Source organism: Haliotis rufescens, unplaced genomic scaffold, assembly GCF_023055435.1.
Source record: "Haliotis rufescens isolate VD_foot unplaced genomic scaffold, xgHalRufe1.0.p SCAF_3, whole genome shotgun sequence".
Lineage (NCBI taxonomy): Eukaryota > Metazoa > Mollusca > Gastropoda > Lepetellida > Haliotidae > Haliotis > Haliotis rufescens.
Genome location: NW_025964001.1, coordinates 2043759 through 2168903, shown reverse-complemented (window position 1 = coordinate 2168903; position 125145 = coordinate 2043759). Strand labels below are relative to the sequence as shown.

General features: G+C 40.9%; 6 protein-coding genes across 9 annotated transcripts; 5 read left to right on the top strand and 1 right to left on the bottom strand.

The window, feature by feature from the left end:
- Positions 1 to 33755: 33755 nt before the first annotated feature.
- LOC125384309 (putative uncharacterized protein DDB_G0290521) lies at positions 33756 to 35356 on the bottom strand. Its single transcript, XM_048403236.1, has 2 exons — positions 35238 to 35356; positions 33756 to 34311 (listed from the first exon to the last, which is right to left on the bottom strand). Exons 1-2 carry the CDS (start codon positions 35354 to 35356, stop codon positions 33756 to 33758), a joined length of 675 nt encoding a protein of 224 aa, XP_048259193.1.
- A 149-nt stretch (positions 35357 to 35505) lies between these two features.
- Positions 35506 to 39671, top strand: LOC124148489. The gene is made up of 3 exons (XM_046519596.2): positions 35506 to 35912; positions 36284 to 36388; positions 38055 to 39671. The coding sequence occupies exons 1-3, from the start codon at positions 35664 to 35666 to the stop codon at positions 38286 to 38288; spliced, it is 588 nt and encodes a 195-aa protein (XP_046375552.1). The 5' UTR covers positions 35506 to 35663; the 3' UTR covers positions 38289 to 39671.
- A 3800-nt stretch (positions 39672 to 43471) lies between these two features.
- Positions 43472 to 63568, top strand: LOC124148487 (cyclic AMP-dependent transcription factor ATF-3-like). 2 transcript variants are annotated; one of them, XM_046519594.2, is made up of 4 exons: positions 43472 to 43548; positions 52147 to 52420; positions 61910 to 62017; positions 62269 to 63568. In XM_046519594.2, the coding sequence occupies exons 1-4, from the start codon at positions 43493 to 43495 to the stop codon at positions 62407 to 62409; spliced, it is 579 nt and encodes a 192-aa protein (XP_046375550.1). In that variant the 5' UTR covers positions 43472 to 43492; the 3' UTR covers positions 62410 to 63568. The 2 variants fall into 2 exon arrangements, with proteins under 2 accessions (XP_046375550.1, XP_046375551.1); XM_046519595.2 differs by lacking the exon at positions 43472 to 43548 and adding an exon at positions 51058 to 51194.
- Positions 63569 to 70783: 7215 nt separating this feature from the next.
- On the top strand, positions 70784 to 75358 carry LOC124148486 (cyclic AMP-dependent transcription factor ATF-3-like). Of its 2 annotated transcripts, none has more exons than XM_046519592.2 (4): positions 70784 to 70868; positions 71771 to 72093; positions 72848 to 72955; positions 73584 to 75358. In XM_046519592.2, the coding sequence occupies exons 1-4, from the start codon at positions 70823 to 70825 to the stop codon at positions 73734 to 73736; spliced, it is 630 nt and encodes a 209-aa protein (XP_046375548.1). In that variant the 5' UTR covers positions 70784 to 70822; the 3' UTR covers positions 73737 to 75358. The 2 variants fall into 2 exon arrangements, with proteins under 2 accessions (XP_046375548.1, XP_046375549.1); XM_046519593.2 differs by lacking the exon at positions 70784 to 70868 and adding an exon at positions 70888 to 71009.
- A 2034-nt stretch (positions 75359 to 77392) lies between these two features.
- On the top strand, positions 77393 to 103703 carry LOC124148484 (cyclic AMP-dependent transcription factor ATF-3-like). Of its 2 annotated transcripts, none has more exons than XM_046519591.2 (4): positions 77393 to 77533; positions 87379 to 87726; positions 100266 to 100373; positions 101082 to 103703. In XM_046519591.2, the coding sequence occupies exons 2-4, from the start codon at positions 87394 to 87396 to the stop codon at positions 101235 to 101237; spliced, it is 597 nt and encodes a 198-aa protein (XP_046375547.1). In that variant the 5' UTR covers positions 77393 to 77533; positions 87379 to 87393; the 3' UTR covers positions 101238 to 103703. The 2 variants fall into 2 exon arrangements, with proteins under 2 accessions (XP_046375547.1, XP_046375546.1); XM_046519590.2 differs by lacking the exons at positions 100266 to 100373; positions 101082 to 103703 and adding exons at positions 90972 to 91079; positions 92044 to 94994.
- An 11755-nt stretch (positions 103704 to 115458) lies between these two features.
- On the top strand, positions 115459 to 119603 carry LOC124148483. The gene is made up of 3 exons (XM_046519589.2): positions 115459 to 115811; positions 117699 to 117806; positions 118671 to 119603. Exons 1-3 carry the CDS (start codon positions 115581 to 115583, stop codon positions 118821 to 118823), a joined length of 492 nt encoding a protein of 163 aa, XP_046375545.1. The 5' UTR covers positions 115459 to 115580; the 3' UTR covers positions 118824 to 119603.
- The last annotated feature ends 5542 nt before the right edge of the window (positions 119604 to 125145 follow it).

Below are 125145 nucleotides of genomic sequence, written 5' to 3'. Positions count from 1 at the left end.
ACGTAAAGCTAGGATATGGATAAGCATACATAGTGTTGTTCATTCTCAACACGTAAAGCTAGGATATGGATAAGCATACACAGTGTTGTTCATTCTCAACATGTAAAGCTAGGATATGGATAGGCATACACAGTGTTGTTCATTCTCAACACGTAACGCTAGGATATGGATAAGCATACACAGTGTTGTTCATTCTCAACACGTAAAGCTAGGATATGGATAAGCATACACAGTGTTGTTCATTCTCAACACGTAAAGCTAGGATATGGATAAGCATACACAGTGTTGTTCATTCCCAACACGTAAAGCTAGGATATGGATAAGCATACACAGTGTTGTTCATTCTCAACACGTAAAGCTAGGATATGGATAAGCATACATAGTGTTGTTCATTCTCAACACGTAAAGCTAGGATATGGATAAGCATACACAGTGTTGTTCATTCTCAACATGTAAAGCTAGGATATGGATAGGCATACACAGTGTTGTTCATTCTCAACACGTAACGCTAGGATATGGATAAGCATACACAGTGTTGTTCATTCTCAACACGTAAAGCTGGGATATGGATAAGCATACGCAGTGTTGTTCATTCTCAACACGTAAAGCTAGGATATGGATAAGCATACGCAGTGTTGTTCATTCTCAACACGTAAAGCTAGGATATGGATAAGCATACACAGTGTTGTTCATTCTCAACACGTAACGCTAGGATATGGATAAGCATACACAGTGTTGTTCATTCTCAACACGTAAAGCTAGGATATGGATAAGCATACACAGTGTTGTTCATTCTCAACACGTAAAGCTAGGATATGGATAAGCATACACAGTGTTGTTCATTCCCAACACGTAAAGCTAGGATATGGATAAGCATACACAGTGTTGTTCATTCTCAACACGTAAAGCTAGGATATGGATAAGCATACATAGTGTTGTTCATTCTCAACACGTAAAGCTAGGATATGGATAAGCATACACAGTGTTGTTCATTCTCAACATGTAAAGCTAGGATATGGATAGGCATACATAGTGTTGTTCATTCTCAACACGTAACGCTAGGATATGGATAAGCATACACAGTGTTGTTCATTCTCAACACGTAAAGCTGGGATATGGATAAGCATACGCAGTGTTGTTCATTCTCAACACGTAAAGCTAGGATATGGATAAGCATACGCAGTGTTGTTCATTCTCAACACGTAAAGCTAGGATATGGATAAGCATACACAGTGTTGTTCATTCTCAACACGTAAAGCTAGGATATGGATAAGCATACGCAGTGTTGTTCATTCTCAACACGTAAAGCTAGGATATGGATAAGCATACGCAGTGTTGTTCATTCTCAACACGTAAAGCTAGGATATGGATAAGCATACATAGTGTTGTTCATTCTCAACACGTAAAGCTAGGATATGGATAAGCATACACAGTGTTGTTCATTCTCAACACGTAAAGCTAGGATATGGATAAGCATACACAGTGTTGTTCATTCTCAACACGTAACGCTAGGATATGGATAAGCATACACAGTGTTGTTCATTCTCAACATGTAAAGCTGGGATATGGATAAGCATACACAGTGTTGTTCATTCTCAACACGTAAAGCTAGGATATGGATAAGCATACACAGTGTTGTTCATTCTCAACACGTAAAGCTAGGATATGGATAAGCATACATAGTGTTGTTCATTCTCAACACGTAAAGCTAGGATATGGATAAGCATACATAGTGTTGTTCATTCTCAACACGTAAAGCTAGGATATGGATAAGCATACACAGTGTTGTTCATTCTCAACACGTAAAGCTAGGATATGGATAAGCATACACAGTGTTGTTCATTCTCAACACGTAAAGCTAGGATATGGATAAGCATACACAGTGTTGTTCATTCTCAACATGTAAAGCTAGGATATGGATAAGCATACACAGTGTTGTTCATTCTCAACATGTAAAGCTAGGATATGGATAAGCATACACAGTGTTGTTCATTCTCAACACGTAAAGCTAGGATATGGATAAGCATACATAGTGTTGTTCATTCTCAACATGTAAAGCTAGGATATGGATAAGCATACACAGTGTTGTTCATTCTCAACATGTAAAGCTAGGATATGGATAAGCATACACAGTGTTGTTCATTCTCAACACGTAAAGCTAGGATATGGATAAGCATACACAGTGTTGTTCATTCTCAACACGTAAAGCTAGGATATGGATAAGCATACACAGTGTTGTTCATTCTCAACACGTAAAGCTAGGATATGGATAAGCATACACAGTGTTGTTCATTCTCAACACGTAAAGCTAGGATATGGATAAGCATACACAGTGTTGTTCATTCTCAACACGTAAAGCTAGGATATGGATAAGCATACACAGTGTTGTTCATTCTCAACACGTAAAGCTAGGATATGGATAAGCATACACAGTGTTGTTCATTCTCAACATGTAAAGCTAGGATATGGATAAGCATATATAGTGTTGTTCATTCTCAACATGTAAAGCTAGGATATGGATAAGCATACACAGTGTTGTTCATTCTCAACACGTAAAGCTAGGATATGGATAAGCATACACAGTGTTGTTCATTCTCAACACGTAAAGCTAGGATATGGATAAGCATACACAGTGTTGTTCATTCTCAATACGTAAAGCTAGGATATGGATAAGCATACATAGTGTTGTTCATTCTCAACATGTAAAGCTAGGATATGGATAAGCATACACAGTGTTGTTCATTCTCAACATGTAAAGCTAGGATATGGATAAGCATACGCAGTGTTGTTCATTCTCAACACGTAAAGCTAGGATATGGATAAGCATACGCAGTGTTGTTCATTCTCAACACGTAAAGCTAGGATAAGGCCTAAGATACTTATACCTGCAGCACTACTGGGAATGGAACATGAACTAAGGTATGAAGGATTACATCACCATTACATCGCCAGACGCGTATACCTTCATCCCCACTGAGACTAGAAAAGATACTAAGACATCTGTACCTTCACTCCTGTGAATGGTACTTATGCTAAGACACATATACCTTCAGTCTTGTGAATGACACAGCTACTAAGACATATATCTTCAGTCCTATTGTGAATGACACAGATACTAAGACACATCTATCTTCAGTCCTACTGTGAATGGAAGAGAAACTAAGACACATACACCTTCAGTCCCAGTGTGAATGGTACAGCTACTAAGACACATCTATCTTCAGTCCTTCTGTGAATAGTACAGCTACTTAGACATATATCTTCAGTCCAACTGTGAATGGAACAGCTACTAAGACACATCTATCTTCAGTCCTACTGTGAATGGTACAGATACTATGACATATATCTTCAGTCCTACTGTGAATGGTACAGATACTAAGACATATATCTTCAGTCCTACTGTGAATGGTACAGCTACTAAGACACATCTATCTTCAGTCCTACTGTGAATGGTACAGATACTAAGACATATATCTTCGGTCCTACTGTGAATGGTACAGCTACTAAGACACATCTATCTTCAGTCCTACTGTAAATGGCACAGATACTAAGACATATATCTTCAGTCCTATTGTGAAGGGTACAGATACTAAGACACACCTATCTTCAGTCCTACTGTGAATGGTACAGATACTAAGACATATATCTTCAGTCCTACTGTGAATGGTACAGACACTAAGACATATATCTTCAATCCTACTGTGAATGGTACAGATACTAAGACACATCTATCTTCAGTTCTACTGTTATTGACACAGATACTAAGTAATCGAGAGAGTGAGTATGGTTTTACGCCGCTTTTAGCAATATTCCATCAATATCACGGCGGGGGACTCCAGAAATGGGCTTCACACATTGTACTCATGTCGGGAATCGAACCCGGGTCTTCAGCGTGACGAGCGAACACTTTAACCACTAGGCTACCCGACCGCCCCGACACATATACCAAGACACATATACCTTCAGTCCCACTGTGAATGACACAGATACTAAGACACATATACCTTCAGTCCTACTGTGAATGGTACAGATACTAAGACACATAAACCTTCAGTCCTACTGTGAATGGTACAGATACTAAAACACATATACCTTCAGTCTTAATGTGAATGGTACAGATACTAAGTCACATATATCTTCAGTCTTACTGTGAATGGTACAGATACTAAGACACATATACCTTCAGTCCTACTGTGAATGGTACAGATACTAAGACATATACCTTCAGTCCTACTGTGAATGGTACAGATACTAAGACACATACCGTCAGTCCTACTGTGAATGGTACAGATACTAAGTCACATATCCCTTCAGTCCTATTGTGAATGACACAGATACTAAGACACATATACCTTCAGTCCTACTGTGTATGGTACAGATACTAAGACAAATATTCCTTCAGTCCTACTGTGAATGGTACAGATGCTAAGACACATATACCTTCAGTCTTACTGTGAATGGTACAGATACTAAGACATATACCTTCAGTCCTACTGTGAATGGTACAGATACTAAGACATATACCTTCAGTCCTACTGTGAATGGTACAGATACTAAGACACATACCGTCAGTCCTACTGTGAATGGTACAGATACTAAGTCACATATCCCTTCAGTCCTATTGTGAATGACACAGATACTAAGACACATATACCTTCAGTCCTACTGTGTATGGTACAGATACTAAGACAAATATTCCTTCAGTCCTACAGTGAATGACACAGATACTAAGCCACACACAAACATACACACACATATACGCACAAAGACACATGCACACGCACACGCACGCACGCACGCACGCACGCACACACGCACATATCAGGTACCCACATTGACACACATACACACGAAGAAACACACATATGCCAGACACACAGACATACTTACACATTCACACACCAGCCAAGACACGCACGCACACGCACACGCACACACACACACACACACACACACTATAAATACACACAGGAAAGACCAACAACGCGCACGCATAAGGCACACACAGACACAGACACAGACAGACCCACGTACATACTGACTGACTGAGTATGGTTTTACGCCGCTTTTAGCAATATTCCAGCAATATCACGGCGGGGGACACCAGAAATGGGCTTCACACATTGTACCCATGTCGGGAACCGAACCCGGGTCTTCGGCGTGACGAGCGAACGCTTTAACCACTAGGCTACCCGACCGCCCCTAGTACATACACATAACAACGCACACGCAGACACATTCACACACGCAAAGACACACACACACGCGTACTTTTCTTTATTATATATAGGATCTGCCCAGGACCAAGTTAGGTCTCCGGTCTACAGTTTCATCTTTCACACTCACACACACACAGAGAGAGAGAGAGAGAGAGAGAGAGAGAGAGAGAGAGAGAGAGAGAGAGAGAGAGAGAGAGAGAGAGAGAGAGAGAGAGAGAGAGAGAGAGAAAGGCGGGATTTACAAGTGTTCCCGCTTATCTGCCTGCATGTGTCTGCACTTTTCCTCCTCGCTGGGACCCACGCCATTGTGTCAACACCACGCTCCGCTGCCCAATCACAGAAGATCCTCCTTAGCTGTGACGTCACAGAGTCTCGTGACTATTATTGATCAGCAGCTGTTTTTATACACAATCGGGGCACTAAGTCAGCATATATGCCAGACTGTCGTTGCTCTGTGCACGCACACACACACAGTCTGTCCGGTCTGCTTTCAGGGGGATACTGCTTTTCAAGCATTATGATGACATCACGCTGTTGTTGTGACAGTTGCTTGTGAGTCAGAAATTCACTGGCCATTCTGATAGTGTAGAACTGACGCAACCGTAGGTCAGTATGCAAAATTGTAGAGAAATTATGTACCAGTGAGTGAGTTTTACGCCGCGTTTAACAATATTCCAGCAATATCACGGCGGGGGACACCAGAAATGGGCTTCACACAATGTACCAATGTCGGGAATCGAACCCGGGTCTTCGGCGTGACGAGCGAAAGCTTTAACCACTAGGCTTCCGGAATCAACAGATCCTCCTGATTTCTCCACGACTAACACTTACAGAACACCGCAACACTCTGTGATAATAGCTCATTAATCTAATAATGTTATTATTCGGACGAGTTCATTCGGCGGGATACTTACTACGTATTAGAAGGAATATACAATTAATACTTTATAGTTGAAACGGCAGCATGTATAGTGTCGGAGTATTTCAAGGCTGTAATACTATAAGTAATAAGTCGTGTTATTTAAGGATGCTAATTAATCAACTGCGCACTGGGTTTACCCCGCGGGTACGTCATCTGTAACACGTCCATGACGTCATAAGCAAAGGAACTAATAAGTACGTGTCATATTTTGTGACTGATTTATTAATGTTATTACCGGATGTGGAGAAAGTTAATGACTTCATCAGTAATCAATCGTAATACTGGCTTAAAACTGTGTGCTTTTTATATGAAATTGGTATGTCATTTCATTTGGGATCGTGCCTGTATGTATACGTGTTCACGATAAACCTACTTTTTATAAACAGTGCTAGTAATTTTTGACACATTTACATACAGGGTTTTATTAGGGTTTTATCCGTTAACAGTGGTTGTATTCTCTCGTAAGGAAAAGTTTAAGTTCAAGGATATCGCTGTCTTCTTTCGTGTATGACAAGATCGCTTTGTACAACGGCACCCAGATAAATTACGGGGTGACAACATAGTGATTGGACATCGGATTTAGTGAAACTGGTAGTCGACTTTCTCGATGTAGTGTACGGGGCGGTCGGGTAGCCTAGTGGTCAAAGCGTTCGCTCGTCACGCCGAAGACCCGGGTTCGATTCCCGACATGGCTCCAATGTGTGAAGCCCGTTTCTGGTGTCCCCCGTCGTGATATTGCTGGAATATTGCAAAAAGCGGCGTCAAACCATACTCACTCACTCGCTCTTGAGTGATTAGTGAGTGAGTTGGGTTTTACCCCGCTTTAGCATTGTTCCAGTTTTAACACTTGTCAGCTTTAAAGTTGTGAGGAAAGCCCGAAGTGATGCAGGTCTCAGTCTTTTACTTCTTTGGTGAAACATGTGAACATTGGTGTGGTGCTGACAACCCGAGAAACATAATCGGGGCGAACCAGGATTCGAGTCTACAATCATAGGTTCCTGGGTGCCCAGGGGACACAACTCTCCACAGCGAATTGCGGAGCCTCAGACGACTGTGCCACCCATGCACCACACACATGTATATATATACAACTAACACTCTCCTTATACATATCAATTTATGAGTTTATAATTTGCCAATCTAGTGAATATTTAAAATCAGTTCCCTATTAACAAAATCAATAATCTCTGTCATCATTATCATGGGATCAATATTTGACTTTGCAACAAAGTGAGTGAGTGAATGTTGTATTAAGCCGCAGGCAACAATACTCCTGGGTGCCTTAGTACAAAACAATCTTAGCGCTAAGATGATCGTAAGCCTATGTTAAAGTATGGGAGTTACGATCACCTTAGCGCTAAGATCGCTTTGTACAACGGCACCCAGATAAATTACGGGGTGACAACATAGTGATTAGACATCGTATTTAGTGAAACTGGAAGTCGACTTTCTCGATGTAGTGTACGGTGCAGTCGGGTAGCCTAGTGGTTAAAGCGTTCGCTCGTCACGCTGAAGACCCGGGTTCGATTCCCGACTTGGGTACAATATGTGAAGCCCATTTCTGGTTTCCCCCGCCGTGATATTGCTGGAATATTGCTAAAAGCGGCGTTAAACCCAACTCACTCACTCGATGTAGTGTACAATTCGACGTGGTTTGTGTGTCAACTGATATTTATGGCCCCGACTGCATGCTTATGTATTCCGCTTGTCTCGAACTGCGGGTAGTTCGAGTAAGTCGAGTTAACGACTGTACACAGTTCATCCAGTCTCAATATAGCCCAGATTATGTAGACTTGTTATTAAAAGCTTTAGAAGAAAAAAATTCGTTCCGGTATTCATTTAAATGAAACCTGATACCCACTATAGTGTACGGGAATGTACGCTGAGACGTGGTCTTGAATCAGGACTGATAGAGCTATCAGTCGCGGCTGTCTCTCAACCGAGCGGCCTCCACCACACATGGATACGCCAGACACGTTGTGGTGGGTCGAGGTCAGGGTAGGACTTCGGTGATTAATACCCGCCAATTTATCACTGACTCACACACGGGTGTAGATGTGTGTGTAACTGGTGACATCATGGCCACAGGTAAACATGACTGTCAATATTTCTACACACATGTTTACCTATATTGAGATTGTGATACCTACATTAACCTATATATGCGTGAAACTATCAGGCATACATTTATACCTACGTATATGGTTTTATCTACACATATTTCGATATATTCATTAGAAATAACCGTATTCTAGGCCTAGACACATATGTCTTGAAGTGAGCACTACTGTTACAATATAACAAAATCGATGTATTATGGTAACAGTTGCGAGGTGTTACCATGGTTACCAAATTCACAAAACACACAAAACTAAATACTAACAATATTAATGGGATGTTATACTTAATTGTAAAATTGATTTGAAATAAAATATAACTAAAAATTAATACTTGCAATATAAATGGGGATTTTTATATTTAATTGTACATTTTTCTTGAAATTAAAACTAACTTAAAAATTACACTGTGCACAGTTGTTTCAAACACAAGCTGGTACACAAAGATAAGTCTTCAAGACAGCTGAATAATTGGAGAAAAGAGTGAAAATATAAGGCTTGAAGACTTTGAAGCCCGGTTCTCAGACGTCACACCTTAATAGTTTCAGGGGTAGCGGGGTAGAATAGTGGTTAAAGCGTTCGCTAGTCACGCCAAAGACCTGGGTTTGATTCCGCACATGGGTACAATGTGTGAAGCCCATTTCTGGCTATCGCTTTGATATTGCTGGAATATTGCTAAACGCGGCGTCAAACCATACTCACTCACTCACTCGCTAATAGTTTCAATATACTATTTGCAACGTTAACCATGACACATGGCAACGTTTTACATGTACTTGTGTTTGTTTGTTTGTTGTTTAACGCCACACTCAGTATTATTCCAACCATATGACGGCGGTCTGTAAATAATCGAGTCTGGACCAGACAATCCAGCGACAGCATGAGCATCGAACCACGTAATTGGGATACGATGACATGCATCAACCAAGTCAGCGAGCCTGACCATTCGATCCCGTTAGTGGCCATTTACGACAAGCATGGGTTGCCGAAGACCTCTTCTACCAAGGATCGTGTACTTGTGACAAGGCTGTGTACACATAAGAGATCCTCATCCGGTGTCTGTGTTTCAAGTCATGAGTCATCGGACAGATGTCATTCATTACCAGCTGGAGGACTGTCAGAATCAGGGTTTTGTATTGCAGAATTCCAAGTCGTAATTAACGCCCAAATACTGTATGTAAGAGCAAATGTTCTATGATCCTATGATCCCCAAATAATATGTGATCATGTGTTTGAATCTCATATTCATTCTGAATAATGTTTCTAGGTTTGTCAGCACCATACCCGTGGTCGTGGATTTCACCGAAGTGGCAAACGTCTGAGACCTGCATCACATCGGGCTTTCCTCCCACATTAAGCTGACACGCCGTGATATAACTGGAATAGTGTTAAAAGCGGCGTTAAACCCAACTCACTCACTCACTCACTATTCTTCGGTGGGGTAGCACAGTGGTTAAACCGTTCGTGGCCCTTGTTCGATTGTCCACGTGGGTACCATGCCGCGATAGTGTTGGAATATTGCTACAAACTGCGAAAACCAACACATTCACATTGGTCTGATCACATTGCACATAAAGCCTACACGCTGTGGTAACATCGCCGAAGACAACATTTCATTCACAACATGTGTCAAATCACTGGTAGAATAAGACTGATTGTCCTGTCGCTTGTCATAGACGGATTCAGGGGGGTGTGGGTGGAGGTGGGGACTCTCCTCCCCCCTTTTGAAAACCAAATGCAGTGTGTTGTAGGCTGTATGATTATCTGAGAGAGGATTTTGATATTTCTTGTAAAAATGCTGGATCCGCCCTTGTTATGTCTATATACAGGATAATGCGTGTTTGACGCGTGAGTAACTTTTGTTCAGCGTAGTTTTGTACAATACCAGCCTTTCAAGTATATCACGGTCTGTCATCTAAATGTGGGAAGAAAGCCCAAGTGTCGCGGATCGTAGAAATGTTCCGCTTTGTTTAAAATCATAGCCTTCACTCCGGTATGGTACCTCTCTGAGAAAAAACGTGACCACACCCTCCATAGAAGGTCACGTCAGTCTAAACGAAGGATGCTCGGATTCTACAGCCAATCAGGTGTCAGCTTACTAAAACGATTAGGCTTCGTTTCATTGTCAATCCGATTCTGAAATTTTAACTTTAACAAAAGACAAAAACACAGACCAAGCCTATTACATCGATGGTGTGGATGCCATTGGGTTCAGAAACGACAGGGTTTATAAAATATCCATAGCGTTATAACGTTCACGACATTATGTTTTACATTCGAGACTGGCCGTTTAAGTTCGGTTCCGAGATACAGAAATTCGATATGTTGGTCTCCATGCTTCGCTCACTCGAACCGAGAATCATAGACCTCCACACTGATTGGTTCATTGGAAAGTTGACGGGTTTTATTGAGGAAATTGTCCTCATGCAGAGAGGTATGGTATGTCTGATTTCAATGAGATGGACCCTTTGGTAACCTAACAGATGCAGCTCACCGGCCAGTATTAAATATCCAGACAAATGTGGGATTCGAACCAGCGATCCTGGCAAGGTTGGGCCTTTCAAATTTGCACAGCTAGTGTTTTTTTGTAGCTTACTGCACCTGTGCATTTAAATGCAACACGTATCTTGACCACACACATGTTGAGAGGTGGCGCAGTCAGGTACGGCGTGCCTCTTTCCTGTTCCATGTGTCAGTTGATTTACATATGCTTCAACACAATCGGATAACACTTTAATGTTGTTATGCGATACTTCGGGAGAACGAAATACAGTTGCTCGGCATAAGGATAGGTCGCGTGGAGACATGGGTGTATTCCATGAGCTACCTTTACACGACTATCGTAATGGCAGTATATAACATTAACGATCAGCAGGTTGTTCTGACACTTGTTGGCGGAAGGGCGGTATCTAAAACCCTGTGATTAAACTGCATGTTTTAATCCAAATAATACAGACTTACACCATGGCCTTTTGTTATTACTGAAGAAACGTCACAGTACATATATGAATGGTATGTGATGAGAAGGCTATATCAACTGCTGTAGATGCTGAATTGTATGTGTTGTAATCGTACGTGCTGTTTATACTGCAGCTGTTTCCCCAGCTGTTTCCCCAATTAGTGAATATAATAGACCGTAGTCAATACATTATTGTAAATAAATAGTTTAGTCGTGCCGACTGTTGTCTGCGTGCGTTCATCTGATGATGATGATGATGATCAATATCAGCATTCCACACTCGACAAGAGACGTGTGAATATCGACAAAACCGGTTTTCAGTTCTCCATTACGAAAACACGACCTTCTCTGAACTGTTAATCAGTGCCACATTTCATGTTACTGGGCAAGGTCAATTTACATGTTACTGACCAAGGTCATCTTACATGTTACTGACCAAGGTCAACTTACTTGTTACCTAGCAAGGTCATCTTACATGTTACTGAACAAGGTCATCTTACATGTTACTGAGCATGGTCATATTACATGTTACTGAGTAAGGTCATCTTACATGTTACTGAGCAAGGTCATCTTACATGTTACTGAGCATGGTCATATTACATGTTACCGAGCATGGTCATATTACATGTGACTGAACAAGGTCATATTACATGTTACTGAGCAAGGTCAACTTACATGTTACTGAGCATGGTCATATTACATGCTACTGAACAAGGTCATATTACATGTTACTGACCAAGGTCATCTTACATGTTACTGAGCATGGTCATATTACATGTTACTGAGTAAGGTCATCTTACATGTTACTGAGCAAGGTCAACTTACATGTTACTGAGCATGGTCATATTACATGTTACTGAGCAAGGTCATATTACATGTTACTGAACAAGGTCATCTTACATGTTACTGACCAAGGTCACCTTACATGTTACTGAGCAAGGTCAACTTACATGTTACTGAGCAAGGTCAACTTACTTGTTACTGACCAAGGTCAACTTACATGTTACTGACCAAGGTCATCTTACATGTTACCTAGCAAGGTCAACTTACATGTTACTGAACAAGGTCAACTTACTTGTTACTGACCAAGGTCAACTTACATGTTACTGAGCAAGGTCAACTTACTTGTTACTGAGCAAGGTCAACTTACCTGTTACTGACCAAGGTCATCTTACATGTTACTGACCAAGGTCACCTTACATGTTACCTAGCAAGGTCATCTTACATGTTACCTAGCAAGGTCAACTTACATGTTACTGAACAAGGTCAACTTACTTGTTACTGACCAAGGTCAACTTACATGTTACTGACCAAGGTCATCTTACATGTTACCTAGCAAGGTCAACTTACATATTACTGACCAAGGTCAACTTACATGTTACTGAGCAAGGTCAACTTACTTGTTACTGACCAAGGTCAACTTACATGTTACTGACCAAGGTCACCTTACATGTTACTGAGCAAGGTCAACTTACATGTTACTGAACAAGGTCAACTTGTTACTGACCAAGGTCAACTTACATGTTACTGACCAAGGTCATCTTACATGTTACCTAGCAAGGTCATCTTACATGTTACTGACCAAGGTCAACTTACTTGTTACTGACCAAGGTCATCTTACATGTTACCTAGCAAGGTCATCTTACATGTTACTGACCAAGGTCAACTTACTTGTTACTGAGCAAGGTCATCTTACATGTTACTGAGCAAGGTCAACTTACATGCTACTGACGTACGTCACTCGACCGGTTATGAAAATAGGCCATTTGATTGACAACTAAGCAAGGGCATTCGACAGGTATCTCGCCAATTGACTTGTTTCAGAGAAATGTGATATGACACTCAATTCAGCAGTATTGATTGTTCACTACACTGCATATGTAAGTAATTACATGTATTTGGAACCTATTACTTTCTCTGCACTCATGACTGAACTCTACATATATTATTTTACCCAAACCAAACAAACATTCTATTAGCGATTATTGCACGGCGCCTGGCGCTGTGCCTTTTTTGGGGCCATGGGGGTATGGGCCATGGGGATGATTAATCGTTGGAAAGATGTAACCAAACTTCCAAAAGAAACTTTATGTTTGTCTCACATATGTATAATAATAGGCGTACATACGAAATACTTATATAATTATGGCAATATTCTTTAAAATATTCCTAACTGCAAATTATTACTTTAAACAGGTTTATTTTATTCAGCAATATGCATAACAGGGAGCTACACCTTTTCCCAGACTGGTTTACCTGCCCTAGAGTGCTTGCGCTTCTCGCCTGCAGCCGTTTTGAGGCGAAGGTCAGGGTACCAGTCCAGCTTTATCGGACCTATTTGCCCATACAGTATTTCGTTGAGGTGAAACGTTGGCCCATTTCCGTGTTGTGGGGTCTGCCTGTCGAGAGGGTCGGGAACAGGCCTATAGCATATCGCTATACGGAAAACGTTAACCCAGTTTCCGTGTAGCGATATACTAGCACTTTTTGACAGTGTGAATAATTGAATTGTCAGGCTACAGCAGAACACATATCAAGTAACTCTCATAGAGAAATATGGTTCATGGTTAAATATAACAAATGCACTCATAACGCTGTGGGTTTCAATATTAACAATATCTGCATGTCTCCATGTGCACATCTACTTCATTATAAAACAATATGACAACATTGAAGCATATTACTTTTGAAAGATTAATCATGAAAAAATATTAATAACTTTACCACTGTAGATATATCAATGTCAACAGTATCATGTATACCATAATGATTGTATCAACTTAAAACCCCATGTTCCTTGAAAACAATAACAAATGCTTCAGGGAGTCATTGTTGTAAAAACGTATTGCTAGTTTTGTTTCATAATATGTTTGTAGTCTACTTTTATATTTCATACATTTTTAAACTGAAATTTGCCATATTCTCATTCCTGATTCTGAAGGTACCACATGCAAATTACAATATGTTTTACCTTGTGGGTTACACATGCGCGCTTTGTGACAGTGTAGGTACTTACAGGTAGGTATGCTACAACATTTATTTGCGCCGTGTTGATGTTCTGGATCAAAGTTATCCAGTCATAGTTTTGTAATTAAGACAATATTTCAGCTCAGACATGATGTCCCTACTGATCAACCTCTGGTCTAATTTACGTGAACTTTGAACAGCGCCCCAGATTGACCTGGACGGTAGAGGCACACCTGGTTGATGACTGGGCCGCTATCAGTTACCTGTGTCCCGTACACGGATAGGAGGTCAAACCTCAAGTGTGTGGCTCATTACACATCGCTTTTGATTCATAACTGACTCACGACATCGGGATGGGGACCTCTTCAAAACGGAATCGAATATTTTTTTTCAATTTGTATTTGTATAATATAGAGACTGATTCAGTGTGTCGCATGTTAACATTGCTGTAGGTGTACGACATTTACGTGTTGCAACATGGGAATATTAAACACATGTGAAGTGACAAGTACCATACGCCTGGCCTCCATACTTTTGTAAAAAATGATCTCTGAGAATTTTCTCGACATTTGAGGATAACCAGATTGTTGAACATGAAGAAGGTTCCAAAAATATTTCAAATAATCCTAATTTATAAAGTCAATTTTCTATAAAATGTATCAAAAGTATAGAGCGTGATGAAGATTATATTTTGACAAAGCATAGTTATATAGTACATTGGATAATTTCATTGGTCCACTATTATTAGTTAATTTATGCCAAAATGTTACCTTTCGTTGATAGATCTTATTATAAATGGCTCTCTGCGAGTTTCTTAACTGGTTAGGTATCTTTAGTATGAATGTTTTCTATGACATTTAAATTTTCAAATCCCGTATTTCAGATCGTAGTGTAAAATAGGTCCAGCCATAACATCAAAAACAGAAAGTCGGCATTCAAGACGCAATTTTGCCTCACGTCATCTTAGTAAACAATGCATAGCCTTTGTTCCATTTTCAGTCAATGGCTTGATACTTGGTACCATATTTTGTAAAGGTTGCCTCGTGTTCCTGAAACACAACTGTATCGTCTGCCTACAGTAGCCAGGTCATAGTAATAGTTATACCGGCGCACACCGTTTCATTCAAATATGAGTCAAACCGTGAAGATCCGGGTTAGACATGGTCTTTGGCAACTAACGGGATCGGTGGTCAGGTTCGCTGACTGTTGTCCTATCCCAGTTGCGTAGACCGATGCTCATGATGTCAATCACTGTATTGTCTCGTCCAGACACGATTATTTACAGACCGCCGTCGCATAGCTGGACTATTGCTGGGTACGGCGTTAAACAAGAAACAAACAAATCAAATATGTACCAAGTCTTTAAGATATATTGAAACTAGAAATGGGGATATATGTTCGCTCGCCTGACCCCGGAATTAGATGGGAAATACGAGGAAGTCCAGCTCTCCACACTGTATCACATGCTTTGGTAAAACCTACGAAAGTGGAAAACAGTTTTCCTTTCGAGGGTTTAGATTTTAATTAATAAATGTATAATAGATATATTATGTGTTGTTGCAAGTTCTAAACCCCTGCTTGAGTGAGTGAGTGAGTGAGTATGTTTTACGCCGCTTTTAGCAATATTCCAGCAATATCACGGCGGGGGACACCAGAAATGGGCTTCACACATTGTACCCATGTCGGGAATCGAACTCGGGTCTTCGGCGTGACGAGCGAACGCTTTAACCACTGGGCTACCCGACCGCCCCCTGCTTGAGATGTAGACATTATAGTATTCATGTCCAGACATATAGTTACAATCGAGAGTGTAAAACACCAGTAAATAGCTCCCGTAACAACTTAGTAAAGTTATTGGCCTATAGGGATTAGGATCCATTTGTTTTACCAAATACCACAGGTAAATGCAAGATAAATATATAGAGAGGTGCAAGGATGTCAATGAAGGGATAACTATCAATATCATCAAGTCCCGAGGATTTATTTCTCTTTAAATGTTTGGCGTCTACAATGATTTCCTCTTCAGTGATCTCTCCATTTCACGGTCAACACGGGATTGTACACATCATACATGCGTTTAAATCTTTGATTTTTTTCTTAAATCTATCACATGTAATTGATTATTGTATTCACGAACATGCTTATCCATATATTTTTATATGCATTGGATTCTGTAGTCATTAAGTTGACATTTGCTGGTGAGCTAAATTTTCTGACACGTCGTTTGGCTTCGTATGCACGTTCTTAATTCTGTACCGAACCATGGTGTGAGTCTTCTGTTACATGTAGGGAATGTTGTAGTAGTGTGTTTTCGCAAACCAACTGTCGACGTGCGGCATCGACAAACACGTGTATGATTTCACCACAGTTAATGATAAGGACTATGCCTCCCCAACCCCCCGCATATCAAATGTCCCATACAGACCCTCCTATCAAATGTCTCATACAGACCCTCCTATCAAATGTCTCATACAGACCCTCATATCAAATGTCCAATACATACCCTCATATCAAATGTTCTATGCAGACCCTCATATCAAATGTCCCACACAGACCCTCCTATCAAATGTCTCATACAGACCCATATCAAATGTCCCATACAGACCCTCATATCAAATGTTTCATACAGACCCTCATATCAAATGTCTCATACAGACCCTCATATCAAATGTTTCATACAGACCCTCATATCAAATGTTAACCCTCCTATCAAATGTCTCATACAGACCCTCATATCAAATGTCTCATACAGACCCTCTTAGCAAATGTTAACCCTCCTATCAAATGTCCCATACAGACCCTCCTATCAAATGTCTCATACAGACCCTCCTATCAAATGTCTCATACAGACCCTCATATCAAATGTCTCATACAGACCCTCATATCAAATGTCTCATACAGACCCTCATATCAAATGTCTCATACAGACCCTCCTATCAAATGTCCCATACAGAACCTCATATCAAATGTCTCATACAGACCCTCATATCAAATGTCTCATACAGACCCGCCTATCAAATGTTAACCCTCCTATCAAATGTCTCATACAGACCCTCCTATCAAATGTCTCATACAGACCCTCCTTTCAAATGTTAACCCTCCTATCAAATGTCTCATACAGACCCCCATATCAAATGTCTCATACAGACCTTTAGACCCTCTTACCAAATGTGCCGTAAAGATCCAGAAACAAAAATATCCCAAAGCACCAAACCTGTCGACAAAACTTTGCCCATGTCTATATTTCTTTACTACTGAAAAGGAAGAGGGACAGTTTCTAGTATATATAATAAATGGCAATCTTAAAATATTATATTGCATTACTGGTAGAGAAATTTTAATGGATTTTTAAATATGAGGTTTCTGACGACCTAGACAAATTCTCCATCAATTACGTCACAAACCAGTGACTGATAGTGTGAGCATCAGGGATAGATACACAGCTAGCCAGTCTCAACTGAGATCTAGTCTTCCCGTGTGATCACCCATCTATGAGTACTCAATCTTATCATTGTGGCCACCCGCCCCCTTCAGGTGAACCTCCTTTGGTACAGGAGACCTTTGTCGCGCCGAAATCCCTGTTGACATGAGCCCTTTCATCAATTAACGCCAGTCCCGGTGCCCAAGCGATGTGGGGAATGTGGATGTGCACTGTGCCGCCACTCTCCTGTTTGTGGAAGTATTATCTGTGGCTTGTTTACCTAAGTCACGAGCGTACTAAGTAGGTCAATGGCAGGCCAGGGCAGATAAGCTGGAACACTTGTAAATCCCGCCTGGCATTGAATCTTCAGTTACTGCTGAGCGTCAGAGTGCTGGTTCTTGTAAGCCTCTGTGTGTGTGTGTGTGTGTGTGTGTGTGTGTGTGTGTGTGTGTGTGTGTGTGTGTGTGTGTGTGTGTGTGTGTGTGTGTGTGTGATTGTGAGTGTGTGTGTGTGTGTCTCTCTCTCTCTCTCTCTCTCTCTCTCTCTCTCTCTCTCTCTCTCTCTCATGCCACAAGTACTAACCGTGTGAAATACCCTGGATACTCGCGGATAATCTGTTTAGTACTCATGTGTTGGGGTTCTAGGCTAGAATAGGGATGGTCAGGCTCGGTGACTTTTTTTATCGCTGTCACCGTACCCCGACGGTGCGAATAGTTGCTCACAATTTCGATCACTGGATTGTCTGGTCCAGATCGACTCGATTTTTACAGGCCGACGTGATATAGCTGGAATAGTGCAGCGTTAAACAACAAACAAACAAAACATTTCCAGTCAGACCATGGTGGTGTTTAAACCTGTTAGGCTGTTAATCCGAATATGAGTTTTCCGCCTCGTCTAGCTCGTGACCGCGTTGATATGGACGCTCATGATTATTTTTGCATATTACTCGGTGTGTGCGTGGAGCTGACTGGGTGACTGTATTCCCGCATAGATGTCCTCAGCCAAGACTAATTGACACCATTTCCGAACTGAGTATATCGGTATAAATTCGCATAAATTGATACAAGGTGTAAGTAAGGCGTTACTATTTGCGAAATTTCATTAACAAACCTCATCCAAGCTCTCATCCTAAAATTTGTTATCAAACCAGAATTTGGAAAAGAAACATGGATGGCCTAAATGTTTGCAGACATTGGAAAAGGATATAGTGTTTGACTGCCTACCCGTGGTCGATTACCCTAGCGGACAACCCATCCCAGTGATCAAGACAAAGAAATGCACGTCCGAACTATCGGATCCGTGCCTTTTCTGAAAGTGAGAGTCGAAACATTTAACAGCAATCTGTGAATTACTTTAGTATCTATTCGACACATTTTTATAAACGCCTCTGAATGATCGGTCAATTGATCAACGTTGACTGACACCTAATCGCCGCAGGTTCAGTGACAACTTTAGAAGTCTCTGTCACGTTGCCATGAATTTTCGCCTCAAGGTCAATTTGTCGTCCTGTACTCGAAGTACATGTATTACGAGGCAGACTTACCAGGGTAGCTCTTGACAGACCTTTCTCATCTAATGCTGATATTGTGTAAATCTGTTTGCTGTAACCAAACTACAAAATATGTTATTGTAGATCGATTTCATCATACATACGCTTATTTCTCGTTTTCAGGATTTATTTCTACCCGCGAGATAGCAGGTCCATATGTAACACGTACTAAATGAAATTGTGTATACATATTTCGAGATACAAAAAAAGTGGTAAAAAAACATTGAGGGTCAAGCATGGTCTATCAAACGTCGCAAGCTCCGACGTTCATAAATGTAGCCCTTATTCTATGAAGGTTCATACTCCAGTGAACTCACAAAAAGTGAAAGTCAATTCGTATGTGTTTTAACCTTTCTATAAGGGCGGCAAGGTTGGCTCTTTGCTGTTGTTTCGATTGTGTTTACCGTCAGGTGCGAGGATTGTATGGCTGCTTCAGAAGGTTTGACTCAGACGGTGGAATGGCTTTCACACTTACAGATTTGATTTTTCTGTCTGTAGTTTGTGTCATTTGAGTGCGATAAGTAATTGCGGTTTTAGCTTCCATGGTTAATGACCTGGTAGGACCATGTATGTTTTTTTCACCGAAAGATTCGTTATGCCACCATCGAAGTTAGTTTGATCATCAGAATCTCGCATAACGTGGTCTTGTAGAGTTTCTACTGAAACACTAAAGGGGTGATGCATTCTGTTTGAGTCTTATCTGAAAGGACAAGGGCGTTTTGACCAATAGGACCTGCATTACTTGTGTAATGAGATATTTGTTTGTTTAAGCTTATCATATTTGCCTATGTGAGTGACACTTGGACTTGCAGAGAGAAGGCTGAAGCGCGAAGGCTACATTGTGTACAAATAACTGATTAGTTACAGTTTCAGACATGAGAACGTCTGTTACCTGATTGTGAGTGTATTTCAGTGACTCAGTGGGTAGATTAGCGAGACTTTACCCAAACCCAAAATGAATAGCGTTGTGGGTAGATCATTGAAGTATCACCAAGGGGTACCCTTGTGGGTAGATCATTGAAGTCTCACCAAACGGTAACCTCGTGGCTAGATCATTGAAGTATCACCAAAGGATACCCTTGTGGCTAGATCATTGAAGTATCACCAAAGGGTACCCTTGTGAGTAGATCATTGAAGTATCACCAAAGGGTACCCTTGTGGCTAGATCATTGAAGTATCACCAAAGGGTACCCTTGTGGCTAGATCAGTGAAGTATCACCAAAGGATACCCTTGTGGCTAGATCATTGAAGTATCACCAAAAGGTACCCTTGTGGGTAGATCGGTGAAGTATCACCAAAGGATACCCTTGTGGCTAGATCATTGAAGTATCACCAAAGGATACCCTAGTGGGTAGATCAGTGAAGTATCACCAAAGGGTACCCTAGTGGGTAGATCAGTGAAGTATCACCAAAGGGTACCCTAGTGGGTAGATCAGTGAAGTATCACCAAACGGTACCCTAGTGGGTAGATCAGTGAAGTATCACCAAAGGGTACCCTAGTGGGTAGATCAGTGAAGTATCACCAAACGGTACCCTAGTGGGTAGATCAGTGAAGTATCACCAAAGGGTACCCCTGTGGATAGACCAGTGAAGTATCACCAATGGGTACCCTAGTGGGAAGACCAGTGAAGTATCACCAAAGGGTACCCTTGTGGGAATATCAGTGAAGTATCACCAAAGGGTACCCTAGTGGGTAGATCAGTGAAGTATCACCAAAGTTTACCCTTGTGGGAATATCAGTGAAGTATCACCAAAGGGTACCCTAGAGGGTAGATCATTGAAGTATCACCAAAGGGTACCCTGGTGGGTAGATCAGTGAAGTATCACCAAAGGGTATCCTAGTGGGTAGACCAGTTAAGTATCACCAAAGGGTACCCTGGTGGATAGATCAGTGAAGTATCACCAAAGGATACCCTAGTGGGTAGATCAGTGAAGTATCACCAAAGGGTACCCTAGAGGGTAGATCATTGAAGTATCACCAAAGGATACCCTTGTGGCTAGATCAGTGAAGTATCACCAAAGGGTACCCTAATTGGTTGATCAGTGAAGTATCACCAAAGGGTACCCTAGTGGGTAGATCAGTGAAGTATCACCAAAGGGTACCCTAGTGGCTAGATCAGTGAAGTATCACCAAAGGGTACCCTAGTGGCTAGATCAGTGAAGTATCACCAAAGGATACCGTTGTGGCTAGATCAGTGAAGTATAGCAATCGAGAGCGGCATGGGCCTCCCAAGTGTGTTGGTGTCCATTGTTGAGGGTGGTTGGTTGTCCCAAGTTGTTATGTTGTGTGCTGCATATGTTGGATCGGCGTAGAGCGTTGCATCAAGTACCTGCTTCAATTAGACACTATCCTAGGAACTGGTTGACACAAGACATCCCTATACATGTAAATCTAGCAAGTCAAAAATCACATAATAACGATAATCTCCCTATAAGACGGTGAAGCGTCAATAAAATCTACCTGCTGGATCAGATCGATTGCGTTCGTGTGGAATGCTGACGATGTTTGCTGTATTGTCAATATTGACACGGCTAAAGTCGTCGATGACAACGGCAACCGGGCTGTCACAGTCTGATTGCTAGTCGACAGTACATCGCGCTAACAATGCAGTGAGCTCGATCGGGGCTGAGATGAATAGAGTAGCAGCCCTGATCGAATACGTCAGATATCCGCCTTAACCTTAGCCTTGGTTCTCGGCCGTTCACAGTGAGCGAACCTTGGCTGCGTTCCAACTCTTCAGCGTTTCTCGGTCAACGGCGTATCCCAGCTGATCACGTGCAGTAATTATACTCCTGTGAACAACACAACCATACAACTGTTTATAATTGGTTAAATATATCTGAGCTCATCAACTCTCATATCCATAGTTCGATAATTTGTTTCAGTGTTTTTGTGTATAAAGCTACTTTTTTGTCGTTAATTGTGAAAATGCGTGAAGGTTAATATTTACAAGCTCGACATTTGAACGCGGTACATTACCAAAAATACAGTCAGGGTGAAAAGTATTTGAAGAACAGAAAGGAGAATTAAATGTCATCAAATATGACATAAGTATTTAAGTGCTAAGAATATATGTATCAAATATCTGTCCGCTTCAAAGCTGAAGAAGGTGTGTCAAGGATCGTGTTTTTGTGAAATCGTCATGAATGACTTCAAGAAGCCCCCTACATCGCGACGACTGACATACATAATTAAACGACATTTTTTCCGTGATGTGAATAACACACCTATCTGCGTATGGATCATTGTGGGACAAAGCCATCTGTTCTGTCAGCTTCATTTATATGTAATGATGCTGCAGTGAGTTAAACTACAGCCTCTCTGGGCTAATATTACATCACCATGCCAGCACTCAGCTGATTCTTGCTCACGGCGGCCACAGCGCATTGCCCGGCTCTGATTGGCTCGCGCGCTCCCGGCATGCTCCGCGCCGGGTATTTGGATCACGGACTCCGCGCGTGATCACCGATACCAGTTTGCCTGAGTGCCAGATCTACGTTTACATACAATTGCTATTTTTAGGACTGACAGTGATGTGGTTGGCGTGCACCTTAAAATAGAGCATTGCGTGTTCACCGCAACATGTGAATATGTTGCACATGTCCTTTAGACAACCGAGAGGTGAATTAATTGTACATTTCCAGAAGACATCCGTCTGCAACTGTCTTGTAAGTTTGACATTGATGTAATGTCTTATAATGTATATGTGTTATGGGAATAGAAGTCTTGAATCCGCGTCATATAGCTGGAATATTGCTGAGTGCGGCGTTAAACAACAATCCAACCAAATCCAACCAACTTGAATCACCTTGCCTATTCTCTTATGAAGAACAGGTAGTTAGTAAAATATGCATATCACACATACATAGTTATGATGGAGATATTGGATTGTCTGTATACTCCCCAGGGAGCTGAGAATGAATATCGTGTGCACACTGATTGAGGTCATGTCTTAGCGTGCTTATGTGTGGACTACAGCGCTATATAAATAGACTATTATCATATCATAATATAATCAAACAATGCTTTAGCTAAGGATGTATATTTGTTTTCTTAAATGCGGAAAAAGTGTATTTTGGAAGTGTAGGCGAGTTTGTTAGTGATCATGTTTCCAGTTATATTTAGAATCAATATGGTCCACATAATATATTTAAACATCCACAATTCATCATTTGAACGTCATACGTAAGGAAGAAATAAAAATACTCGTATTCACTATTATATGTTACAGTCAATGTGTAAAATCAGTCATTTTACAGCGGTTTTTTGTTTCATTTTTTATTATGATAACGAATTCAAAATATTCTATGCTCTATTTCACCACCAAATGACTGAAAATGATATGATTAACAAAAAACAAAAGACCAGGTATAATTTTCAATTCTTTGGCTTCTAATCCGAACAAAAGTAGTCTATTGTGATGTTTTAAAGCTACTTTTAGTCAATCTGAAGGAAATATAATTGTAAAATGACTGAAATATTTTGGCGTTTGATAAATTGCCAAAAGGAAAATTTCAGCCACTAATACGTTGACTGTAACATATGTAGAGTTTTGGAGGAATTCAGTGAGTGAGTGAGTGAGTGAGTGAGTGAGTGAGTTATAAATACATAGGGACTTACATAAAAACCTGCCACCGAGGGACAGTAAAATAACTAGACTTATCACAGAAATTTATTTAAAACTAGTATGTATTATAAAATCAATAGCACTATACGTAACATTACATTATAAATACGGGCCAGAGATCGCCAGCAACTGAAGGTAGATCACTATACCAGGGACCATGGGGACTTACAGTACCTTTGCTACCTGCATGGACCCCAGCAGGATTTACATCATCCCTTCAGTCGCTGGCGATTGTACATGACTTTAGCCACAATTAAAATGCAAAATATGCTGCGTTTTAAAAGCGTAGTAGATATAAATATTCTTTGAATGACATGGACTTACGATATCCTCTCAGGGGGACAATAATTTTACACTACTTTAACCCCCTACGAGGATACGGCCACTAACAATCTCAGATATAATTCATTCGCCAAATCTACTAAAAAAAACATTTTACACAAAACATATTAACGAAATTTATGATACAAATCTATTTCTTTAAAAAAACAATTTTTAAATGAGTACTTATTGTAGTAAAAAGATCCTTTATAGGTGTAACTTGGAAATATTTATCACTTGTGATGGAAAAATCAACAAGAGGAATTCAGTTGTTGAATTGAGAAGATTTAAAGGTTCCGTGAATATTTCCACACCAACCATGCAATGAAAATTTAATAGCTGACATTTCCATTTAACGAAATACCTTGTATGGTCAAAACTATTACGGCTATATGAGGGTTGATAATATGAGCAACACGCACAGGTTGTAATGACGTCATCGACTGTGCAGGTCGCACGTGCTGTACCACCCGATCACCTTTGTATTCTGCTCTACGACATAAACAGGTAACATTTTATGCAGCCCGAAGTTCACACGTCTAAATCAACAAGATCAGCATTATTCAATTCAGACTACATAGTGAGTGAGTATGATTTTACGCCGCTTTTAGCAGGATTCCAGCAATTCAACGGCGGGGGACAGCAGAAATTGGCTTCACACATTGTAGCGATGTGGGGAATCGAACCCGGATCTTGGGCGTGACGAGCAAACGCTTAAACCACCATTCTACCCCATCGCCCTTAGCCTTCATTCATGTATGAGATCTGCAAAACCCTGTTATGTCGATATAGATCAGCGATATTGTCGATATAAGTCCAATCCAGGCTTTGACTGACTATTATTTATAAAAGCAACAGTGATAGCTTTTTGTTGTTCAACGCAATATTCCGCCTATATGACGGCGGCCTGTAAGTGATCGAGTCTGGACTAGACAAACCGGTGATTGATATTATCAGCAACGTCCCACGTGGTCGGGGTCCGTTGAAACGCAATCAACCATGTGAACGTGTCTGCCACCGTCCCATTTAGTCGCATTTTCGAACCAGCTTCGGTTGCTGGGAGCCGAAATACACACGGACATACTAATAGTTTTGTTGCATGTAAATGTGTTATTTTTTTCAATTATCAACAATTTAAAGTAAACAGGTCACTTTTGTCCAAAACAACTGTAACAATAATACCGATGTGTGATATCATTTTGATAATCTTTTTGAACTTTTTGAAAGGAATTCGATGCAGAGCTCTCTTTGGAGAAATACGATAGCAAGCGGCCTTAACATCACAAACCACAACCCTCTCTCACCTGAAGCTTCGAATATCTCCCCATGTCTGTCATCACCTTCAATATTAGGGTCCCGCATTCGAGGATTCATGACGTGACCCCCCCCCCCCCCCCCCCCCCCCCCCCACACACACACACACACACACACTTCTCCTTGAGGAATACTTGTTTGTTTGTTTGTTTGTTGTTTAACGCCGCACTCAGCAATAGTCTACCTTTATGACGGTAAATAATCTGTCTGTAAATAATCGAGTCCGGACCAGACAATCCAATGATTAATATCATGAGCATCGATCTACGTAAATGAGATGCGATGACATGCATCAACCAAGTCAGCGAACCTGACCACCCGATCCCGTTAGTCGCCTCTTACGACAGGCATAGTCGTCTTTTACGGCAAGTATGGGTTGCTGAAGACCTAATCTATCCCGGATCTTCACGGGGAGACAAGTATGTGTAGCTGAAGACCTATTCTACCCGGATCTTCACGGGGAGACAAGTATGGGTAGCTGAAGACCTATTCTACCCCGGATCCTCTCGGGGAGACAAGTATGGGTAGCTGAAGACCTATTCTACCCCGGATCCTCACGGGTTAGGCATATGAATCGTATTAAAAAACATGGAAGTAAATCATCTGGTGAGATGTTTTCAAGAAAAATAATAAATAATTTTTGGCTGACAAACGCAAATTGTTATAATTAATAATTATTCACTGGCACATTTGTATTTCACGGCATTTATATTTCTGCTGCACAGAGCAATCATAGCTCTACGAGTCGTGGATCGTTTTATATGTCGTAAGTCTTAGTATGGAAGAGACGACCGCTTTAAGGCTAAGATGCGTTTGTGGAAAGGGGTCGTCTAAGGCGCCGCGATTCGCTGTGCAGAGTTGCGTCCCTTGGGCACGCTAGCAACCTATGATTGTGGGTTCGAATCCGGTTCGCCCCGATTATGTTTCTACGTTTGTTTAGCACCATACCCCTGCTCGTGGGTTTCACCGAAGTGATAAACGGCTTTCCTCCCACATGAAGCTGACACGCCGCGATATAACTGGAATACTGTTAAAAGCGGCGTTAAACCCAACTCACTCACTCTTAGAATAGACGCTACGCATTGAGACCATGCTTTTAATCGAACCCTAGTTTCGGGTTAACGACCAACCAACAAACGTTTCAGTTTCTTGCAAAATCCCACTCTTATGTTATATAACAAAAAAGTCATAAGGGATCCTCAACAACGTTCTTAACACCACACTTTAACCGTCCTCACTACTATTGCATGTTTGTCACGGCCAAGAGACGTTGCGTAATTCGTACGGCCGCATAAGAACTGCTGAGTAGGCGAAAGGTGAAGGAGCGTTAAGCAAAAGCTACTTACATACCTGTCGATACTCATTGTGTTTATTTCAAGTGAAGGCAGGTGCTTACTCACCGACACTTGTAGGTCGGCGAGTGTGCACAAACAGTATTGTAAGACACAGTATGTAGGGCGAATATAAAGTATTTAAGTCACGAAGGAGAACAGCGGAATAACAGGAGAGGCTTGGACTCTAGCCAGACCGGCAACTGACGCTAAATAAGCGCTGTATATGTTTTGTACATGTCTGGTGTCTCTGTGTGCAATAGGGTGGTGTAATGTGTATTTGTGTTCAAGGACATAATAACTGAACCGATAAAGTTGAACATGAGATTTGTACAGCCATCGTGTCTTCATTTAGACCTCGAAGTCATGTAGCCGATCGAAAATATATCGTGTTATCCGTTCCTCGAGACAAGCGCCCACATTAGACGTTATTGTTCTGCGGGGACAATATATAGCGTTACATCGCCTAAACAGATCATCCCAAACTGGCCTCAACTGGAGATATCCTTGGGTGAGATCAGGCAATCTCTCCGAGATATCGCGGCAATGAAATTGCATCACAATGCTCTGTAGACCATCACAAACTGTATAATGACATCACCTTTCTCTCTGCTACTGAAGCTGGTTAGCAGTGGGTTTTTTTACTTTTAATGATATTGGGTGATAAAATAGAATCTCACCCGAGTGTCTTTTGATACGGTACACGGGTGAGATTCTATACGTATAAAAAATCCATCCCTCAGAAAGTTGGTGAATGTTGTTTTACACCGCAATCAGCAATATCCCACCTGTGCCATAGCCTGGCCTAGACAAACCAGTGGTTGAGAACATGAGTTACGATTCCTCGGGGTATGATGTCAGACAACTTTATAACCACCTAATCCTCACTCTATCTATATGCACCTAATACTCACTTTAAAGCCACCCAATCCTCACTTTACGGCCTCCCAATCCCCACTTTATCTCCACCCAATCCTAACTTTATAGCCATCTAATCCACACTTTAAAGCCTCCCAATCCTCATTTTATAGCCTCCCAATCCTCACTTTATATCCACCCAATCCTCACTTTATAGCCATCTAATCCTCACTTTATAGCCTCCCAATCCTAATTTTATAGCCACCCAATCCTCGCTTTATAGCCACCCAATCCTCACTTTATAGCCACCTAATCCTAACTTTATGGCCATCTTATCCTCCCTTTATAGCTTCCCAATCCTAATTTTATAGCCACCCAATCCTCACTTTATAGCCTCCAAATCCTCATTTTATAGCCAACCAATCCACACTTTATAGACTCCAAATCCTCACTTCACTTTATAGCCACCTAATCCACACTTTATAGACACCCAGTCCTCACTTAATAGCCACCTTATCTTCACTTTATAGACACCCAATCTTCACTTTATAGCCGCCCAATCCTCACTTCACTTTATAGCCACCTAATCTTTACTACAAAGCCACCCATTCCTCACTTTATAACCACCTCCCGACATGGGTACAGTGTGTGAAGCCATTTCCTGTGCCCTCCGCCGTGATATTGCTGGAATATTGCTAAAGGCGGCGTAAAACCATACTCACTCACTCACTCACTTATAACCACCCTATTCTTACCGTATAGCCCCCAATCCTCAGTTTATGACCATTCAATCCTCACTGTAATCGGCCCTCCCGACAAACATAGGGAACTGTGGACCTATTCCACATAGGGACTTTACAGTTATTGTCAAATATAATGGTACATATATTTATTCGTGTCGGCTTAGAGTCGGCTTAGAGATATATTCACCTGAGCGTCTATTCCGTCAGCAGTCATATTGGAGTGTGACATCGTGTGGTCGCGTTAAACCAACACAAGCTGGTAATGTGATAGTATATGCAAGTCACGTGCTCAGGGAAATGGGTTGCAGGGTTTATTTACAGTTACTGTCACATGGATCAATACGTGGCTAACCACATGGTACACACAAGATTCGCTTTCCGATGTGCGAGGCATTTCTTTGATAGCCGTCCATCCAATACATTCTTTGACTGCCGTCAACTATGGATCCATTGACTGTCTTTCCCAATGCATTATTTGACTACCCTCCCAATGCATTATTTGACTACCCTCCCAATGCATTTTTGACTACCCTCCCAATGCACTATTTGACTACCCTCCCAATGCATTATTTGACTGCAGCCCACCCAATGGATCTATTGACCGTTCTCCCAGTGCATTATTTGACTGCCGCCCACCCCATGGATCTATTGACCGTTCTCCCAGTGCATTATTTGACTGCCGCCCACCCCATGATCTATTGACCGTTCTCCCAGTGCATTGTTTGACTGCCGCCCACCCCATGGATCTATTGACCGTTCTCCCAGTGCATTGTTTGACTGCCGCCCACCCAATGGATCTATTGACCCTTCTCCCAGTGCATTATTTGACTGCCGCCCACCCCATGGATCTATTGACCGTTCTCCCAGTGCATTGTTTGACTGCCGCCCACCCCATGGATCTATTGACCGTTCTCCCAGTGCATTATTTGACTGCCGCCCACCCCATGGATCTATTGACCGTTCTATAGTGCATTATTTGACTGCCGCCCACCCCATGGATCTATTGACCGTTCTCCCAGTGCATTATTTGACTGCCGCCCACCCCATGGATCTATTGACCGTTCTCCCAGTGCATTATTTGACTGCCGCATATCCCATGGATCTATTGACCGTTCTCCCAGTGCATTGTTTGACTGCCGCCCATCCCATGATCCATTGACCGTTCTCCCAGTGCATTATTTGACTGCCGCCCACCCCATGAATCTATTGACCGTTCTCTAGTGCATTATTTGACTGCCGCATATCCCATGATCCATTGACCGTTCTCCCAGTGCATTATTTGACTGCCGCCCACCCCATGGATCTATTGACCGTTCTCCCAATGCATTATTTGACTGCCGCCCACCCCATGGATCTATTGACCGTTCTCCCAGTGCATTATTTGACTGCCGCATATCCCATGATCCATTGACCGTTCTCCCAATGCATTGTTTGACTGCCGCCCACCCCATGGATCTATTGACCGTTCTCTAGTGCATTATTTGACTGCCGCGCATCCCATGGATCTATTGACCGTTCTCCCAATGCATTATTTGACTGCCGCCCACCCCATGGATCTATTGACCGTTCTCCCAGTGCATTATTTGACTGCCGCATATCCCATGATCCATTGACCGTTCTCCCAATGCATTGTTTGACTGCCGCCCACCCCATGGATCTATTGACCGTTCTCTAGTGCATTATTTGACTGCCGCGCATCCCATGGATCTATTGACCGTTCTCCCAGTGCATTATTTGACTGCCGCATATCCCATGATCCATTGACCGTTCTCCCAATGCATTATTTGACTGCCGCCCACCCCATGGATCTATTGACCGTTCTCCCAGTGCATTATTTGACTGCCGCATATCCCATGATCCATTGACCGTTCTCCCAATGCATTATTTGACTGCCGCCCACCCCATGGATCTATTGACCGTTCTCTAGTGCATTATTTGACTGCCGCGCATCCCATGGATCTATTGACCGTTCTCCCAGTGCATTATTTGACTGCCGCCCACCCCATGGATCTATTGACCGTTCTCCCAGTGCATTTTTTTACTGCCGCGCATCCCATGGATCTATTGACCGTTCTCTCAGTGCATTATTTGACTGCCGCCCACCCCATGATCCACTGATCGTTCTTACCATGGATCCATTTACTGTTCTCACCATGGATCCATTGACCGTTCTACCAATGCATGCTTGGGCAAAGACATTAAAGACACCCTCTTCACTGTATTGCGAAACAAGCATATTGTTATGTGTTTTTCATGTACTTGTAAGGGGCAGCATATCTGCACGTGTACACAACAGACGTGTTGCGAAACTAAGATATCGTTTTTAGTTTCAACTAATCATTAAACCCGCTTTCTTGTCACTGTATTGACTGGTTCACTATCAGTTGACTGTCTGGTCAAGACTAGTTTGTTTACAAACCCTGTGTGTAGGCAACAAAAACACACTAATAACTTTAAGGCAGGACATGCTTACCCTTTTCTCGAACACCTGTTGTCAACACTAATTTTCAGTGATCTATTCATATAATTTTCTCCGCTATTTCTCCTTTACGCCTAGTGGAATCTGTTTCGACAGATAATCGAGACTGATTATTTTCTAGCGTTGATGTTTTATATTTTGACTACACTCCCAATGGATCGGTGTATAAGCTTTCCTCACAATGAAATCCTGGACTGCCCTGTCGATGCATTCTTTGACGCACGCACCCACACCCCTTCTGCCCTAATGCACTCTTTGCCTTGGTGAATTTCATTGACTGCTCCCCCAATGCATTCCTGCGATGTTTGGGAGTATAAATAGATGATTGATGTTTGTCATTGGTTTAGGATTGCATTATTGGGGGAATTTATCTGAATTCTAAAGGTGGACCATTGTATGATATTAAATTCATACGTTTCAACTTTTGACGTGTTTGAAGTATTATTCTGTTAAACTCAATTGGATTATGCCATGGATCGTGTAGGTGTAAGCCTATTTACACTCAACAGTATAATTCTAAAAAAATTATAAATGACAAGTAATAAATAAAATACTAAACTCGCTCTCGTGTAAAACCATTTTTATGAAACTCGTGAATAGTTGTGGTATCTGACTCGCTTTCGCTCGTCAGATACCAGAACTATTCACTCGTTTCATAAAATTGGTATTACACGGGAGCTCGTTTAGTATTCTATATTTATCATATAAAATATCTTAAGTAAGCGATATTATATCCAAACATGGGGGTGCCTACTTCTTGTGAGTTCAACGAGTTCAAAGCTATAGTCATGCATTGCGGCCATGGCGACAACAGACTTATGCACAGGAGCATTGTCCTGGTTGGTTGGTTGGTTTGTTGTTTAACGCCGCACTCAGCAATATTCCAGCTATATGACGGCGGTCTGTAAATAATCGAGTCTGGACCAGACAATCCAGTGATTGACTACCATGAGCATCGATCCACGCTATTGGGATCGATGACATGCATAAACCAAGTCAGCGAGCCTGACCACCCGATCCCGTTAGTCGCCTTTTACGACAAGCATAGTCACCCTTTACGGCAAGCATGGGTTGCTGAAGGCCTATTCTACCCCGGAATCTTCACGGGTCATTTGTCCTGGTGGAACAACACACATTAAATAGTGATTTTTCTCCGACGTTTAGTCTTCATATTCAAAGCAGATGCTCGGTTCATCGTCGTCCGTCAGTCATGATATTTTTAAATTTATTTACCTGTGAAGGCAGCTGAAAGTCTTCCTGATCTCGCGTCATCTTCGAGGACGTACTTTTGAACGGCACTGTCCGTCTCTTGGTAGAGGCTAAGTAAGGAGCATCACTCCCTGGTCGAGACTCGATTACTTTCAAACCGCCGTCATATAGCTGGAATATTGCTGAGTGCGGCGTAAAACAACAAACAAACAAAACAAACCATGAGTTCAGTGAGTATGTAGGTTATTGTTTATCTAGTTTCACTGATCACGAATATTGAATGGCATCATAAAGTGCAACAGCCAAACCGTTACTAGGTTTCTATACTTGAGAGTGAAATACATATAACTTCACAATGGAGGTGTTAGACAACCGTCGCATATAACCAGTCCACGTGTTGCTAAGGACAGGGTCACATTCACACCAAGCACCAAGCACCAAGACAGTGCCGTAGCCAGCCGGGGTCCACCCCCACCGCCCATCCCCCCACACACCCCTTATAGAAAACTGTTTTATTTGTATCAAGTTGGGGACAAGTGATACTTGTACAAATATTTGCCGCGTGGTCAGGCTCGCTGACTTCTTTGATGGATATCATCGTATTCCAAATATGTGGATCGATGCTCATGATATCAATCACTGGATTGTCTGGTCCAGACTCGATTATTTACAGACCGCCGTCAGCTGGAATATTGTTGAGTACGGCGTTAAACAACAAAGAAACAAACAAAACGTATGCATGATGAAAGTGTCGATATAAATAAACCACAGTATAGTGTAGATAAGGGACTGTACAACGAATATATGATTCATAAACAGGAATAATATGTTGAAGCAAATAACTAGCGTAGCCAAGCGAGACTAAACGTATGTAAAACTCCACGTTATGGAGCCAGCTCCATTTTGTTTACTTAATCTAGATTATGAACAAACATTTTGATTCGTCACCAAAACAAAGAGTTATTATCAGAGGAGCAACGCGAGTGCGGGGGTGGAATGTAGGTATGTGTCTACGCCACTGTGACACCGAGGACAGATAGCAAGGACCTTGAATGGCGTTATCTGACCGGAGACAATGTGTATGTGACGAGGAGCAGCTACCACTCCTGGTTACCACGGACAGGTGAGACAGGACAAGTGTCAGGTGTACATTTACCTACTCGTGAATTGTTGAATAAAGTCACCTTCGAATTATGATAATGAGTATTGAATATTAACATGAGAATTGATATATCTTTAGACTTAAGATTGGTTTATGGAGGCACAGAAAATAGACTCAGATGAAGTCTCTTATAACCTATATTTTTGGCTACATCAAAATTTAATGTTTCAAGGTCGTTGCACAGACGATGGGTTGAGAATTGGGGGTTGGGTTAATTTGTGTGTTGTGGCTTGAGTCTAAAGGTTAGCGTTCAGATTGAGTATTGAGTTTGGGACTGAGGTTGTAAGTGTTGTGGGTGGGTGTAAAGGGAAACTAAACTTGGGCTTCTACCCGACTATCTAACACCGGGGGTAAATGTTGAGGGTGGGGCTGAGGGCGAATGTGGAGGGTGGATGTTAAGGGTGGGGCTGGGCTGAGTTTTGAGGGTGGTGACTGAATGTTAGTGTTGACAGTGGGGCTGAGGGGGAGTGTTTAGGTGTGACTGTGTGGCCGTGTTTATGAGGGTGGATACTGTTGGGTGTTGAGGGTTGGCTGAGGGTGAGCGTTGTGATCGGGATTAAGGGTGAGTGTTGAGGGCGGTACTGGGGGTAAGTGTTGGGGTAGGGATTGAAGGTGAGCTGAGGGTGAGTGTTGGATCGGGATTAGGCTGAGCGTTGAGTGTGAGTGTTTGAGGGTGAGCGTTGTTGATGAGCGTTGAGAGTGAGCTGAGGGCTGGGTTGAGGTTAAGCGTTGAGGGCTGGGTTGAGGGTGAACGTTGCCGGCTGGGTTGAGGGTTAGCGTTGAGGGCTGGGTTGAGGTTGAACGTTGAGGGTTGAGTTGAGGTTGAACGTTGCGGACTGGGTTGAGGGTTAGCGTTGAGGGCTGGGTTGAGGGTGAACGTTGAGGGCTGGGTTGAGGGTGAACGTTGAGGGCTGGGTTGAGGGTTAGCGTTGAGGGCTGGGTTGAGGTTGAACGTTGAGGGTTGAGTTGAGGTTGAACGTTGAGGGCTGGGTTGAGGGTTAGCGTTGAGGGCTGGGTTGAGGGTGAACGTTGAGGGCTGGGTTGAGGGTGAACGTTGAGGGCTGGGTTGAGGGTTAGCGTTGAGGGTTGGGTTGAGGGTGTTGACAGAGAACCTGAAGGTCAGTACCGACAGCTCATATTTCCACTCTTAATTGCAATGCACTAAGGTGACCTCCGTGGGTGGGTTGTGGTTTGTTTCTTGAATATAAATCTCTTGTAGTTTAAACTAAGTTATGACTGTCTGTCTTACTTAGTAGGTAATATAGTAGGAGTAGCCGGTAAGTACAGGGATATAAATCAAGATGTACTCTAGAATTCCGAACTCCAACAATTTACAACTCCTTTGAAGTAACTATGTCAACACACTACACTTGTGACGCTATTTGTATTATGAGGCTTTAAGTTTTTTTAATTTCACTACGGTACTATAAATGTTAAACATTATAGACGTTTGTGTGTGTGCGTGCGTGCGTGCGTGCAAGTGTGTGTGTGTGTGTGTGTGTGAGCGAGCACGCGTTCGAAGCCTGTATTTCACCCTGATCTTGCAACTAAGAATGTACTGACTGTGCCCGTCTCGCCGAGGTATCAGTCAAGAGTCTTGTTCACATTTTTTATAAATCATATGACATCGTCGATAACAATATGAACCAACACAAAGTCGAGCGTCTGACTCCATAGAATTCAGAGTACCAATCGCCAATGATCTTCATCCATTAACGACTATTACGAACCGATGCATAAAGTCGGTTATCAAACGTATCACACGCAATAGTCAAGCATTATTTCGTCGTTTATCGAGGCCCACTTAGACCCTATGTTCACAGCGACTTTCAGTAATTCAATAGCCAGTGTTATAAACTGGCCTGCCCGTCAAGCCAGTCGGCCTCAACACAATAATCACGACTCTATACATGGCATTATTTCTCTAACAAACGAAATCGATGTGAATATTACGAAACGCTACAACGAATATTTGTTGACAGCGATCTAATTCGAAACAACAAAACAATCGTGCTCCGTGAATTGATTTATCGATTACTGACGTGTTGTTCCGAATTTAGCAACGGTCTTCCCCACGTTTCCTGCCATGATACACGTCATTTCTAACTTTGCTGCCCGTCCGACTGGTACAGCTGGGATTTCATCACAAAGAGACATCTAGAATTCATTTCAGGAAGGGCAAGGTCGCTTACCTCATGAATATTCATGACTAAGCGGGCTGCTTATGTGATGCGGATATGCCATTGGTTGTTGTCTGGTTAATAAATATGCAAGTAGGGTCAGAGTTGAAGAGGTTATAGTGACGCAAGCCCACTGAATATATATACCGGCAAGTAGACCAGCTGATTTCATAGTCAGTTTAAGTTTCCTCGTTGATCGGACGGATATTTACCCTGACAGTTCACTCTAAACAACACTGGATTTTATTCTGTTTGATCTCTGTATTTAAAAGCTTCATTTCAAGATGGTTCGCGTCGTGTGTCAGAATTTCCAGCGGCCTAGAAGCCGGCATACCTCGGGCGAGTCGCCGTATTCCCTTGATTCGGACTTGGCACGGAGAGCGGCTGAGGCCTTGACCACAATGACTGCAGCGGAGGGACGCAAGTTTGATTCTGATACAGAAACATCTAGCGATGCTTGTTGGGAATCGGATGGAGGTACATGTTGGGATGTTGGCACTAGCGACAGCGGAGCGGAGCCCGCGAGAGACAAGGTAGGTTAGCTTGACCTAATTCACCGAGTTTCAGCTGACGATCAGCTGTGAGAGCCAGCACGTAGAAACTGCACTCCCGTCGAGATAAAGCTGTTTACATGATAACAAGTGTTGATAGCTTTAATTTGTTGTCAGTGTAGTTACTTATTGATTACTCAGCATCACGGGACGATGCGATTGTGCAATTATAGATCCAAGTCATGCTAAATGGAATTGCGCAAAAAGTCTTCTGTCAGCAGTTACGCTCAGCTGATCTGTCGTCGACCCCGTTCACCTACTGCGCAGGATATATTGAAAAGGGAGGTAACTCGCTGATCAATATTTGCGTGATATCGGCTCACGATGTATTGATGGATTTGGTTGTGTTATAGGAGGCCATGCTGAAGAAGCGCAAGGCAAGGCGGAGGGAAAGAAATAAGGTTTCAGCACAGGCGTACCGTCAGCGGAGGAAAGAACAGACGCTCTCTCAGCAAAAGGTAAGATATATGACGCTCAAACTACAGTTCTTCGTTTTCACATTGGGTATTTGAAAGAAGGCATCGGGTTAAGTAAATTCGAAATTCAAATAAAGCCGTGTCCATAACTGGGTTTAGGTTGTGTATTTATTTAGTACAATGTTATATTCATGCATTAGAGTCGCAAATAAATTTTAAATTTGAATTTCGCTTTAGAATTGTATTTGTTTTATGATTTTATAGTATAAAAATTAGTGGCGGATGTAAATCCGGGATCCGCCTCTGAAATTTAATTTACGGTGGAATGTAATATAAATCAAGCGTGATGTTGCAATCATGCTATTTGTAGTAACTTCGTGATCTAAAAGACGTCAGGTTACCACCATGTGTGGGTGGGCGGGAATGGGGCGGGGAGTTTTGTCCGTGACAAATTATTTTGAGTTTCATTAGATATTTGACAGTGAAATATCGCAAAACAACCCTTCTGAGAAATTCCTTGGGTAAAAATCTATGATTCATATCCATGTGCAATATCTGGGTTAGTGTAGGATGGGTTTGTGTTTTGTTTTGCATCTATTAAATCATTGCCAGGGCCCCGTTCCACAAAGCTATCTTAGCCCTACGACTACCGTAGTCCTGTGTTAAAGTATGGGAATTACGATCATCTTAGCGCTAAGATCGCTTTATGGAACAGGGCCCAGGAAAGTCAGTTCTTGTACTGTAGTTAGATTCCATCGGAAGCTTTTTTGTTAAATGGTTAAAGAAAGCAAAACAATTTAAACAGTTTGGTAGAAAAATATTTTTTTAAAGGAATCTCCATTTTAAAAAAAACCGGTCCGCGGCTTGCTTGTCTAGTTTTGTTAGTGTATTTATTAGCTTCTTTATAACTCAAATACAATTATGCAAAGCGGGTGTGAAAACGTAATGATATTTTTATGACCTAAAGTATCAAATGTATATTGTATACCATCTATGAATTAAGCAGAGAACGTCATCAAAATTATATCTTGTAATATGCTGAAGAATGCCACGACTTGGTGTATATAATTGTAACTCCGCTTGTTTGCAAGGATTATTTATTGGTGTAATGTAAACTAAGAATGCTTAACATTCAAGCCACAGATAAGCCAGGTATTTTTATAGCGAAGCCGACACCCACTTGTAATTAGATAAAATAAGAGAGGTTTGTTACGAACTGGAATGCGCTTTTAGAGTCTCAATTCAAACGAATGTATATTTTGTGACGTGTTCTATTACATCAGTGGGACAAAGTCTAGCTTGATCAATTATGTAGTCATCACATTGGTATTTATAGTGTTTGACAAATGTTCTTGTACTAATCATGTGACTCTCAAGCAGGACATTGATTAGAAAATAGAACTGAGTACATTTGCCGAAAGCGAAACTAACACTACTTCCGCATTGTCGTTGTGGTCACGTGACTGCTGAGCAAACATCAGGTGCTTTGTAAATAGCAAGCCTTATTGTCATTATTGATACAAAAAATATTGTTATCATTTGCATGTTTTATTCCTGTATGTATGGCGATGAGCTTATCCATTCACGAAAATGTAACCCCTTATCCAACCCACGGTGTAGATTCGATCCCGTGTTTGCGAGCAATTCCTGAAACAGCAATGATTATTACGCTTTGAACAATGCTGACACCGGTTATCTCCCCTTGCAGATTCTGACACAGCTGGAGGACCACCAGAGGGAACTGCTTGAGCAGGTCGAGAAACTGCAGAAGGAAAAGATGCAGGTTGAGACCTTTCTCCGCAGCTGTTTCAAACGACAGGACACAACCCCACAGACGTCGTCCCCCAAGGACGCCATTGCTCATCATTTCCATAATAATCATCGACATCATGAGAATCTTTGTCATTCTTGTAACATTCCCGCAATCATGAGCGTATCGTGAAGAGGTGGCATCGCCGGTGTAGGGAGTTCAAAGCGGATCCCGGCAGGGACGGATTGAAACCAGGGTACCACGGAAACCTGGAGTCTCGCTGAGTGTCTTGGAGAGGGATCCGAAAGGACGTGACGAGTTCGACCACTTGGGTGATCGAATCTTTCTTTATGAGATTTGTGTTTATTGACATTGAATCCCATTTTGAGACAGTCTCTTATATCTCGTCATATATCTCGCGTACCATCATCTCAATCATATCAAGGAGACCCGTAAGTGGACAGAGACTAATGATGGGGCCCCGAATGGGGGTCGGCGCGGGTACTGGGCAAACCACAGAACGGAATCGCCTTGTTTACTCATTATCTTTCATGTCAGTGTAGTTACTACATAACCCTACCTCTATCGACCTATAGCTGAACATTGCTGTCGTCGTTCTTGATCATGTTCAATCTCCATATTGTGTGTCATTCAGTTCGTATTTGGACAATCTGGTCAGTGTCTGATAGTTAATAATATCTATCTGCAGTTCCAATGTTAGTGACGTCATGGTATTGTCTTACATTGTGTGTGAAACTGACTTCCTCGGTCGGTCCTCGCGATCTGCCAACAGTTATCTCCCTTCTAAGCGTGAGGTCACGTGACACTGACGTCACCAATTTTAAAGATTGCATCAGTCAAAGTCGGTCACCTATGGCAACAGGAGGCTCTGTTCAGAAGATCTTGCGTCAGAAAGAGGTTATTGTGTCAAAGCCAGCTTCCGAGATTAACAATACTCTTACAATTTACCTCTAGGAATAACGGTAATCAAACAACCTCAGCATTGTAGTGTCATCTCACCATTTTTCTGGCTTTTTCCAAAATTTACTCGCAATGGATTTGTTGTACATTCATTTCAGTTTGTACTTCTCATTTTCCTTACCATAAATCTAGAAGTTGTAGAGGTGCTAGAATATAGTCGAGAAAGGCTGCACATGCAGGCCTTTTGGGGTTTGATTGTATGCAGATAAAAGCACTAATGTTCTCACGATTGGTTGTAAATGCATAGTCTATTTTTATTCAGGGAAAACCCTGTCGATGCGTGTAACGATCACAAAATGGCATTTTCAAATTGTTAAAATTTGAATAAAATGTCCACTACCAGGGCAGTAAAACGTCATGTACGAAACAATGCGTGCGGTTTACTTTGACTGGGTTTCTGACATCTGTGCGCTCTTCTCTCGATGAATGAACACATGATGGCACAGTAGTGTTCATATACGTTACCATGGAAACAGCCAGATTGGCAAAGTGACATATATTCGTTATTGTATGTATACGTCTTTGAATATTCAAATTGCATAAGTCTTTCATATTTTTGTACAATAAAACTGTGTTTATTGCACTAAGGTTTAACCTGGTCTCGTATGTTGTCCTTTTGAATACAATGTGGTATAGGTGATGTGTTGAGTGTGTGAGTGTGTAGGTTTAGCGCTGCTTTAGGCAGTATTTCATTTACATCCTGGCACTTCATCTTCACGTGGGAGGAAAGCTCGAAGCAGTGCATGTTCGAAACGTGAGTAAACTAACAACGTGGCGATCTAGGATCATACTTGGATTCGAACATAAATCAGCGGATTCTTTCGTGACTGATCAATAATCTGAAAATAATCTGCAGTAATTAGTGTGGTATGTGCTGACAGATGGTTTGATTGTCATTCTGTCCCACATGTTGTAGTGGGGCACTCAGTGGTTACAAGTACACGTCTTATAGTGGGGCAATGGGTGGTTTCAGGGACACGTCTTATAGTGGGGCACTTGATGGTTACACACACACACACGTCTTATAGTGGGCACTCAGTGGTTACAAGCACACGTCTTATAGTGAGGCATTCGGTGGTTTCAAGCACTCGTATAGTCGGACACTCGGTGGTTTGAGGGACAGTCTCGTTGTGGGGCACTCGGTGGTTACAGGGTCACGTTTTATAGTGGGGCACTCGGTGGTTACAGGGTCACGTTTTATAGTGGGGCACTCGGTGGTTACAGGGTCACGTTTTATAGTGGGGCACTCGGTGGTTACAGGGTCACGTTTTATAGTGGGGCACTCGGTGGTTACAGGGTCACGTTTTATAGTGGGGCACTCGGTGGTTACAGGGTCACGTTTTATAGTGGGGCACTCGGTGGTTACAGGGTCACGTTTTATAGTGGGGCACTCGGTGGTTACATGGTCACGTTTTATAGTGGGGCACTCGGTTGTTACAGGGTCACGTCTCGTTGTGGGGCACTCGGTGGTTACAGGGTCACGTTTTATAGTGGGGCACTCGATGGTTACAGGGTCACGTTTTATAGTGGCGCACTCGGTTGTTACAGGGTCACGTTTTAGAGTGGGGCACTCGGTGGTTTGAGGGACACGTCTCGTTGTGGGGCACTCGGTGGTTACAGGGTCACGTTTTATAGTGGGGCACTCGGTGGTTACAATAGAACGGCCTGTAAAAGTTATTGAGTCCGGGCCATGCAAACCCGTGGTTGATAGCATGAGCAACGACCCAGGCCACATGATGACACACAATCAGTCTGGTCACAAGTTTAGCACCGTATCATAGCTTTAGGGATCTCGTACAACACTCATGGGGTACAGGGAGCCTATTCTGAAACAATTCGTACCAATGGGGATAAGTATTTAAGTTCGAGCTAACATCACGTATTCCTTCTTGAGATATAGTTATGGACAAGCCTACTAAACTTACTCGAGATATCTTAATCTGTGTAACTCGGTCACCCGACCATGCTGTACACTACCTAAGTTCACAGGCCGCCTATGTAGACACACACACGCAGGTAGACAGTTCATCGCTCGCACGCACGCACGCACGCACGCACGCACGTACGTACGCACGCACGCACACGCACACACACACACACAGTGAGGGAGAGAGAGACATGCACACATTTCACAAAAATTCAAATGAAGCCAAGAACAACCATTAATTCGGCTGATGCAATCAAGACTTGCCAAATCATTCTAGACTTGAGTTGGACTCCTTTTATTATATATGCCCTAGGGTCTAGGAGACAGACTGACGCAAATATATATATTCGTCGATGCTATAAAATAGCTGGCGATATAGTTGTATCAGTGATGGCCGGAACCTGAATGTGCACGATCTTCACTATTCCGTCGATATCACGATGGCTTGTACACCATCAGGTCTGGCCCGGGCAAACAAGTCACAACGATTCACGGCACCAGTCAATTCAACATGCCTGAGTGAGCGAGTAGGCTTTTACGCAGCTTTTATCAATGTTCCAGCAATATCACAGCGGGGGACACCAGAAATGGGCTTCACAGATTGCACACCAGTGGGGAATCGAACCCGGGCCTTCGACGTGACGAGCGAACGCTTTAACCACTGGGCTACCCTACCGCACCTCAACAGGCCTGACCACCCGTTCGGTTTAAGTCGACTGTCACGAGAAGCTTTTGTACATGAGCAGTATAGTGAGTGAGTGAGTGAGTGAGTGAGTGTGGTTTTACGCCGCTTTTATCAATATTCCAGCACTATCTCGGCGGGGGACACCAGAAATGGGCTTCACACATTGTACCCGTGTGGGGAATCGTACCCGGGCCTTCGACGTGACGAGCGAACGCTTTAACCACAAGGCTACCCGACCGCCCCCCAGAGCAGTGTATTGTTGATTGACTGAATTTGTTTTAACGCCGCCAATATTTCAGTTTTATCACAGGGATGAAAGTTACCACTGTGAAGAAACCAATAAGCATGGGTATGGTGCCGACAACCCTAGAAACATTATAATCATGTTGAACAGGGATTCGAACCGACGATCCTATATTTTCTGGCGCGTTAATAGTAGTGTAGGGGATAGTAAACAGAACCTACAGCATGATATAAATATAAATTGAAAAACATACGGTCTGGCATGGTAGTAGGTGTTTTCTTGTTTACATTTAATATTTTTAAAAAGTCCATTTTTGTTGATGTTTTTGACATTTTGTTTTTATAATTTGCATCCTGCCTCGTGACAGTTTGTCCAAAACAATCTGTAAAAAATACACTTTTTCATATCTCATTGCTATTTTTCATCAGACCTAACCAGACTTAATCAGTTCAGAAGTGTTGGGGAACAGAGGACAATAGTAACGTCTGTTCTCTCCGTCGGTCAGTCTATACATACGTTGTGCGGTGTAATGCTATACACACAGACAAGTGATGCTATTGTTACACACACGTGGCCTAGAGGAGGCGGACTTGTCACGGCGTCTTACAGAGAGATTTGAAATGCATCGTCAATCACCGTTGCAAAATATTTATTTGTCAATTAAGGTATATACCTTAATGGCTATACACTTGAACCAATACATGCATATAAGCGTATATATACACCAATATCTGAACATTGTTAGAAAGTAAGCATTTTTTGTAATTTCACACTGACAAGAATATATTCGTTTTATTTGTATGTAGACGATATTGTATAGTGAGTATGGATATGTTAGGATTGTGAACACGCCAGAAATATTTATAGGACCCCCTCCTTACGTATTTTACCTTCAAATAGAATACTTATATACAAGACATCATATTTCATCACTCTTCATAATGGTTATATTGTTATTTTGTGTTCCGAATGTATAAACAAAACCGTTTTATTGTTTTCCACAAAAAAAAATGTATTGAGGACGAATACAAATAAGGTGATGTCCAACATTTGAAAAGTCATAAACTTACATCAAGAGATAAAAACTTGGATTTCTCCAACTGAACGTTATAGGAAGACACAATAACCTAATAGGGCAATGAGTGATTGTTCATATCTTGATTTACTCTTCCATTATTGGCGCCGTGTCACATGAACTCCGCTGGCTGATGCAAGCTTGCATCATGTGTCAGGAAAATGAGGCACCTTGAACAACCTTGACTTGTGACACAAACGACGACGCTCAAATCGAATGTACGAATCGGGGAAATATTAGAAGCTGACGTGTCCTTTGACGACTCTTTGCATGATGAAACAGTTTTATACAACAGTCATCCCCTTTAGACACAACATCTGCATGTGTCGTAATATCTGCATACGCATGAGTGTATGGTTGCATTTCAAATGTTCTGGAAATTAATAGAATGTATGTTGGACATTCACTGACGCAATGATGGAAGCAAATAGAACGTTTGGGAAGAAGGGTAAGGGAGGTAACTCTTGGGGAAAGTCGGTGTTGCATGGTCTTACGAAATATCTCAAGCGTAAAAGGGAAGGCGTATTTTGTTGTAGCGAGGTGAGATATATACATAACTGTTTTGGATTGCTTACCTGTCAGTTTGACTTGTAATACTAACAACAGAATCGTTAGATATATTTCTGATCGTGAATACAGTGAAAATAGGTTGTCATCACCCGAGGCAGGACCGTCCAGCCATCACCGTTTAGCACACTAATGCCTCCGTGTATTTGTGAAAAAACATCGCCTTTGCAGAAATACACATTCACACGGATGAATTGTTTGATAGGCATAACTTAGAAGTTGACGGATGAGAAAGTAGACACAAGGTATGATAACAACTTCTTTAATACTGTAAAGGCGACGTTTCGATATACATGTAGATCGTTATACCGTTGTCAAGCAACACAGTTGTGTCTACTTTGACACATTCACACGTTAATATTTACTGACTGTAATATTTTACAGGTTAATTCCGACTTAATAGTTAGTATTTAGCGAAATGTTTCATGTTACATATATATTTTTACTTGGATTCAGTGGTTTCAATGGTAGAAGTAAATGACTCATGTTTGAAATATATCTTTTGATGCCAAACACACCCTCTCAAATAAAATTCCAAAGCAAATTATATGAATTGGTTACATGTTTCTAACTCACTCACTCACTCAAAATCAGAATGAAGGCCTCTCAGCCCATTCTCAATACAAATATATTTATGTGATAAATAATAATACATTATCGTAAATGCCATTACAAATGTGTATCAACAAAATACTTGGCAGTTACCTGTCGCGAGTGATTACCTTACATAATGTTTAAATTTATAGATACATTTACAAGTTCAAGTGGCTCAAAGTGATATGCTGTGTTTGAAACCGCAGTTATAACTATGAAACAAATTCTTCCTCAGTATATACATTCAAAAACGTTTATCTATCCAATTCTTCCTTTGGATAAAACTGACATATAAAAAAGCTTCTATAGCCAAGCTTCCGTTTCACTGTCACACGTGTTCTATACAGCATTGATACAAAAGTAAATGTTAGATTGCTATAGATATTTCTCTCTGTAACTGTTATACATTGGACAAACAAACAAATGACAGTAACGAGAAAGTTGCTCTTATCTTGGAATATATTCCCACCTGCCTGTCTCTGTGTGTAAGTTATGACTTCCACATCTAAATCTACTAATTTCCTTGTTGAATTTGGAGTATTTTATGTAGGAGAGATACTTTTTTATATGTAAAGATGTGTTAAGTTGACTGTATACGTCTAGTGTTTCTGATTTCTGTTCGTCAGGATGCACATCTTTAAGTCGTTGATGAGAAGCAGGGTGAGGTGAGGTGGAATGGGGTTCAACGTGGCGTCCAAGATTATTGCACTTATATAGCGACTTGCATGCACGTGTGTGTGTGTGTGTGTGTGTGTGTGTGTGGGTGTGGCTGCTTGTACTTGTCCGGAATGATGCCGATTTATAGTGCTAGCTCACTGAGATACATGAGTTCAACATGAATACCCCACTCAGACACTGACTCCGAGCCGACCAGTCCTTGTTTTAGCCCCTTGATGCCGAGCGCCAGACAGGGTAACAACAAGTACCATCTTTTAACGTCTTTTGGTATGACCCCGGACCTCCCGCTCTCCGGGCGGACGCTCTACCACTAGACCACGGAGGCGGTCTGAGAAGCAGGGGCAGACATAGTGACACCCTGAGCAAGCCAAGCGTATCCAAATCCTAAAGAAAAAAATAACTTACGTACATCACCAGCCTAGGTCTTACGACCAGCAACCCGTGAAGATCCGAGGTAGAATAGGTCTTCAGCTAACCATGATTGCCGTAAAAGGCGACTATGCTTGTCGTAAAAGGCTACTAACGGGATCGGGTGGTCAGGCTCGCTGACTTGGTTGATGCATGTCATCGATCCCAATTGCATGGATCGATGCTCATGATATTAATCACTGGATTTTCTGGTCCAGACTCGATTATTTACAGACCGCCGTCATATAGCTGGAATATTGCTGAGTGCGGCGTAAAACAACCAACCAACCAACCAATTCATATACGTCACTGCTGGTGATAAACGTCCAAACTCTCCCAACACTGCCTCTTTAATAGTTTTGCTTCAAACACTCAAAATATGTCTTCAAGAGTAAGCATGAACCCTCTCAACATTATCTGTATATTAAAAAACACATATTAGGTTAAAATAGGCATCACCATCTTGTCAAATAGACCCGTGAAGATCCGGTTGGAATAGGTCTTCAGCAACCCATGCTTGCTGTAAAATGCGATTCTGCTTGTCGTAAGAGGCGAGTAACGGGATCGGGTGGTCAGGGTCACTGACTCTGTTGATGCATGTCATCGTGAGTGAGTGAGTGAGTTTGATTTTACGCCGCTTTTAGCAATATTCCAGCAATATCACGGCGGGGAACACCAGAAATGGGCCCACACATGTCATCGTATCCCAATTGCATGGATCGATGCTCATGATGTCAATCACTGGATTGTCTGGTCCAGACTTGATTATTTACAGACTGCCGTCAAATAGCTGGAATATTGCTGAGTGCGGTGTTAACAACAAACAAACAAACAAACAAACAAAGAGAATAACAGCATCGGCTCAACTATTCGTTACAGTGAGAACTACACGTACCCATGATCAAAGTACAGAAATGAGAAGATGAATTTTATTTCACATTATTACATTTCCTATGCAGATCACTGAATGAAAATATCAACGACAGGATATATGTGACGGATTGTCATTTAAACTGTAAAACGCACTATTCGCCCACCCTAGAGCATTAAAGTTAGTGGTTGGGTATTTTGGCTATGTAATGAAATCAGTGTATACTCGCGCGATGACTATTTTCCGCCCACTGCAACTCGATTGGAATTTCAGTGTACACGTTGACGTCAGTCATATATGCCGCCTACACAGTGCTGTGACTAAGTGATCTTTGTTGTGCATGGTGGCACCACCCGTGGTGTGTGCACCCTAGGATAACGTGGCGTCCTAGATTTACTTATGTCCTTTAAGGTAGCAGATTACATTGTATTAAATGAGTGTGAACCAAAATACCCTAGGATACAATTGCTACAATACACGGAATACAACGCATGGGACAGGTGGAGATCACCTGATAAGCTTCGTGTGTACAATACACCTTCGAGAGGCGTGACATTCCTCCATAGGGTGTACACCACAGCCCCGTGGGCGTGACGTATCTCTCTCCGTGTACTCCACACAGCCCCATGACGTGTGACGTACCCTCCCCTCTGTGTACACCACAGCCCCGTGAGGCGTGAGGTACATTACCCTGTGTACAACACAGCCCCATGAGACGTGACGTATCTCTCTCCGTGTACTCCACACAGCCCCATGACGTGTGACGTACCCTCCCCTCTGTGTACACCACAGCCCCGTGAGGCGTAACGTACCCTTCCCTGTGTGTACACCACACAGCCCCGTGAGGCGTGACGTACATTGCCTGTGTGTACACCACACAGCCCAGTGAGGCGTGACGTACATTGCCTGTGTGTACACCACACAGCCCCGTGAGGCGTGACGTACCCTCCCCTCTGTGTACACCACAGCCCCGTGAGGCGTGAGGTACATTCCCCTGTGTACAACACAGCCCCATGAGACGTGACGTATCTCTCTCCGTGTACTCCACACAGCCCCATGACGTGTGACGTACCCTCCCCTCTGTGTACACCACAGCCCCGTGAGGCGTGAGGTACATTCCCCTGTGTGTTCACCACAGCCCAGTGAGACGTGACGTATCTCTCTCCGTGTACTCAACACAGCCCCATGACGTGTGACGTACCCTCCCCTCTGTGTACACCACAGCCAGGTGAGGCGTAACGTACCCTTCCCTTGGTGTACACCACACAGCCCCGTGAGGCGTGACGTACATTGCCTGTGTGTACACCACACAGCCCCGTGAGGCGTGACGTACATTGCCTGTGTGTACACCACACAGCCCCGTGAGGCGTGACGTACATTGCCTGTGTGTACACCACACAGCCCCGTGAGGCGTGACGTACATTGCCTGTGTGTACACCTCACAGCCCAGTGAGGCGTGACGTACATTGCCTGTGTGCACACCACACAGACCCGTGAGGCGTGACGTACCCTCCCCTCTGTGTACACCACAGCCCCGTGAGGCGTGAGGTACATTCCCCTGTGTACAACACAGCCCCATGAGACGTGACGTATCTCTCTCCGTGTACTCCACACAGCCCCATGACGTGTGACGTACCCTCCCCTCTGTGTACACCACAGTCCCTTGAGGCGTAACGTACATTCCCCTGTGTGTACACCACAGCCCCGTGTGGCGTGACGTACATTCCCCTGTGTGTACACCACAGCCCCGTGTGGCGTGACGTACATTCCCCTGTGTGTACACCACAGCCCCGTGTGGCGTGACGTACATTCCCCTGTGTGTAAACCACAGCCCCGTGAGGCGTAACGTACCCTTCCCTGTGTGTACACCACACAGCCCCGTGAGGCGTGACGTACATTGCCTGTGTGTACACCACACAGCCCCGTGAGGCGTGACGTACATTGCCTGTGTGTACACCACACAGCCCCGTGAGGCGTGACGTACCCTCCCCTCTGTGTACACCACAGCCCCGTGAGGCGTGAGGTACATTCCCCTGTGTACAACACAGCCCCATGAGACGTGACGTATCTCTCTCCGTGTACTCCACACAGCCCCATGACGTGTGACGTACCCTCCCCTCTGTGTACACCACAGCCCCGTGAGGCGTGAGGTACATTCCCCTGTGTGTTCACCACAGCCCAGTGAGACGTGACGTATCTCTCTCCGTGTACTCCACACAGCCCCATGACGTGTGACGTACCCTCCCCTCTGTGTACACCACAGTCCCTTGAGGCGTAACGTACATTCCCCTGTGTGTACACCACAGCCCCGTGTGGCGTGACGTACATTCCCCTGTGTGTACACCACAGCCCCGTGTGGCGTGACGTACATTCCCCTGTGTGTACACCACAGCCCCGTGTGGCGTGACGTACGTTCCCCTGTGTGTACACCACAGCCCCGTGAGGCGTGACGTACTCTTCCCTGTGTGCATCCCATCCCATTGAGGCGTGACGTTCCCTTCCCTGTGTGTACACCACAGTCCCGTGAGGCGTAACGTATCCTTCCCTTTGTGTACAAAACAGCCCATGAGACGTGACGTTATTTTCTCTGTGTGAACACCACACACCCGTGAATCGTGACGTACCTTCAAAACTATGTACACCACAATGATAAGGGATGACGTACTTTCCCCTGTGTGTACACCACAGTCCCGTAAGGTGAGACGTACCTTCTGAACTGTGTATACCACATCCCCATGAGGCGTGACGTCCCCTCCCCTGTGTGTATACCACATCCCCAAGAGGCGTGACGTACCCTCCCCTGTATGTACACCACATTCCCATGAGGCGTTACGTCCCCTCCCCTGTGTGTACTACACAGCACCATGAGGCGTGACGTCCCCTCCCCTGTTTGTATACCACATCCCCAAGAGGCATGACGTACCTTCCAAACTGTGTATACCACACCCCCATGAGGCGTGACGTCCCCTCCCCTGTGTGTATACCACATCCCCAAGAGGCGTGACGTCCCTTTCAAACTGTGTATACCACACACCCATGAGGCGTGACGTCCCCTCCCCTGTGTGTTCACCACAGCACCATAAGGCATGACGTACCCTTCCCTGTGTGAACTACACAGCACCATGAGGCGTGACGTACCTTCCAAACTGTGTATACCACATCCCCATGAGGCGTGACGTCCCCTCCCCTGTGTGTACTACACAGCACCATGAGGCGTGACGTACCCTCCCCTGTGTGTATACCAGTCACCTACATGTAATTTTGAGCAGAGTGAAGGATATACATTGAGGAGTGGGGACACATATTATTGTTCTCCTTTCATGGGGACTGAAACTCCGAAATAAACAGAGGGGCTAAAGAAAGTATATCGAGTTTGTTATTGAGGTAACTGAAAATCCGAACAGTTGTTACATTTGATCATCACTCACTCCTGCTACAGCTTATAAGATCTAATCTGTGGCTGGGTACTTTTGAGTAAAAATAAATTGGTTTAATTAAGACTGGGGTACGAAATGAAACTGCAGCCACATGCCCCCTACCATGTTTAAAATGTTGGAAGTTTGAGCCGAAAAAGGCAAATATATTGATTGTCAAAGATAAGATGTCTCAGATACATATCAGCAGTTGTGTATTATTCGAGATTTTCCTATTTGTTGTTTTCAAAGAAAGTTATAAAAGAAAATAAATTTAAAAGAATAAAGTTGAACGATTCTTTGAGTGCTTACAAAGCGCCAGTAGAGTTTATTTTTGAGATATGATATCGCTAAAATATTTTCAATTGAAAACATATGATAAAATCAAGTGAGAGGTATTGATTCTTTTGCCCGTCAGTTCATCATGCAGACTTCGACCCTCCCCCCTTTTGTAGTAGCTGGGGAAGCTATTAATACACTTTCACGTGCATGGGTGATCAGACACTGCTATAAGACAAACACTAGAGTGACTATTCAAATAATACAATTACAGGTTGAATGTAAATAAAAAAAATATATATTTTTTAGTATGATTAGATCTGTGTTAATAAGTTACTTGCTCATAACTATAGCTTCGAATCCTGACATGGGTACAATGTGTGAAGCCCATTTCTGGTGACCCCCGCCGTGATATTGCTGGAATATTGCTAAAAGCGGCGTAAAACCAAACTCACTCACTCACTCATAACTATAGCTCATCATTAAACATGTTAAATGTGGTTAGTACGACTTGTTAATAAAATGATTTTACATGTTCGTATTTTAGGAAAGGTATTTGAAAATTTAGTATAAAAAACAAAACCATCCAAATAAATTTATGTTAAAGCATATATTATTAGATTTTATAAAGAATACATTTCTCATGTGTTACTGTTTTAAAATATTTGTCAGCATCGCGTGTTACGTTTTTCAACGTGTGTGTATTATTTCATATATGTGAGAACAATCAGAGAGTAATGTCTAGACGAGCGTAAGTAGCTTGTCCCCAGCCCCCATCAGTTGGCCGGTAGTCGGCTACTTTCTTGGACATGCGTACTGCAACCTCCACGCTGGAGGTTTTTACATCACTCTTGCCTCGGGGGATAACGCACTCCGTGAACGAGGTTTGACGAGACTTCAAAACGTTGTTCCTACGTTTTCGTTAACTGTGTCACGAGTCAATGAAAGCGGTCAGGTCATGACCTATCTTCTCTTAAAAACTTCTCCTATCAATTATTATTTAAAGTAAATGTCCACATACATATTCAATTATAAGTTTCAGAATAAAACAGTGTCGTCAAACGAAAAATACTGCATTCCGGAAGCCGTGATTAAGCAAAATTGAAACTTTGGCCGTGACCGAGCGACCATTTTGGTTCGGGGGAATTCCCCAAATGAGCTAAATTTAGTAACAAATCTTGATGACTGCGACAAAATTGTGGTAGTGATTATCTCCCTTCTCGCTCGGTACGCGAACTATCGAGACAAGCCTGAACATGCCCTGCCTCGTACAAAGCCCAGCAATACAGTGTGTCGGCATTTGAAGTTGTGTCGCCGTTCAGGAAAGAAGTGAAAATCGCCGTTCGCTTGTTTTTAACCATATATACATTAAACAGGTAATGTTGACATTAATCCATGTTTATGACATTAATCTGTACTGATAATGCTGCAGATGTAACTTGCTTAAATTACTTGACAGCTTTCGTGACGTTTGTTTGTCAACAACGGCTAGGCGAACATGTGATGTGCTGAGAGGATTTAAATCCCCGTGTCAATGGATGTCGGTATTTAACTAGCATATATGCAGCTTAATTGACACCTCATTGTGACACGGTATCAAACCAGTGCTGATTTCAGAGTTGTTAATGGTAAAACGTGTGATTTTGATTTCTATAAATAATTATGACTTATCGATTAACGCCACGTGCTTTTTAAATAGCACGGGCTACTTCCAGCGGGTTCTGAGATGAGTTTTAATTCCAGCAGTGTCTGTTCATTAAGTGTCTAGCGATGTTCGATCCACGTGTTTCCGACTTGGAGACGAAAAAAATGTGGAAATGTCGGCGAAGTCGCCATGTTTGATTCACCAATGCTGCATAGCCGCTCGTGTTTATTTATAACTGAATAATTACAGCTAACACCCAACTCCCGTTATCAGATCGCCTTTGGTTTGCAATTGTATTGGTTTTAGCAGTACGTTTAGCATCCTATTAAACTATCACCGAATTATTAAGTTTTTTTATTTCATCAAGCCTGTCTGACAGTCAGTGATGTGCGTCTATTAATAAATAACAACTTGTTCTCTGCGTATTTGCTCGTTTAACATTTGTAATGTATTGTCATGTTTTAGACGATGCAGATAATCATCTTGATTACACGCTTAAGTCATATATAAAAACATCTTCTTTAAAACAAAATCGGATTTTAAATTAAAAAACAGTTACTTAAAAAACCCCGTATCCTTCATATGTCAAAAACGCAACAATTCTCACGAATATGATTTGTTTTTAAGAATATCGCCCGAATGGCTAGCCCCGTTTCCCAATGTTTCACTTATGTTTTCCACAGCATCATGCAAAAAGGGTTCTCTATACTGAAAGCCGAGGACGCGTGTGTAGACTTCGAGGGTCAAGGGATGATATCCCCCTTCGAAGAGGTTTCCGCGCCACCATTACCCCCCAAAATCGACGACAGACTCGCCAAAGCCACCCTGCAGGTCCTGGAGACTGGCCGCCTCACCCCCCTCATCAAGGAGGAGTTAAAGTGTAAGATACAAGCGCGACGACACAGTCTAGGACAGGAGGAGTACAATGTGGAGTTTAAGAAACCCAAATCCTATTTGGTGAGTTTTTGATACATTTTTATTTCATTATTCAATTTTTCGTTTGGAATGTGTCCAAGACTTGCGTTGGTGAAGTCACGTGGTGAGGCAAGGCTCCTGGGTAGTCTGGTCCTCTCATAAATATTCATGACACTATTTTCAGACTTTCTCGGTGTGCATTAAAGTATTTTATTTCATAAAACGGCATTTGTAGCCTTCTTCTTGATATCACATGACTGATTATGTGGTTATATGCCCAGTTTCATGTAAATACAGAACACAATGTACATTGAGATGAGACGTGATTTATTTTTTTTCTGCATGCATCATTGCATCATATGACATTTGCTAATTTACAGCGTTTGGGGACGTGTTTGATCTTTTATATATGTGAACCGGGATGCATGCATGCATCAGAGAACACACTGCGAAGTTAGTAAACTTTTCATAATAGTTTTGTGATCGCTCTTTGAATACGTCATTACATTTAAACTGCAGGAAAAAAGAAAGTATACAACCATGTTTTATGAAACAATAAAACAATTAAGAAATTATTAATCGATGGTGATGTATTCGATCCGGGTATCTTGGTCGTGATTTGGACCTAAATATTGCAGTGTTGCGGCGACTGTTTTCACTCAGTAACATTTTCATAACATTTGCAAATCCAATTTTAAAGTGTATGCTTTCTTTTGCCAAGCAGTTTATATTCATCACGATTCTGTCATTTATTGTTTAATTAAAATATGCATTAGTATATTGAATTGTTGCAAATATATCATAGTGAATGAATAATGTAGACACTTGGAATTTAAGTCCTTGTTTTACTTGTATGCATGTATGTTTATATCCAATACTTTGTTTTAAGTTGTGAAATGTGTTTATAATAACTTCCTCGTCGTTCCTAATTGCGGTGCAGTTAATGTTCTTACGATCTTGTTTGTTGATTGTTTTGTAATAACAACGCTAACATTGAATGTACATACCCACATGGAAAGAATATTAGATTCAAAGTGGTGCATCTCAGGATGCAGCTTACACTTAGCACTAGGGTAGTCATGCCTCTCACTTCAACGATCCTATCGATGAAACGTGGATGTATCACTGCATTGATGCAAATAATGTACATTGCCGCCTTAACCATCTTTGCAGATGACTGACATTGATGTTTTTACTGCTTTGACAACAAAGTGCAAAACACGTGTTTTACCTTTTTATGTATATATTGCAACAGACGCTTAATGAAATATAAATCACTAACAAAAAAACACACCACATCTAACCTAAATCTAACATCACACACAAATCAAATAACATTATCTGCACAACAAGTAGCCCTCATATGTTTTATGATGTATTTTAGATCGAGTAAATGCATAAAACAGTATTTTTTTCTTAAATACATTAACCATATCGTTATACAGAAACCATATACGGTATATGGACTCTCTGTTATAAAAAAACATCAGCCCTCCAACGTAATGTAAGCATGATATATATATATAAATACACACACACACACACACACACACACACACACACACATACATATATATATATATATATATATATATATATATATATATATATATATATATATCAAAGGTCGAAGGAAAGTTAATCATTTTGCAGTTCCACAATGTCGCGTCACTATAAATACTGGGAGGGGTGAACTGTGCAGTTCAGCAAAGTTCAGCACCACCAAAATATTGTCCAATTTTAGTGTTTATATCTCAGGCCCGTGGAGACTGCATGCTCAGACCTCGCCATTCACTGGCCAAATCTACTTTTATACAGAGGATTTACCGCGAAACCGACTTTAGAATAATTATCATTTTATAAGCATATGTTTATATACAAATGTGTGATGATTCAATGGGTCAATGGGACTATACTCTTAACACACACACACACACACACACACACACACACACACACACACATATTTTTTTAATATATATATATAAATAAATATATATATATATATATATGTGAATAAGCGAACAAGAAAGTGAGCTAGTTTTATATAATGGTACACTTTTAAAAATCATGTGATATGTCGTGTTTCTTTGAGGAATAACGTATTGCATCACCTTGTTTCCTGCTTGTGCCGTTTGTCATTTTAGTACCAAATTAAAAGATATAAGAACAGACATGATGCAGATTTGTAAAGATTGCGGCAGTTGCGAATACGCAACAGTTGTGGATTTGATGTTGTCCGAATATAATTCGCAAATATGGCGGCGAGAGATTCTCAGCATGAACAGCCCAGAAAGCCTGGGTCAGAAGCAGTCCATGGCGTGCATGTAGTCATGGGTACAGAAGGTTAAACTACTTGTTATATTTACATGAATTATTCATATTAATGGTAGTATTTAATTTCGTTTTAATTTAAAAAGGACAATATGCAATTATAAAGTGTCACAGAATCTCTAAATAATTCAAAATTTGATTCCAAATCTAAACGAATCATGATTTTGGCACACGCCGGGAAGGTTCCCGCAGACAGAAATAGATGGTTGACGTCCATTGAAAATATATTCGTGTATATATATGATATCAGAATATGTTTCACGCGTACTGTTTGTATAGAAATTATACGAAACGAATATTTGTGTGATCCTTGGTAAACTGCATGTACCAAGTAGTTGTCACTGTTTAATATTGATATAACTTATAAATGTGACAATGTAAGTTTGTCAAAGATGAAATTCTCATTGTCTTGATGTGATCCCTGATTCTTGTGTTTGGTGATGGACATCGCCCGCATTTCTTGCCCTCTGCAGGCATTGGTCCGACGGGTCACAAAGCCCCGCCCTGAATTTTCTACAGGTCACATGACCCGCTATCTGTCGCTGTCTATTGCCACTTGGTAATGAGCCAAAGCTTGGCTCCTGCACGAGAGCCACCATAGCCTGAATAAGACACGAGTCAAATTCACACAAGGCTGTACGAAATTACTTAGTGTCTGAAAATATATAATTTTGATAGAAACAAGCAGTTTCTTTTAAATTGTGTGGGATAGGAGATTCAGAACCAGTGGGAAATCTAGACTTGCTTCGTGTATGGTAAAAACATTATAGTAAGACCTGGGCTGGAGGGACAATAATATGATTCAAGGTGACAGACAACGAAATGACATGGAACTGATTTTATGTCTGAGCAACATACATCTAGGTATAGGATTTGATGTTGTTCGATCAAAAGTCGAAGGAAAGTTAATCATTTTGCAGTTCCACAATGTCGCATCACTATAAATAATGTGGAGGGTTGAACTGTACAGTTCAGCACCACCAGAATATTGTCCAATTTCAGTGTTTATATCTCAGACCCGTGGAGACTGCATGCTCAGACCTCTCCAAATCTACTTTTATACAGAGGATTTACTGCAAATGTGTGATGATTCAATGGGTCAATGGGACTATACTCTTCACACACACACACACACACACACACACACACACACACACACACACACACACACACACACACACACACACACACACACACACATATTATATATACCCCGCACACACCCCGGCGGAGAGGTTACTGGTGTGAATGATGTCATAAATGAAACAGGTATTGGCTACGTCAGGTTCAACACATATGAACACTCTTGCTCCTAGCTCACATATCATCAAGATACACATCGTGTTTTTCAAAAACACAAATGTATTACAAAAGTTTGTTATCCTTACATGTACATATATATGCTCTCTGCCTCATGGCATTCATTCACCTGATAAAGGAGTAAGCATATACTCCGAAACGTTGTGTTCCTCATAATAAAGAAGTTGACATCCATGTATTCTCTTCCTCACAAATGTATTATTTTTCGGTGGTTTTTTTATGTCATTGGGATTCGTTTGTGATGTTCAAACTATTCTGTGTGTAATTCGTTTAATTATGATATAATTGCCTGCCAGTTTGTGACAATATACATGTTGTTGGTAGTTGTATTGTGTCTGATGTGACCTCACACGTGGTAGGTAGTTGTATTGTGTCTGATGTGACCTCACACGTGGTTGTAGTTGTATTGTGTCTGATGTGACCTTACATGTTGTTGGTAGTTGTATTGTGTCTGATGTGACCTCACATGTGGTAGGTAGTTGTATTGTGTCTGATGTGACCTTACACGTGGTTGGTAGTTGTATTGTGTCTGGTGTGACCTTACACGTGGTTGTAGTTGCATTGTGTCTGATGTGACCTTACACGTGGTTGGTAGTTGTATTGTGTCTGGTGTGACCTCACACATGTTTGTAGTTGTATTGTGTCTGATGTGACCTTACACGTGGTAGGTTGTTGTATTGTGTCTGATGTGACCTTACACGTGGTTGGTAGTTGTATTGTGTCTGGTGTGACCTTACATTTGGTTGGTAGTTGTATTGTGTCTGATGTGACCTCACATGTGGTAGGTAGTTGCATTGTGTCTGATGTGACCTTACACGTGGTTGGTAGTTGTATTGTGTCTGGTGTGACCTTACACGTGGTTGTAGTTGCATTGTGTCTGATGTGACCTTACACGTGGTTGGTAGTTGTATTATAACTGATGTGACCTCACACGTGGTTGGTAGTTGTATTGTGTCCGATGTGACCTCACATGTGGTAGGTTGTTGTATTGTGTCTGATGTGACCTTACACGTGGTTGGTAGTTGTATTGTGTCTGGTGTGACCTTACATTTGGTTGGTAGTTGTATTGTGTCTGATGTGATCTCACATGTGGTAGGTAGTTGCATTGTGTCTGATGTGACCTTACACGTGGTTGGTAGTTGTATTGTGTCTGGTGTGACCTTACACGTGGTTGTAGTTGTATTGTGTCCGATGTGACCTTACACGTGGTTGGTAGTTGTATTATAACTGATGTGACCTCACACGTGGTTGGTAGTTGTATTGTGTCCGATGTGACCTCACATGTGGTTGGTAGTTGTATTGTGTCTGATGTGACCTCACACGTGGTAGGTAGTTGCATTGTGTCTGATGTGACCTTACACGTGGTTGGTAGTTGTACTGTGTCTGATGTGACCTTACACGTGGTTGGTAGTTGTATTGTGCCTGATGTGACATTACACGTGGTTGGTAGTTGTATTGTGTCTGATGTGACCTTACACGTGGTTGGTTGTTGCATTGTGTCTGATGTGACCTCACATGTGGTAGATTGTTGCATTGTGTCTGGTGTGACCTCACATGTGGTAGGTTGTTGTATTGTGTCTGGTGTGACATTACACGTGGTAGGTAGTTGCATTGTGTCTGGTGTGACATTACATGTGGTAGGTAGTTGCATTGTGTCTGATGTGACCTTACATGTGGTAGGTTGTAGCATTGTGTCTGATGTGACCTCACATGTTGTTGGTAATTGTATTGTGTCTGGTGTGACATTACATGTGGTAGGTAGTTGCATTGTGTCTGATGTGACCTTACATGTGGTAGGTTGTAGCATTGTGTCTGATGTGACCTAACATGTGGTAGGTAGTTGTATTGTGTCTGGTGTGACATTACATGTGGTAGGTAGTTGCATTGTGTCTGATGTGACCTTACATGTGGTAGGTTGTTGCATTGTGTCTGGTGTGACCTTACACGTGGTTGTAGTTGTATTGTGTCTGATGTGACCTCACATGTGGTTAGTTGTTGTATTGTGTCTGATGTGACCTCACATGTGGTAAGTTGTTGTATTGTGTCTGATGTAACCTTACACGTGTTTGGTTGTTGTATTGTGTCTGATGTGACCTTACATGTGGTTGGTTGTTGTATTGTGTCTGATGTGACCTCACAGGAGGTAGGTTGTTGTATTGTGTCTGATGTGACCTTACACGTGGTAGGTAGTTGTGTTGTGTCTGATGTGACCTTACACGTGGTTGGTAGTTGTATTGTGCCTGATGTGACATTACACGTGGTAGGTTGTTGTATTGTGTCTGATGTGACCTTACACGTGGTAGGTTGTTGTATTGTGTCTGATGTGACCTTACACGTGGTAGGTAGTTGTATTGTGTCTGATGTGACCTTACACGTGGTTGGTTGTTGCATTGTGTCTGATGTGACCTCACATGTGGTAGGTAGTTGCATTGTGTCTGTGACCTTACATGTGGTAGGTTGTAGCATTATGTCTGATGTGACCTCACATGTTGTTGGTAGTTGTATTGTGTCTGGTGTGACATTACATGTGGTAGGTAGTTGCATTGTGTCTGATGTGACCTTACATGTGGTAGGTTGTAGCATTATGTCTGATGTGACCTCACATGTTGTTGGTAGTTGTATTGTGTCTGGTGTGACGTTACATGTGGTAGGTAGTTGCATTGTGTCTGATGTGACCTTACATGTGGTAGGTTGTAGCATTGTGTCTGATGTGACCTCACATGTGGTAGGTAGTTGTATTGTGTCTGGTGTGACATTACATGTGGTAGGTAGTTGCATTGTGTCTGATGTGACCTTACATGTGGTAGGTTGTTGCATTGTGTCTGGTGTGACCTTACACGTGGTTGTAGTTGTATTGTGTCTGATGTGACCTCACATGTGGTAAGTTGTTGTATTGTGTCTGATGTAACCTTACACGTGGTTGGTTGTTGTATTGTGTCTGATGTGACCTTACATGTGGTTGGTTGTTGTATTGTGTCTGATGTGACCTCACAGGAGGTAGGTTGTTGTATTGTGTCTGATGTGACCTTACACGTGGTAGGTAGTTGTATTGTGTCTGATGTGACCTTACACGTGGTAGGTAGTTGTATTGTGTCTGATGTGACCTTACACGTGGTTGGTAGTTGTATTGTGCCTGATGTGACATTACACGTGGTAGGTTGTTGTATTGTGTCTGATGTGACCTTACACGTGGTTGGCTGTTGTATTGTGTCTGATGTGACCTTACATGTGGTTGGTTGTTGTATTGTGTCTGATGTGACCTTACAGGTGGTAGGTTGTTGTATTGTGTCTGATGTGACCTCACAGGTGGTAGGTTGTTGTATTGTGTCTGATGAGACCTTACATGTGGTTGGTTGTTGTATTGTGTCTGATGTGACCTTACACGTGGTAGGTTGTTGTTTTGTGTCTGATGTGACCTTACACGTGGTTGGCTGTTGTATTGTGTCTGATGTGACCTTACACGTGGCAGGTTGTTGTATAGTGTCTGATGTGACCATACACGTGGTTGGCTGTTGTATTGTGTCTGATGTGACCTTACACGTGGTTGGTTGTTGTATTGTGTCTGATGTGACCTTACACGTGGTTGGTAGTTGTATTGTGCCTGATGTGACATTTCACGTGGTAGGTTGTTACATTGTGTCTGATGTGACCTCACATGTGGTAGATTGTTGCATTGTGTCTGGTGTGACCTCACATGTGGTTGGTAGTTGCATTGTGTCTGATGTGACCTTACACGTGGCCTAGTTGTATTGTATCTGATGTGACCTTACACGTGGTTGGTAGTTGTATTGTGCCTGATGTGACATTACACGTGGTAGGTTGTTGCATTGTGTCTGATGTGACCTCACATGTGGTAGATTGTTGCATTGTGTCTGGTGTGACCTCACATGTGGTTGGTTGTTGTATTGTGTCTTGTGTGACATGACACGTGGTAGGTAGTTGCATTGTGTCTGGTGTGACATTACATGTGGTAGGTAGTTGCATTGTGTCTGATGTGACCTTACATGTGGTAGGTTGTAGCATTGTGTCTGATGTGACCTCACATGTTGTTGGTAGTTGTATTGTGTCTGGTGTGACATTACATGTGGTAGGTAGTTGCATTGTGTCTGATGTGACCTTACATGTGGTAGGTTGTTGCATTGTGTCTGGTGTGACCTTACACGTGGTTGTAGTTGTATTGTGTCTGATGTGACCTCACATGTGGTAAGTTGTTGTATTGTGTCTGATGTAACCTTACACGTGGTTGGTTGTTGTATTGTGTCTGATGTGACCTTACATGTGGTTGGTTGTTGTATTGTGTCTGATGTGACCTTACACGTGGTAGGTTGTTGTATTGTGTCTGATGTGACCTTACACGTGGTTGGCTGTTGTATTGTGTCTGATGTGACCTCACAGGTGGTAGGTTGTTGTATTGTGTCTGATGTGACCTTACACGTGGTAGGTTGTTGTATTGTGTCTGATGTGACCTTACACGTGGTTGGCTGTTGTATTGTGTCTGATGTGACCTTACACGTGGTTGGTAGTTGTATTGTGTCTGATGTGACCTTACACGTGGTTGGTAGTTGTATTGTGCCTGATGTGACATTTCACGTGGTAGGTTGTTACATTGTGTCGATGTGACCTCACATGTGGTAGATTGTTGCATTGTGTCTGGTGTGACCTCACATGTGGTTGGTAGTTGCATTGTGTCTGATGTGACCTTACACGTGGCCTAGTTGTATTGTATCTGATGTGACCTTACACGTGGTTGGTAGTTGTATTGTGCCTGATGTGACATTACACGTGGTAGGTTGTTGCATTGTGTCTGATGTGACCTCACATGTGGTAGATTGTTGCATTGTGTCTGGTGTGACCTCACATGTGGTTGGTTGTTGTATTGTGTCTTGTGTGACATTACACGTGGTAGGTAGTTGCATTGTGTCTGGTGTGACATTACATGTGGTAGGTAGTTGCATTGTGTCTGATGTGACCTTACATGTGGTAGGTTGTAGCATTGTGTCTGATGTGACCTCACATGTTGTTGGTAGTTGTATTGTGTCTGGTGTGACATTACATGTGGTAGGTAGTTGCATTGTGTCTGATGTGACCTTACATGTGGTAGGTTGTTGCATTGTGTCTGGTGTGACCTTACACGTGGTTGTAGTTGTATTGTGTCTGATGTGACCTCACATGTGGTAAGTTGTTGTATTGTGTCTGATGTAACCTTACACGTGGTTGGTTGTTGTATTGTGTCTGATGTGACCTTACATGTGGTTGGTTGTTGTATTGTGTCTGATGTGACCTTACACGTGGTAGGTTGTTGTATTGTGTCTGATGTGACCTTACACGTGGTTGGCTGTTGTATTGTGTCTGATGTGACCTCACAGGTGGTAGGTTGTTGTATTGTGTCTGATGTGACCTTACACGTGGTAGGTTGTTGTATTGTGTCTGATGTGACCTTACACGTGGTAGGTTGTTGTACTGTGTCTGATGTGACCTTACATGTGGTAGGTAGTTGTATTGTGTCTGATGTGACCTCATACGTGGTAGGTAGTTGTATTGTGTCTGATGTGACCTCACACGTGGTTGTAGTTGTATTGTGTCTGATGTGACCTTACATGTTGTTGGTAGTTGTATTGTGTCTGATGTGACCTCACAGGTGGTAGGTAGTTGTATTGCGTCTGATGTGACCTTACACGTGGTTGGTAGTTGTATTGTGTCTGATGTGACCTTACACGTGGTTGTAGTTGTATTGTGTCTGATGTGACCTCACACGTGGTTGGTTGTTGTATTGTGTCTGATGTGACCTTACATGTGGTTGGTAGTTGCATTGTGTCTGATGTGACATTTCACTTGGTTGCTAGTTGCATTGTGTCTCATGTACATCTCTTATTTAAGCTCACGCCAGAGGAAGAACAGAGGGCAACCCACCGGAAAGAACGAAACCGCCTTGCGGCTCAGCGCTTCCGGCGGAAGCGGAAGGTGGAATCAAGCAGCCTCGAAGTGGTAAGGGGCCGCATTGTTGCTCTGTTGTCAAATTACAGTTCTCAAGTACCATATTATGTCGTATTAAACAAGACACTATGAGAATAAATAAACCCAAACCAACATGCTACCAATTTTATATAAAAAGAGATAATTATTTTTTGCGTTGCTTCCTTGCGCCTGAGATGTTTACATATAGTTGTTACAGTATGTGTATGAAAATAATCTTCAAGTATTTAGCTGCATGTTAAATTGTTTTTCTGTATTTGCAGGAGGTTGACCGCCTGACAAACGCCAATGCCAAACTCCAGGCGGAATTTGACTCCCTGACAGTGGAGAAAGAACAACTTCTGTTTGCTCTCTCTCAGATCCGGACACCCTCGGGGCCCATCCTGCCAGGTGTTTCCCGCTGAGACACCAAGTGTCATGAATCAATGTGTCACATACTGACAGTGCAGAAGCTTGCCAAGGCTCGAGCTCCGCCCACTGTGGGCATCTGGCCTGGCCTGGCAATGTACAGAACTGATCAAGGGTACTGGGAACTTGTAGTGAGTGTAGTTCGAATTAGTTACCAACAATAGCCAACCAGGGAACAGCATGTGAGAACACAATCATATGTCATGAATCATTGTTGCAGTAGTTGTGATTGGTACATTTTGAACAAGTTTAAAAAGTGATTTAAAGGTTGATGCTGAGACACGCATTTACATATATCCATACTCAGATTTATGGGTGCATCATAGAGTGATAAATGGTCTCAAATGTCTTGATGCTGATACCTCCTTGGCCTCGTACGCCTGATCGTGTAAGTGCTTTTTGTATCCATCTGTAAGAAATACGGGTAAATCGTTTTATAGGATATGGCGTTTAGCAGTGTACGTGCCATGCACTTAAAATGACGCCACGACGCATTGTCTCATAACTGACAATAATGAAAGACCTCATACCAAACCATGGCACAATACCATTCCTCCAAGGCTATACATTTTAACAAGTGTTTAATGTTCAGTCACTAGTTCAGGTTAGTAAAGGCCTTCACATGCTGTTTCTTGAAGTAGCCACTGAGATCATGTAGTTTACTTGTTTTGTATGATATACATTCAGGGTCACAAAGTTTCATGTATCAGTTTTTGTAATGAGTTGTACATGTTGCCATTTTTGTTGTTGCCATGGTGACATGTCTCAGTTACCTCCCCTTGTCTCCACCAAGTGACCCATGTCCAATCAAATCTGCTACTCAAAAGCCCTCAGTGTCACACCCACTTGGATAAAGAACCCAGCAATGATCACCCACATCTGAAGATCACTTTTATTATTATGGAGACAGATTGGGATAAACTTATCTTATGAAAAATAACCGCCGTTATAGGTTTTCTTCGTGTTCTGGTTTGACACAGTTTACTGACGTCATTGTTTTCCTTTAGTTGTGATATTTAATCTGTTTATTTCCAAATCCAAATGTCAATCATTAGACAATAAACTGTGACTGACATGAACACAGACGAATGTTGGGGTAGAAGTACCAAAAGTCTGTGGTAAGTCCACAACAATCCCCCCCTACCCACACACACACACACACATCCCCCCATCCCCCCCACCCCACCCCAAAACAATTTAAAAAAAATAGTCTCTTGCATTTAGGCATTTCGGGTTTGGTTTAACATATCAACTTTAGGTAGTCATATTAATACCACAAGAACGTTTGAGTTTGAAATTAAGTTTTAATGTAGGATTCATATTTTGTATGTTTGAATGTTTGGGCAGAATTCGAGTGCAGAATTCGATAGAAAAGATTGATAATAATGAAAAGTAGTGTTTGGATTGATAAAATAAATTCCGCGATTTTTCTGCAATTCTGCAGTAAGTAACATTTTCTGCAAATCAGACCTCTCAGACCTCAGACCTCCTCTCAGTGAAATATGAATGAGTCTTACATCAGTGACTTAACACAAACTCACACATACATATAACCGTTATATTCAAAATACTGTTCAAAAACCAAACTCACTAACTCACACACTGTAATGAAAGCGTTTCGGTCACAGCCGTCACACAGGTACTTGTTCGCCTTCACACACACTGAAGACGTCTACTTTGGCAACCCTTTTCTGGCGCAATACTCGAGCAATGTTCTCACGCACATCCAGTACACTCACTGGTACGGTATTAATCATGATTGTTGGTTGTCAGTGTTAATTCTCCCTACCGCTAATACACGATTGTTTTTAATCCACATAACTTCAAACACTCCAGGAATGTGCCACAAGTGCAATAATTAGATTTAAGTTACAGTTTCTTTTTCAAAGAGTTTTATATACAGAGGAACCTGTTAATCCAGCTCCGGATTAACGAAGCTAGTCAAATATCATTTTGTTCATATCAAATTCATTTTCACTCATGTATTCGTAGATGCACACCATTCCTGCTTTTTTTATTCTATTTTTTTTCTAATTACAATCTACCTGACGGGGACAACCTTTATCCATATTGTCGTGTGAGCAGATTCTCAAGTAGAACTCAAGCCATTTACTGTCACCGCAGTGTATAAACCTTCTCATTTGTAGCATGTGCACATGTAACCGAGATTATAAGCCAGGCCAATTCATTGCTTGTTATGTGAGCCCGTGCCGTTTTAAAACTACAACATACGCTTTTGCTTCTCCTTGTTTGTATGTTTGTAAAAACTGAAAAGGGAAACCATCTCAAATCAGCGGAGACAACATTTTTCATATTTTTATTTTGCCTTAAAATATAAAATAATTTGGCCTGGCCTTGGTAGACTTTGTTAGGTCTTTGAACAGAATTTAGCAGATGTTGTTCATGACATAGATGCAGTTTTCCTTATTGATGTATACATGTAGTACTCAAAAGAAGTTAAGGAACACCACATTTGGAAGGCCGTGTTGGAGTACCCACAGGTTGACTATTGTCACATGAAAAATTTGGGTGTTCCTTTACTTCTTTTGAATAGTAAAAGTATAATCATCTATCCCGAAATGTTTTGCTATGCATAAAATTGACGCCCGTTTAGACTCTGTCAGGAGTGTTTAGCTGTAGTGTTCAATACAACCTCTAGATATCAATAGGGGCGGTCGGGTAGCCTAGTGGTTAAAGCGTTCGCTCGTCACGCCGAAGACCCGGGTTCGATTCCCGACATGGGCACAATGTGTGAAGCCCATTTCTGGTGTCCCCCGCCGTGATATTGCTGGAATATTGCTAAAAGCGGCGTAAAACCATACTCACTCACTCTAGATATCAATATGTATCTTCGCAATATTTTATGTAGTAGTCATGCTATATTATCCACTCTATTACATACCTGCTACTGTAATAAATACCCTGGACCCGTTTTCTACCACAGCCTCGAATTGGAATAAGACGTCACTTCCGTCATATGCAGTTTTGATTTTCAGCTTTTTTAGCGTCGAATTCGCTTCATTCAAAGCGGTCTCAATACGAAACTATGGTATGGTTTCAGGGTATTTATCATACTAGAATGGCATTAGGACTGGATAAACGAAGATGTGTTTCCCCTGACCTTGCTACTGTGTAAGATAGTAATCTGATCACCATTGTTCGCACCCTCGATTATCCAGTTTATTATGATATTTATCATAAAATGGAGATACCATACGCTGGATAATCGATTTTAACAAGCAACCATTTTACTGCCAGTTTAAAATGTCCGCTCATTCAGTTGGAGCGTGGGTTGACCTTAGATCGGGTTGATGAATGAAACACTTGACCTCGCCCTACCCCTGATCACCGCCACCCTGAGGGTAATCTCCTTTTTTACCTTACATTGCATGCGTTATGTGGAAAGGGTAAGATGTTATGTACAAGAGGGCGGGGTGTTTTGTACAAGAGGGCGAGATGTTATGTACAAGAGGGCATGTTATATGTACAGGAGTGTTCCAAGTTATTATGTACGAAGGGGGTGTTGTGTTCAAGACCGCGATATGTTATGTGCGAGAGGTTGTTACGTACGCCGGTGATCAGGGAAAATCGTAGGAAATCGTTTTCTTTCTTTTTTGTTGAGTCAGCATTTTTTCACATTAACCGTTTTTACCCATTGCTGTGCATGATTACGGGCTGGTCAAGGGTTAAGGTTTTGAAATAAGAGCCGGGCCTCCAATGACTCTAAGTCGTGCCTTCACTTCCGGTATCTCGTAGTTCAATTTATCCGAGATTTGAGAGCCGGCCTCCAATATGGCCCCGGGCTGAAAGTAAAGAAATATATTTTGGGTCCAGGCTCATAGTACAGAATATACGGTACCCTTTTTCATTGTTTTAGATGCACGGTGATATGTACAAGGTTCTCCAAAGTATTTCAGTCCATTCGCAAATAACATTGTATCACTTGATATCTTTCTTGTGTGGTGTGATGTGTGACCATTTGAAAGTGGTGTGAATCGTGCGATAGACATGGACAAACACTTGTCAGGCAAATGTGCCAATTATTTCAAACGCTCAAACCATTCCTGTATTTTCAATTTTGTTATTCTCCAAATTTTTAAACCAAAGCTTTAAATAATTTGTTCATCCCTTCTCATACACGTTGATAAATCGTTGATATCTTGACTGTTTGATTGTCACGTACAACCACATAAGACACCTTTTTTAGTTTTATTAGATTTTTAGTAAGTTTCATTTCATATTTTTCGACATAGAATGTCATGTGTTCATTTTCTTCTTCATCATTTATAATCCATCCTGTGTTTTTATAATACCGAAGTCAATTTCAACCTGCATGTGGAGTACATGCGTTAGTATTGCGTTATGTCCTTTTGTTGTTACAAATTCACGATCTGGGCCCATTGCCAAATATCTTCACCAGTATATATGAATAACAATAAACATGATTTGATTGAACTTGTTTTTGCTTTGCGCTGCTACATGCAGGGCCTGTTGTTACATAGTGTACGCGTAGATGTAGATGTCACTTGTTACTTTCATTTTGCTTGATGCTATGACACACTTTGTTTTGTTTGTTACTTTTATACCCCGGATGAGTGTTTGTTTGTGTATACATGTGTATACGGTTAATGACCTGTTTTCGCAGCATGGGGCCTGCAGTCAGATGTTTACGGTTGTTGTACAGAGAAGATGTTTTTTGTTCCATTGATGATGATTATGGCATTATATTTTTATATAAGCATGAGAATAAATGACTATTTGCAATTTGAATCTCTGTGTTTTGTCGTCACTGGAAAACGTACACCGCACTTACTGTTGGGAGTTAATTAATGCTCCTTTAGACCAAGTACGTCCATAGAACCTCGTTATTTGGGTACATTGTATCTGCATGCATAGAGCGTGTACGGCACTTGCTATGGTTTCCCAAACCGGAAGTGGTATCATTATATATAAATAAGCTATTATATGCTTATAGCTTTGTCATAAGTGTAGTTGAGGAGTATAACTAAGTGTGGGATCAAACATAAATCTAGAAGAACGTGAAAAAGAATTCAGAATGTCATCTTTCTGGTGGGGAAGTTTTGGGGCATTCAGGAAATGGTATAGGGGTGGGATTGCTTCCATTTTTCATGTAATGCAACCGTTTACTCCTCTGCGGTTCCTTAATCTGTCATACAGACTCAAATACAGCGCGTGCAATAGTCTAATATTGGCTCCTTCTTGTGTTTTATTAAGGTAATTTAATGTCTGTATTTCTGTAAAATATTTTCATTTCAGAGACAAAATATCAGTCAAGCGACGCATTGTGCATGAAGATCTAAGGACACCTCCATAGGCAGTCGTGTTCGGTGAAGCCAGAACGAATTTTGACCAATCTAGTGCATGGATGCATTGGTTTTTGAACCAATCAGATGTCTGCTTTCTAAAACACTTCGGTTTCGTTGCTTAACGGAAATTCAGAAACGACAGGATGTATTAAAACAATATAAAAGCATGATAGCTTTTAACATTCGGATTTCCTTGCTCAATCATACCAAGAAATACGCCTCGGCGCTGATTGGCTGATTAGAATGTTCACCTTCCGCGACCCCAAATGGGGAGGTCCTCAAACCTTCACACAGAGAGGTATCTTAGAATGAAAGATGTGATTGTAATTACATTGGTTACTTAATTCATACTATGGTTTGGAGAATAGTATCAGTGAGAAAATATATAATAAATAGAACGTTTGTCTTTTCTTGTCACATAACACGTTTATTTCCTCTCGTGACATAGTCAGTCGCGGCCATGTGACGTCATATCTCCTGTGACGTATACAGTACGTCAACAACGAGCTGCCGCCATATTGCGTGTAGGTACATACGTTATATTATATCAAATTAATAAGACTTAAAAATCAGGTCAGCGATTAACAAAATAATGTGTATTCATAAATTGGACCGAGCCCGAATTTTTGACGTAACCAGTGAACGTTTTATAAGTAGGCTATTCGAATACCTAAAAGTTTTTGTTCATAACAAATACGCTGTAGTATAACATCATGTACCACGCAATGACGTCATCATCAAACAAAAGATTAGCTCAGCTTCAGCCGAGATGAACCCACTCGATGAGGTCACCGTGAGGATTCTGGGTTGCAATAGGCTCAAGCAACCCTGGCTTGTGACATGGTTGTCTCGGGTATCACGAAGGTGTGGAACGTTGCTCGTAACATCAACCACTAGTTTGTCTGGTTATTTACGGGGATGTGGGGTGGACTAGTGGTTAAAGCGTTTACTCGTCATAGGTTCGAATGCCCACATGGGTACAATGTGTGAAGCCCATTTCTGGTGTCCCCCGACGTGATATTGCTTAAAAACCATACTCACTCACTTTGGTTATTTACAGACTGCTGTGGAGTATTGGTGAATGCGACGTTAAACAACAAACACGTGATGCGATAAAAAAAAATCAAGACAAGGCATTCGGTGAGAAGGTATGCATATACCCTGTGTGTATCCTATAACGCTGAATATTCATCGCCTCACTTACGTCATGAATGGAATGAAAGAGGATTAGCCACAGTGGTTATTTCCCTTCGTGGTACCGGGATACGCTGGTCGAAATTACAACAGTATCTGCTTTATTGTTTTACATTATAAACTTTGAGCCGATTCCAAGAGAGGAATAAGCTACGTAAGGGTTGGATTTGCATGTCATTGTTCCGAGTGGCGAGACGAAGGTAGAATTGCTCTCTTGGGTTTCACCAAATGGTAAACGTCTAAGACGTCCATCACTTCGGGCTTCCCCCCCCCCCCCCCCCCCCCCCCCCCACACACACACACACACACACACTAAGCTGACACAGACTAATGCCATATAACTTTATTAACATGAAGTCTTATGAGGACCAACGCAACATGAGTATATTGAGCATGTGTATCCGTCTTATAAAGTAGTCTCTCCACACAGCGCCCCCCCCAAAACACACACACACACACACACACACACACACACACTCCCACTCAGACACTCGTGACAGGTCGGACTGACGTTGTTTATTTGTTTGTTTGTTGTTTAACGCAGCACTCAGCAACATTCCAGCTATATGACGGCGGTCTGTAAGTAATCGAGTCTGGACCGAACAATCCAGTGACCGATATCATGAGCATCGATCCTAGCAATTGGATACGATGACATCCTAAACTAAGTCAGCGAGCCTGATCACCCGATCCCGTTAGTCGCCTCTTACGACAAGCATAGTCTCCTTTTACGGCAGAAATGGGTTGCTGAAGACCTATTCTACCCCGGATCTTCACGGGTCCGAACTGACGTACCCCAGGTAACTAGAAGAAGAAGATGGTTGACTGATGTACAGGGGCCACACCCACATCCACCAGATTAACACAGATAACACTGTAGGGGTTGTTTAACAAACAAATGGCACAAAATAGGTATACACACATATCCTGTTAATTTGAATTCAGTTGAATATTTCGATTTATATGCTATATGTTATATTTCGGAAATATGCTATTTAATGACATGATCGCGATTACTGGCCTGTTTATGTGTTTCTGTTTAAGTGTTCAATAAAATTATCAAGCAAAATGTTTCGATGTCGCCAAATGTGTGTACAGTAACCGACATCTTAAATACAGATTACCATGTAACGAAACTTTTTCTTCTGTACCAACGTGTATGGTTCTTCTAGAGATATAAATATTGGTTGATTGATAATATTCGATAGACGTTTAAGTTTTAATTGGAAATTTCAGCTTCGTTAAACTTCTCAGAAGCAGTAATACTTGTTCTATCCGCGAGGAGACGGAGCAGGCAATGGCGGTTAACCACGCCGCAGTTAGTGTGACACAACAGCCACAATACGCCCACGTTTACAACACTGGCCTGGATGTGTCCCTGTCATACACAATGGTATACCATTGATGAGAAATCTGACGACATATATGTGCATGTAGAAGAATCTAGATTGTTCAGTATCTTGTATGAAATAGGGGTGACGACTCAACAAATCCATGTTCAGTTACATTCATGCTATAGTGTATATGTATCACACGTTATCAATATTACCGATTTTTAAATAATAATTGATCAAATAATGTAATTCGTTGATTACAATGAAATATTCTATTTTTTACATTAAAATTAGCTCAGTTTATATCCCTGTGAAGAGAATTTTGTTGAGTGGAATGAATCAGCGTTGTATGGGCGGACATTTACGAGCATTTCCGTAAACTGCCGATATGTACTCGTTGAATTCCGTATTACATCCCATTGGTCGTGTTTGGACACGCTCGCTCCAGACGAACAAGTCTGGGCGCTTCCCTTTGACGTCACCGCAAGCCCCTATAAATACAGAGGCCTCTCGCAACTGCTTCATTCAGCCTTTCACACAACGACTGGCTAGTTATGAATCAGCTAGCCGGCCAACGTCGTCACAACACCACGCTTGCCGGTAAGTGCTGAGTCAGGCGACGGTGTGGTGCAATACCCCGGTGTTGAGAGAGATGAAGAACTTTGGAGCACATTTGGCTCGGAATTAACATTCAAAAAAGAAAACTGAAATAAACTGATAAAAAGATGTTAAAAAGAAAAAGTGAGGACCTTTCAAATTAACGAATACTTCAAATCTGAGATCATATCTATTTTATGGTCACTGTTCAAATATGATAACGTGTGTGAATAGTATGTGGATGTCGTGAACGATTGAAAAATCAGCTGAAAACATAAAAAGCATAAATTTAATTGAATATAACAGATTTAATATCAATATGTCGTCGTCAATATAATTATAAATCATAACTTTAAGTTGGTTTATTTAAGTTTAAAGATTAATTAATTGTTTTGATAAGCGTTCTGTATCTATCACTGCCTGGGACAGGTCAATCAGTCAGTTTTGATTTGATGTTGATTAATTAAAAAAATACCATCTGATAAAGAACGTAGGACTTCGTTCTGTTGTGAATTAACATCCGGGTGATGGAAGGGGGCGGGGGCTATTATAGGTCATACTTGTTTAAAAAACAACACAGCTAAACACTATATCGCTAACAGACTGTCAGTGGACATTGTCCATTTTGTCAGCGCAGCATGGTGTCTTAGATGTAACTGAACACACCAAAATAGTGTCCTCCCTTATATCCCGGTCCGCTAATGCGCAGATGTGAAATATTCCCGCGTGCTATTAATAGACTGGTATGACACCACCATGTGAAATCCACGTGGAGTTTCAAACGTCAATACAACGTACTTGGCATAAATACATTGTTCCTGCAACCTTTGTAACAGAACGTTAAACATTTTCAGTATAGAAAGACATGGTTGCAGACAAGTGATATAAAAATCGCTGTATTTCAGATATGACAAACTCGAGATCTATTATCATGGAGGACGGTGTTGATGAAACACTTATCAACAATCTACCTGTCATGGCTGTCGCTCCCATGCCACTGATACCCACCACGGTTGAAGCTATGTCTGAAGATGTCCAGTATTCCCCGGGTACTTGTCTCCCAGTGCTGGGGGACGAGAAAATGGTGGCTGCCACCCTCGCGGCCATCGAGACGGGGAGCATCACCCCGCTAGTCAAGGAGGAGCTGAAATGTGCCATCTTGAACCGGCGTTTCGTGGAGGGAAAGGAGGATATACAGGTCGAATTCACGGTGCCGGAGAAGAAAGTGGTAAGTACCTGGAACTAGCATGTGATCACGTGGGTTGTTGTTATTTACTGTATATACCCACTGGTTGTTTATTTAGTGTATTATGTCACAGGACCATGCAACTAAAAATAATAACAAACAATATAAACTCGCAGGCGAGACCGAAGCGGTAGGTCTTCAGAAACCCATGTTTGTCGTAAAAGGCGAAACGGGATCGGGTGGTCAGACTCGCTGACTTGGTTGATGCATGTCATCGTATCCCAGTTGCGTAGATCGATGCTCATGATGTCAATCACTGGTTTGTCTGGTCCAGACTCGATTGTGTACAGACCGCCGTCATACGGCTGGAATATAACTAAGAGCGGCGTTAAACAACATTAAAACCAAACAAATCATTTTACAATATTTGAAAATACCTACAAGCTACCTGGTTACGGGAATGCTTTGATGCCTGTTTATCGCGCGATGTGTTGTGATTCTATCTCTTTTTTGTATTCATAAAAGATGCATTAAACTATGTAAAATTTACTAAAACAATGCATATTCATCAGTTGAAACCGCTGTTATATCATAAATTTGAATTGTCATATATAATCCCATATTACAGAGCCTGACTGGTTTGTTTTAATACTACTCATCCTTATTATTTACATATACACACACGTTATCAGCATGGTGTGTTATGGAAAGAATATTTGTTTTCATATTACATTCTGAAGGTTATTCGTGTACTGATACCTGATCGATCGTTGACCAAAAGTTAACTATTTTGCAGTTGACTGAAGAGGAGGAAGAGCGAGCTACAGTTCGCAGGGAGCAGAACAGAATGGCGGCCCGACGTTTCAGAAAGAAGCAGAAAGACACGGCTGAAGTTCTTCTCAAGGTATAGCTTGCATGTCTTTAATTTTCATGATTGCCGTGTAATTGATGTGTAAAAGTTAGAGATGGTTAACTCCAAATCGAGTCGAATATATGTCGTGTTAGCCGTATTTCGAGACAAGCGGACTAACGATGTTGCACTATAATATCGATGAGGATTCTACAGAGTGTAAAGTTCTAGTCTGAAACTATATTTCAAAACAGTGTTCCAGTTAAGGAGGTTTCAATTCGAGTCGAAAATATGTCGTGTTAACCGTATTTCGAGACAAGCGGACTAACGATGTTACACTATAATATCGATGAGGATTCTACAGAGTGTAAAGTTCTAGTCTGAAACTATATTTCAAAACAGTATTTTGTGGATTGACTCCATCTGCAACAAGCTGTGGTGATCATATGACACATAATTAAAATAATAATTATCATTTCCTGGTAGGTGTTTCATTACTCATTGTCATGAGATACATAATCAATATTCGAAATTTATAACAATATACATATTTGGAAATGATGTCAGCCACAAATTAGACATGAATAGAATTATTGTCACGTGTTAGTCATATTTCCATTGTTCAGTGTGTCAAATAAATAGGTTTATATTTTTCTTTAATATCATATTTCAATGTTTACAGAAAACTCAGCGTCTGGAATCCTCCAACACCAAGATGCGCTCCGAGCTACAGCGACTGCAGCAAGAGAGAGACCGACTGAAAGAGATACTCACAGATCATCTGCTCGTCTGCCCTCTTCCAGAAACGTCTTTCCACGTCACAATACAACCATGACGCTACTGCTACAAGGAAATTGTTCACAGAAAATCCTAAAAAAAATCGGAAACCCCAAAACCGAAAAAAAACTTTCTTCGTATGAAGACCAGAAGTACCTAAAGCTGACACGTCATGACATCCACGTGTCATGGTGACCTGGAAGCACGTGCTGGGTCACCGTGACATAAGGGAAAAGATGCGTCATCGGATTCAGTACAGAGAGGCAGCAGGTATTCTAGAAGAGTCACCTCCATGACAATATACCAGAACATATTAATGAAACTTGCAACTGTGTACATGTGACATCGACATCAGTGATTCATCAACCATACTGTATTCGACATTCCACATGCTGTTGTGTTTTGAGCCACCTCTAATGTTAGATTGTTGGGACTCTAAGTCTTGGCGGAACTTCCGGTCAGTGCCATGCTTCCTGGTATGGTAGATCTTACTATGACATGTCCGGAACGTAGATTTTGTATAGATATCTCCTGGCAAACCTGCCACAAAGTACTATGAATAAATTGAGCATGATGTCATGTACATATCAATATGTTTGTATATTTCTGCTAAGACCTGTACACAATCAGTCACACATAATTGACTTCCATCGACCGGAGTCCAACTTTCATACTTCTGTCTATACATAGCATCAACTTAGAGATGGACTCTTGTGGACCAAGCATGTTAGAATTGTGTGGTCGAGTTTGGAAATGACGATACAAACAACACTTTTTCTGTGTTTGATTATCTCTGGCAATTAGCAACTTTCATATACCTCTGAACTTATACAATACTGACATTTTCATTTACGAAGAACTTGATATGGCGCAGGCGTCTTAACAGGTTGAATGGATCTTTTACTGTAGAGATTATGTCTTTCAATGTTTGTAGTTAGTATGGCCACGTCGTTCTTTACTTAATTTCAAATACTCGGAGATGTATCTTCTCGATCTGTGATACTGATTTATACTGGTTGTTTTAATCAGAATTTATACTTTTGTCTTGCACACGTATTCGCTATTCTCGTGTAGCCAGGATATCGTGATGGGTATTCCAACTTTACTATTTTTCTACACTACATGTGTATTCTAAATTACTCAATATTTGTACTGAAAGTGTACGGACTTTAAACCCCATTTATTTGCAATAATACACAAGGCGGTCTCATGACACTTTAAACGCCCACGTGCAGAACTTGGAGAAACTGAAATTGTATTACCGTTATGAACACGCTGATTGTTCTCGTTTCACGTGTACTGAAGTGTCGTGTACGTTCGGAACACACCGTCGTGTTACTCGGTCACTCGGTCTCGGTGTGTTGTCAGCCATGGCTATCGTCGTTTGTTATGTGGTTACCTGCATATGGCTGTGGAATGTTAGCGTCACAGGTGGCGAATATCATAAAAGATAAAAGTACAGGTTTTTATAATATTTTATACACGAACTATGCATGCAAATTCGTCTTAAAAATGAAACGTTTTGTATTTTATGTGCAGGTCGTGTAACTTACTGACGCTACAATCGTTGTTTCGAGGGAATATTTTAGATACGGTGCTTGTTACTGTTGTATTTATGACAGATATTGATTTTCTATTTTTATGTCTTTATATTTATGAAATAAAAAACATTTGTTATAATTTACGTTTGAGAATTAATGAAATGAAGATGTCATAACCGGCTGTTCCTTGCTTAAGCAAGATTTCAGGACAGGTCATTTGCTAGGCTAATTGACATCCAAAACATATGCCCCAGAGATATTTTTTCACATGTAGTGAAGAAAAAGAAGAAAGTCTTATCTAAAGTTGATAAAAACTGGCATGGATAAGCTCTGACTGCATGTTTACATGTTTATTGAAGTGCTATACAGATCATGTGATCGCTACATTATTGTTCCATACCAAGTTGAAGTGTTTCATATATCCCACAAGAAAGTTTTCTGAGAATTAAATTCTCCAATGCCACGCATGTACAGCTGTCAACATTTCACGCGGGAAAATGACAAAATCGTTCAGACTTTGAAAACAGCAAATGTCATGAAAAAACCTTACTTGACCTTCGTAAGACCTTTTACTTGTTTGGCCTAAAAAATGTTTGGACCAAACATTGATGTTAGTGGTAGGAAGAAAAATTAGAATAATTTTCAAAACACGCTTGTAGGTCATATCATCACGAAAGTGCGATTCGAAAAAATAATTTGCTGGTTTTTGTTGTTGTTGTAAGAATAAAGATTTGTATACGCATTAATCACCATTTCTTGCGAACAGCGGTGATACAATCTCGTGGATTTTGCTTATTTCACCTAAAAAAGTCTTTCTTTTTTCCCCCTAATTAATGTTTTGGGTCGATCGGTATCGTCATGTGACTAAAATGTAAGGCCTAACTGAACTTTGGAGACAAGCATCAGAAGAACAAATAGTCAGTTTGTTGTGGCCTTACTGCTGGCGTAAACAATGCAAGGCGTGTCACTGTACCCAGCGCTCAGTGATTGACGGTGTGTTGGGGCCTCTGCATAGCTGTGTACATATGCCGTGGTGTTAACCCCATTTGCGTAGATCGATGCTCATGATATCAATCACTGGATTGTCTTGTCCAGACTCGGATATTTACAGACCGCCGTCATATAGCCGGAATATTGCTGAGTGTGACGTTAAACAACAAACAAACAGCAAGCGTGGTGTGACACGTTTAAACCACCACTCTTGACAGATGTAAACTTATAGTTGCCAGGACTTAACATTGCACAGCCCAATACATGCGTGAATCACTATATGTATAGTAGCCTGCTCTTGTACAGAGAAGGGCGGTCGGGTAGTCTAGTGGTTTAAGCATACGCTCGTCACACCGAATCCCCAGGTTCGATTCCCCACATGGGTACAGTGTGTGAAGTACATTTCTGGTGTCCCCCGCGGTGATATTGTTGGTATATTGCTAACCCAAATCACTCACTCTTGTAAAGTGAATTACTGCATTGTTTACTTTATTCTTTTCTACTCACATTGTGCGAATATCTCATTCATTTTATAGCGAAATGCTGGTTTAAGCTATGACTGCATCTTGTAATGTTATCCTGGATGTGAACCTGGTTTGTAGAGTACAACCCTTCCTCGCGCAGTGTAACCTGAGATGGTCAAGTGCAGTATACACTTATTTCCATGTCCACTTGGGGTCTTTTTGCATGTTAAACAAACGTTCATTATAAGGTGTTATTTCTTACCATTTTTTATACGAGCATGATTGTGCATTACAAGTGCTATAATATGACCGAACAGCTTTATACCTGTAAAAGCTTTAGTGTTTTCATGTCTTACAATGTATTTATAATTAGAAAGAGTACTGTTTCATTTTTTTATTGTCCTTCATTGATGTCGAAATGTTATATGTACATAGACTCGTTTTTGTAGATGTTTAATATGATAAAAGATTTTTTTCAAGAAATAAAACCATTAATGTATTTTATGCATAGGTTTGTTATTTGTATTGTTCATTGGCATGTGACAACATAATAACGATATGCAGTTGATCTTATGTAAACTAAAAAAAGTGTATATGATAACAGAAGCGTATTGTTATACAGACCCGCGGACGGAGAACGCATGTGTTTGCATGAGGTGACACGCTCAATGTGCACAGGAAACTATCGCTACACGAGTTGCCTCCCTTACCTAGGTCAGTCTCGCGATTTCGTAAAAGCCGGAGCAAAGCAGGTGATGTGAGACCTGCATGCCACAACCAGTTGGAGAGCAATGTGAGAACCACGAACTGCGACCACTGCAACATCAGCACATACAACAAAGTTCCAGGAACGAAAATTGGTAAGGATTGCAAGTAGACATTGCGTAATTTTAGCAAACAAGTGTGCGCGGCTGTGCAGAGTCGATATGCTGTAGCGGCATAGCAAGGGAGACCACTTCGAATTTACCGTAATACCTCAAATAATGGAGCGTGAGGTATATACTTGATTATGTGAGCTGGTTTCTTGGAAAATTGTTTTGGACTTTTGAATGGTGGATCGGGTTACTTTCTCATTTTGGTGATAGACCAAAGTCTTTCTAAAGGTTATGGACAGTTATGTTGTCTTTTGAGTGAATATAATCATTAAAATATATACTACTTTAATATTTTTAAAACTGCAAATTGTTAACTTTTTTCAAAAATATTATTTGTCTTTGGTTACAGAATCTCTGAGCTGTTATCTTGCCTTCTGCTTTTAACTAATTTCTGACCTCGTACCTATGACCTATTGGCCTGCAGTGGATGTGACAGAATGCATTGTGTATTCTATTATTGATGCAAGTTAGGGATTAAGAGGTTAATTGGATTTTATTGATAAATTTGCATATTAAGCAAAAAAAAGATTGTCTTGATATATTTCCAAATGCAATGAATGTCATGTGAATTAATTTATCGCCTCCTTATTAAGATTAAGATTAACTTGCACTAATTTTGAAAATTAGCCGATTTGTCGTTATGTTTGATTAGTATCGCCGTATTACACTTGTTCTTTGGTTTGCGATAGATACTGTACGTACATATGCTCGGTTGTCTGTTCCTGATTAACTGAATATTTGCCGCGTTTTTCCTGTAGGCGTTCGACACACCTTAATTAGAGCCCTACATTGGCAGAAATGCGGTAATGTAACCTCACATGCGTGGAAGGTCTCCAATTCATGTCGGCATACTATACACTGGTCGGGATCACGCACCCGCCAAACCGGTGACTCGCCCGTGTCGTAGTATCGTGTGGAGTGCAAACTATTGAGCTTTGATAAATTTGAGGAATAAATGCAGATTTGCGGACGCGAAATGTTGTCGTGGCGTGTAACACCCACGAAGCGACGGTCTATTTTTAGCCCTGATACGTCCCGACATGTTTTTATCTAGATCAAATGCAACTGACGGTACACTGTGCGCAGTGCTAGCAATTTGAACGCTTTCCAGAACTACTCGCTTATTTGCAAAATGTCAGACAAACCACCGACTGCATTACATGAATATTAGCACAATATTAGCAGTTAGACTTTGAAAAAGACGAAGTGCTATGTGAATTCTGGAGAAATTGATCTAAGAATAGCCACTTAGTCATGGCTTTTCAGAGCCGCATATGTCTTGGCGTGAGCCGTTGTATGGTCAAAGTACAGCAAAACTAAGGAGGAAGTTTAAATCTAATAAATACACCCCCTGTAGCAATTAGCTATGTCGTTTTGACAAATGTAGCGACCAACCACGAGACGTATCAAATGACAAAATCCCGCGCATTCATGGACGAATGAACGGTTGTAAATCGCTTTTTGTTTGAATGAACAAGCCAAGGTTATGGCTATTTTTAGAAGTGACATAACACGATCGGAATGACAGTTGTAGAGGCACGAGGTTCACGGCGTAGTAAACAAGAATTGAGGTCACAGGAAAAAATGAAAAAAAAGATATGCACATTGTTCCTGCATTGTATAAACAGAATAAGGCACTGGTTGTCCTGAGAATTGTGGGATGGATAGAAAGAAGAATGAAGGGTGTTCTCAAATTGAAAAAAATCCACATTGCATAAAATTTGATTTGTCACTTTTGATAGCTCATATCTATCATATATTTTGTTAATATCTGAAAGTAGAAGATTTTATAATATGTTGAAATATGAAAACAATGTTGCATTGTATGGATAAATTGTTGGACAATTTATTCATTGTATGTCATCAATATATCTCATAACTAAATAGAAAATGTCAGCTGAAGATATTATTTATGTCTGCCCATGAGATATTGCTAGTATATATCTTTGTAACTAAAGTATCTGTTCAAATTTGCAGTCTTTGCAGAAAATGAACGTTTTGATCAAAGAGCAAAGAATGTTATGATATTGAATGCAAATATGCATCCAGGAATATAAGGGGGAGTATATATGATGTAGACAAATCATTAGCTTGTGTATGTATGAAATGTTCCAAATATACCATGCTTGCCATTGTGAGTGCCTTCTGTAAGCAATGTTCCAGCTATATATATCACCAGCCTGTAAGTCATCAAGTCTAGACCAGGCAAACCGGTGAGTGGAAGCATGAGCATCGACCAGTGCCGTCGGGGCAAGATAACCTACAATCAAGTCAGCCTGACCATCAGGGGCCCGTTTCACAAAGCGATCTCAGCGCTAAGATGATTGTAACTCCCATACTTTAACATAGACTTACGACAGTTGTAGTGCTAAGATCGCTTTGTGGAACATGGCTTGATATATTGATATATAGTTAACTGTTTGGCTACTATGAAATTTGGCTGATATACTAAGGATTAGAAGGTTACAGTGAGACCCAGCTGATTGTGTGACCTTGCCCCCCGACAGTGGGAATCAGTGTCATTCAATCAGCCGCTATTATGCCTGTTTCAGACTCTGTTACGAAAATACCTCTTAATGTAGCTGTAATATTGCAGGTTATTTTTTAAGACAAGATTCACACACTGAAAGACGCAGAATTGGTCTTCAGCAACCCATGCTTATGATAAAAGGCGATTAACAGGATTGGGTCGTCAGATGCATGTCATTGTATCCTAGTTACGTAGATCTATGCTCATGATGTCAATCACTGGATTGTTTTGTCCAGACTTGATTATTTACAGAGTACCATCATATTGCTGGAATATTGTTGAATGCGAAGTTAAACAACAAAAAACAAACACATTCAAATGCTTTTTGGAGTTGCATATATGATGCAGGCAGACTGTATGCATCACTGACCTCTTAGTCAACAATAAAAAAAGAAAAAAAGTGAATGATTAAGAAAACATGTAATTAGGTAATTAAGCCTTGCTGGAGCTGGTAAATCATCACTATATATAGAGGCTGTCATGCAAGTGTGTTTTGGGATGGTAAATATCCTGTATTAGGAATAAACATTATATTTAGCAAGCTTTATACTGTGGTGTTTATTGCATATTTTCTTAACATTGCAAGTTTTACTGGAATGCACACATCAATAAATTTCGTCCTAGGGTCAGTGATTGGTGAGTCAGACAGTTACAACGGTCCATATAGTTTAAACTGAAACGTTTTTTAGATCCATAATTTTTCCATGTCAGTGATTGCCTTTTGCTGCAATCCATCTGTCAGTATTAGTTTTTCCCATTTATTTGTTCAGGGCTGTTTGCAATATATAAAACAAGAGCAAGAACTGTACTAGCCAGACAAGAACTACACCTGGCCTTGAATTTGGGTTACTGTTCATGTGCTTGCCTGTCACTTTTGTTTGGAAGAATAGGTCTGGTTAATCGTGTGTCAGGATGATAGTTTCTTTGGACACTGTTCTAAAAAATCATTCAGCATGCTATATTTCCTGTTCTAATGACAGACAAGTATAAGTAAGGCTGGGACGATACACCAACTGTGCGATCCGATATGTATCACGATACCTTGCTCACGATCCGATACATATCCTGATGCTTGCGTGTGGTCTTACCTGTCGTCCCTAACTTGGGCTAAGCTATTGTTTGTGGTAGACAAGATGGCCAAATACCTGGCACACTGACGATTTACAGCTGGTAGTCACAAGTATGGCGGGGGGGCACGGTTGGCCCAGTCGTCTAAGGCGCCGCGATTCACTGTGCAGAGTTGCGTCCCTTTGGCACGCCAGAAACCTATGATTGTGGGTTCGAATCCCAGTTCGCCCCGATTATGTTTCTACGTTTGTCAGCCCCATACCCTTGCTCGTGGGTTTCACCGAAGTGGTAAACGTCTGAGACCTGCATCACTTCGGGCTTTCCTCCATCATTAAGCTGACCCGCCGTGATATAACTGGAATACTGTTAAAAACGGCGTTAAACCCAACTCACTCACTCACTCACAAGTATGGCGTAATGGATGAAAATACTTACGTTTTCACTTCTAATTAGCATTTAGTGGAACAGTTATTAAAGCAAACACTGAATGTAAGAATCAATATTTTTTACTTAGTGTGCGACTTGATCGATAGTTGTATCGAGAAGTAAAAAATGGTGATCAACCGATGCACCGTTGTATTGTCTCACAACTAAGTATTACCTTGCAGAAATTTGAGACTCAGATCTTTGAGGTGAGGTGAGGTGAAATGGGGTTTAATGTCGCGTCCAAGATAATTGCACTTATATAGCGACATGTATGTGTGTGTGTGTGTGGCTGCTTGTACTAGTCCAGACTGATGCCGATTTATAGTGCTAGCTCACTGAGATACCATGCCGCAGTTTAACATGAATACCCCACTCAGACACAGTATACTGACTCCGAGCCGACCAGTCCTTGTTTTAGCCCCTTAATGCCGAGCGCCAGACAGGGTAACAACAAGTACCATCTTTTAACGCCTTTTGGTATGACGCGGCTGGGAATCGAACCCCGGACCTCAGATCTTTGAGACTCCTAATAAGGTTATCATTAGTATAATTGTCACTCAAGTATAGTCAGTTGATTGGTTAAAAAGCAATCTCATTAAATTCAATCTTTTACTCTGATTCGACACCTGCACCTGTCTGTGTGAAGATCGGACAACACCTTCATATAGGATACTGCGACAGTTGAACTTTTTCAGCAAATCCACGTCCAAGCTTCTAAATGCAGTTTGATTTAGCCATGCATCCTGACGTGCACATCTAATTTCTTCATCTCAAAACAAACACAAACAACCAGTTCTGGATGTATATAGTTAGGCCATGCCACTATCAGTGGTTGACCTGGGTTAGATGAGGTGGTTAGAAGGGCCTTTTACCGGTCAGAACTGGCAACCAAATGAATTGGGCGGTTACGCTCGGTGACTTGGTCAATGGTGTGTCATCGTACCCTAAAGACATTGATCATTGTTCGCAATATCCGTATATGGATTGTCTGGTCCATTCTCATCTATTTACAGGCTATATATATAATACAACTGGAATATTGCTGAGTGCAGCATTAAAAAACAAACAAACAATTATCAAGATTACATTGTTATCCCCCCGGCATATAATGCGGGGGGATATAGCGATCAGCCAGTCTGTCCGTCCGTCTGTCCGTCCATCCGTAATCATTTCCTTTTCCAGGGCAGAACTCGAAAACAATTCAGTGTATTTGATCAAAACTTGGCACATCTATCAGTCACATACTGAAGTTGTGCCTCTTGCTATTAAGGAATTTTAGAAAGTTTTATTTTTTGCGTTTCCATGATAACAAGTTGGACTTAGGTTCTATAAGGGTGGTGTTTCCAGACCGTTACTCAAAAACTGTTAAATACTTTCTTACAAAACTTTGCATGTCTACCAGGCACATACTGAACTGGTGCCTTTTGCTATTTAGGAATTTTTATTTTTTTTATTTTTTATGTTTCTATGGCAACCAGTTGGATTTAAATTTTCATATAGGGTGGGTTCACTAATGGAGTATAACAAATAATCTGTTAAATATTTCCTTGCCAAACATTGCATATCTATATATCAAGTACATACTGAACTGGTGCCATTTGATGTTAAGAAAATGTTAAGACTTAAATTCACTGTACATATTTGGTTTGTTATTGTAACTGATTCAGTACCTATCCGTGGCTATTCTGGGTTAAGAAACCTCCACCACAACCGATACTGGTCGAAGGAGGCGACTAAACAGCTCGAGTTGAAGTGATAACCTAATAACTGTCTCTTAGTCTCTGCATGTGTACAGTGTGGGCGGTCCATCCTTCAAGCTCCCTGTCGGGGCGATCGGGTAGCCCAGTGGTTAAAGCGTTCACTCGTCACGCCGAAGACCCGGGTTCGATTCCCGACATGGGTACAATGTGTGAAGCCCATTTCTGGTGTCCCCGCCGTGATATTGCTGGAATATTGCTAAAAAGCGGCGTAAAACAATACTCACTCACTTAAGCCCCCTGTCACAGTAATGCTTGAATACTACTGTTGGAAGTAATGTAAGACAATACCATGCACTCAGCAGTTGAATATGGAGTAAGTGGTATTTCTATGCCTGGGCCTTGTTTCACAAAGGGCTTGTAAGCTACAACTGTCGTAAGTAGGGCAGTTACGATACTCATACCCCTAAACGAGTTTGTGAAACTGGATCCAGGAATGCATGTGGTTGGGGTGGCTGCCATGAATGAAGCCGGCAGTTACAAGCTCCATTTATTATAATACATTCATTGTGACCGAAAAAGTTTGTGAATGATATTTCATTTGATGAATGGGGTTGCCACTTTCATGTGAAGGATATCACATTTAAGAGTATCTACATTGAAACACTTCCTGTTGAGAGACATGCACTAAGTCCCCTACCGCTGGCTCACACGAGCCTCCGTTAAAACTGGATACATGTGTTACCATGGTTACCGACCAGTTGACAGTTAGTCCAAAATAATTGTTCAATAGTCAACTAAAATCCTAGTCCCTGGTCTACATGGGTTTGTGACATCTACACCATCATATTTAATATCTTTACAAAGTATTTCAGAGCCCCATCTTAGAATGAATTTGTGTGGCTAGCGTGATTTCCTGTATTTAGGCCATTGCGAAATTAAGACCATGTGCATAATAACGGAAAATAATTCCTTTTAAGGCCTATGGGCTTAGATTCAGATTACTTTATGCAAATAATATTCCACAACATGAAGAAGTTTGTAATATAGTTATCTTTTTCAAAACAAGAAATGGTATTATGCATTAAAAAGAAGTATTAACATTAAAGACACTTGAAGACCAGGGGTAGAGTAGGTCTTCAGCAACCCATGCTTGCCATAAAAGGCGACTATGCCTGTCGTAAGAGGCAACTAACGGGATCGGGTGGTCAGGCTTGCTGACTTGGTTGATGCATGTCATTGTATGCCAATTGCATGGATCGATGCTTATGATGTCAGTCACTGGATTGTCTGGCCCAGACTCAATTATTTACAGACTGCCATCATATAGCTGGATTTTTTGCTGAGTGCACCGTTAAACAACAAACAAGTATAAACATTAAAATTAGTTTCGCTGTCATTTCAGCTTTCTGGCCTCGCTCCTTGTGAAAGTCTTATGTTGGTGCTCTTGAGTCTGCCATAATCCTTTTCACGTTTAAGCCCTGGCCTAATTTTCAGATAAAATATTATCTTCCTGATATTTTCTGTATTTAAGCCTGGGTTTTAACATCGGGAAATACCTGAATGCAAGAAAAGTCATTGTAAATCACCATCACCCATAAAGCTGAAGTTGCTTGAACACAAATTCATATGAAAAATACTGCATAGTGTAACAATGTGTGTTAATACCCAGTGTAGGCTTTTTCAGCTGACTTGCCTGTATTTCCTTAGAGGTCTGTTTCGCTGTTCAAATGCCGGCCTCAAGAACTCTTGAACTCTATAGCAAACGTGCCATGTCTTGCATATCGTATGTTAGACATGTATATTGCTGTTTTGCAGTTAAGTGAAACATGATACACTTGGGCCAGCACCTGAACAGGTGCAAATTACAAGTCATCCCCTGAAATAGCTTTTTTAGCAATTTTCATGTGTCCATATTTATGAAGACTCGCTGGTGATGGGTGTAGTTTAAGCAGCAGTGATATCCATCAGAAGGGGTTACTGGGGTTACGGGATACCCTTCCCTTCAACCCGTCCATCAGAAAATTGGAAAATTGTGCCCTTCTGTGGAAGTGTCGTCAGATCAGTGAGGTATTGTATAGGAGTAAAAGATTTGATGTTTAGGAGATTGGAGTATTGTGTAAGGAGGTGAAAAACCTACCCACTCCCACTTACTGCTTCCCCCTCCCCCTCACCCAACCACACAGACACATACACCCACCCACCCACCCACTCTGTCACTCACCTACCCACCAACTTCTCTTCGTTCACCTCACTCACTCACTCACTCACCTACCCACCAACTTCTCTTTGTTCATGTACCTCACTCACTCACTCTCACTCACTCACTCACTCACCCACCAACCCTCTCACTCACCAACTTCTCTTCGTTCACCTCACTCACTCACTCACTCACTCACTCACTTACCCACCAACTTCTCTTCGTTCACCTCACTCACTCACTCACTCACCTACCCACCAACTTCTCTTTGTTCACCTCACTCACTCACTCACCCACTCACTCACCAACTTCTCTTCGTTCACCTCACTCACTCACTCACTCACCCACCCATCCACCCTCTCACTCACCTACCCACCAACTTCTCTTCGTTCACCTCACTCACTCACTCACTCACTCACCTACCCACCAACTTCTCTTCGTTCACCTCTCACTCACTCACTCACTCACTCACCAACTTCTCTTCATTCACCTCACTCACTCACTCACTCACTCACCCACCAACTTCTCTTCGTTCACCTCACTCTCACTCACTCACTCACTCACTCACTCACTCACTCACTCACTCACTCACTCACCCACCCTCTCACTCACCAACTTCTCTTCGTTCACCTCACTCACTCACCCACCCACCCACCCTCTCACTCACCTACCCACCAACTTCTCTTCGTTCACCTCACTCACTCACTCACTCACCTACCCACCAACTTCTCTTTGTTCATGTACCTCACTCACTCACTCTCACTCACTCACTCACTCACCCACCAACCCTCTCACTCACCAACTTCTCTTCGTTCACCTCACTCACTCACTCACTCACTCACTCACTTACCCACCAACTTCTCTTCGTTCACCTCACTCACTCACTCACTCACCTACCCACCAACTTCTCTTTGTTCACCTCACTCACTCACTCACCCACTCACTCACCAACTTCTCTTCGTTCACCTCACTCACTCACTCACTCACCCACCCATCCACCCTCTCACTCACCTACCCACCAACTTCTCTTCGTTCACCTCACTCACTCACTCACTCACTCACTCACCTACCCACCAACTTCTCTTCGTTCACCTCTCACTCACTCACTCACTCACTCACCAACTTCTCTTCATTCACCTCACTCACTCACTCACTCACTCACTCACCCACCAACTTCTCTTCGTTCACCTCACTCTCACTCACTCACTCACTCACTCACTCACTCACTCACTCACTCACTCACCCACCCTCTCACTCACCAACTTCTCTTCGTTCACCTCACTCACTCACCCACCCACCCACCCTCTCACTCACCTACCCACCAACTTCTCTTCGTTCACCTCACTCACTCACTCACCCACCCACCCACCCTCTCACTCACCTACCCACCAACTTCTCTTCGTTCACCTCACTCACTCACTCACTCACTCACTTACCCACCAACTTCTCTTCGTTCACCTCATTCACTCACCTACCCACCAACTTCTCTTTGTTCACCTCACTCACTCACTCACTCACTCACTCACTCACTCACTCACTCACTCACTCACTCACTCACTCACTCACCCACCCACCCTCTCACTCACCTACCTACCAACTTCTCTTCATTCACCTCACTCACTCACTCACTCACTCACTCACCAACTTCTCTTCATTCACCTCACTCACTCACTCACTCACTCACCCACCCACCCTCTCACTCACCTACCCACCAACTTCTCTTCGTTCACCTCACTCACTCACTCACCCACCCTCTCACTCACCTACCCACCAACTTCTGTTCGTTCACCTCACTCACTCACTCACTCACCCACCCACCCACCATCTCACTCACCTACCCACCAACTTCTCTTTGTTCGACTCACTCACTCACTCACTCACCAGCTGAATGTTTGTCTGTCTGTTGCAGGGTTGCGTGTAGTAGATGATGACGTCTGTGTCGGCGCCATCTAATGTCCACGTGTCTATTATCAGCCCCGTGACATGCCCTGACCAGGTCCTCGTGTCTCAGGGTGGAACGTCCTCCGCCAGGATGAACTACGTGCAGGACGACCGGCTCCAGAACTCCACCAAACTCATCAACATGAAGAACCTGGTGCAGGACGAGAAACTGGTAGTCGCCACGCTGGCCACGTTGCAGTCTGGCGGCCCCAGCGACATCATTAAAGAGGAGCTCAAGTACATCATCCAGTCTCGGAGAGTGGCGGAAGGGAAAGGGGAACTTAAAGTTGACTTTAGTCCACCCGAGAAAAATGAGGTAAGGAATGTGGATTATTGTTTGGGAGCTTTTAACTATTGCAATATCATTGTTCTGGCAATGTTTTGCACTTGGTGTACTTGAATTAAGGATGCAGTGATTTAACTATGCCCATGGCTAGATTGTAATAGTATTGATGACTACCCGGTAGTTAAAATGTCAGCATTTATCACTGATGAGGTACTCACTATGGATCGTATCAATGAATGCGATAAGACAAGAAATTCTGTTTTATCATTTCTTTTATTTCCCCAGCCTCTGAAATAGTTCTACAATAGTACTGCAATAGTTCTACAATAGTTCTGATGTACTACTGCAATAGCACTAAAATAGTTCTGCAATAATATTGCAGTAGTTTTGCAATAGTACTGCACTAAAGTACTCACGGAAATGAAAAAAAACTGTTTTCTCAATTTAAAAATCGACACAAAATGTTACGTAGCTGTAAATATGAAATAACAAAACAACTCGAAAAGTACTAGTCTGGATTTGCTAGTTTGATCTCAGTGAAGAATACAAAATGTACTTTACAGGAGGTAATTTGTCGGCACTTTCAACATTCAAAAATAAAACTAAGTCCAAATTGACATAGCAGAAACAGAGTATAGGCATTATGCACCTGTTCTCACCTGTCGTCAAGGTGTCACACCTGTCGTCAAGGTGTCATAGGTCACCTTGATCTACTTACACCTGGTTATGCCCTGTTTCACAATAGTCTGTTTTATTCACATTTTTACACACTTTTACGTGTAAAAAGGCATAAAAACATTTGATACGCTGTATTTGGCCCAATTAGTACTAATTTAGTTGTTTGAATATTTACATATTTTGTATATTATCTGCATTTATTTAAGATCTGAGGTCGAAAAAACAGGTTTTTTTCAGTTCCGTGAGTACTTTAGTCCCCCAATACCCCAATAGCCTCTAGTGTTCTAGACACAGTGTCAATACCAACTTGTCTACTAAAGGTGCATGGGATTGATAGAGAAGTTAGGGATATACGGACATGTAGTGTTCATAATAGCCATTGGTTATTGGCTGTGTATATAGTTTCTATAGGGGCGGTCGGGTAGTCTAGTGGTTAAAGCATTCGCTCGTCACGCCGAAGACCCGGGTTCGAATCCCGACATGGGTACAATGTGTGAAGCCCATTTCTGGTGTCCCCCGCCGTGATATTGCTGGAATATTGCTAACAGCGGCGTAAAACCAAACTCACTCACTCACTATAGTTTCTATATGGTTGTAAATAGTTTAGAATCTCAGCTGTGGATGTGGCTGCAGAAGATGCCAATGCATTGATACATTTGAAAGTAAATGACGGGCAGGTAGGCTGGTGGTTTAAGTGTTGACTTACTCCACTGAAGACCTGGTTTGAATCCCAGCATATGTACCATAGGTGAAACCATTCTGGTGCCTCCTGCCATCAGTTTGCTGGAATATTGCTAACAGTGGCAAAAAACAATACTCAAGTGAAGATGTTTTCCCCCATTTCATATTTTAGTTTGTTGTAAGCTTTTGGATGGAAGTGTTTTCAGTCAGATATCGCAAACCCAGTCATCCCTGTGCTGTGGTATTTATTGTTACTGTACATACAACTGGCAAAAGTTGGATAGGACAAACTGGAGTTATTAGTTGATAGTAACAACAGTGTTACATTGAGGATGGAAAATGGGAGAAGAGATAACAGCTGACACAGGGAAATAATATATTTGACATCCAAGTAACATCGCAGTAACTAACAGACCACAGATTACTGATTGATGCTAGAAGCCTATCAGTTGTGCAATGGACCTGAGAAGATCCGGGTTAGAATAGGTCTTCAGCATCCCATGCTTGTCATAAAAGGCGACTAAAAGGAATTGGGTGGTCAGGCTCGCTTACTTGGTTGATGCATGTCATGATATCCCATTTGCGTAGATCAATGCTTATGATGTTAATCACTGGATTGTCTGATCCAGACTCAATTATATACAGGCAATATATGGGATATTGTACCTTCCCAAGGCAAGGGTGTTAACTGACTATAAATGTCCAGTTTACACCCTTGCTGAACTAGGCTGAAAGTTCTGGGCTCGGTCATAGCGCCACCAGTGGTTATTATGAGTTATGTCCCTTCTATGTCCCTCCTGTCCCTCCTATTGACCATTCAGATGCCACCTCTCATTTCACTTGCATTTCTTTAAACAAAATGGCACCCAGTCAAGAAGATCTGATCTGTGATCAAGCTATATATTGTAATAAAACGGGTCTTACCTCGCGAAGTGTATCAAATCACATGAACACTTTGACTAAAAACATCAAAATATTTGGTAAATTTCTGTCGATGCCCAATTGACGGTACACATCCTTTGCAAATCCAACAGTCGACCGAAATCTGCACGTTGAAATCCATGGTGTTGATGAACCAGGTGTCAATTTCATTATGGGATTTTGATTGTACTATGCATAGACTTGTTAGTTCAGCCAAAATATAACTCTATAATTCCAGCCTAGTTTGGCAAGGGTGGAAACTGGACTTTTACAGTCAGTTAACTCCCTTGCCTTAGGAAGATGGGAATATTGTTGAGTGCTATGTTAAACAACAAACAAAGTTATACATTGACTTCCCAGACAAATGAAAGAAAGATGTCCAACAATCAAAAACAAAATTTCCATGTTCAGGGCCATGCTACTATATCACTTTATCAGAAAAATGTTATCTGCAATATTTAATTGTCTAATACTGAAAGGCACGGGTGGCCCAGTCGTTTAAGGCGCAGCAATTCACTGTGCAGAGTTGCGTCCCTTGCGAAACCTATGATTGTGGGTTTGAATCCCGGGTTTGTCCCAATCATGTTTCTAGGTTTATCAGCACCATAGCTGTGCTCCTGGGATTCATCGAAGTGGTAAACGTCTGAGACCTGCATCACTTCCGGCTTTCCTGTTTACTGTTAAAAGCGGCATTAAACACAACTCACTCACTCATGATATGTTGATATTGAAAGGTCCCCCTCCAGGACTATTATTCCTTTCTGAGACTATTAATCATGTTTATTAGATAGATACTCTCAAATGAAACGTTTAGGATGATGTTGTCTGAGTTGATGATATGAACCGTGATATAGGATCCAGTTTGTGCTGGTCCACTCCTGAAAGTAGAGACAGACTAGTGTGTGGGTGTTCCGTAGTCCCATTTAACCCTCTAGCCGAGAGTGCTGGAGCCCCGCCGTGCGGCGAATGAATATAAGCCGGTCTTCTTTGCACAGCTTACACCAGAAGAACTTAAAAAGGTTGAAAAAAGGAAAGAACAAAATAGAATTGCAGCCAGACGTTTTCGGCAGAAGCGACAAGAAAAAAACTGGACTCTGATTTGCGTAAGTACATTAGTTTGACATCCTTGAAACTGTTCTGAATACTGATTGTTTAAATGTTCTCTAGGTTCAATTCATAGCTTATAAAATACAATTGACATTTTATAAATTTTGTTGTTGCTTACAATGTGCGTTTACCAATACTGGACAGAAAGTTTGCCTGTGCTGTACATTATTCACTACACACTCTTACCACTCAAAGTTAGACGGTTACGTTTCTTACAGTTGACCAGACACTGCTCAATAGTTATGCTCCCTACACTATTGACTGTCACTGTTTAACGGATCACTCCCTACGCTATTGACAGTAACTGTTTCACGGATCACTCCCTATTGACAGACACTGTTTAACGGATCACTCCCTACGCTATTGACAGACACTGTTTAACGGATCACTCCCTACGCTATTGACAGACACTGTTTCACGGATCACTCCCTATTGACAGACACTGTTTAACGGATCACTCCCTACGCTATTGACAGACACTGTTTAACGGATCACTCCCTACGCTATTGACAGACACTGTTTCACGGATCACTCCCTATTGACAGACACTGTTTAACGGATCACTCCCTACGCTATTGACAGACACTGTTTAACAGATTGACAGACACTGTTTAGGGGATCACTCCCTACACAATTGAAAGACACTGTTTAACGGATCACTCCCTATTGACAGACACTGTTTAATGGATCACTCCCTATTGACCGACAAGGTTTACAGATCACTCCCTATTGACAGACACTGTTTAACAGATCACTTCCTATTGACAGACACTGTTTAACAGATCAATCCCTATTGACAGACACTGTTTAACGGATCACTCCCTATGGACAGACACTGTTTAACAGATCACTCCCTATTGACAGACAAGGTTTAACAGATCACTCCCTATTGACAGACACTGTTTAACAGATCACTCCCTATTGACAGACACTGTTTAGGAGGTGCTTGTGTTGTTTCAGCAACTGGAACAGCTGGAGGAATACAACATGCTTCTCCGAGAGAAGCTGTCCAAGCTGAGTGAAGAGATGCAGACACTGCGTGGGTCCATCCTCTCCCACGTCAACACCTGCCCCTGCGACGGCCAGCACAGCCTCATGAGAGAACTCAAGCCGAACAACACATACCTGCCGTTGTCATGACAACAGATTCACTCAACTTCCTTACTACTGCCATAATATCGCACCAAAATAGAGTAAACTCTGTCCTGATTTAGTGTCTACGTGCATATAACACAGAAATGGACGTATAGCATTTGAAAAGAAAATGTTGGGGATGACTTGTTTGAACTCAAATTGAGATGGAAAGAATCGTGTTTAGGCGTTTATTGCATGGCGCTATGATTGGCCCAGTAATTGTGTTTAGGCGTTCATGCATGGCACTATGATTGGCCCAGTAATTGTGTTTAGGCGTTTATGCATAGCGCTATGATTGGCCCAGTAATTGTGTTATGACATTGTTGTCAAAGTAAGGCCAGGCTTCAGTAGGTAGTTGTAGTTATGGGTTATGTAAGCCGGTTGTCCCTGCTGAAAAGTCAGAAATACCCGCTGGGGTTAAATCATCGTTTTGTTAGGAAGGTCTCACTGAGTGTGGGAAGGGCACACCCATAATGTCATAGAAGATGTTTCTCCAAAAAGAGCTCGTAGGGAGAACGGAGCAGATAGTTTTCAACAGCTGGTCAGGAAATGGTTTGTAAAAGTGAAATGTTTCAGTTAAGGCATTAAAATTAGTGATGTTACTTTGAGTGAGGTGAGTGAATGAGGGTGTGGTCTTTGAGGAAGGGGAGACAACTCCTAATGAGGCATCAGTCTGAGACATATCATTGAGGGAAAGAGTTTTCATACAAATCAGGTTCATGTTTGATGCAACGTACACCAATTGTTGGTTCATGTGTTTGATGTAACTGTGTGGACTACGGAAAGTGCCTGCTGAAGAAGAAGTATCTATTTTGAAGGTGAATGTATTGGTATTGTCCTGGATATTGTAAGAGTACTTTTTTACGTGGCATTAAAGAAAAATTATGCATTTTATACCAAAGCAATTTCACGTTGATAAGTTGTATGTTTTTTGTTTGAAAATGTTGTACAATGTTGATTATGTTAAAGTTTTGTTATATATATAAATGCTCTACGTATTTACGGCCGTATATCTACTTGATGGGCTGAAAACACTTGCTCTACCGTTATGTTTTGGTGTATTTTTTTGTAAGTATTTATTTGATACAGTATAGGGCATCATTCCATCTGAGTTTTGTTACATTGGAGAACAGTTGAATGTGGTGTGGACGAGTTTGTGTTTCTATTAGTTTTTTTGTGTGTCAGTTTGTTGAGACTGAAGTTTGGTGTTGTAAACGTTTACCCAGGATTTCACTGTTTGGAATCATGTACAGAAGAACTTTAGTACGTCTTTAGTTGCATCAATTTTTTTTTAAATTGTTTGTGAGATTTTAAAACTTGGATTCTATTACCAGCAGAATTGTGTGGTTCCTGGTACATGTACTTACCTCTCTGGGTTAAAATGAACCCTTTGACAATAAATATTTTCAATTTTATGATAGCAAAATACAAACTTGAAAACTTGTTAAACAAGTATGTGTGAGGCCGTTTGTAAACATGTGAAATCATGTACGAGGGAGCTACAGTGATGTTTTGATGTTGTTTTTTACAACTTTGTACAACTTGTTTATAGCTGAATATCATATTACATGGAGAATACCACTCTTACCCTCTTTAACAGTTGGTTTGAACAATCGATGCTATGTTTGCCTACCTACACGCCTTTACTAAGCGAGCAATGTAGTGTTGACTGCTACCTCACCTGTCTTGGACTTTACTACCAGAAACCGTTTAACATTTTGTTGATAAATAGTGTGAAATCTTTTTGAGATTACATGTGAATTGTAGTTTGAGAAATAATTTCATTGTTGAATACTTGAGCTGGGATGGGTTACTTGGGTACTTGGGTTGGGTGGGTACTGAGAAGGACCCAGGTACCCTCAGGACTACCCAGACACCTGGTTAGTCACGTGATATATTGTTTAATAACAAAAATTATCTAGAACTCTATGGTTACACTACAAGTCGCTAATGTTCACTTTCCTTCGGACTTTTGTACATACAGTTTGAATAAAGGTAAAGCTTCAGTCAACTTCAGTGTATGCATGGCCAGATCATTTTATATATGTATCTAAATACATGTTACCAAGGTTGCAGTCAAACTATTCCCAATCAGACTTTTGGTAAACATCTCTTAAGACCAACAGCAGGTTCCTAGGTGGGGTAGGGTAGGGTAATAGAGGTTTAGGTACCCGGGTAGTAAAGTTGGACTCGTACTTGAATACTGTACTTGATGTTGGGTGAAACCTTGGATGGCTATACCCAGTTGATCCCTGCCTTTCTGGGGATTTCTGTCAAAATCTCTTCATAGAGAAAATAGGGCGTTCCTACTTATGACGGATTTATTCAGGATTCCAAACTTAATGCCCTTAGAAGTTTAATTTTGGGGGAAAGTTCAGTTCAAATTTTTCAGTGAAATACAAGTCAATCAACTGAGCCATAACGTAAGGGCGGTCGGGTAGCCTAGTGGTTAAAGCGTTCACTCGTCCAGCAAAGACCTGGGTTCGATTCCCGACATGGGTACAATGTGTGAAGCCCATTTCTGGTGTACCAGTACATAGTACCATCTTGATTGTTATTTACCCAGAGACAATACAATTTTTGTAATTGTGGCCAGTTATCGAAAACTGATTCCACATTGTTTGTTCTGTACTAAGCTTCTGATTATTCTTTTGAATAATAATAATGATAATAATAGGAAATTGCTGTGTCCAATCTCATTAAAATCAGATTTTAGTTCTCGCTATTGCTAAACAAAGATCTGAGGACATCCCATTACGGGTCATGTCAGAACGACCTTTCATACAACCAATCAGAGCGTCGCTTACCAGATCATGAAAGTGACAGACGGAATGTGTTTTCTAATCATGCAGCCTCGAAATATTTAACAGAGGGTATTCCGATTGACAGTTTTATGATTATATCCAATGATTATATCCATACAATCTAGGCCATCTATAAGCCATTCCAGAACTTTCTTTTCATCAGTTTTAAAAACTTTAATCGAGAATACATCAAAATATGTTTCGAAGCGTAGTCGCCAGTTTGAACATAGTGTCGTAAAGCTTGAGAAGTTGCCTTCTGATTGGCTAATGTCGATTTCTTGTCAGTCATTTCATTGATCAGTCAAAGTTAGCGAAAGGTCGTTCTGACCGTAGCGAAAACTAGGATCTGATTTTAATGAGATTGTTGCTGTGTCTTATCTTACATGTGTAATTCAAAACATGTTGGGGCCCTATTTTCAATGTAGTAATGCTATATTTACTTTTGGATAGTGTCTGAAGTAAGAGTGTGTATAAAATATTTTGACATAATTCAAGATAATCATTTTTAAACAATTAATTTAACACATTTTTAAGTATCATTTTTCTGAACATTTGATTGTTATCAGTGATCCAAGCATTTTGATACAAAAATGATCACCAATATTGGTTGTTTGTGTGTGCAGAGATGGTAAATTGTTCACTTTTAGGCATAAATGATTTTATTTCGTGTCTTTTCATTGTAATAATCATTGATTAATTTATTGTCACTGTGTATATGTTGCAACAAGTTTCTATTTTCATAATCCAGAATATTTTGTGTAATACACGTTTAGTATCCGTGATGCTTGTGTTTATTGTCAGAAAGTAATAATGTGAAACAATGCAAATATGTTGTGTGCTATTATAAAGCAACTTGTAAGGTTTGATCAGTGAGTGTCTGTGCATACCTGATCACAAGTCGGTGAATAAGTGTCTATATACTACATGTACTTCCCACTCACTCTATTCAGAGGCGCATCTTCCCGAGGCAAGAGCGTCAACTGACATAAAAGTCCAGTTTCCACCCTTGCCGAACTAGGCTGGTATTATGGACTTACATTTTGACAGGACTCAGAGTCTATGCATAGTCAAATCAAAATCGCGCAACGAAATCAAATCCGGTTCGTAAACTGTCCCACAGATTTCGGTCGATTGCAGTATTTGCAAAGAATGTGCACCGCCAACTCGTTGTCAGCAGATATTTTCCAAACCTTTTCATGTTTTTAATAAAGGTGCCCAAATGATTTGATGCACTTTGCGATGTAAGACCCGTTTTATCACAACATAGATCTTGATTATCAATCAGATCGTCTTGACTGGGCGCCACCGTTTTGTTTGAAACAAATGCAAGTGATGGAATCTGATTGGTCCATAGGAGGCTTAGAAGGGACATAACTCATAATAACCACTGGTGGCGCTATGATGGAGCCCTGGAATTCCAGCCAAGTTTGGCAAGGGTGGAAACTGGGCTTTTAAAGTCACATAACTCTCTTGCCTCGGGAAGATGTCAGCGGTGGGGCATGAATCAGTTGTTAAGATACAGTTTGTATCAAGGTTGAAAGGTCATGGTGACACATTACTCCGATTATGATCAGATTGGGAAACTAACAGTTTTCTTAACACAAATATTTACTTTTGGCAGGAGACTAAATATATGTTGTTGTCAGGCCACACAGTTTTTATTTTTCGTTTCACGGGCCTGCCACCACTACCAAAAAGCAGCCGGAGAAGAAATCATTAAATATACAAAGAATTATTTTATTATGTCTTTCGCTACTAAAATAGTCCATCAATAAAACCATGTTCTTCCACAGATGAATGATTTTCAAATAAATAAATAAATAAATAAATAAATAAATAAATAAATAAATAAATAAATAAATAAATAAATAAATAAATAAATAAATAAATAAATAAATAAATGACATTGCTATTTCTTTTCATTTTTATTTTGACCGACCTTATGTGGAATAGCTGGAGTAAATCTGTGAAGCATAAAGTTTAAAAAGTGTGGCCTTATATATGATTAATAACTAGCACCTATGAGCAGTGGTTTAATGGACATGATTTGTCTGCTGAAGCTGAGTTGGCATCAGTAGGACTGACTACAGACCCAGCCAAGTCAAAGAAGAGAGAGAACAGTTCCGTCTATTGTATGCTTCTCAAAAGAAGTTAAAGAACACCTGATCTGTTCATATTACTATAGATAACAAGTCAAATGTATTGGAGATACATTTTATTTTAGTTGTGAAAACTGCAAGACCACTGACCTGGGAACAATGTGTGAAGCCCATTTATGGTGTCTCCTGTTGGGATATTGGTAAAACTAGCATAAAACCATAGTCCAGGTTGGAAGGAATCGGTTTACTGTATCAATACAAAGTGCTAGGATTATCCAGAACATTGTCAAGTGGTGCATACCACCATGCCTCTAGTGGTTGTTCACAGCTTCAAGATGTTGTATATACATGCAGTGATACATACAGTAATTGTTCGACTCATCCCTGGTTTCTCATTGCCTAGCAACAGTAATATCTATTGAGGTGGGTGTATAGAGGGAACTGATATTTTCAGTTACGGTAGATGGTTTGAAGGTCTTGGGTACTGATGGCGCTGATGTCTGTTATTCCTCATAGAGTCCCAGTTGCATTTATTAACATGGATTGTAAGCTTGTGTGGATCTAAAGATTCCAAAATTATGTCCAATATATATAATGATGTAGATTATTTACATGAAAGTTCAAATTTCATTTTCAGTTGATTTTGTGAATTGGAGTCGAGATGCTAAGAATTGTAGCACTCGCTGTGTGTCCTAATGTCTATGGTAGAAATATTGCCATAATTTTAAAGTAATGTCAGAGTAACACTACTTAATGAATACTTTCTCCAGTAAATGAGCGGGGATCGGAAAAGAGTTAAGATGACTGAAATGGTTGAGCAGTACTTAGTCATTTGGGTTGTCGAGGTAGTTGTTTTATATTGATAGATATTGACATCACTGTCCATTGTAGACAATATATATTGTAGATTGCGACAGTGTAGAAACTTGCTGGGAATGCAAATTGCAAGAAAATGATTTCTTTCAGCATCACTGATTAATATACAGTGTATTTTTTGTTAATTTGGTAGTGAAATAAAATGATAGTACTTATGAATTTTGTTTGTGTTTGTGTGCATTGGATTCAACAGTGGACAGACATTGTTATCATGAAAATATATTGTATGACTGTTTTGTAGCCCACAATATTGATAATGTGTAATAAGAAACTGACTCCCAATGAAATCCAAAGTCCTAAACAAATCACATCGGGCTTGACATGGAACTGATGTAACTGGAATGTGTTCGAAGCATTGTTAAACCACCCTCACTAACTCAGGCATGAAAGTGCCTTGCGTCCACAGGAACCCAAACTACATTTCATTGGCAGACAAATTGATTAACATAATATTTATTTTCAAAAAAGGTTTTTTTTAAAGTTCTTATTTTCTTGAATTTAAAGGTATTTTAACACTACATTGAGTACCACAATACAAAAGTATCCATCAAAGCCCCTTCCACTATCAGTCCCCTCTACAGAGTCATTACACAGGTTATAACTATATTATTAACTGAGAGCTTTTTAATTCCAATTTTGGAATTTTTAATGACATTTGGCAGACTTTGGTCCAAATTTCGGTGTTCGACTGATCCATCTCGTCAGTAACCAGGGTTTCAGTCTACTGCTTAGCCTGAGATTGTCTTAAATAATGGTAAAAAAACATACCAGAAAAAGGCGTCTATGCTTGTCGTTAGAGGCGACTAATGGGATCAGGTGGTCAAGCTCGCTGACTTGGTTGATGCATGTCATCGTATCCCAATTGCGTGGATTGATGCTCATGATATCAATCACCGGATTGTCTGGTCCAGACGCGATTATTTACAGACCTCTGTCATATAGCTGTAATGCTGAATGTGGCATTTAACAACAAACAAACAAACAAACATACCAGAAATAATCACATATATACCAAGGGGACAAATAAAACATCACTTTTAGATCAGCTAGTTCCTGCTTCAAGGCACTCAGCCATTTTGGCTCATGGAGGTCTTGGGATGGCTTTTGGAAGTCTTGTCCATATACCTCAGCTCATCTGGGTTAATGTCATAGGGTTGTATCAGGTTTTTAACCAGATATGCAATACAATACTTAGCTTGGGGTTATACAGTGGATTAATTTCCATTTACTGCATATGTGCTGATATGGGGAAGGGGAGACAACTCCTGGGGAATACACCTGTGCCAACTGAAGATGGACATCTCGACTGATTGCAGTCTGCAGGTGTATGTAACTGTCATATATCTCATAGCGGTATCAGATATTTACACAAGGGTGTAAACATTTGTTTACTTTTTTCTATTTAATTTCAGCATACAAGAATGAGATGTTACAGTAACATGATATATGATAAATAGTTACCAAATGTCTCTTCGTCTCCTCATCCCTGTAGAAGAGCTTGGCAATCAGATGCATCTATTTTAATTTTAACATTTTTTCCCAATACCATTTTTGCATGCATCATTATGAAATTTGCTATACAGCTACTATGTAGTAGGCAAATATGTACTATGATTTGGGGCATATTTTGATTTTTGACCCTGCCGTGCCCCATCCAGTTGTATCAATATCATCCTGGTTTGACATACTGAACTTCTTTCATACTATTATTATTATCTACGGCTTTAGTTTGTATTATTTTGTTTATGGATTATTTATCTCAAAACTTGAAGTCGTTGATAAAGAAACAAAAACAAACAATAAAACCCTTTTATTTTGTTTTTTTTGTCTTAATGATCAGTAGGTGTTGCAAAGAAATGCTCGTTTTTTTCATTTTTTTATGATTCAATGTCGTGATGGTTAAGCTCCTTAACAATTGTTTTGTGGGTCGTGGAGAGTCCGTCTTTTTTCGGAACAAGCATGAATTTATTTTAAGTATTATTAATGGGGTTCTCAGAGCCGATGTTATTTAAAAAAACCTCTTAATTGAGAATTATACTTTTTTATACCTTCTTGATTTCTACAGTCAGCCTATCCATAAATCAATTAATAAAATTAAAAATACCTGAAAAAAATCTAGATGAGCCACCCCAGATGCTGACTCTTTTCATCCATAAACCAAGTACTAGAAAAGCCTTAAGCATTGAGTGATTAACAGGCAGTATGTAAGACAGCATCTATTGTGAGTGTTGGAAGTGTGCAACGTTGGTGATGAGGTTGACTGTTGCAGCTGACGCCCCAGGATGTGGAGAGGAGAGAGAAGCGGAGGGAGCGGAACCGACTTGCAGCTCAACGGTCGCGAGAGAGGGGGAAACGCAAGATGGATGAACTCATGCATGTAAGGATGTCAATGTTGACTTGTGGTTTGCTTTGATATGTATAGTCCATTGGGATCCCAGGATAGTATAGGTCCCACACAAGAGGCTTGACATAAGAGGTGACCAAATACATCTGCTCACAATATCACTCACTGGAATGTCTGGTCCTGACTTGATAATATTGCCGAGTGTGGCATTAAACAACAAACAATATCGCTTCATTCCTGATATGAGGTCGTGTTGGGGTCCCCTTGACCCTCCTCTAGATCTGCCTATGAAAACTCTTGTTGATATATTTATCAAAAGACGACCGCCTCCTTGGTCTAATGGTAGAGCGTCCGCCTGGAGAGTGGAAGGTCCGGGGTTCGATCCCCAGCCGCGTCATACCAAAAGACGTTAAAAGATGGTACTTGTTGTTACCATGTCTGGCGCTCGGCATTAAGGGGCTAAAACAAGGACTGATCGGCTCGGAGTCAGTATACTGTGTCTATGTGGGGTATTCATGTTAAACTGCGGCTTGGTCTCTCAGTGTGCTAGCACTATAAATCGGCATCAGTCGGGACTAGTACAAGCACGTGCATGCACATCGCTATATAAGTGCAATTATCTTGGACCCCGTTAAACCCCATTTCACCTCATCTTTATCAAAAGACACTCAGGTGAGATTCTCTATTCCTCTGTTATAACTATTACGTGTTACGGCTCACAACCGATTCCTTGTGTTTCAGGAAATAGAACAGCTTCAGTCAAAGAACGCAGAGTTAGAGCACATGTTTGATGGTTTGAGCAAAGAGAGGGATCGACTCAAACGGGCGTTACTGGATCATCTGTCATTGTGCCCCAGCTATGAAGAACCCCTAAACTTGTCTCTGAAGGATACTTGAACGTTGCCAGTTTGGCAAGACTTTATCAAAAGCAGCTGTGATATGCTATATAGGTGGTGTGGTGGACACAGGTATTCACAGGTAGAGGTCGCTGGTCCAGGGAGGTAACTCCAGTGTGACTGCACTTCACGGCCAGCGCTCTGCAGGACTAGTGCTAGAGGCTACCTTCAGTGAAACGAGAGGCAGCAAGTTGTGTTGACAACAAATGATTGGTTGAAGAGACTGAGGAAGGGATATGATTGGTTCTTGGAATGATTGAAGAATTGGGTGTGAATAATGAACAGGAACTGTTCAGAAGTGTGGATAATTTGCCAGTTTTAGTGGCGTGATTAATTATTTGAGTTGCAGGGATATAGGCCGATATGGAATTGTAAGAAGGATGTGGATTTGTGTTTAGAAAAGTATTGACAGTAATCTACAAGCACGTGGAGCCTGCTGCTTTTGTCTGGGCCCAGTTGTCCAATCAGCATTTGTGTAATGTCAACAGGTGGTCGCTAGCCGTAGAGGTAGAAGAACGTCAATGCCTTTTAGCTGGGTCGGACATATATACAGCACCCATTGAGGTCTGCTTGGGTTTTGTTCATGTCTTTGTTGTCTGGGGACAGCATGTCCTCAATGTTACCTCAAAGACTACAATTGTTCTGTCTCAGCAGCTGTGCAGTGTGGTTGGTGTCCTGGTCACGTCTGTCATTGTTTTATTCCTCATCCAAGCCATACTCTCTTATCATTGTCAAATCATTGAACACAGGACCTCACATCCATCATTGAAAACAGATCCACAGAATCATAATGGAAGAATGTCGGAGTCATTGTTGACCCCAGGATTCATTAGGATACTTCGTAAACATTAATGACCAGTCATTTTGACTTTTTCGGACGCTGGAAGACGAACAACCTAGTTTTGTTGTTTTAATCAGTTCAGCAGCAAATCTGGTCCAAGGGAGATAACTCTTGGAAGACAATATGAGACATTCCAGGCAAAGTATCCTGTTAGATAAGGTGTGGGCAGACAATTGAAGCTTTTTGACTGAATATTTACAGGAAAAAACGTGTTTGATTGCTTTGAACCTGCAAACAGTTAGAAAAAAAATGCTTATTACCGAAATATTGTGATATATAATCTATATTTTTTTTCTTGTTGTTGCATTTATTGACTTTTTCATGAAACATTTGTGTTGAACACAGGATGAATTTATCTTCTCTTTCAAAATAATTCATTACTTGTGATTCTCATTTGAGGTATAACATAATATTTTTCATGTGTAAAAGTGTTGACCATATTTTCATGCACTGTAAGGCCGACACATCGACTGTTTTCTCGTCTGTGTTACGTTTATGAAGTTGTCATGGTGACAGTGCCATTATACCTCTATAACTGTCATATACTGTCATATATTTCCTACTTGTACTTAATAACTTTATATCAATATCATACATAATGATATAGTACTTAGAGTTACTTTCTTTTTAGTTTCTTAGAAAATTTGAATATTGACTATTGATTGATGTTTAGAATCACTGTAATTTACATCGTAATTCTGTTTAATCTAGGTGCATTGCTTCAGGAAGGAACGGGGTATGGTTACCGTGGTAACTGGTATCGTGCCAGTTTATTTTAAGGAACGGTTTTGTAGCTTTTAGAGCCAGTTAGTGTTGTGTGTTGTCAGTGATAGAATAAAAGCATGAACTGTTTTTTCAAATAATCATGCTTCATCCATAAAAGGTGAAGGTCAAGTTGAGAATAACTAGCCTTAGCTTCAGACTGTGTGCCGAATATTTTGTTAATGTTAGATCCTCAAAATACACAGAGTGTTGAAGCACGGGAAAGGTAAGAAATGTCCATTTTTGTACGACAGTTTTCTCAGGTAACAGTTCGAGGAGACAGAAATGAAAGGCATTCTCAGGTTATATCAGGAACCAGCTACTGATTCTCCCAGTAGCCAGCTACTCCAGCTGCTCTGGCTACTGGTCCTCCAGACAGCTGCGCTGGTGTTAAATGAGCATAGACATTGTGGAGCCATCTTTGAAGTCGAACAACCAAATATGGATGTGCATGTGTGCTTGATGATTTGATATCTCCATGTTTGGTGGAAGAATTTGATATTTTCAGAGCTAAGTGTTTGAATTGTACATGATGAAAAAACTTTGATTTTATTTTGTCACATGTGTTTTAATGGCTTGTACATTTCAGTGGAGTCAGTGTTGTGTGAGATTGTGTCCAAATGTTGGTGTGTAAAGGTTATATCTCAGTGTTTGTGTTTCTATGAGTGTGTGTCCTAATGTTGGTGTGTTTATGAGAACTGTGTCCCAATGTTGGTGTGTGAAGGTTATATCTCAGTGTTTGTGTGTCTGTGAGTGTGTGTCCCACTGTTGGTGTGTCTGTGACAGTGTGTCCTAATGTTGGTGTGTCTGTGAGAGTGTATCCTTATGTTTGTGTGTCTGTGAGAGTGTATCCTTATGTTTGTGTGTCTGTGAGAGTGTGTCTCAATGTTGGTGTGTCTGTGAGAGTGTGTCTCAATGTTGGTGTGTCTGTGAAAGTGTGTCTCAATGTTTGTGTGTCTGTGAGAGTGTGTCTCAATGTTGGTGTGTCTGTGAGAGTGTGTCCCAATGTTGGTGTGTCTGTGAAAGTGTGTCTCAATGTTGGTGTGTCTGTGAAAGTGTGTCCCAGTGTTGGTGTGTCTGTGAAAGTGTGTCCTAATGTAGGTGTGTCTGTGAAAGTGTGTCTCAATGTTGTGTGTCTGTGAGAGTGTGTCCCAATGTTGGTGTGTCTGTGAGAGTGTGTCTCAATGTTTGTGTGTCTGTGAGAGTGTGTCTCAATGTTGGTGTGTCTGTGAGAGTGTGTCCTAATGTTGGTGTGTCTGTGAAAGTGTGTCTCAATGTTGTGTGTCTGTGAGAGTGTGTCCCAATGTTGGTGTGTCTGTGAAAGTGTGTCTGTGAGAGTGTATCCTTATGATTGTGTGTCTGTGAGAGTGTGTCCCAATGTTGGTGTGTCTGTGAGAGTGTGTCCCAATGTTGGTGTGTCTGTGAAAGTGTGTCCCAATGTTGGTGTGTCTGTGAAAGTGTGTCTCAATGTTGGTGTGTCTGTGAGAGTGTGTCCAAATGTTGGTATGTATGTGAAAGTGTGTCCCAGTGTTGGTGTGTCTGTGAAAGTGTGTCCCAATGTTGGTGTGTCTGTGAAAGTGTGTCTCAATGTTGTGTGTCTGTGAGAGTGTATCCCAGTGTTGGTGTGTCTGTGAAAGGGCGTCCCAATGTTGGTGTGTCCCAATGTATGTTGGGGATAAAAGTTCAAATGATGTAGATGTATTAATACTGTAACCACGGCTACATCAATCCACTTTCATCAAGCAACCTGCATCATACCAACAGTTGCTAGAGGGGCTTGAGAGGGGTTCAGATATTTTTTATATAAATTTAACCTGCAAATACTGTATCAGGTGTAAGGAAAGACTTTCCATCTGCTAGTCCATGCATCCCAGCTCCATGTCTAAGGGAACATACATGGAGGTGGTCCAGTGGTTTCCTTACCGTTGTGGCACCGACATGTTCCCTGAGGATTGATCCTCAGGCGTTGGGACAAACCAGATAGGCGCTGACAGTTTCGGCTGTTGCAGATTTAGCCTATGATAAGGGACTGACAACTTCTATATGTGGAGGGGAGATTTTTGTTTGAGTAAGGACTTTTTTCAGCAGGCACATGAAGACATATTTGTTTTCTCTGTAATGTGGAACCAAACAATTTGCTTTGGACCCACAATATTTCCAGGATGTTTTTTTTACTCTGAAATTATTATTTTTTCTAGGATTTTCTGGATGATATTTCTTTTCTAATCCCACCTATCATCCACAGACTATCACATGTTCAGATAAGAGTTTTGTAAAGTAATCACATCAGTTTGGACTAGGAATAGCAAAGGTGTGTGTTGATTATGTGAAAGTGACTTTAATAGTCTGCAAGTTTGAGGTCAGGTTGGAAGAATGGCAGAATTGATCATTATGCCAGGTAAGATGTATGTTTATTATTTGTACTGTCAGAGTTTGTGTGAAACACAATGTACCATAATAAGGGCAAAGTGATTGGTGGAGAACTTGTGTTGGACTGTGAAACAGGTGTATCTTCTGGTCCTGCTGCAAGATGGCACAGTCCAGTGATAATTGTTTTGATGGTATGAGAATACCAAGTGCTTCTATGAATATGCCAGATTGTTACACTACGGAGTGCATAGGAGGAGATGCCCATGTGTTCACGGACTAATCTGTAACAGCAATGCAACTGCTAATAAGGGCGTGTAATATGTAAATATATATCCACTGTATCAGTGACAGCGTTCAGCGACGGCGGCGGCGGCGGCGGCGACGAGTGGTGATGTGTGAGGACTCCCACTGTACTGGATTCACATTTCTGACTATGGATTTACATGTTGGACGGAATGATTCACATTTCTGACTATGGATTCACATGTTGGACAGAACAGATTCACATTTCTGACAATATGGATTCACATGTCAGAAAGTAATTGATTCACATCAGAAAGTAATTGATTCACATGTCAGAAAGTAATTGATTCTCATGTCAGAAAGTAATTGATTCTCATGTCAGAAAGTAATTGATTCTCATGTCAGAAAGTAATGATTCTCATGTCAGAAAGTAATTGATTCTCATGTCAGAAAGGAATTCATTCACATATCTGATGGTAGTGGATTTGCATTTCTGACAATGGATTCACATGTCAGGAAGTAATGGATTCACATTTCAGGAAGTAATGGATTCATATCAGAAAGTAATTGATTCACATGTCAAAAAGTAATTGATTCAAATGTCAGAAAGTAATTGATTCACAAATCTGATGGTAGTGGATTCATATTTCTGACAATGGATTCACATGTAAGGAAGTAATGGATTCACATTTCAGGAAGTAATGGATTCAAATGTTTGTGGATTCACATGTCTGACTGTAGTAAATTATTGCTGCTTAAACAAGGCACTGTCCAACAAAGCTAATCAGACCCATACTTTCTCCTGACAATTAAGCATGTATCTCTTGTAGATTTCCTCCAGCTGATGAAGCAGCAGGGGACCAGATGAAGATGCAGGATGCCTATCTGGTGTAGTTATAGAAGTAGGGGGCTGCCTCATAGTGAAGCTCCAGTGACTACTTGTGTTTAGGTCAAGAACCATTTATGCCGAATATATTTCTGTTGGTGTGACCTTCCATGTTCCTCATGGAGTTGAAAGGTGAACATTTCATCACTATTCAGACAACCAAGTAATGTAGTTCATTTGGGACACTGACATCGATGGTGAGGGCATTGGCAGGTTTCACAAGTTTGAAATGAGGAGAAACGTGATTGGTTACAATTAATTGGTTTCAACAAATCACGCTAAAACGATACTGCTCAACTTTTGATAGGGACACGGAATATCCAGGCCTGAATGTGACCGATTGCTTGATATGTTGTCATACAAGTTGTAATTAATATTGCCATGGAACTGAATCATGTGAACCTCTATTTCAAGTCGATTAAACATAAACACACAGTTCAATAAGTTGTAGCATGACGTCACAGTATCGCTATCAATATTGAGTGGTATATATTCGTAAGAACACATGTTCAGTAAATAATATATGTTTAAAATATTTTTCGTCTCTTGTGTAACACAGCAACCTGTGTAGGATTCCGAAATGCATATATATATTTCCATCATATGGACTCGTACCCCCCCAGAAGAGCTCGACAGGGTCAGGGTGCAACTCGTGCTGCCTAGTCCCGCCTAGTCCTGTAGCGGTAACTAGGGCAATGCGTGGTTTGGGAATTTGCATCATCAGGCCACTATTTTATCATTTCTACATTATTTTAATTTGCAACAACTTGATATTTTCTGGTGCTCTTTTGAAAATTAACCCGGTGTATGAGTGAGTATGACACATTCCATTAACTTTTTGCCAAAGTCAATCAACCAGCTGCCTTCACCAAGGGCACTTTGGCAGTTTTCTACAGTGTATATAGCTAGCTTTTGTTACCGTTTCCGGGGCAGTCGCGCCCGTCTCGAGCATTACAACTACACGTGGGCACCGTGGAACAAGTGTTCAAGAACATTAACAGATTCAGTCGAGACAACTAGCCAGCCGTTTCATCATAAACCAGTCTCGTGTGATTCCGGTAGTTAGAGCGAATGAAATTGCCGTTACCATGGCAACATTAGTTTTAACTTTCGTTATCATTGGCTATAGTTTTTGATACGTGATTCTTGCATTTTATTATCATATTCAAACCATTTTTAAGACGAAGGGCATTCTAATAAAATATAACAGTGTTTGTTTTTTTACGTTTTTGTTTGAAAACATATTGTTTCCTATTCGGCATCAAGTTCATCGTTACGAGAATGACATCACACGATCACTGAACAGCATATTTCTTTCACGTAACCGAACATTATTATTTTTCTATGTGTGACAATTAATGAACTGTGGAGGTGAGTGATTGGTCCGGAAGCAGGACCCTGGCGGTCGATGATGGCGTCATAGATACGGATGTGTTAAATAATTATATGTTTATACCTGTCTGAAGGTGCCTCATTATTAAATACTGTAGTTGTTGCCGATTAAATCCAACACGCTACCTTGGTAATGTATGGAAGTAGATTTAGATTTGAACTATTTTATCAAGACGAATATTATTTAAAACTGAACGATTGTGTTACATTGTCTATTTAATCATTTTGTTAATTCGTAAACACATGCCCATTATGCCCTTTGCGTGACTGATATGCGCATGTGCGGGTTTGTTGTCATGACGACTATTTCACGCATTAATCATTACTATAATTATGATGATTAAGCTTAATAAATATAAGCACATATCAGTCATACCACCTTAACTCTCAGTGTGACGTCATAAGCAAGCGCGTACACGGTCGTCACGCGGTATGGTGATGATGTGTTGCCCAAAACTTCTTGTTAATATGTTGATTGATAACCATTTTGTTACGTTTCTTCTGTCCTCTGGACGCGTCTTATAGGATCACAAATAAAGCTTCTTCCGTCATATATACAGCCTTTGTTGTGTGTCGAAAATACGTCCATGTGCCTTTCTGGATAACCCGCGGGGAACGATAGGTCCACGATAATCGCTTGCTTCTAAAAGCCGACTTAAAGAGGATCTGTGGTCACAGTGAAGTTGCCGATTGTGTAACCCCACGGTGTGAAATGTTGCTCATGCTATCAACAACTGGTTTGTCTGGCCCAGACTCAGTTATTTTCAGGAGGTCGTGGGCTTTCCTACCACAGTATGCTGAAAGCGGCGTTAAACCCAACTCACTGACGCAGGTCGTCGTCATGTACAGACGCAATATTGTATAATCTTACCTATGAACTCAGAACCATGAGGTCGGTCTTTCTGATGGAGAGGGCAGTGGGGTAGCCTAGTGGTTAAAGCCACGCTGAAGACCCGGATTCGATTTCCACATGGGTACAATGTATGAAGCCGGTTTCTGGTGTCCCCTGCTGTGATATTGTTGGAATATTGCTAAAACCCGGCGTAAAGCAATACTCACTCTCATTGAAAACCAACGTTATACCATCTATTTCTATTGGAATATTTCTCTATTCAACCGACGTTCACTCTGTTCGCTGTTCAGGTTTCCGTTCTTTAGTCGTGCCAGATCGTAGGTTCGAATCCCAGGTCAGCACTCATTTTGTTTCTCTGCTTGGCAGCACCCTACCAGTAATACACGTATAAGATATGCATATGCGTCCAAGGCGCACGCCAGAAACCTATGATTGTGGGTTCGAATCCAGGTTCGCCCCGATTATGTTTCTAGGTTTGTCAGCACCATACCCGTGCTCTTGGGTTTCACCGAAGCGGTAAACGTCTGAGACCTTCATCACTTCGGGCTTTCCTCCCACATTAAGCTGACACGCCGCAATATAACTGGAGACTATTCCAAGCCGCGTGAAAATCAAACTTTCAACCGGCGTCCGCTGACCTAATATTCCTTAACATAAATCATTTGTCTCGCGGTAGCGTCCCAAATCTCAAAACTTGAACCATATGTTGACTTTCAATACAGTTTGTTTTGTAGTTTAGCTATATAATTCCAGCTTTATGACGGCGGTCTGTAATTAATCGACTCTGAACCAGACAATCCAGTGATTGACATCATGAGCATCAAGCCACCCAGTTGGGATACGATGACATGCATCAACCAAGTCAGCAAGCCTGACCAACCGATCCATTTAGTTACCTCTTTCGACAAGCATAGGTGGCTGGGGACCCATGTTCCCCGTGTATTATTTTCCACATAGCAGGCGTACAGGCCACTGCGTGAACACATGACAATATGTCTCCCTTTACATTAGTTACGACCCGTGAAGATTCCGGGGTAGAATAGGTCTTCAGCAACCCATGCTTGCCGTAAAGGGTGACTATGCTTGTCGTAAAAGGCGACTAACGGGATCGGGTGGTCAGGCTCACTGACTTGGTTGATGCATGTCATCGATCCCAATTGCGTGGATCGATGCTCATGATATTAATCACTGGATTGTCTGGTCCAGACTCGATTATTTACAGACCGCCGTCATATAGCTGGCATATTGCTGAGTGCGGCGTTAAACAACAAACCAACCAACCAACCAACATTATTTACATTAAAATAGTAGCTTCCGATTGGTTGGGCGGTGTCACTGTTATTTCCCAAAACCTCTACACTGTTTTTAATGAAACGGAGATGGATTTAGTTTGGTTGCGATAGGGAAACTTGATTCAAAGGAATAACTTCGAAACGTATACTCCAACAATTTATTAAGGTATTTAACAGACTTGTTGAGGGATAATCAAATGAGTCTACTCACTTCTTTAGAGAAATTGTAGCATAAAAATGGATCAATTTGAGACTCAGTTCAGTGTCATTGAAAGGGAACTCGCAGACAGAGCACTCAACTCATGCGACATAAACGGAGCTAACAATTTATAAGACTAACGCAATGAAAACATGTCTTTGAAATATTTATTATTATTTTCTTCAAAAGAACCGTTCCTCTTCTGTTGTTTGGAAGCATGCAAACTAGACTTGGTTAGTTTGATCTAGACGTGCCTAGGCTTTTAGTAAAAAAAATACCTAATAAATACACATTCCACAGTCATGGTGCAGGGCTAACAGTTTACGTTTGGTGGGGTCAGTTAAAAGTAATAAAGCAACATTTGCATATGGATCGGAGAAATTACAAATAGTAGATACCGTCACTACAATTACGTAGGGATTGCTAGTTCACAAAATAGGCGACTGAAAGCCCTAGTCAAAAATACAAACAAAACCATGTTCTGTCTATTTAAAAGAGGTCGAAATAAACATTTCTTTTAATAAGACATTGTTTCATGTTGCCTCAAATCCTATATTGGTTCAAAGGTGTTGAATATTAAAACGTAATGCTATTAAAAAATTACATTAAAGTTTTGGACTACCGTAAACAAAACCCCAATACATGGAAAATGGTGAATTTGGGCGGGATCTACTTAAAGCATATATATATATATATATATATATATATATATATATATATATATATATATATATATATAAAGCACAGTAAAGTGCTAACTCTCAGGCACAATATAGTAATAATTAAATAAGTGGAGCGCTAGCCAATTAAAACTGTGTTCAATCTTACTCCACTTATTTAATTATCAATATATATATACTAGTATATGTTTCGAATAGATTAATGGCTTATGTGCGTTTCGTTAAAGTTATGAAATTATGACAGCTAACATATAATTAAAAAAAACAAAATTCCATAGTAACGGCAAACTTCAAACTATTCCATACTCCTCAAACGTATAATAGGAAATGGGTTGTCTATAAACTATAAATAAAACATTCACAGTCACAGGTCAGTCTGACCAGCTTTCAGGAAGTGTGATAATAGCAAGTCCCGAGCACCACCAGCATACAAAACAACCGCATCTGAGGACCTTCTAAAAAACTTAAAGAACATTGCGTTTTATTTAGCTGTATTTAACGACAGATCTTGATCGAATTTATTGAAATACATAAACGTAAATACACCTGAACTACATTTGGTTGTTTATTAAAAATGCGAATATGATATATACTGAAATAGACAAAAACTTTACTTCACATAACCTGCCAGGCAAAAGAAACTATAAAACCATGTTTGATGGTGGCTAAAAACAAAACAAACTAGAAATGATTATTTGATGGGGGTGGATTTGATACGGCTATCATAGTTGTGTTTAGGTTTGCAGTGTTTCGGCGACTGTTTTCAATCCTAGTAAACCTTTTGATAGCGTTTGCGATGTGTTGGTCAAATCCAATTTTCAAGTTCATATATACTTTCTTTTGCCCGTCACTTTAAATAATCTTCATAACCATATTGTACACGGGAACAGGTTAGACTGTGTAGGCGGATCGGCGGTGAAGCTTGGAAAGTTAAGGTTGAATAGTTAAATTTAATTAAATATTTATTTTAAATTTATTTATTACTATTTTGGTTATGGGGTGTATTCAAATTTGTTTTAGGAAATTACCAAAGATTCTCATGACAACGATTTAATTTTATCTGTAACAGTAACATTGTTAGAAGAAAAACACTGGATGACGGTATAAGAATCTGCATCGAAACGTTTCTAAATGCAATAGATCATTTTCTTATTAACTCACCAACTTATAGAACGCCAGTCAACTAGTTAGTGAAATTGTTATTTTTAAAATGTATTTAATTTAAACGTATTTTATTTAAGAATTGGCTTTGTGTGATTTTCAGTGGAGTGTGATCATTCCTAGAGTAAATGCCAAGCTGTATGAAAGTCGGAATTTGTAAATCCGGATATCGTGTGAACTTTATTTAAAGATTGTTCAATATAGGAATAGAAACATACTACTCAACCTAAACTCGTAACTTGACAAGAGTACTAAAAAAAGAAAAAAAAAGAAAGGGAAAGGGAAAAGGTGTGTGGTAAAAAGAAGAGAGTCTTACTATATATCACACTCAGATCGTGTCGCCGATAGTTTTAAATGTTCTTCGGTCTTCCTTTTTCTCAGCTTTGAGCACTGGCCTGTTGATGAGGCCCATATGACACACTAATTAACAAACATGAGCGACAAACCAACTTTGATTAGTGGTGACCCCCAGATAGTTGGAGAATGAATGAATGATGTTTATTCTCGTAAATCACGGCAGTGATACACAGATGTAATTGGATACAGGAATTAGATACAATAGGAGAAAACATGTCAGTGGAACATTTCCATACATGATCTTATATAACTCGCCAGTTTTAATAGAATTGGCCTATAAGTAATGGACATCAAATGAGAGAATTATATGGCAGAAGGATACATACAGTAGTATTGAGGCAAAAACTTGTTTCTAATTTCTGAGAGTTTTGGACATTCTAATAAAAAGTGCATTTCATCACATATCAAATTTTTACACCATGAACATTTTCTTTCCTCTCTTACAATATTATACCATCTTCCTTTTTCAATGGGTAATCTATGATTTGCTGTTCTAAAACGAGCAAGAGAGATGCTAAAGGTGATTGGTAGTTCTAGTAAATAAGGTTCTAGGGATGGTAACTCTTTAAACATGTTATAATAGTAACCTTTAGATGAATTTTCCTTTGATTCTCTCCATCTTTGCAAAAAATTATCAATGAGAACATGTTTCACATTTTGTTTCAACCAAGCGACACTAATAAAGGTTTGAGACAACCAAATGTAATTAAAGCCTATATTTTGAAGAATACATTTTACTTCTTTTAATAGGGGGAAATGGTAATTTGGATTTGCAATGGACATTTGAAACATAAGTTTATATACGAAACTAGAAAGGCTAGTTTGTGATGATGTTAGCTTGCACCAATATGAAATCATTCTTATCTTGATGAAAATGCTGAGAGGATACCTCCCTAGTTCACCATTTACCATGTAATCGGGTGTTGACTGTTTTAACTTGAGAATATTTAGAAAATTTAAGATGTACACGTTCAATGACAACAGCATTTTCAACCTCACAGTTAATCTTTGTCAATGCACAAGCAGAACATTCCATTACTAAGATGGGGGTGGCGGGATAGTGTCTTTACCTAGGTGACGAGAGGACGTTGCTGAAGAGCAAGTCGTCACCAAGGAAGAATTATGAATTTGTCAAATAACTGTAAATTTTGAATTAGTTATGAATTTTGAAAAAATAACTACACAAATTCTACTGAAATAACAAGAATAAAATACTGGTCATTCCAATACGGTCCAGACAGCGAAAATGTTATCACAAATACCAGTCGGTTGTTCTTTTCAGTAAGGCTACGTCACGGCGTGTCTGCTTACAACTGAATCCTAACGGGACATTGTCGCGTTGTCGCGCTTTGGTCGCGCTTTTTACTTGTTTGTGCAAGGGTGACAACGCGACAGTGTCACTTCTGGTATTCCATAGCTTACGGCGGGAGGAAGCCCAAAGTGACGCAGGTTGGATGTCTACTGCCAGCGCGGCTCCAAAGAGCCCGGGTACGGCGCTGACCAACCAAGAACCAGTTGGAAGCAGGTACTCACACAGCCAAGTGGCAGTGTGACTCGGGGACTGGTGCAGTCGGATCTTAGAACTTGGCTCCGTCTAATCATATCATAGAATGTGACCACTAATTACATAACTGGGGATATTATTTTTTTAACTTATGTAAATATAGATTATAACGAGTGTCCTATTGATTTCACGAGTCATAAACTCTGACACAAATTTCACAAAAGCTGTTTGATGCCCACATGAATTTATTATTTTCTTTGTAAGCTATACTTCATAACTAGCTGTGATATAAAGTGTGCATGACATTGTTTTCACGAAAGAAGCTAAATTTTGTTTAAGTCATAAACTCTGACACAAATTTCGAAAAATCTATATACATGTAATGCACACAGAAATGTAATATTTTTTTATATAATCTATACTTCATTTTAAGCTGTGGTTAAGATGTGGTGTATTTTAGCAATCGAGCATATAAAAGTGCCATCACGTCAAATAATACCGATGCTGTTTGGTTGCACAGTTTGACGAAGGTCCCATGTCACTACAATACTCGAGTTGCGACGATACCTACAGCGACACTTAGCTTATACAAATACCTATATCGAAGATTCTCTTGTTGGAAACAGCAGCACGCTATCCGCGCTTTGGTAAGTTATAGAAGCGCCGTAAAAGACTCGTTGGGGAAGAAATACAAAATGTGATTCTGAGTAACGGGTTCGTAATAGAACTCTATTTATGTATCCTTCTGCATAGATCAGAGACGTGCATATTCAAGCGGCGAATGTATAAGTATAGAGATTGAAATTAATACCCAGCATGAAAAAAGGTCCACCTTCACAACACGACATAAATCAGCATTTCTCAGTTAAGTTCGAGAAAAAAAATACAATCCCCAGCACTAAAAGTTCTCTACTTATAAATAATATTATATAAATGGTGATGCGGCGAATCAATCTAGAAAATTAGGCCAATTTTTTTTAAATTTTTGTCCCTAAATTGTGGATCTTCCGGTTATATTGTCTTAAAAGTCGGGGAAAAACTTCTTTTCATCTGATCACAATTTATTTTTTCTTATTAACCAGATGACCATATACAATGTATACAGGCCGGGTATAAATATGTGGATGTTATGGTTTCCGGGTTAATTGAAACCGGTAATTGTCACATTGTCTTGTCTTTTTAAATAATTACTTTATCTTCTTAATTACTGTTTTGGTGGAAAACAAATTGTTCGTTCGTCCACCCCTTATCACATTTAAATGTCAACCGTATTTGATGACCAGTAAAATAACTACCATTTAGACAAATAACGAGATTGTGTGTGGAAAAACAAGACAATAATTAAAGCAACACAGTCTGGTAATTTTCTATGTTCACAGTAGTATGTGACCTATATAGGGATAATTATGATTTAGCTATTATAACTGATCCGGGAAATTAAAAAAAAATGCAGATTAATGTTGTGTCTTTGGCTACACATTAGTCTGTCTTCCTGTTTTGTTACAGATTGTATGGCGACACACCACTAGGGCTTATCCCGCCAAGCTTAGCAAAGTCTGACAAGTGCATGCGAGCTGCCGCGACAAGTTCTGCTATAAATAGACTCACCTTGCTGACGTAATGTCATGTGTGGCTTCATACGAGCCCTCGGTTCGAGAGTAACGCGCGTTAATGCGCGATAACAACAACAGTAACCACATAGCATCGACCTTACAGTGGAGTGTGGTCGCGTGGCGCTACGCTATAACACGGCTTAACTACACACACGTGATTCGCGCTTTTTCCAAAGTCTTCCTTTTTGACAATGTTTTCAGAAGATTTATTTGATTTTAACTTACCTGGCAATGTCGATGTTGGTTGTATTCAGGACCAGGAGCTGCTGAACGCTCAGGAGCGGGCGTTGGCCAGTAACTCCATCACCCCCCTACTGAAACAGGAACTACGATATACGATACAGTCTCGCAGACTTACAGAGGGAAAAGACGAGATGAATGTGTCCAGCTTAAACACTTCTTCTTCTTCTCACACGCACGAGGTAACACGACAGGACTTTATCACACGGGAAGGAAAATATTGTGATTCGGAGCAATAATGGCGCTGATTAATGCCTACGTAATATCTATATATGAAAGTTATGGAAACTTCAGTTTCGTAAACTTTTGTTTGTATTGCCTTGAGCGACTTGGTCTATTCTCTCCAACGCCGCATAGGTCTAACGGTGCGTCATTCATTTTGTTGGTAAAATATATTGGTGAACGGACTAAATGTAATCTCCTTAGTGTATTTAATTACATTTAGTTATGCTAGTGTTTCATTTTTGTTTGGAGACAGAAAACGTGTTTTTATATTTAGGTCAGTGTAGATAAAAGCTTGTAGTAACGGTTGCAGATATTCGGTGACTTTATCATTTCACCAGTAACAGATTACACAATCTTTATCAATCTGTAGGATTATTTCTGGACGCAGAGGTGCATAGTGCCTCAGTTTTATATACTGAACAAAAAAACAGGGATTATGGATATTTTTTGGGATATTGTTTTGGTAGTTAAGACTGAGTTTGTCTAAATGCGAACTGTATATAAAATATTTCATGATTCCTAACTTTTTTGTTCTGTATGGAAACAATCTAACCGCTCATTGAAACACACGGAGAAATACTAACTACAACATATGTTTGATTATGTTTTAATGACCACAAAGAGTATTTTTATACATGAGTTTTAAAGATTCTAAAACAAGGGGTAAAATAAGTTCTAAATTATGAAAAGTAGTGCTGTTTCATAGAAACGTCGTAATGTTTTCTTGATTTTCTTGGCCTATATTTTCTTATTTCAATAGAAGTTTCTGATGTCAATATTCACATAATAGTTGATGATATTTCGTTTTATCCACAAACAGCAATATGTTTGGTTGTCGAATGTATCGGAATGTGTGTATGTATTTGTGGGTATATTGTGAATATACCAGAACAGACATATCCACGTACGCTATACTCAGAACATTATTACCAACCACATTTCATGAACCCAACGATGTTCGCCGTGCAAGCATACGTCATACGGCCCATAAAACTATCAATATGCCCTTCTTACTTATTTATATTCTGCTTTGATACAATTCAAACACTTTTCCGTCTGGCGAAATCAGCTGTGTGTTTATGATGATGTCACGCATGTCAACCTTTGCGTACAAAAAGTGAATTTTCTTAACTGTAAATACACTTTTCTATAAAACATTACTGGAGTCTTCGTCGTGAATAAAACGTTCCAGCATTTCAACTTTGTGACACTTGGAGTTCCCTTTGATTTATGTATTTATTTATGTGGGTTTGTTTCATACATGAGAAATAAGTTTCCAGATTTCTGGGTCATTTGTTTTCAAATGTCCTGTATCCTCTACATCAGTGTATGACACTTTTACACGACACGTAAACGTAATGTTTTAGTTGTTCGTTTACAAAGTACCTCTGATTTATTTAACAAAGTTGGTAAATACAGATCGGACAACAGTACTGCGACAGCCTACAGCATCTTGTACATGACCAATATATTTTATATTTTAAAAAACCGAATCATAATCACTGAAAACGTATTTAATAACTATCAAGTGAGTGAATGCTTTTAACGCCGCACCCAACCCCATTCAAGCAGCATCACGAGGCTCTGTATAAAATCGAGTATGGACCAGAACAACAATTTTTTAAACTAGTTTCGTAAATAAAAGCGTCACGTAATAAATGCGATTTTTTACATACTTTTTAAAAATGTGTTAATCCAAACAAGACATTACACGATACGGTGTTTCCCCCAAACATCAATAATTAACAATTCACACGAATTTAGCGAATATGTTGCACACAAGTTGAATATTATTGACAATGTTTGGAGCCTGGTTAACCTGTACGTCTCGTGTATTGCTGCAGCTGACCGCAGAGGAAGTGGAGAAGAGGAAGAAGAGACAGGAACAGAACCGACGAGCAGCAAAACGGTTCCGACAGAAGAAGAAGGATGAAACAGACGCGCACCTGCAGGTGGGACATAGCTAGAGGCTCTTGTCCAATGAAATGGCGTCATTTGATCACGTGGAAGTCATTTGTGTCCAAATGAACAGGAGTTTTTCATGCATATGATTACGTGCTGCACGTGCAGTTCATGCTAAATATGATTGTTGTTTTATTTAGGTAAATAGGTAACTCGTGACTATATAAATCTCAATATCCAGGTTTTGGTGTTCTTTGCTAGTGGCTTAGTGCAGAGTGCGACCTCAACATAACACCGTGACGTCTGTAGTAAAACGTGACATTTTCCACCTACTATATTTACGAACCTCGTTAATCCAGATACTTTCGTTACCAGTAAATTAACCTGGCTGGAAAAGAGAGTTTTGGCATGGCTTAGAAGAAACAGTTCCCCACGAATATGATGATCGTAGTACTTAAAACATCTCCCATATTTTGAAACCAGTGATCATGGGTTTGAATCCGAGCTTCGACCTGGTTATGTTTCTTGGTTTGTCAGCACCATTCTGTTCTCGTTGGTTTCACACATTTTGTATACGTCTAAGACCTGCATCACTTCGGAATTTCCTCCCACACGAAGCTGGCGTAACTGAAATACTATCCAGAGCGTCGTTAAACCAAGGTCACTCATTCGCTACTGATGCAGACGAAGATAGTTGGATGGGATTCGTATTAAAAAGGCTGAACGCATAATCTAAATAAAATTCATAATTTTACCGAGAGTTTTTTTTATTCAATTAAAAAGTTGAACATCTAACATCGTCAGCGTTAGAAATACCCCATTTTGCCGTGTACACTTGAAAACATATTTACAAAAGCATACATTTCATCAAACCTCAACCGCCGGTAATCTAAACTATACTTTGTATCTTTTAGGAGATGGAGCTACTTCTTGACAAGAACACGGCCCTCCGTGCCAAGGTCAAGGATCTTCTCCAAGAACGTGCGTGCCTCTTTTCTCAACTCGCCGAGCATCTTCTCACGTGCAGCAACCCGATACTCGTCCCTGCCCCGAACCCACTTTGCTGACACCATTTGGGACCATTTGGGACCATTTGGGACATGGGGGAATGCTACAGGGTTGTGGCTGAAGGTGTTTATCTCAAGAACTGTTTTGTGGGCATTCGTCGACGGTCCAAAATAAGTGGTGCAAATGAAATCAACATTCTTAATTTGTCACTTAATATGCATAAAGCACGTGCAGCACATGGGTAAGCTGTACATAGAGCCGTGCGTGGTGTGTGGCACTCGGGCTTCTGACTTAGAAGAATGGCGGACTGTACCATGAGCAGATATGGATCATGATCTCAAAACTATATTTATTTCATTCCCATGATATAATGAACATACCATATATACATATATTTACATTGCCTTTATTTTCATATGGCCTGTTATCATTTAGTCTCTACCAGTCATTTCAAGACAATCGTCTTTCCAAAGATCTCTTAAACACTGAATACCATTTGATAATTAGCAGTCATACCAAGAACGAAATGAGATTAATTTTTTTAGCCAAAATATGTACACATGTGTAACTGACATATAATATAATTTTATATTTTATGAGACTGATCGGGAAGATTGGAGATGATTGTGTGTGTGTGTGTGTGTTATTGTGGCATTGCGCAAGTGGGGAGGGTGTGTCACAGATACCGCGAGGTGTGGGTTTGTACTGCACTGATATAAATATTAATGAATATAAATTATTATTCATGCAAACCATGAAAACAATGTATTGATTTTCTTTGCCAAATTGACGGGAGCAAAATTAGTCATTGTATTGAAATAAATATTCTTAACCTGAAAGAAAAAAATATGTTATTTTTATTGTTTCATTTTTACAATGATGTTCTGCTTATTTTACGATGAAAGTAGGTCAGAAGAAAATATACACCCACAAAAACATGCAAGCATTTGGAATACAGTTAACATGATGCATGAACAGGTATAGTGGTTAGACGGTTTGACTATTATTAAATGTCAAAAGGTTAAATACATGTATCGACTGTTGGATACGATCGACTGTTGGATACATGGGTATCTTATCTAAACCGAGGGGTGGTCGGGTAGCCTTGTGGTTAAAGCGTTCGCTCGTCACGCCGAAGACCCGGGTTCGATTCCCGCCATGGATACAATGTGTGAAGCCCATTTCTGGTGTCCCCCGCCGTGATATTGCTGGAATATTGCTAAAAGCGGCGTAAAACCATACTCACTCACTCACTCGCTCACTCACTTATCTAAAACGAAGTGGCACTACCGTCAGACAATGCCCTTGTCCTAAGTATACGTACACTTCTTTGTAAATGACATCAACAGTTCTCTTGAAATATAATTATACCTCTCCGTCTATGTTCAGTCAACTGATAACTAAAGGGCCGGGTACTAGAAAGTCTCAATCCATGTTAGGTGGTGACTATAAAACGAAACAAGGGCGATGTATATACAGTCTTGGTTTGTAGTTTGCAGTTTTTCGGCGATCGTTTTCTGCCCAGTAACGTTTTGATAATGTTACTAATTATTTTGGCTGAAACTTATTTTCAAGTGTATACATTCTTTTCCCCGGCAGTTCATGTTGTGTCAACGGCGACACGAAACTTGGAGGTTCGCATTGTTTCAAGATATGTTGACAGTTGTTTACTTTATTTATTTATAGAATTTTATTGTGATCATTTGGGTATATTCTACGGATATCAAACCAGAGGCGTGTCACGTGCGAGACATGGCAATGAAATATTATTACTTAAAAAACCCAAATATAGAGTAATTCTATTTGGCGGCTGTCATTCAGTATAAAAAGAGGATTGGTTGGACTGGACAACTGAAAAAGAGCCCCACCATATTCCACTTATATAGTAAGAGGCGACTAACGGGATCGGGTGATCAGGCAAGCTGACTTGGTTGATGCATATCATCGTATCAAAATTGCTTAGATCGATGCTCATGATGTCAGTCACTGGATTATCTGGTCCAGACACGATTATTTACAGACCGCCGCCATATAGCTGGAATACAGTGCGGTATTAACAACAAGTTTTTTTATGAACATAATCAGAAAATGAAAATTTCAAGAATTGTTGTTGAAGTTGATTATGTTTATTTATCCATCCCTCATTCCTGCAACAGTTTGTTAAAAGTAATTCGTAGCTGGGTAATTTTGTGTATGTCAATACGAATTCGCCACTTCGTAAAGTAAACCCAAATGTGTTCCATCAGAACATTAATACATTGAAGGGTTCATATAAAATGTTTCTAAACGAAATACACTTTTATCCATGGGTATACATTTGTATTTACACGAAGGATACGTGGATGTCCACACACATACATTAGACCCGTGAAGATCCGGGGTAGAATAGGTCTTCAGCAACCCATGCTTGCCGTAAAAGGCGACTTTGCTTGTCGTAGGAGGCGACCAACGGGATCGGGTGGTCAGGCTCACTGAATTGGTTAATGCATGTCATCGTATCCCAATTGCGTGGATCGATGCTCATGATGTCGGTCACTGGATTGTCTGATCCAGACTTGATTATTTACAGACCGCCGTCATAAAGCTGGAATATTGCTGAGTGCGGCGTTAAACAAGAAACAAACAAAACATTTGATGTGTGTATGCGTGAAACTTTATGTTTGTATACCTTGAAGCATCTGCTCCTCCTGTGATGCAACCTTTACATATGTTTCGTCATCAAGCATCACACCTTAGGCCGAACAAACATGTCATATTAATGGTATAATATTACATTGTTGAAAACAATACCATTGAGTATAACATGGAACTGACACACCTGCACCTAATAAATTAAGTGGGGCATTTATGACGTACACACACGTTTTCGCGCTGTCTAAATGATAGTTACCGGCCCGTGTAACTGATAGGTCCATGGATGTACGTCTTGTAGTTCTGGGCTGTCTAATTTATAGTTCTCTTTCTGCCCAAATTACAGTGGCCAGACTGTTCAAATAAAGGTCCGCGGGATGTCCAACTAATATTCCCTGTCTGTTCACCATATAGTTCCTGATCTGTTCACCTTATTGTTACAGGGTTGTACAACTAATAGTTATACCTAATAGTTCCGGGGATGTCTAACGTATAGTTCCTGATCTGTTCACCTCATTGTTCCTGGTCTGTTCACCTTATAGTTCCCGGGATGTCCAACGTATAGTTCCTGGGCTGTTCACCTTATAGTTCCTGGCCTGTTCACCTTATAGTTCCAGTGTTGTACAACGTATAGTTCCTGGCCTGTTCACCTTATAGTTCCTGGCCTGTTCACCTTATAGTTCCTGGTCTGTTCACCTAATAGTTCCCGGGATGTCCAACGTATAGTTCCTGTCCTGTTCACCTTATAGTTCCAGTGTTGTACAACGTATAGTTCCTGATCTGTTCACCTCATTGTTCCTGGTCTGTTCACCTTATAGTTCCAGTGTTGTACAACGTATAGTTCCTGGCCTGTTCACCTTATAGTTCCAGTGTTGTACAACGTATAGTTCCTGGCCTGTTCACCTTATAGTTCCAGTGTTGTACAACGTATAGTTCCTGGCCTGTTCACCTGATAGTTCCTGGCCTGTTCACCTTATAGTTCCAGTGTTGTACAACGTATAGTTCCTGGCCTGTTCACCTTATAGTTCCTGGCCTGTTCACCTTATAGTTCCTGGTCTGTTCACCTAATAGTTCCCGGGATGTCCAACGTATAGTTCCTGGCCTGTTCACCTTATAGTTCCTGGCCTGTTCACCTTATAGTTCCTGGCCTGTTCACCTTATAGTTCCTGGCCTGTTCACCTTATAGTTCCAGGGTTGTACAACATATAGTTCCTGGCCTGTTCACCTTATAGTTCCAGTGTTGTACAACATATAGTTCCTGGCCTGTTCACCTTATAGTTCCTGGCCTGTTCACCTTATAGTTCCAGGGTTGTACAACATATAGTTCCTGGCCTGTTCACCTTATAGTTCCAGTGTTGTACAACATATAGTTCCTGGCCTGTTCACCTTATAGTTCCAGTGTTGTACAACGTATAGTTCCTGGCCTGTTCACCTTATAGTTCCTGGCCTGTTCACCTTATAGTTCCAGGGTTGTACAACGTACAGTTCCTGGCCTGTTCACCTTATAGTTCCAGGGTTGTACAACTCATAGTTCCTGGTCTGTTCATCATTTAGTTCCTGGCCTGTTCACCTTATAGTTCCACTGTTTTACAACTTATAGTTCCCGGGATGCTCACCTGATAGTTCACGGGATGTCCAACTATAGTTTCAGGGTTGTACAACTTGTAGTTCCCAGGCTGCTAATCGAGGATTTTCTACTATCAGGGGCCGCTGCTAAGCTGAGCCACATCAATGTATACGTGTCCAATGTTTGGTATTTTTAACCGAATGTGCACGATTCTGACAAAATCCTGCCCTTACCGCTCCACTATAATGCCAAGTCGGTACGTACAGGAATAAGCAACTAAAGTTGACCAAGAAACAATTAGTACCAGATTGACATTTAAGTCATTTTCGTTATCAAATGTCCGGCAAATAACTAACATAAAGCAGCAATAAACAGGTGAAAAGAGTCTGTGCGTGGCTGACATATATATCCATATAAAGTTTCTTAAAGGAATAATGAGGTGACTATGCTTGTCGTAAAAGGCGACTAACGGGATCGGGTGGTCAGGCTCGCTGACTCGGTTGATGCATGTCACCGATCCCAATTGCGTGGATCGATGCTCATGATATTAATCCCTGGATTGTCTGGTCCAGACTCAATTATTTACAGACCGCCGTCATATAGCTGGAATATTGTTGAGTGCGGCGTTAAACAACAAACCAACCAACCATTAAAGGAATAATGTGACTTCCTCAAGTCCATGTTCGTGCATCTTAGACTGCATTACTGTATTGGAGTCACGCCGCTATAGGGAGTCCCGTAATAATGTCACGTTGAAGAACACCAATATTACATTGTTATAAATGTGTTTAGAATGTAAACACATACAAGACATTTAGGAATGTGTTAAAATCAGCCTAAACGGAATGAAAGTTTCGTTTGTTCTACCCGAACACGTTTGGAGTCTAAACACATGGAAGGAGCTATCGTCTTTAAGCCTAAACACCACCTAAACACAACATCCCCATAATATACGTCCAGAATTTAAACAAGTTTAAGACAAAAGGCAGATCATTGTGTATTATCTTAATAATCTAAACATGTTTAGGATTTATCATTTGAGATTACGTCAAATACGGATATCATGTATAATATACAGGCCTACTAAAGCCTGGTGTACATGTATGCATTTACCCCAGGGGCAAAATGTAATTTTTTTAAAACATTTATCCCAACTCCATAGGTTGAACAGTACCAGGTTGGGCGGGATGTGTCGGGTGTGTGTCGGGTGTGTGGGGTGTGTGACCAGGTTGGGCGGGATGTGTCGGGTGTGTGTGGGGTGTGTGTGTGGGGGGGGGTGGGGTGTGTAGGGTGTGTGTGGTGTGGTGTGTGTGTGTGTGGTGTGTGGGGTGAGTGGGGGGGGGGGGGGGGGGGGGGAGCGTGTGGGGTGTAACATGTAAGTAGTACATGTATATACATGTAAAAAACGCTTAAGGTTGTAATCGGGAGGTGTCCTTTTACCCCGACAGCGTGGGTTGATGGTCATACCATCAACCATTGGTTTGTCCGAACCCGATCGTGTGGATATAACTTGATATATATTTAAAACAAAATCACTCTAACGTATCCTATATGTGGGCTTAAACAGGCGGTGTTACGTGTTTGTTCAACATCTGTGGGATAAGCAGTTACGTATTTGAGAGGATGAGTGAATATCAATTCAGGCCGCATCAGCAACATTAAAAAACATCTCTGTGTAGTGAGAGAAGGTTAGAGTATAGAGGTGAAAACATTCAACACATCCAACCACACAGAATCTCATCCGAGTGTCTTCTGTCAAATCTTGGGCACGCCAGAAACCTATGATTGTGGGTTCGAATCCCGGTTCGCCCCGATTATGTTTCCAGGTTTGTCAGCACCATACCCGTGCTCGTGGGTTTCACCGAAGTGGTAAACTTCTGAGACCTGCATCACTTCGGGCTTTCCTCCCACATTAAGCTGACACGCCGTGATATAACTGGAATACTGTTAAAAGCGGTGTTAAACAAAACTCACACACTCACTCTGATGTCAAATACCTCAACACGACTTGATACAAGTTTAACTCTCCGAGGCTTTTATCCACGCGTGTTGATATATTTATAGAAAAAGACACGCGGGTGAGATTTTAACTGTCATTGAACATCATTCTTTCAATTTTTTAAGTTTGTAAACAGTAATACCAAGTGTCTTGAGTGTGAAAAGTACCGCTGACCAGCTTCAGC

Bases quoted from the DNA above. Each gene is read 5' to 3' on its own strand.
- LOC125384309 (XM_048403236.1), bottom strand. From the start codon at position 35,356: ATGTCTCTTTGTGATGAAATCCCAGCTGTACCAGTCGGACGGGCAGCA. The intron at 34,312-35,237 runs GTAATCGATAAA...ACTGACCTTCAG, and splicing joins AAATTCGGAACAACACGTCA to GTTCTCTGTCAACACCCTCA.
- LOC124148489 (XM_046519596.2), top strand. From the start codon at position 35,664: ATGGTTCGCGTCGTGTGTCAGAATTTCCAGCGGCCTAGAAGCCGGCAT. The intron at 35,913-36,283 runs GTAGGTTAGCTT...GTTGTGTTATAG, and splicing joins CGGAGCCCGCGAGAGACAAG to GAGGCCATGCTGAAGAAGCG. The intron at 36,389-38,054 runs GTAAGATATATG...CTCCCCTTGCAG, and splicing joins AGACGCTCTCTCAGCAAAAG to ATTCTGACACAGCTGGAGGA.
- LOC124148487 (XM_046519594.2), top strand. From the start codon at position 43,493: ATGGTCTTACGAAATATCTCAAGCGTAAAAGGGAAGGCGTATTTTGTT. The intron at 43,549-52,146 runs GTGAGATATATA...TGTTTTCCACAG, and splicing joins GCGTATTTTGTTGTAGCGAG to CATCATGCAAAAAGGGTTCT. The intron at 62,018-62,268 runs GTAAGGGGCCGC...CTGTATTTGCAG, and splicing joins AATCAAGCAGCCTCGAAGTG to GAGGTTGACCGCCTGACAAA.
- LOC124148486 (XM_046519592.2), top strand. From the start codon at position 70,823: ATGAATCAGCTAGCCGGCCAACGTCGTCACAACACCACGCTTGCCG. The intron at 72,094-72,847 runs GTAAGTACCTGG...ACTATTTTGCAG, and splicing joins CGGTGCCGGAGAAGAAAGTG to TTGACTGAAGAGGAGGAAGA. The intron at 72,956-73,583 runs GTATAGCTTGCA...CAATGTTTACAG, and splicing joins CGGCTGAAGTTCTTCTCAAG to AAAACTCAGCGTCTGGAATC.
- LOC124148484 (XM_046519590.2), top strand. From the start codon at position 87,394: ATGATGACGTCTGTGTCGGCGCCATCTAATGTCCACGTGTCTATTATC. The intron at 87,727-90,971 runs GTAAGGAATGTG...TTCTTTGCACAG, and splicing joins GTCCACCCGAGAAAAATGAG to CTTACACCAGAAGAACTTAA. The intron at 91,080-92,043 runs GTAAGTACATTA...GTGTTGTTTCAG, and splicing joins AAAACTGGACTCTGATTTGC to CAACTGGAACAGCTGGAGGA.
- LOC124148483 (XM_046519589.2), top strand. From the start codon at position 115,581: ATGTTTTCAGAAGATTTATTTGATTTTAACTTACCTGGCAATGTCGAT. The intron at 115,812-117,698 runs GTAACACGACAG...GTATTGCTGCAG, and splicing joins CTTCTTCTCACACGCACGAG to CTGACCGCAGAGGAAGTGGA. The intron at 117,807-118,670 runs GTGGGACATAGC...TGTATCTTTTAG, and splicing joins AAACAGACGCGCACCTGCAG to GAGATGGAGCTACTTCTTGA.